Below are 144,179 nucleotides of genomic sequence, written 5' to 3' on the forward strand. Positions count from 1 at the left end.
AATTCAACATAGTAACATCTAGTCATATGCATGCATATTGAGGCCGTTCCTTTCTCCTCTGATCACACTAGGACAGTGCTTGTGACCACATGCAATCAAACTACATTTATCAACTTGTGGGCCTCAGATGGTGTCAGATGTGGAGGGTGGCCACAGGACTGACAAGCGACAAGTGGATATGATGCATGCAGGTCAAAGGGTTAAACACAGGTGTGTCAGGCAGGAAAACCACAGAGCATAATGTATAGAACCCCCCCCCACACACACACTACTGTAGAGTCTCAGGTAATAATTCAACCTTTTCATCTGCCATTCGTGTTTTGTACGTGCCTAAAATTAAAAACACATCAGGTGATCTAACTAAAAAAAAACTAAAATACTTCATTTTCAACCCAATGACTTATCTGTTGATTATGTGGTCAAAGCCCTAACTGACTTACACGACTGCATCCAGTCTAACTCCGATGAAGTCAATACTGATAAACCACCACCTGGTACCTACACTGAGAAACCAGAGGACCTCACAGTATGTTCATACTTCACTATAATACCAAGTTATTGTAGAATCCCTAATCAGCCTAAACATTCACAAAAAAAAAAAAAATTAATGCTCCAGTCCTGCGTCAGAATAAGTGACCACCGACAAACATTAGCCATGACACTTTTAACGTCTCTCTTTAATGTTATCCAATTGAAGTGCATGGAGTAGGTTCTCCCATCAAGTTCTAATTTTGGCATGGAAGAGACAACCCAACAGGAACATCCACACCTTTGTTTTATTCAATCATTTATTGCATCATGCTGTAGCTACATGCCCAAATGTGCTTCAATTTACAAAAAAGTGGTTGCACAAACTGAAACTGAGAAACTAAACAGCGATTCAAAAATACAACCATAAACAAATACCATGACATGAAAAACTTCACAGCTTTCTCTTCTGGGTGCTGATATACAAAACTGTAGAGAGAGAGAGAAAAAAAATTAGCAAAGCTTTTTTCCCCCAAACTGATGCAATCAAAAACACCATCTCTTTTCATGCTAAAAAATTACATATGCTGCAAGTTAATTTGACAAAACACTAAAATAGTAAAAGTCAAAGGCTGATTTGTCTACAAAATAATTGATGAAATAACGATTAAATTAGGGCTGCAGCTATCGATTCTTTTTGGAATAGAGCATTCTAGCGATTATTTAATCGATTAAACGAGTAAACGGATAAAAAAAAAAAAAAATCTGTTGCGTTATTAAAAGGAGAATTCCGGTGTGATATTGACCTAAAGTGTATTGAAACATGATACCGAGTGTGAACGTATGTCTCATAGCCCATCTCGGCTTGTCCCCTGCACTCCAAAATCTGGCGCTAGTTAGCCGATGCTACCAACAGCTTTTTCAATAGTGGTGCTTCGGCATCGGGCTAGCCATGCAAATAAATCACTGTTTTACACCCATTTACGAGGCTCAATGTATCTCCACACTTCATTGGTAGACTTCCGAGGGCCCTGACATTTAAAACGAGACATTGAGAACTTTGAAAAAGCACTGGTAGTTTACTTACTTAAGACGATTTATACAGACAGTATGCTGCTCAACTGGAATCCATGCATTTCCACTGAATTATTTTTGGAATCTGATCCCTTATCATAGCTGTTCATTCTTACTCGTTGCTCGACTTATCGTGACTAAATTCAAGATGGCTGCAAACGCTAAACTTCGTGAAGATACGGTCTGTATAAAACGTCTTGTAAGTCCTTTAAATGCAATTTATTAAAAAAAAAAAAAGTCATGCTGTACACTAGCCCTAGTCACTTCAAAGTAAATTAATATATATGTTTTATGTAGATTTGTGCATCTGCGCTCGATGGTGTTTTAAGCCCACATTGACTTCAAGGCACCTAACCCCAACCTAACCCTAGTCTCTTTCATATCAAACTGCATTTACAGAGCAAACATAGGGGCAAATTGTCCCATTCGTGCAGAAGTCCTTTTTTAACACACTTTTCAGATACATGCATTCTCCCATACCCACTTTGGTAACACCAATAGTGCTCAAATTCAAAATCAAGGCGGCCTTATGAAAGACGAGGTGTGATTTATTTCAAATAGTACCAGACTGAACCACCAACTTAATTTAGTTTGATTTAACTTAATTTAGTTTGATATGAAAACGTGGACTTTCTGGATATAAATGGCATTCAGAAGGTCAATGAGAAAGAACACAAACCGTCTTTGACTTTGAAAACGTAAGCAAGGTGAACAGAATAGCGAAAGGCCTACAAAGAATTGACTTAACAAAATTTCACTTTTGCTCTGAGGTTTGTTTCTAAAAAGATCAAGGTGTGCTTGAGGTGTGTTCATCATTTAAATCTCACGGACGGTTGAGAAAGAAAGTTTCAATGGCAGCTGCTTCTCAATATATAATATCAATGTATCTATGCTAATGAAGCTGTAGACGGACACCTGCAGTTTCGAATACAGTAGAGAGACTGGCATAACAATCAGCCACCATTAGAAACGAATCAGAGACCGGGGAATATAAACGATAATTGCTGTTCAACTATAGTGTAGGTCTTTGCAAGTGTATGGATGACTTCGATCAAGTTGAAAAATAATGGACAGATTCGAACAAAGTAGGCTATGGGATAAGGACTTCACGTCAAGTTAAAACTGAAGGTGTACAGTCGGTAAGCTCCAATATCCAAACAGGGTGATAACGGTTTTCCCTATTTAACAATGTAGCCCCATGGACAAGGTAACGTCAGGAAATATGCCACCTTGTGACACTGTAATGGGGAAAAAACAAAGCCGTATCAGCATATTAAGCACCAAATTTGATACTGTAATATTAATTTGTAACACTCTGGGTAACCTACATGTATTTAGGTCTACTGCCGACATCGAGCAATATCAACTTGTAGTGGCGCTTTACCTTAGTACAGCTGGAACTTAGCTGGAAAAGTGCTTAAGTCATTGGCAGAATGTGCACAAGAGTTGTATACATAAGAAGCGCCCGGAGCAGCTCTCCCAAAGCGCGTAACTGGCTCCATGGCGCGTAAATTACTGACTTAAGTGAAGGGCCGAATGCACGCATGCTGAACGTGCTTGGTTGCGCATTTCTTCATGGACAGACCCTTATGCACATGGGAGGATTTGCCCCTTAATGCATTAAGAGTAGTGGGGGTAAGCCACGTAATCAGGCAACCAAGGAGTGTGCGCATTTCACAGGAGTGCTGGGGCCTATTGCACAAAAGCAGAATTAAGACATCCAGGATAAGTTACTGAGCTGCACTTAACGAATCCAAAACAAGAGCGTACAGGATTAATTGGTTGCACAACGAGCAAGTCAGGATGAGCAGACACGGATTCATCAAGCCAGGTGAAACCTATCCTGGATAAGTGCGCGCTCACGGCTCCCTCAAATAGACCCCGCCACGATCAGATTCACTGATTCACCATGGCAACTAGAGTGGCTTCATTGCTTCTTCTACGGTGTGAAGTAGGTAGCGATAGCCTTTTCACAACAGCAACACCTCTGTTTAGGAAAATATTGCAACTAGTGCCGCGACCACCACGCGCGAAATGGTTAGGCATTCCCGTGACGTCGCATGACAGGTCAGGAATGGCGAGTATGTAAAAGTTAATTAATGATCACAAACGTTTAAATAATGACAGTGGGTCTAGGTATATGTGATAACAATGTGTAGTGGGCAGTGGAATAACTATTGGTTTCCGTTTGTGGTGACTGCTGACTGAGATAAGGGATGAGATTAAATAGATCCTGGAACGTAGCCTGGTCTGGAGCAGGCTAGCTCCACAGAATAAATTGCCATGGTAACTTACACCATAATAACATATCCTGCTGCCCCCTATCCCAGGGGGTATTCCATCAACATCGCTAAAGGCCAAACCTCGCTTATTTCGATAAGTCTCGCTAATTTTAGTGAGAATTCCGTTCCATTAATGAGGTTAACGTGAATCCCAGCTTGGTAACTATGGGAATTTATGCCACAGAACTAACCTGCTCCGTAGCAGGTTAAAGGAATTATCCGGAGTAAAATGCTAAAGTCCGTAAGAGTCGATTGCCGAGTGTGGAGTAACACACTCTGGAAATGTACAATTTCGTCGCCGTTTAAAAAAAAAAAAAAAAAAAAGTTGTATGCAGCAGCAAACCCTAGCTTACTAACAGGTTGGATTTTTGAAATGTCACGTGACGTCTCGCGTGAAGTAGCCTCCTGTTGACGGAAGACGGCTTTTGCATGTGACTGGAGTGATCATCACATAAGAAGGAATACTGGACTATGTTTAAAAAATAAAAAAATAAATGGCGACGAAATTGTGAATTTCCAGAGCGTGTTACTCCACACTCTGCAATCGACTCCTACGGACTTTCCCCTAAAGATGGCGGCAGCAGCAGCAACATCTCCGGAAAGGTACTGGCTTGATGAAATTCATTCTGGACTCTCTATCCGACCACATAAAGACCTCGGGATGCTTCGGTTTGGCTTTAGGGACCCTCTACTCACTACCACGTAAGTAATGTTGTTTGGATATGTAGAAAAGGTATAAAAATAGCGTTTTGTAGCGACGAAATGACATGGGTCACTTCCAGGCTAATGAGTTTTGACTAAAAACGGTAAAATCGAACTCTCAAAACACATCCGAATGACATGATTTTGATGTCAACTCAACGCATGTACTCCCAATCATCCGTAAATTGATCTAAAGTGCATTTTACTCCGGATAATTCCTTTAACTTTCAAGCTAAATTAAGCTGTTTTGCAAAAAAAACGATCAGTCGGAAAATGAGATGGTTCCGTCAACCTGTGTTTTCGTAGTACTTTCGTCACCTGTAGCCTACAAATTCAAAAATAGAAGTAGGCCTAGAAATGTTTTTTCCGACAGTGTCACCAAGTATGGATTTACACATTCACTAGCTCCAAAGAATTTATGAAGATTATGCGACCTAAAATGTTTTTTCACATGCGTGTGGTTCTAGGAATCTTGCTACTCTGCGTCATTTGGTGGTGTAACGTGCAGCGAGACGGCATGCCAAAGCAATTATATTGTTGCGTGTTCACAGGTTCGCTTCCCATACAAAGTATTAAGGCTACATAGCTCATCACCTTGATAATGGCATTTTTAGTTATACTATTCAGGGCTTAAAATTCATTTTTCAAAATGGGGGGGAATTCCCCCCTTAGGTTATTCATGTAGGGGGGATTTACACAATTTGGGGGGGAGGGGGGGTCGATTCTGATACCAAGTCAAGAATTGCGATTTCAATACTTCGATACTTTTTTTAAAAAAGTGTTTGATTTTGGGGCCCCCACCACCCTGACGTCATCAGTAATATATACTGTAGTGGGATCATTCACAACAGTGGACATCCTAGATTCTGCTTGACTCTCTCCACACACACAAACACACACTGAAAATGATAGCTTATGTGATATGTTTCTATCATATATTTTTGAATTCATATAGAGTGTATTTATTTAATAATGCATTTTTTTAAAGTATAGCATTTTACTAGTAATTACTAGTAGCTAAACATATTTAGTAATTTGAATGCCTCATATTGACGTTTAACCTATAACACTTAGGCATATCTTTAATGTGGTGTGTAGGTCCAATTGAGTGCACATTGCTGATGAGTAGGTGTAATTGAGTGCCTGTCACTTTAAGAAAATACGTGAGATTAATTCTATGGAGTAATTAGCCCCCCTTCAACCTGACGGTTTTAGGCTATAGTCGCTAGTGAATAAAAGTTGTGCACAGTGCGGTATGTGTATGCAAATCATTATGTTTTCTATGTCATTAGATACAATAAATGTCGAAAAAACTAACATGTCGAAGACAATCTTTCTGGGATCAAGTGTTGACGTGACCTGACTGAGCTAGCAGGATAGTTACCAAGGAGCTCTTTCCAGATGTAAAAGTTTGCCATGGTAGCGTAGCCTATTTGCGTAAGCGCAAAGTGGTTCTCTCTCTCTCTCTCTCTCTCTCCGTGTGTGTGCGTCTGCATGAGGCTATGTTCAATTCAACTCGGTAGTTGATCAGTCCGGTCAATAGCACCGCATTCACGCCACTTAATGATTAGGCTATATTAACGTCATCAGACAGGCTGTAAAAGTGTATGCGGGAATTTCTCGCATTATGATGGCTAGAGTTGCGGGACTTGAACAAATTATGCGCAATACCCGCAATCCCGCAGTGAAATTTAAGCCCTGCTATTTAATGAAAGACATATGTATACTGTTGATAAAGGGTCATGCACATTTGGTAGGCTGTTCAGTGACAGTAATATGCTTTGCCAATGGGCTATATCTGATGCAAGCCAAAGGATAATTCTGTAGCCTGTAGAGGCAGCTAACTAGATGTACCGCAGAGCGGTACAAAATATGACCGCCGCCCAGTCCAGCATTTATTTTTGTGGAAAAAATATCACGCTGAAAGGCCTATATGATTCCTACTCTCACTAAATTGCATTATCCACACTCAATTCTCACTGGTATCTGCTAGACAACAAGTACCAAAACATGATTAGTTAATAGATTTCACATGTAAAATTAATTTTATACAACCCCACCCCCATCTTGCCTGTTCATAATTCTGAGAAATTCTTGAATTGTGTGCATGTGTGCGTGCACACGTTTATGTGTGTGGGTGTGTGTGCGTGCTTGTGTGTTTGTCTGCGTATGTGTGTTTGTGCATGTGCATGCATGCGTACATATGTCTACTGTGTGAGTATGTGTCATACGTATGATTACTGTGAATGTATGTGTGTGCGTGTGTATCTGTTTATGCACATGGAATGGGTTAACATGACCCCTGGAGGCAAACATACAGAAAAAATTGGTCATCCTAGGCCCAAGTTCACAAAACTTGGCATGCATTCGGAAGGTGTCATAATGATCCTACACTTTCAATTTCGTGCAGTTTTGACCATGTCAGGCAGAGATATTGTGATGAAAACACCTAATGTTTTGCTTTTTAATTTTTAACTAGGTGGCGCTATACATGAAATAAGTGGTAATGGGATGGGTTGACATGCCCCCTTAAGACCAACATACAAAAAAAAGGTGGACCTCCTAGGCCCTACGGTTCTCGAGATATTCACAGAAAACTGTCTCCGGCCACCTACAGGCCAGTTGGTGTATAGTAACATAAATTAATTTATTGTGTGGCCCCCCATGAACGAATTCCACGAAACTTGGCATCATAATGATCCTACACTTCCAATTTCGTGCAGTTTTGACTATGTTAGGTCAGATATCTGCGATTACAACACCTCATTTTTACTTTTTTGTGTTTAACTAGGTGGCGCTATACATGAAATGAGTGGTTATGGAATGGGTTGACATGGCCCCTTGAGATCAACATACAAAAAAAGGTGGTCCTCCTAAACCCTACGGTTCTCGAGATATTCACAGAAAACTGTGTCTGCCCTACCCTCCTTTCGGGGGGTCCAGTCGAGCGGGGGGGGCTCACAGATCAAAACGAAAAACGATGGTTCCATGCTATCCATGTGGGGTTACATGCCCACCAAGTTTCGTGTACCCCGGCCTTTCAGTGTCCCGGGAATCCTTGACGGAAATTTGGACATGCGAAAAAAAAAAAAAAAAATCTGACTAAGATTTTAGTCGCTGCGCGGCGGTCATAATAATTAAAACTGCTTCATGTGTCGACGATTGTTCATGAATGTCAAATCAACGGTGTGCTACACAGATTAAATACTAGGCATAAATGACAAATTGAAAGCCACTGCATTTCAGATAATTATATTTCAAACACTTATGGGAGACAATAGGCTATTATGTTGATACTACTTTATTTTATGACCACCTACACCTAGACAATAATTTGGAGTGAACTCTTAATCTAAGAACGTAGGCTATAGATAGTTTTGAATATATGCCAAAGTTGTTTTTGAGTTTATACTATTTATTCATTCACTCGTTTTGTTCAAGCATAGACTGTATAGTCTGTGTGTTCAAGAGTGAAGCCAATCAAACTCGCAATTCATTTCAAACCATTAGCATTGTTGTTTTAAATGTATGCTTTCATTATTCTCCAATTTCTGTATGCAATCTAGCCCGGTAGAAACCAGACCCTTCTCAGTCGTAACTGAGAGTGGGTCTGGGGAAGGTTCGTTCACAGCCCATTTTCAAAGGGCGTTCCCAAACTTGACATATAAAGCAGGAATGGGGGACGAGAGACTGAAACGTTCAAAGCAATTATGCCGGAATTGTTTCAAGGCAAACACTGAAGTGTAGCATTCGAGTTATGCTTGCATAGCACACCAATTCAAAAGTAGCCTGTGTTTTCTGTCAGCTACGTGTCCAGCTACTGTAGGCCTATAAATGAAAAGAATATCAAACCGTTTTCAGTAGCCTACCACTGTTGCAGATATCACAGTTGTACAATGTTGCATATTCCAACATAAGGAAGCAGTTAAGAAACTTCTAACTCCCTGTCTTAAACCAACGTGATAGCAGCTTCAAACAAGCGGCAGCAACCATCGTTGATATTTTTTTTATTTTTTAAAACCCGGCTTCTTCAACAGGGTGCGCTATCGCCATCGTGTAAAGCCCGCCTCAAGGGTTCTGATTGGTGCCTAGATCTAGGAAAATTGGAAATGGGCTAGAATGGGTTCTTGGCCAGACGGACTTTCAGAGTGAATCTCGAATTTGCCGGAAGTACGTCTGGGTTTTTCCCAGGCTATAGGCAATCTATTTTTTTCTCTCAATGTTAAATTTGATGACTTTCGATGAAAATCCTGTAGATGTTGCTGGCCAAATCGAACAGATATCGTCTAGTACTGTCTTAATTTTACGACATATATCCTCTTTTCGTCAATCTACTGTTTTGTTCTACTGTTCTACCTCGCGCACGAGCAGAGATGAAGCTGAACTAAACCTCGCTTGAATAAACAAGGCCAAGTTGCCGCTAACTTGAGTTAATGGAACGGCTTTAGCCCCAAGTGAAAGTCTACGCTAGTTTAAGCCAGGCTATTTCTGTTAAGCGCCACCTAGCGAGGTTGATTGAATACCCCCCCCTGAGAAGAAATAATTAAGGTCCGCACACTGATTGAAGCTCCCAAACTTGGATTTATTTGGGAAAGCCACGTAAACACAGGCTAGGCAGAACACCACAAATGCAAGACATCTGAAGATGCCATACACATCTAGCCTATGATTCAGTAAGTTAGCTAAATTTGGGATTTATTACATTAAAATATCTAACTAGATTAAGATAGCCTACTCCCTGGTGATCGTGTTTGTCAACAAGAAATAGCACTGTTTGCTACCTGGCTTATCAAGCACATCTCACAAGGGAGATAACATTAGTTAGAAGCTGGTTGCTACAGCATTTTTCCAGTGCCATGTAGTTCAAAATGACTCAGATTCTACCCATAGTGACCTTGTGTCTAGCAAGAGGTGATGCCAGGGCATCAGCAACCAACAGTAACTGATCCACGAGTGAACAAACATCTCATTTTTCATGTCTGTTTTTGATATCCCCATCCTCCTTGTATCTCATTCCTTGCTTTCTTCCTACATTGTTTTTTGAAGGGAAGGGCTAGGATATGCAAGGCGAGGACTGAAAGATGATAGACAAATTAAAATGAACCCTTGCTGTCGCCTTCAGGAACTCAAGTTACTGCCCCCCCGAAAAAAGATGTTAAGACTAAAGAGGTGTTCTGCCCTTGATAAACAGGATTTCTAAATCCTCTTGGAAACATCAGTGCTAAAAACTTATTTTAATTTATTTAAATATTTAAATGGTTCTCAATGTCCAACTTGAGAAGCCTTCAGGGCCATGCACAGAAATGTGTATATACTAACTACTGAATGTAATTATGTTACATAATGCAGGATAAGCTGATAAGACACTTACCATTGTTTCCCCTCAAAAATGCATCTCCATACTTGTTCTTTAACTGTCCATTTACATATTCTTCTGTTTGTTCCACAGCAATGTTCATGTAGCCATCCAGACATGCAAGAACACCTGGGAGGAAAATAAACATAGAAGAGATGACACCACACACTTACTAGGACGATCTTCATCTAAATCTATAAGGACCAGCAGGACTGGAATTATTTCCCCCAAATAACCCAGACCTCACTGACGTGCCAGAGCAAGTGAGTGAACAAAACAAAACAAAAACAAAATGTTGACATTAGGAGGATGTTAGCCTACCTCTGTAATCCACTCCTGAATTCAGTTTTACCACCACTGGTCTCCCAATGATTTGCTTCAAGAAATCACTCGGGGTTTGCTTTCGTAGACTCATGTTTATTCTGTCATAAAAAAAGAGCTTAGGTTAACATTTTTCATAAAAGCAAAACCTGTGTTTTGAGTTGGTCATACACAGTCCTGCTGAGGAACAATACGATGCAAAAGCTAACGTTTGTGGCACTAGGAACTTTGGCATTAATTAGGTCAAATATAAACATAAGCAGATACATTACAAAAGAAGGTGGGTAACTTAACGGTAGGCGAAAGCAGTAACTTACGACCAGTCTCAACTGTGAACACCTTTCTCGCGACATATAAACTAGCACTAGCCAATAGCCATCATAGGGAGCCAAGATAGGCAACGCTAGCATGTTCCTTTACATCGAGCTCTTATGTTCTTTCACACGGTTTAACGTTACAGCGACTTATCGAAAGTATAAGATGCTCGATATCACCACACAACAACCACACAGCTAACATCAATTGATTGGCAAACAGTTAATGTTAACTTGCGAAATGTTGCTACAGTTATCACAGCATGGTAAACTAACAGACTAAGCTAACTTACTAGCTAAGCTAGTTGTTAGCGTAGTAAATCTATGTTTGCTAATGGTTTTTACAAACGTTTGTAAACCGTTATAAATTCACTGAACACAGAATGTGATGATTAAACGCAAATGACCACTAGATGACTGAATCTGCTATTGATGTCGAGTATGTTTCAGTTAAGTCACCTGCAACGATGTTCCAAATGCTGCTAGCGTTGTCTTTCTGTTGTTGGTATCGTGCTAACCAGCAACAACCCACGTGATTTTATTGGACAGGCTACACTGCATACAGAAAGCCCGATGGTTCAAAACACATTGCAAGCCTACTCCACCGTTACTAGACTTTTGGCAGAAAAATCCTTTACATGGTGCTTTCTATGTTTGGGCCAGATTTCAGCCAATTTATGTGAGCAAGTGTGAGCAAAGAATTGCAATTCGGCCTCATTGAGGTTAAAGTTTGAAGTGAAACAAATGTTTTCTTTCTCTCTTTTTGATAGTCCAAATAACAAAAATATGCAGAATTAGCCTATAAATGTACCAAGCTGTAGCCTACCGTGTGTGTGATTGTGTGTGCAACTTTTCAAACTTGTGCGCTGCTTCAGGAATAGGAATATAGGTCTTTAGTGTCATTGTCACAAGTAGGCCTACAACAAAATGTAAAGTGTGTGTGTTTGTGAGTAGGCCTACCTGTGTCTGAGAGAGAGAGAGAGACAGAGAAAGTGTGTGTCTGTATAAATTGTGGGCCTATAGTGTGTGTGTGTGTGTGTGTGTGTTTCAGTGTGTGCGAGTCTGTGTACATGTGTGTGTATCGGTGTGGAAGTGTATGTCTGTGTGTGTATGTATGCTTGTGAATAAGTGTGTCCTAGGTGCTTGACAACATTAAGTGGAACAGATGATAAAGGATAGAGTCCGAGCTGCTTCGAAACTGATTTAATGGCAACATGTTTGCACACATCCATAAGCATCATCGGGGTCCAAGCAGTTATTGAAATGTGCCAGTTACCTTGGCTGCAAAGGATGGAATTTCACAAAGTTTGGCATCCAAAAATTGTGCCAGTGATTCTGCTTGTCCAATTTCATGAACAATATGATATTGGCACAAATTATTTTAGCCATTGATTGGCCATTGGTGGCTATTTTGTTGAGTGAGCACAATAAAACTTCATGTTGTAGGCTATTGTAAGCTAGCCTGGTGTTACCATCCTACGTACTTCCGGCCAAAATTTGATTTCAGCCTCGCACGTAGTCTGGCCCAACCCACAGTATGCGGTTCACGTACGACCGCGCCAATCAGCGAACAGTTGAGTGATGACGCAGAACTTGCCTGCCGAGTTGCTTGTAGGCCAGCGAAGCTTGTAGTTCAACAGCATAGCAACAATGGCGACGGAGGAAGAGACGCTAGAAGCTATCCGCGAAGTTGTCTCAACTCTCGAGGGCATCACGCAAATAAAGCAGGAACAAGAGGCTTGTCAATTTTATAAATGGCAAGGACGTCTTATAACTCTCCTTCCAACTGGCTTTGGGAAAAGTTTGATTTATCAGATGGTGATAGCTAAACCTAAACGCACAAGTGTAGGCTACTACATGCATCACTACTTATCATGTTTTCAAATAAACGTTTGCTGCTCGTTATTCTCCCCCCTACTCTCAAATTACCTTAACAAAATCAATGCGGCATAGGCCTACTTAAGGAATGGAATGTTAGCTACCGAGCGGGGCTCAAGGCGAGGCCGTGTGTCTTGACGTGAGCTAGCCGGTTACCGAACGGAGCTCAAGGCAAGGCTGCTGTGATTGTGCTTGACTGGGACTAGCGGTTACCGAACTGGGCTCAAGGTTAACCGCTCCGTGTTTGTGTTTGACAGGCTAGCCTGTGGCCGAGCTGGGCTCCAGGCGAGGCTACTGTGCTTGTGGACAGTAACGTTAGCCAGTCACCGAGCGTGGCTCAAGGTAGGCTGCGTTGTTTTATGCCGAACAACTGTTAGTTTAACTGAGCAAGCTCCAGGTTAAATAACACGTAGGTCGTCAGTACAATCCAACTTATCCGAGAGTGTAGTCTGAACAGCCCGTGGAGAACGAAGTAAGCTCCGACGAAGTCACCGGGCTGCGTAGAACAACAATCGTCTGATAAGCGGCGAGAAGAGATAAGAGGGAAAATTGGCGTGTGACAAGAGCTGATATAATCTCGGCGACGTGATGCTTTTGGTATACAACTCTCGGTCTGTGGCTGGCGCAAGTTAGAGATATATCCACTACGAAGAGACTGCCCTGGCGGTCAGGTAGCCTGCATACTAGCCAGCGGTCTGTTTACTACTGAGAGCAGAAGTGGGAAGCGTAAAAGCCTGAACTCCGGCGCACAGCATACGTCATTACCAAACGTTGCTGATTGGTTAAGGGAACTCCAATGATTTTAAACCTCAAAATAAGCATCCGCCCATTACGGAGACAGATTATTATTACTTTGTTCCAGACTGTATGACGAAGAGAAACGTAGTCACAGGCGGTAAGGACCAGGCTAATTGTAAGCATGCCAAATTTCAACATAGCTTAAAGCAACAACAAAATGGAGAATGGTGTCTCTGACATTGCCGATGCACGCCTGAAACACCTGGTCTTGTCGCTAGTAGGAGTTTGACCATTTTCGTAGGTTTTAGACAAATTGGGTACCTCGGAGGTGTAGCAGTGCTCAACCAGAGAAAAGTCCTGCCCACCTTGAGAAATATCTGACCCATGACCCATCCAATGAAAACTCTAATGAAAAAAACACAATACTGTTATTTCTGACCAAAGGTGATGTCTTCGGTCCTCTTTTAGAGTCAAGGTTACATTCGTAACTAAAACAGACATAGATGGAAATGCACTGCTTTCCTATTAGACAGTCAGTCATTGCTAACCACACATTCAATCACACATGCGGTACAGATACAGAACCTTCTAACACCTTTTTGTCAGCAGTGTTGACTTGGTGGCCTGGGCAGCTCCAGGGTGCTAATCATAGGAGTAGTCACTGCTAGTCACTGGAGTAAATTGGCTTTAACTTTTTTAGGTAAGTAAGATGGCTATACAATAATTGGCTATCCAATCCTTTTATTCTCAGAATGGTGGACTGACATGCCCACTCCGGTTCACAGGAAAAAAACAAAACATTTTTGGTTCAAGTTCTGACCCAAAGTATTCACCTTATTCCGCCACGCCCATTTTAGAAATGTATTTTCTTCCACCTGGTGTTCAATCTTCCGGTCGGCTAGTTCCAGCTAGTTATTTTAATTGGGATAACACGGCAGAAGAGGATGGAGAGGCACTTGGGAGGAAATGAAAAATGCCATCAGGAGGTCAGATGGCAAGATTGTACTTCACCACCCAAGGCTATTCATTTCTACGGAGTGGGTAGATGATATGCAGCGGTAGCCGTATTGTATGCAGATATATTTTAGAAACGGACTGGCCATTCTCAGCACAGTATGTCAATACATAATTGTCATAATATCTTTTTATGTATCTTTTTACATATTTTTATCCAAAACCTAATGCATTATCTGATTACTGTCTAAATTGCTGAAACCAAAACACTTACTGCAGAGCCGTATTACAGAAACTTCCTAACTCATGTCCGGCATCTTTTGTCTTGTGTATCAGTCTTGTATGTGGAGCGCTTTGGGTTGCACTCTAATGTGCTATATTAAAAAAAAGTGACTTGACTTGACTAACTCGCAAATCCTATCTTATCTGTCCGTAACTGTGTTTAGAAAGTCATCTCAGAACAGCCGCTCCTAAGTCACCAAAGGTGTATTACAGAAATGTCTTAAGTCACCAAAATTCTAAATAAACGTTCCTAACTTATAGGATGACGCATAACATATGATGCCAGTCATCTCGATAGAACCCTGCTATCTCAATGTATCGCCATGGATGTACTGTTCAACGGGAAGTTCAAACACAAAGTGGACGATCACTGCTACTCTGCCTTTAGCAATAAACCCCTCATCTGTCCATCCTTCGGTAAATCCGACCACGCCTCCATTTTACTCCTGCCAGCCTATAAACAAAAGCTAAAGCAGGCAACGCCCACCCAGGATGCTGAGCTACAGGAATGTTTTGATCAGGTGGACTGGGACATTTTTCGTGACTCATCAGCTGACATCAACGAATACCTAGACACAGTCATGGGGTATATAGAAATGTGTGGAGGATACAGTACTGTATCCACAAAATCAATCCAGGTTTTTCCAAACCAGAAACCGTGGATTAACAGTACAGTCAGAGTAGCCCACTGCACGGGACAGCGCCTTTGCTTCAGGTGGTAAGGAGAAGGAGAAAGAGACACGCTATAATGTCCGCAGGGCAATTAAGCCAGCAAAGAGGGAATACAAAACAAAAGATTGAGAATCAGCTTAATGGAAATGATTCACGCAGTCTATGGCAGGGCATTCATTCCATTCTAAATTTAAGGCAAGACCTAGCGAAGTAGCTATCTCAGCTTTCTCTTTGCCAGATGAGCTAAATCAGTTCTATGCCCGGTTTGAAACCATCAACAGCATACTCCCAGGAAGAACCCCTGCCAATACCACCATGTCCAGTGCTTTGGCAATCTCCTCCTTTATTCCCTGTACACATACCACTGTGTTGCGACACATGAGTCAAATTTGGTGATCAAGTTCGCCGATGACACAACTGGTGGGCCTGATCACTGATGGGGATGAGACGGCCTAGAGGAGAGAGGTGGACAACCTATCACAGTGGTGCCAGGAGTACAACCTATCACTCACACTGAGCAAAGGAGTTGGTAGTGGACTTCAGAAAGGGGGGTGCAGAGTTGGCCCCTATTACAATCAAGTGTGCTGCTGTGAAGAGGCTGTTTTAAGTTCCTGGGCATTAACATCACAGAAGACCTCATATGGGACGTACACACAGAGGAAGTTTTAAAAAAGTCGCAACAACACCTCTTCCATTTAAGGAGACTCAAAAAAATTGGCATGGGTCCCAGCATCCTCCGTTCCTTCTACAGAAGCACCATTGAAAGCATATACCGGATGCATATCTGCCTGGTATGGAAACTGCACTGCTCACAACCGCAGAGCAATTCAAAGGGTAGTGAAGAAGACAGCTCAAGATCTGTGGCTGTGAGCTCCCTGGTTTACAGGATATCTTTGAGGATTGGTGTGTGAAAGCAGTTAAAATCATTAAAGACCCCAGCCATCCCAACAATGGTCTTCTCCAGCTGTTGTCTTCTGGTAGGCAATAAATTGTGGGGGCAGCCGTGGCCTACTGGTTAGCACTTTGGACCTGTAACCAGAGGGTTGCCGGTTCGAACCCCGACCAGTAGGCACAGCTGAAGTGCCCTTGAGCAAGGCACCTAACCCCTCACTGCTCCCCGAGCACCGCTGTTGATGCAGGCAGCTCACTGCGCCGGGATTAGTGTGTGCTTCACCTCACTGTGTGTACACTGTGTGCTGTGTGTGTTTCACTAATTCACGGATTGGGATAAATGCAGAGACCAAATTTCCCTCACGGTATCAAAAAAGTATATATACTTATACTTATACTTATACCGCAGCCTGAGCCTGGAACAGCAGGCAATCTTAAACACCTTCTAATCTTAAATCCTTCTTCCACCAGGCAATCCTAAACACCTCCTAATATCCCTATTTGTTTTAAACTGATAGGTCAAGAGTAGGTCTTTTCCAGCGACAGAAAATCATCTCTGTTCCCATTTGTGAACCAACATTTGAACTGGTCAGAGCATTTCGACCAACCAAAACACGGTTCGGAACGTGGCACTTTGGTTCAGAGCTTGAACCAGAAAAGAATTGTTGTTTTTTTCTGCGAATTAGAGTGGGCGTGTCATTTTACTGTTCATAGGGGAGAAGGCTAAAAGCATGAGTTTTCTGTCCATTTCAACTGTTGCCATGAACAAAACTAGTCAACTAGCATTACACTGCAGACATTGACTAGCATTTTAAACAGCACATTTCTGCCGTTTTTACAGACAACTGTTCATATCATTCTCCTGTTTATGCATGTCATTAACTTTTGTTTTGCGTGCAACACCCATTTTTGATGATGCATCCGGTTCGGTTCTAAACTGGTGGAAATGTGGGCTGGTTCATAGCACCAAGGTTCAAAGAATTCTGAACGGAACTGGTTCAAGAACGGGTTCGCTGTCGGTGGAAAAACACCCGAGGAGGACAAGACCTAAGATATTTTATGTGAATATAAGTTAAGATGCAACAATAAAACTTAATCTGAATCTGAATCGGTTCTAAACTTAATCTGAATCTGAATCGGTTCTAAACTGGTGGAAATGTGGGCTGGTTCATAGCAACACGGTTCAAAGAATTCTGAACGGAAGATCCCCCCCTGTTTGTGCGTGGAATAAGGTGAATTATGTTCTGAACCAGTTTTTGTTTGGTCCGAACAGTTCTAGCGAGCGGGAACAGAACCGATTCTCTGTAGGTGGAAAAGGGCTAAGAGTGATAATAGCAGGGGTTCCCAACCTTTATTTGACAGGTGACCATATTTTGATCTCACAAAACGTTGGCGACCCCAATCATTCACAACATAACAACACAACTAATTTCTGCTGTAAGATCCAGTTGAGAGCTGTTTCCCCAAATGTCCTAGCAAGCTAATTTGTTCGCCTTTTGCTATAGGCCTACTTTGTTTGGAACATTGCTCAAGCATTATTACCCATGATGATCTCATGCGGGATGTCTACATTTATTTTTACATATAGCTAGATTTTAATGAAGGATCCGATTATTTATTTAACTTGGATATAAAGGGGGTTTTCATATTGTTTTATTTAATGCATATATTCTTATGTAATGTACTGGTCAATTGTAAGATACATCTCAGCCGACCCTGAAATGATGTACTGTAGTGATCCATAGTGATGTCAATTTTCATGAGGTTTGCACCTTTACGTCACAAAATATTGACTACTGAAGCAGCAGATTTTTGTGGTGATGTCATTAGGTGGCGCTACACCACAAATGAGTGGTCATGCGCTGCTTTGACGCACCTCCTATTTCGTAATATTGGCTGCAACAGCTATTCCGCAAAACTACTTTTGGTCAGCCTAGCTTTTGATGGGGATCAAAAGCTTGTATTCCTTAACAGCCTAGTTTCATCTGAACTGGTGTTACAGGAACTATTGATCAGAGGACAAAAAAAAATGAGAATGCTAGCAATAGACAGTCATAAGTAGGCTATTTGGAGACACAAAGACTTGGAAAGTAATGCAACTTTTGAGAGCTTACATTAAAAGTGTTTTATTGTGTGTGTGAGGAAAACACACACACACACACACACACACACACACACACACACACACACCGGTCTTATTTTGAAATCATCCATACTTACACTTGCTATCTTGAGTGTGTAAATTCTCACTTAGCCTACAATTATGGCAACATGTAGTGCACATTATTGACTAGTCATAACTGTCAAAAAGTTGAGTGTGAAATGCAGATTCTTTGTCAAAGTCTTAGACAAGTCTCACCACTCGACAGCCATCTTGGCAATGCCCTTGGGCAGTTCTTTCAGACCAGTAAGATCAGGCTCCTGTCTAAATGAATGGAGGGACCCTTAACTCCATACCAAGGTGCACTAGCCTCCGCTGCGCGTCGTGGTCCCGTTGGAACTTATTTTCCAAAAAATGACCAGCGGACAATACATTATCCCTTACTTAAATGATGTGAGCATCTTTTAAAAAAATTGCTGTAACAGAAGAATTGCTCAAACAAAGACTTCTTGAGTTGCTCACTGTGCATGCATCAAATGGTGCAGCATAACTATTGCCATGGTGAAAATAATCAGCAGGATCTGTCTGAGGTCTCAATTATTAATACTGATCAAATGAGGAAAATAAAAAATCATTTTGGTTTAATATTTGTTTCTTTCCTGCCCTGTTTCTTTGTTTGTTCTAGGAATACTTTGAAGTTCGAAGCATTTTTACATTTGAGGGAATCAGTGTCTTAACACTTTTGTTGCTTCACATTTTATAATTATTATTTTTTATTTTATTTTATTGTTATACAACTTGTAAATGTTCCCATTTGATTTTCTCAGTGTAATCTGTATTGCATTAAAACATACCAACTGAAATATTGTGTGAAGTCAGAAGAAAGAGCATTAATAAACTAAGAAACAGGAGAGAAGGAAAGCACAGTCTGTTTACTTGGCGAGGCTGTGGACCTGCAGCAGAGAGCAGCCCTCACACGTCCAGACAGGTTGCTTGTTAGCAGGGCATCGCTAGCCCTGTGGAGGGTAGAGGTTAATTTGGTATCTGGCGCAGTGTTAAACTCAGGTCAGCTCTACAAGTCCTTAAGTCATAAACAAGTGTGCTTAAGAGCCGTGTACACACCTAGGCACAGGTTAATGAATATTCAATTAACTGTTTTCCCCTAGCTGTATGCATGTCCAGTAGGATGATTTATAAGGTAAAAACGAAAGGGTTCTATTACCAAACACATCTTTACATATGATGCTGACATTTTTTCATACAGTATGTCACAACTATGTCACAAAACTGAAATTATTAAATGCTACCAGAATTAAATAAATAAAATAGCAGCCATTCACAATATTGTTTATTCTATTAGCTGCAGTATCTCTCTCTCTCCCACACACACACACACACACACACACATATTCAGACAGACAGACACTACATAGTGGCCTTTTTGAGTCTATTGCCACACATTCTTGACTTTATTGGCTGAGGTCCAGCCACAAGGCTTGTTAAGTGATACTGAGTCTCAGCACAATGGGGCTGTGGAAACACAACTTGGATTTCACAAGCTGCTCCCTGACTATTGTGCCTGTTGCCAGGCAAAGGACTGAGAATGTTTCTCTCTGCTCTTACTCTGAAAAAGACATTTTAACCTCTCAAGAACCACCCCTAATCTTAACTCACCAACACACCTCCTCTTTCCCTCTTGTAATGAATTCATAGGTGATGTGAACATGTAAGTTGTGGATATCCTTCCTTTGTAATAATGTATCTGGGCTCTTTTCTTTAGAAATTGAAAGCATAGCCTCATATTGTAAGAAAAAGACCTTCACATTTATTCAATAATATACATACCACTTTCAATATTGACGTCACCCCCTGTTTCATTGCAGAATGTAAGGCAACATTGATGACTCTGATGTGTCCAGATGGTCCTGGCTGAATGTAGCTCTGAAGGAGTCAATGGAGATGTGCTAGTACAGGTTGAATCAGACCAACCTAGCCTTACCTCTTAAAGTCCCCTCGAGACCTTGAAGGAGGGGCAACAAAATGGAAAGATTATGGCAGGGGCTTGCACGAGGTCACGTGGGGGTGTAGGGTTGGGGGGCAGGAGTCCTGGCTTGCCGCAGGCAGTCGCCGGGTAGAAGGCAAAGGGGAGGGGAGAGGGGCGCTGCAAGTCTAGACTGGGCTGACCTTACTGTGCCAGCGTTGTGCTCCGCAGGGTCAATCTGGATATGGAGGGGGATAATGGAAAAATCTCGAGGGAGTTTTCAAATGAAAAACAGATTGGTTGCTGGCGTGTAGTTTTCCTCTCCAGTTCTCCTTTCTCTCCCTTTCTTTCTCCCCTCCCAGAGTTTTGCTTTGCAGAGGCAATTGCCTTGAAATGAAAAAGGAAAATTATTGTCTGTTGATCAAAGATACCTTAAACCAAGATCTATGCCTGAGAAAGGAGAGGGCTCATGTCAGAGATGCACTATTCCCTCTCCTGAGTAAAACTGCTGTGAGGCATGCCTGTCTGACAGTATGAATGATATCTCCTTTCGGCATTGAGTCCAGACATATCAGCCTGGTTACAGCATAAATCTAATAGTTACCTGCACTCCTGTGACTCGAACACCACAAGCTCAAGTAATCCAATTTACCCATCTACACTTAAGGAGTTTCTCCTACCAAGATATTATTGATACTATTTCTTAACATAACCAGAGGGCTGTACTACCTGACAAAGACCTCAGTGGTTGTACCTCATGTATTAAATTATCTTGGGAGCAAAGATTTTTGCTTTTTCCTTTGCATGGACCAGTATCCGGCACTTGTTATACATGTGGGTGCATTCATTACTTCTTAGTGAACTATAACACCATTGAAAACTTCTACTTCAATTTCAATTGCATTGATTTATAAAGCACCATTTGACAGTAGACAGTCTCAAATTGCTTTACAGAGCCCAAAGCCTGGATCCACACGTGAACAGAACCCAGCTCCGATGAGGCCAGCCCAGTTACATGGATGGGGAGAACAGGAGTCAGACAAGAGCAATTCTGTCCTGTCTCATTAAGTTCACATATTTGTTACCTCCTAAATGATGTTCATATTTTTTTTCTTGAAATTGTGGCTCATTAAAAATATTTATTGTGACCTTACCTCCAAGGCGGTTAGCTTGTATTTTCTGAGTGGTTTGTCTATTTTTTTTTGTCTGTATTGTAATGACCAGTGAGTCGAAGCTTTGCTTAGCAAAATACTGCCATTAGAAGATTGATACAGAATGGGGTAAAGGCTCAGGCACAAACAACACAAGGATATCACAGACAGTAGACAAGTCTAACACCACAGCATTACATTTACATGCACACCCATAATCATTAACACAAGGTACATCCAACATCCAGATTTGCTGTCACTAAACAGCTCCCTCTTAAAGGTGCTCTAGCACTGTTGGGTAGCGTCACTTCTGTTGATGCTCAACAAAACAGAGAGCTAGCTCACTACTCCATCCCCCTACTCCTTCCCGTGCAATGGAAACTACTAAACACGCATCTCGTCTGTGATTCGCTTTAACAGTTTGTTATGTTTTTCTGGTCCAGGCTAGACCAGGTTGTTTTTGTTGCCTGGGCTGTCCACAGAGACCACGTTTTTTTTCCCTCAGTGTATTCAGGGCACAGGCAGCAACGGATGGTGAGGTGATGTTTGCTGTATATGTGACAAAAATAGTTTTAGCTTAGAAACCACGTAACATAGCTTAGGGCACCTTTAAGAGATGGCTGTCCCAGCAGCCTCAAACTCAAGTCCAGGGAAACTCTGGCAAGTTAGATGGTATCTATCATCCAAGATGATCCATACAAATCATCATACCAGATCATCCAAGGAGACCCTACCTTGGAACAGCAGCAAAAAGAGTCCTCTTCCTACTGGCAGCAGTGCTGACCCCCAGGCGGTCATTATCGGTCAGCAGGAACACACACAGCGACCCCTTTGCCGAACCACCGAATCATCAGTACTGCAGCTGACGGCAGTCACACTGCAGAACATCTCCACTGATATCAGAGGGACTCTTTTACATTACATTACATTACATTACATTACATTACATTTGGCTGACGCATTTTTAACCAAAGCGACTAACAACATGGTAAACAGTTTAAGATTTAAAGCAATTCTCTCAACAATTTTAGGACAATTTAACGGTAGAGTACAGTAAGAATAAGTGCATCAGTGAGTGCTGTTTTTAAACAGTTGAGTGTCAGTTCAAGACAGGTGGTAAGTGCTAGGATCAGCAAGACTTGTTAAGGTGCTATGAGAGGAGATGTTCTCTAAAGAGCTGGGTCTTCAGGAGTTTTTTGAAAACGAAGAGGGATGTCCCTGCCCTTGTAGGTGTGTTCCACCAACGAGAAACAACAGATGAGAAAAGTTTGGATTGGCCTGAGCGTACCTGTGGTAGAGCTATAGACGTCGTTCGTCTGAGGAACGCAACGGTCTGGAGGTAGCGTATGTCTGTATGAGGGCATTCAAGTAGGTGGGAGCAGAACCGGAGACTACTTTGTAGGCAAGCGTTAGAGCCTTGAATTTGATGCGGACCACCATAGGTAGCCAGTGTAGCTGGATGAGCAGCGGGGTAACATGTGCCCTTTTGGGTTGGTTGTAGACCAGGCGCGCCACCGCGTTCTGGATCATCTGAAGGGGTTTCACTGTGCAGGCTGGCAGACCTGTCAGGAGGGCGTTGCAGTAGTCAAGTCATGAGATGACTATTGCCTGAACCAGGAGTTGGGTAGCATCTTGAGTCAAGTAAGTCCTGATTTTCCGTATGTTGTAGAGTGCGAAACGGCACGACCGGGTGACTGAGGCAACATGATCTGAGAATGTTAGTTGGTTGTCGAGAACAACTCCTAGATTTCTTGCAGTCCTGGTAGGTTAAACAGACAGGGAGTCAAATTTGATGTTGATGTCGTGGTGTATGGCAGGTTTAGCTGGGAGGACCAGCAGTTCAGTTTTTGAAAGGTTGGAGGTGGTGTGCCTTCATCCATGTAGCTATGTCCAGGGCCGGAGTGGGGCCACTTTTCAGCCCTGGAGTTTCAGGCCCAAGACCGGCCCACTTTTTTAGTGGTGGTGGAAATTGGATAAATAAGGCAACATTTCAGCTCTTATCCTGTAGTTTTTATTATAGGCTACCAATATTCCACTATTCCACAAGGATAGGTTGATAAGTTAACAAAAACAGGAAGGAAGAAATAAAGCATTTCAAATGTATCCCACAATTCCATTAAGAGGCATATTGAACTACTGTATTGTCTGCATGGGTCAGAGCTATCATGTTATTGTTTGATGATTTGCTCCTTTACTACACCCACTTCTTTGCAAACAAGGCATATAGGTTGATCATGTAGCCTACTGCTGTCATATAGCGTACTGTTCTTTCTTACATAAAATAACTTTAATTCATATGGTTAACTCTATTATCCTTTCTACTTGTCCCTGTAGTCATAGCTAGCATAGCGGGGGACTGGCTGATCTGCTGCTCAGAGGCTACTTTTGTTATTAGGCCTAGGCTACTGCATACACAGATGACAGAGACTTGCAATATTTGCAAAGTCTATGAATCGCCATATTGGATGATACAAAAAGGCTAATATTTGAATTCATTTAATATGTTGCTTGCGAATAGGTTGACAACGCTACAACGTCCAGTATTAGCCCAATAATTACGCCACTGTGTGCCGCATGGCTATCTCTCTTTACCAGTTGCCATTTATGTCTGTCCTCTTCAAAAAAAATCTGGAAGCTTGACACATTTGACAGCATTTTCCTCCAATACTTTTCGTCTTTTTTACCTGGCCTTTTCAGTTCCTCATGGCCTCTTTCTACCATCCATCCTCCCTGACGCTTCACTACGGTAGGGCCGGCCCGGCTGGTGGTATCTGAGAAAACTTTTTAGGAAAGACGGGCTATATGGACCCAACCAATTAACTCTTCTTGGGAGGGGAGAACAATCCATGCAGAGGCTGCGGTGTTAGGCATAGAATGTGAACGTGTGTAGCCAACTTTAAGAGAAGATAGATTAACATGGCAAATGTCAATATTTCCCTCGACCGGCCCAAAAGTGAAGCGGCCCACCGGGAATTCTCCCGATTCTCCCGATTACCCACTCCGGGCCTGGCTATGTCTGAGAGGCAATCCAAGATCCGTGCTGAAACCAAGGGGTCATCAGGTGGAAAGGACATATAGAGCTGTGTGTCGTCTGAATAGTGGTATGAGAAGCCATGCAAACGGATAATCCGTCCGACTCTGACTCTTCTGGTGTTAGCACCAGCAGCAGAGTGGGCTCTCTCTGCTGGAGGACCACTCTGTCGTCACACTGCACCTTGCTATGACATGCCCTCTGGCTTGCAACAACCTAGGCAGGAAGTCCTTTGAGGATGGCAGATAGCCCAAGAGAGTTCCCAGAATGTTGCCAGTGGCTGCTCTCCCTTCTGTTGCAGTTACTGTAAATGATTGAGTGCTTGACGTCAATCAGGCACTGCCATCTTCCTGTTGGGTCTTCTTATCTGCTAGGTAGGTGACATTATTCCACTTCTGATACCAACAGAGGCCAAGCTTAGCTTTGAAGAACATTGCCACATAGTTGGAGGATTGATACAGATGGGGAAAAGGCTCATGGATCCCGAACACAGGCAGGCTACACAACAAGGGTTGACACAAACATTACACACCGAGGACAGTCACACCATGGCATTGAAATTACACACAGACCCACAATCATTAACACAAGATGCATTAACTATACAAATACACTTAAAACCAAATTCACACACAAAATGTAGGCTACTATTCATTCAAACAATACATAGCCTAACATCCACATTTTCTGCCTGACAGTATGCTTGTCTGTAAGCAGGATTAAACACACACTACCTGCCTGATTTCCCTGAGAGTTGGAGGAAATATGTGGCATGAGTCAAAGAAGAACACCTTCAATTACACAGCAGATCCAAATCACAGGGCAGCTGGACCTGTTTAGTTTGCTAAAGTTGCAAATTACGACACATTACGACATGACTACCAAGGTCTTTGCTAAATATTATGTGATTAGCAAAATAAACATACATACTGGTATTACAAGTGTACTGCTAGTGAAACATATAATACATAGACTATTGTTTCTGAGATGGTTTAGATGTTGGATGATGCTTATTCAAAGGATCACTTAGCCAGAGCCATAAATATGCATTGTGACATTTGCGACAAAGCCGCTCATCTTGCTTTGGTGATGAGTTTGTCCTCTCTCCTGTAGCATGTAACCATACTATCACACCTGCCTCGGCATTATTCAGCTCCCCTGATGAGGAAGATAACACAAAGCATGTGTTCTTGTTCTTCTCTTCTGTGTCTTGAAGGGAACACTTCCTCCAGAAAAATGTATGATTAAGGTTGATAATAGAATTCATGTCTTTGTTTTTTTATTCACCAAAAAAAATATTCATGATATTAAAGGTGCTCTAAGCAATGTTATACAGTTTCTAAGCTAAACCATTTTTTGTCACATACAGCAAACATCTCCTCACCATCCGCTAGCTGCCCGTCCGTTTGTTTGAACGTCAACAGAAGTGATGTTACCAAACATCGCTTGGAGCACCTTTAATGTGGGCTACAGAAGTGCAGTCAAAATCACTTCAAAGTGATAAAGTTATAATATTCTGGGATCGAAGATGTTGGCATTTTTGTCCAACGTGCAAATTAAACTGCATGATCAGAACACCTCATCATTTGTGTAAGAATTATTTTAAAATAAGGCTTATCTGTCTATTATAGATGCCCCCTCTCTCTCTCTTTCTTTCTCTTTCTCTGTCAACAGCATTCCTGAGGTGAGCTCTGTATGCCTGCCTTACGCCACCCCCTTCCTATTTATCCATCTATCTATCAATTTCTCTCTCTCTCTCTCTTTGTGAGTGTGTGTGTGTGTGTGTGTATGTGTGTGTGTGTATCTCACTAGAATGTCAGCTGGCAAAAACCCAGCAAACTCAAACTTGCCTTTCAGTGCATGCCAATCTCATAAGGGCTCAATATTAGCACTTCAGATACAACAGTCAGACCAAATGCCCACCCCAATAGAGAACCCTGTCTGCTTTATGCCAGGGGTCATGCTTCACCAGGCCTCTGATGACCAAATCATTTGACCTCTTATTAACCCGACCGTCAGTGTGACAGCGGAAAGCTGATGTCACCAAAGGGATCCGTGGTGAGGCTGTGAGTGCAGTGATGACATGCACAAACACTCACGTGATGCTTCCGTTTCCAGCACCACTATATCAAAAACAGGGACGTTGTACTATTGCCCTCACCATGCCTATTTCATTATCGTACTCACATTTGCTGACTCCATCATATGCCTTTCATTGAACCCCATTCAGATTCTTGAATAAGCCCTTTCCTGCTCTTTATGTTGTAAGTTACAACCAACTTAATGTTTATACATTGATGGGTCAACATGGATGTGAGGCAGCTTTGGTTTGACGTCATACATATTGAAAGGTCCCTGCTTTACATAGACGGCTACAATTTGCTCAGATTTACAATATTGAGGCCAAGCAGGAAGTGCACCTTGAATAGATAGATGGCAGTCATTTGGTCCATTTGAAACACAAGCACCCCATACAGCTGACACTGTTATATTAAATTATACTTTAAATTCACTTATTTGCTTCATTGTGTATCCGTAAAAAACATTCTCAAGAGTAAATTGGCAAACAATTTGACTTATGTCAAAATATCAGGTTCCTCTGTTATGCGCTGCAAGCTAAATTATATATTTAAAATGTCCTTCAATAGGTTTTTTTTTTTTGCATTCATTGCAGTTGTTCACAGAGACATACACATTACATGCTGCAATAGGTGATGTAGAAAGGTCACGTTTTGCATGATGGTTGGCACATCTGGAAAATAGTGAACTGTAGACTTGAGCTTCAGTTTTAATATTTTAATGTGTTTCATTACAACAGCATGAGAGCGATAACCTTCTGTGACGTCCATGCAATTGTCTGCAAATGAATGAGATTACATGACAACCGCTGAATGACAGAACAACCCAGCAGCCAGGCTTCCCGCCACTTATCTGATGGTAACCTAGCAACAGATCCCTGACCTGGCATTGACCTCCACCCGATAAGGTCAACACCTGAAGACTCTCCCATTGGAGGGTTGGCTGGGGGAGGGGAGGAGCTGGTGTAGACAGGGAGAGAAACAAAGGAAGACAGAGCAGGGGCTGAAATCCCATCAAAGCACAGAAACAGGGTTGCACAAAGGTACTGTCGACTTGTGTTACAGGGGACATTCGAATGGTCTGACTCTGACCCCCCGAATTTATTCAGCCATAACTGGAACATTTTAAAAACAGTGTGTGGACAGACTTAAATAAAACTATTCTATCAAACTGACAAGAATCATATTTTTTTAAAACTCATATACGTTCCATGTTTCCCATTCTGTTGATATTGTAAAAACAATATTTTTGTTCAATTCTCTAGAATGTTTATTTTTTCTCTTACATTCAAGTGGTCCAGCAAATATAAACAGTTGTTATTCATTGTCTGGCCAATTAAATCAACCTGAACTGAAAACATACTCAATTAATATTGGGATACTCAGGTCTATTTCATGAATAAGTAGTATTTTCTCTAAACCCTGTGTTAACAAATACAAACTTGACACATAATTGTACATGTAGAAGCCCATTACATAACTTATCAGAATACATAAGACAGAATACATACAGAATATCGTTCATCAGTATGCTCCAATGACTTATGTTATTACCTTGCTCTACCAGTTGAGCTACAGGTGATCTGGACTGTGATTTAACATAACAGGTCTAGCTTCCGTACATGGATTAAGCCTAGTTCTAGACTAAAAGATCCTGTTAGTGAAAATCTACATTGCAAAAAAGGCTTTTCCATGCTTAATCCATGTATGGGAGTCTGGCCAATGGTGAATATAATTTTAACTATCAATACAAATTTCCGAGATCCAACCCAACGCTTTACTGTGTAATTAAATGCAACCCAGAAAACACCTAATAATTCTCTGCCTGGAGTTGTTTGAATTCCAGAGTTTTCAAGGGCAGACACCATCTTTACAACTAAGGGCCCTAAAAAGTGTAGATAGCCTTTCATTCAGTTCCTGATTCAGCTCCTGAAAGCATATCTAAATTACCAGATTATTATCAATCTTTTTGACTGTGACAATTAGTATTCACAGACTTGTAGGTTTGCCATGTGTTGTAATGTATATAAAGCAGGCCTACGCTTTGTCACCATAAACACACACACACACTCTCTCTCTCTCACACACACACACACACAAAACACGACAGCAGACACAACTTTGATGGCCAGGAGCAGTCCATTCTCTAGATAAGTAGCTATGACACCACACTCTAATGCCTCTCTAGAACTAAAGGTCAAAGGGCAGTGAAGGGACCACCTGTTTCTGTCAGACTCACAGCAAAGAGAGTGAGAACTCTGTGTCTCTCTCCCTCTCTCTGTATGTGTCTGAATGGCGGGTGTGTGTGAATGCATGTTTCAATGAAAGCACCAGAGAGGTAGAAGTGTTATAGTAAGAAAATATATATAAAACTGTATTGTCAGGGAAATGTTTAACACAAGTGATTCAACCAAGGGTCACTTGCACAAGTCCACATCCTTATTCCCCAAGAAATGTTCTTGCGACTGTAGAAGGTTATAGGTTGAGGGGTTTGGGGTCTCCAGCTGCTTTCGTTACCCTATTTGGGAGAGAATGTGGAGGATAGGAAAGGCAAAAAGAGTAACTGGGACAGGTGGCATACTGTATGCAACACTGCCACTACTCAGCCACTGGGTACATCACACAGACACTTACAGCCAGAGAAGGGACAGATGTTGCACAGCCCGAGTCACTCTAACTCCAAATTACATAGCAAGAGCCAGTGAACACCGGTGTAGTGTGACATGCTGTCATAGAAGGGGGAAGAGGCTCCAAGAATTGACAGTACGTGGCTTTGTTTGGAGAGGTTGTGGATGCAGGACACTGACTTAAGAAGTCTTTGTTTCAGAGTACAGTGACTGTGGTCTAGTGGCTTAGGGAAGAGGTGATTGAGCAAGGTAAGTAAGGCCTACTCAAGGAGCCTGTGGCTCTTGAGGACAGGAGCAAGATGAATATGCTTATCTGCAAGTACATCCTGAATTGATTACTGAGTACTAATACAGAGATCTGTCTTAAGCAGTGTATATTGTTGTGTTAGAGTAATGTTTGAAAATAAACGCTAAATACAGAAACAGATTGCCCATAAACCACAAGCTTCACTTGTAAGTATTTGCCAGCTGATAGAGGAACCCTTCAAAAACTGATGCCTGTATGATGACCTTTAGGTGCCACCAAGTGTGAGGTCATGCTGCTGTTACCATAGCAACTATCAGTAGATTGTCTCTTTGGCTGCATTACCTCAGCAGCCTGGCATCACTGGGGTCACGGAACAGACTGTGACCTCGCCATGGTGACTGAGCTAAACTTGAACAAAAACAAGAATGCTACACACACACACACATACACACATGCTGGTAAAATATATGTTGGAATGAATGTACATGAACAGGCTATTTCAAAAACATTAGAATTGTATAATATAGAATTGTATTAGACTGTCTACATGTAATTTTCCTTGTTTTTTTTTCCAGCTGTATAGCAGCCTTCCCAGACACATTGCATAGCAGTCATCCTTTCCCCATCCCTGGACTTTACAGCAAAATCAGCACAGATATTCATTGTGATATAGCATATTGTAATGAGAAAGAAGTACAGTAGGCTAGGTGTCAGTCACCTCTAGGCTACATCAGCCCACCAAGAGAGCTAATCTGGGCTCCCACTAATTGCCACGGTAACACACATGCCAGTGGCTGCTAAGGAAGCATAGCAAGATGACAAGGGATTCCACAGTTGTTTCAACACCAGAAAGAGCTAGAGAGAGATAGGTGGAGATGGTTGTGTGTGAAAGTACAAATTGCGCCACAACTATTAGATATTAGAGGGGGGCAGCATGCATGCTCTGCTGATAGCAACCTGTTCAGGGTCCAGCTCTGACACTGCAAAACAAAGGCTTTTGTTGACATTGATGGAATAAGGAGATGATAACATGTTCTACTGTGTTGAGACTTGAAGCTTTTGCATCCTGTTTTATTTTGTCAGAGGAAGATGGAACAGCAGTTTTAATATCAGCCTATATATTAATTTAGGCTACTAAAGATGATTAAAATGCAGCCTGTAGGTAACCACTATATGTTCACGCACCACACAGGTAAATGTGCATATTGAATTATTCTTCATATTAGCATTTTATATTAGTCTACTAATCAGCCCTATTATAAAAATAAGTGTACATGATTTACATCACGTTTCACAATTTTAACGCATCTTTCTACCTGCAAGTTATAATGCAAAGATAGCCAATGTGGCTCCCTAGGTTTTCATTTAATGTAGCCTAAGCTATGCATTATAAATTGTTTTTCACGGTCATCAAAAATTAAGCACCTGTAGATTTTTGTTTTTATATAATAGAAGGCTACCAACTTTACAGTATTTATATATATTTTTATTTTTTTTAATTTCATTTGGTTGGATATAGCCTACCTTAGAACCATATAGGGGCAGCTTGCCCTTCTCTCCGGCGCTAGCTGTAGCTAGCGGGCGAGTTCTAATGTGAGTGTGTATGTGTGAGACAGAGGGAGAGAGAGAGAGCGCGCGAGAGAGGGAGAGGGAGTGTGTGTGTGTGCTCTGCTGTTGCTGCCCTTTGATCCCTGCATTAGTGTTAGTTAGGGGCTCAGAGACACACACTTACACAGAGAGCAGCCATAGTCAAGACACGGCAACAACAACAGCACCTCCTCCACTATTCCCTATTCCCAACAATACTTTGAAACCGAGGACAGCCAGGTGCACGATAAGTCCCTGCCACCACGCTCTCTCGCAAAAATTTCAATGGAAAAATACCTTTTTTCTTCTTACCCCTAAAAAGAAGGAGAATGTGATAAAACGGGGGAAAATGCCAAGGAGGAAGCAGGAGCAACCTAAGCGCCTGCCTTCACGTAAGTCGATTTCTTGATTAGTGCGATTTTGACGGTTCTCCGTGTGTTTTGCGCAGTAGTTTAGGGTTAAAGAGGTGAAGCAGACAAAGGCACGGCGTAGGTTATTTCTCCTTTTTTAGGTCTGTGCTAGGCAGCCATGTTGGCGATGAGAGGCTAGTCAGCGAGTGCAGTAGCGGTGGCTTTAATAGTAGATAATCGATAAAGGTCCTGTTCCGCCAAAAGGTTGCGGTCAGTTTGCTTGTGTACTGGTTGTATACGCCTTTATAGCGGAGCGTTTTCGTGTATCTGTCCGTCTGACGGAGTCTCTCGCCCGCGAAAGAGAAAGGGGAGGTTCTGAGATTCTGGCCGCAATAAAATGAAGGGTCAGGCGGATCAGACAAGGCAGACTCGGGCTTCCATGCCCCTGCCTCGCTAGCTTCAGTGCTATTAGCTTGTCAACTTAATTCTTTATTAAACGCATTCATACAACTTTCTAACGTGTTGTGTTAAAGGACTGCTTGATTTGTTCACGCATTGGTTTCTTAAATATGTCGAGTTATTTTGCGTGTCAAAAGATTTTTTTAAGCTGAGGTATTTTCTTCCACCCCTCCCAGTTCAGTGGGGTTCATGTCTGCAGGCTGCCTGTGTCAAAGCCATGGTCGGTCACCTGAAGTTCATGGTTTTTCCTTCCCTTTGCAGCCATTCATTGCAGACAGACTACGATCAATAACGCGGGCACAGAGGCGAATTGCACTTATCCTCGTTGTGAACGTGAAGTGCGACACACACCTCACGGTTTTCGTCGCTTGAAACTACACCCAGTGGAACCAGAAATCACCATTTGTGTTCAGTTGACCCGGTGTAGCTAGGATGAGGATTGTGCTTTTATCAGCTCAGCAATAAGAAGGCGCAATTGCTAATGTTGGCCACTAGAGGATCCCTGAGGTAGACTCGTCAACTAAGAAATTGACCAGACATAATATGTAATTTTGTCACAAAACAATGTGCAAGTGGCCGTTTCCCTTAGTGTTGAATCTTTTGATTATTGCGTATTTGTCCATGGCTAATTTGACACATTTTGAAGAACTAAGTTCTAACTGACTCACACATTTTGAGTCACACCAGGGTTTTGTATAGTAAACCTTATAAGGTCTAGGCTACTGGAAAACAGTGGTGTTAAGTTTGCTCTAGCCTTGAGGTCTACATACCTAATTATATTGGGGTGAGCGCTTAACCTCTCCAAGTGAATCTGGCGGTAGGTGACCCTGGATTCTGTTCCGAAAGGTGTGGGTTTGTATTTTGTTTCCTCTCTCCATGTGTTAGGTCTCTGGAGGTGGGTTTGTGGAAGTGTGACATCACACCTGTCTTACCAACTGCTTTTCATGCTGTAGGACACCTGTAAGACATGTAGTTGATGGGCAATTTTAGTTGTGGCAATTTTTTTTTTCGTTCAGAAAGTGTACAGAATGCTAAATTGATAATTGGCTCCCCACTGGTGTTGAATAATTTGTTTGCACATTGTAAAGATATTATGGCCATACATCCACGTATTTTCTGTACATTTTTCATTTGGCTCTAATATATCCTGTCATCTACATAAAACATGTCACATGTCATCTGCAGAAAATAATTTTCTGTTGAAAAAAACAGTCAAAGAATCCTAGCAGCTGTTGACTGAATAGAATCTGAACAGAATCTCCCCTATTTACTTGTTGTTTTATACTCTATAGCCCACTGCAGACTAGGGGTGTAAAGGTACACTTATTCGTACCGAACCGTTTAGGTACAGGATGTTTGGTTCAATACAGATGTCACAAAGACATACAGTCTTTAACAGTAATCAACAGTAGGCTTTTTTTGTTTGCGGACCATGTTTCATATCTGAGTTTCCACACAAACAAGTGTAGTGGACCATATGTCAGTTTAGTCAATTAACATCAAAAACATTTGACACCTTTTCAAAATACTATTCCCACCGTGCAACAAAATTATTGTCAGTGAATTTTAGATTAGCAGTACCTACAGGCATACTGTACCGAAAATTAACCAAACTGTGACTTCAAAACCGAGGTACACACCGAACCGTGATTTTTGTGTACCGTTACACCCCTACTGCAGACATACACCCAAAATGATTTGATATACCCATATACCCAAAATGATTTGATAATTTGGTTGTTCGTTTCCAATTGAACTATTAAAAAAAATCCCAGTTCTGTGCTGCAGTAAAAGTTTAGACATTCATCTGGCACAGGTGTTCAGGAAGTGGTTGAATTTGGAAGCTGAACGTCATGGAGGTGTTTGTGTAGGTTTTTCTCTCGTCCTTGAGGTGATTCGAGGTTAGGGTCTTGCCACATTTTTCTCCAGTCCCCTGCCTCACCAATTCCCCACCCATCGCATTCTTTGTTTTTGTGGACAGTCGCCATTTTGAGGAGCCACAGAGTCTTTTATTACAGTGAAGGTTAAGCTCTGACCTTTGCCATCAGCTAAAATGTCCTCCTCTGGGAGAGAAGACATTTTCTTTCAGACGGATGTGAGGTTATCTGCATTTGAAATGGAGGGATGCATTTTCAAACTGTATATGGATACTGCATCTGCCCCCCACACTCCACCTCTAAACACTAGTGGGGCTGAATGGAGAAGCTCTCTCCCTCTCCCCTCTCTCTCCCTCCCTCCCTCCCTTTCTTTCTCTTCCCGTACCTTACCGTAATGGTAGGTCACTGGCATCCTTCCACTCCACTATGATTATAATGACCTTGGCTGGGCCAGGGCTTGAAAACATTGGATTAAGGGGAAAGGAAAATGAGGGGAGGTTTCCATTTCGCCCTTGGCATCCCGTAGTGTTGGGAATAAGTGCCAAAAAGCAAACCTCTTCCCAACAGGACCCCCTCCATGCCCCAACCGGCCTGATCAGACATGGGGTCTGCTCACTGGAGGTCAAGCGTATAATGATGCTGAATGTCATACTTATGAAGAACACCGTGGAAGCTCAGGTGTTCGACAACTGTCAGATGTCAGAGTTGGGCCTGTAAAGTCAACCACACAAAAGGGTCTCTTTGAGTTTCTTCTTTTCAGGTTTCGACTCTTACACATGGTCATAGAACTGAAAGATGTTTAAGTTTTATGTGGTACCAGAGTTGGACCTGTTGTGCAGAGTGGGTGGTCTTGTGATCCCCAGTCTCACGCTGACAGCATGGCTTCACTGTTGGCAGTAATTACAAAACGCTAATCTAACAAAAAGGTTGACCTGTCAAAAGCCAGTAGGCCTACACACTGAAGCTCTTTGCATATATGAGGGTCAAATTAGGTTTTCCTAAGACACACATGTATAACATATTTTCTCTTTAAATGGAATCAACTTTCAATTCTTTGCCATATCTGGGTGACGGTACATTGTATTTGTTTTCTTGGCTTTCTCTCATTAACTAACCAACTAAAACCACAGTATACCTGATTTTTTTTTTTTTATCAGTTTGAAAAGATGCCAGGGAATTACTGATTGCCAGTGGATGTACACCTACAGTCAAGGAAAGGCTAAAAACATCTCCAAAAAGAAATCTAAACACAGCCCTTCAACCAGCCCATCTCAGTCAATGCCCTTGTGGAATAGTGCCTGGGCGCAGTAAACGATTTTCCGCATGTTGACAAGTCACAACATGGAGATCTACAGCACAGAGAGCAGCCCTTTGGCTACAGCCGAGCCCCTACACTGAGTAATAACCCTCTCGCAGGAGTAGCAGGCATTCTGCTGGCAGCCGTTCACAAGGAACAGCTCGCTGGTTCAGCTGGGGAGACTGGTGGAGTGCAGTAGGATGGGGGAATGGCGGGGGTTAGTAGCAGCTCGAGAGCTTGAGGCGCTTTCTCTGTTGTTGTACCACACAAGTGCATCCAGCCCCTCCAGGACAGGCCTTTCACACGCCCGCGGATGCAATGGCAACGGCGCTCATAGGGGGACTGAGCTGCGGAGTCAGAGGGAGTCGGAGCCATCAGGCTGTGCCAGAGCCAGACGGGCCTCACTAAACACGGGTGTGATTTATTAGCCAGCTCTCTCTCTCTCTCTCTCTCTCTCTCTCTCTCTCTCTCTCTCTCTCTCTCTCTCTCTCTCTCTCTCTCTCTCTCTCTCTCTCTCTCTCTCTCTCTCTCTCTCTCACTCTCTCACTCACACTCTCTCTCTCACTCACATTCTGTGTGTGTGTGTGTGTGTGCACGCGCTTGCCTCACAGACTTCAAAGGGAAGATGGAAATGACTGAGGAGAGACTTGAAGCAGCCCCACTTACTCCACTGTGAGGATGGAGGCTTGTCTTTGGGGCAGTTGTTCTTGAGTAACAGCGCACCACAGCTCATGCCTATCTGTAGCATGAAATTAAGGGTCTCTTTGAAACTGCTGAGAAAGTGTGTGGAGAAGAAGAGGCATACGATTAAAACCTGTCTTTTGGATTTTCTGTGGACCAGGATGTGCATGAATTTACTGCAGAGTGCCAAATTGGGCACCATTTCTAAGAGCCTGTTATCTTCATGGATATACACTCATTACTGCTCACATCCTAGCTCGCTCCCTTGTGCAGATCAACAAAGATGCCCTGGATTGCCAGACCATCTAGCGCTTTTGAGCGCTCACTTGTCTAAGCTTAACTTAACCCCTGGTCAAGAAAGTACCCACAGTGTTTATGAACATAGAAGGGCAACAAGCAGGGACACTAATGAGGTAACACTAATGACTGGCAGAATATGTTATGTTTATATTAAGACATAAGGCATTCATATAGAGTAGCATTTTATTAAGCTATTGGCAGCTTTCAGGGGAACGGATGTATAACCAGAGGAGGGTTTGGCTGCTCTACAAGGGCCAAGTTGTATTTGTGACATCTTCTTTGTGAAAGCGATTTGTCAGTGGTGCAGTGGGCTGACATACAGGCTTCAAATGTAGGTGAGTGTAGGCAGCTTAGCTACTAGTGTTTGGGGGAGGTGAGGGGCTCTTCACAGGCTCCTCTTCACTGATGGACATTTTCCATGTTTTCTTATGGGAACATTGTAGGGATGCATTGAATTCTTTGGGTACATACTGTAGCAGCATCTATCTGGTTGTTTATGTATTCAGTGGTGATTTCAAAGGTTGTGATATGTATTATTGTTTGAATGTTGATGTTCAGCTCAGTGATTGACGTGTCTGTTTTGGTTTGCTCTGGAAGAGACCATTTGTAGAGGGGACCATGTTGGCTCAGGTTGTTGTGTCATTATTTCTGCACGTTCCAGGATTTGGTCAGTGGCAGATGTATTTGCACTTCTTCCATAAGGTTTTTCAGATTAGTGCAAATCCTTTCTGAAAAACCATTTAAAAGCCCCATTTGGCATGCAAACCAGACTAGAGTGTAGTAAGGGTCTGCTGCAGTCAGCCCATCCTCCTCTGGCTGCCTCCCTCGCCCTCGTAAGTCATTTTGACGTGGACTTTTCGGTTCAGTGAGTGGGCTCTGGCCGCCTTAACTCAGAGCTGCTGTGTGAGGGGCAGGCCTTGGTGACCCCTCAAAACCCTAAGATGAGGTCATCACAAAATGTCTGACTGCTCCAAACTGCCCCCCTCACCCAGCAAGTCACAGAGATGGTTGTCATAGTAATCATTTCTCTTCCAGTGAACAGTGAAATCTCGCGGGAGTGTCTCTGAATGAGACAAACCTAATTGTGATAAATGAAAATGACTGGCTGGCTGAATGCAAAAAAGAAATATGATGAATGCCACGGGGAAAAACAACAAGGTTGACCAACATAAGCCCACTGTACCCAATGACAGTCTTTTTTAGGTGTGTGCGTAGATAAGGTCATCATTATCTGGCGGTGTTGTCTCTTCTTTTACTTTTTGAAAGCTGAGATGGGTATCGTGGTGACACAGAGCAGCGTGGCTGAACAATGGCTGGCTGAGCGTGGGCCGCCCTGGCCAGCGTTTAACATGGAGATTGGAAAAGGAATCAGCTCTTGGCCTCTCATGGCCCTGCATGTAAATGAGGGCAGCCTCCCCTGCCGGGCTTACAATTCTCTCTCCCCCACCAACCTTTTTTTTAATGGCTGCAAGCTGCCCCCCCCCCCACCCCCCACCCCCCACCACCCCCACCCCCCTTCTGTTCCTGGGGAAGAAACCGGGACCAATCCTGATTAGTGTCCCTGTCTTGAGTGACAGGCTCGAATCCAAGCAGGCACTGCCGCGGGCTCCGTGGCCAAGCTGCTGTCACACCAATGCTGCTATAAAAAAGCCATCTTTTTTGTCCCTCCTCTCACACTAAGCAACAGCCCCCCCTCCACCCTCCACCCCCACCCCATTCTCTCTATCTCCCCCTGTCCCTGCCCGTCTTTCTCTCTCTGGGTGGCTGGGTAGTCAAGCTTGGCTGCATCTTGGGCTGCGCTAGTGGGACGAGTGTGATTTACAGTTGCAGGAGAGAGAGGAGGGGAGCCGAGAGAGAAGAGAGACAGAGTGTGCGAGGCAATGTGAGAAAATCAGAGAGAGTGAGTGAGAGAGAGAGAGAGAGAAAAAGAAAAAGCTCCCCTGGTGCCTCAGATTGTGGCACACCATGTACCATGTCTGGCTGAGTGGGCAGCGCTGGTGTGAACGCATGGTGGCATTAGCGTCATAGCACCCACTGTAACCCACCTCAGCATCCCGTCCCTTTGCTCTGCTTGCCTCTAGCTACACTTATATCTACTTCCTGTTGTCTTACTGTGTGCTACTGATTTCATGCCATTACCTCTTAAAACAAGCTTGTCACACAGCGATGATGATTTGTATTGTGTGGCGTTAGTGTCGTCTAATTGGAAGAGAAGGGAAGAGACTAAGGGGAATTTTGCAACGCATACATAGGTGTCGACATGAATATGTTTATGTGGATGATGTTGCTGTTGGTATTGTTGGGATAAGCATTCAGTAGACGGATCTTCACATGGTAGAATATGGAAACCGTGTGTCTCACTCATGCTGTAGTCGCTGTGCTCTTTGATGACACATCTGAGATTATGAGTGTTCTTGGTCCTGCTTTTTTTTTCTCGTTGGTTTGGTCTAAAAATGGAAGGGGAAAAATAAACGCGAGAGCAGAAAAAGGTCGCTCCATCTGCGGAGAGGAATTTCAGAGGTCTGGGGGCCGAAGCCGTCTCATTCTCTTCCAAGAACACTTCTCCTTCCTGTTTCACCTCTGGCTCGCTGCCCAAAGTGCCCACAGTCTGCCGAGGCCAAGCCCAAAATACACAGATGGTAATATGTAGTACACTTCACCACGACATCTCCCGCCATTATATATAGCAAAGGGCCATGCTGAGAGGGTAGTCTCGCTGTGGGAGAAATATGGCCCATCCAAGGCCTCTGTCTGTGCTGTGAGATGGTGCCAGGGAGTTTAAAAGCTTGGGATTGATGGTCCTGTGGATTGAGATAAATATGACCATTGGGTTTTAAGGAGATTGTGAGGAGAAAAGTAATCGTAAACCCCATGGGAAAAATGGACACATCTCATTTTAGTCAAGACCTCAATGATGTTGGAGTTATAGTACTAAAAAGGTCTTAATGATTTGATATGAGGAACAATATAAAATCCACATCCATCCGTTTCCGTTGCTCTGAGAACCCTGCAGTTCCCACCTTTCCCCCGTTCCTCCACAGCCATCAGCCGGACAGGCTGGGCGATCCTGAGAGTGTCCCAATTAACGGAATTACTCCCCCCCCCCCCCCCCCCCCCCCCCCTCTGGCGCTCCGTTAGTCAACAGTGACGCCAGAGCTCACAGAGCGGCCCGAGCACCGCATCTCACCATATTGCCGTCCGCACCGCTAATAAGGCGCTCAATGACCGGCAGGCTGGCTCATTAGCATCGCCCGCGGCCATGGCAACCCCCGGCAGGGCCCAGCCGGACACTTAATTACCGCCACCGCTCCTTATCTGCCTGCGGTGCTGCGACCGCCTCGCTGACAGCGTCCGTGCAAGCCCCCCAGCGGCCAGTGTCCACCTCTCCCTGCTCCGCTCCGCATCGCACTGCCTCACTCAGGAGGCTGGAGCAGGTCCGCTAGGTGCTCATGTGCAGTTATTGTTCCATATTTTGTAATAATTTAAAAGAGGCATCGGTCGTTATACCCTGGGCTGCCATTTCATCTGTGAATGTGATTTAGTAAGTGTACTGTAATGGTGTACTGGGGAAGTCCTTTTGTATAGCATTGGGGTTGAGGCTGCAGTTGAGCTGCATTTCTGCCCGTTTCTGTGGCTGCTGTCGCTGGAGTGCCTGTCTCTGCTCCATTGGCATCAGGGGAATATTGATGGCCCCGCCCAGGCTTAATCGACTAATGGCCTGGCTGCTCTCTCTAGCACTCTGCTGAAGCAGCCAGCCCGCCCGCCCCGCTCTCTCTCTCTCTCTCTCTCTCTCTCTCTCTCTCTCTCTCTCTCTCTCTCTCTCTCTCTCTCTCTCTCTCTCTCTCTCTCTCTCCCCTCCCTCCCTTCCTCCCTGCCTGCCTCTCCACTCCTCTCCTCTCCAGTGCCCTCGTCGTGACCCTGGGGTCAGCTGGGCTGATTTTTATGCCTGACTAAGTCGCAGAATAACTGCAGTGTGTTGGTGGGCAACCTCACGCAAGTCATGAGGCTGCTGACCTACCAAAGGAACCCAGCTACTCCTTATCCTCCCCCTCTGGCCATCTTCTGCGTGTCCCCTGATGGACAACTGAGAGCTGAAATTAGTGTGGATATGCTGGCCCTGTTAGCCAAATAAAGCTGAAATTAGTGCGGATATGCTGGCCCCGTTAGTCAAATAAAGCTGAAATTAGTGTGGTTATGCTGGCACCAAATTACAAGCTATTTAACACATCCAAATCTCAACACACAAGGATCAATGCATAGTAATGTAAACTCTTAAGGCTGTTACATGCTTCTACATCAACTCCACGGCGTAGCTACGCCGTCACTCCTACGGCGTTGTGACCCTTTTATCGTTCTGCGTCGGGTTGCTTTGCATCGCGGTGCATTTCACCGCCATAACGCTAGGGGGTGTGTGGTTTCGAAGTTCGGTGTCGCCTGTGTCTGCGTCGATCACCACAGAAACCATAGACTGTATGACCAAAACAATGCTAAAATATTATTTATAGTTATGTTAGCAAGCGAACTTTAGCACAACTGCCCATAAAGTACTGCTTGCTGGCGAAGTGCTAATTTCAAAACTGACATATAGACACTTTACAAACAGATTTAACAGATATAAGCAATTTAACGCATCCAGATCTCCCAACACACAAGGATCAATGCATAGTAACGTTAGAGAACTCTGAGGAGCAGCACTATTGTTGTATAGGATGGTGTTGCAATGTGTAAGCTTATAGCATATATTTGTATTTTTTGATCAGTCAGTTGGATTTTTCTTCCTAGGCTAATCACGTCTATTCCTCTATTAAGACCATCTTAATTGTAAAACTAAATTAATCTTTATCTCTGATCTCACAGTCAGGGTCAGATGTGATTGGTTGTAGCCTGCGGGGCTACCCTCAGCTGAACACCAGCTCCGCTGTACAGTACCGCACCGCATATCAGTCATACCGTTTGAACAGCCCCTCTGTATCTCTGTAGATCTGTAACTCTGTAGATCTGTAGCTCTGTAGATCTGTAGCTCTGTAGATCTGTAGCGCAGCCTTTGGCACTGGAGGGAATGCCGAACCAGTTCAGTACAACCCTGTTAGTCACACACACACGTACAGTATAAGCACAGTCCCATCACTTATCATTGCTCATTCAGCAGTGGACTGTTTCTACTGCGTTCCATGTTCCATTAGCCATTGTGAACCAGCTGGAGTTTCAGGTTTGTTTTTGTCATAAAGTCTGTGATTTTCTATTCACATAGAACAATATGAAAGTGAGTTATGAATGTGTCAGCGCCAGCACATTATGTATGTTTTTGTGGTGTCTGAGAAAGGCTAAAGTATGTGTGTGTGTGTGTGTGTGTGTGTGTGTGTGCGTGTGATAGAGAGAGAGAGAAGAGAGAGTGTGTCAGGAGCCAGGGGGGTTGTCTGTCTCAGACAAAGCCTGGCGGAAATGTGGTCGAGCCATGACCTTGGGAAATGTCAGCCCGCCCACAGAGCTTCTAGTCCAGAGTCAAGCCTCCACGCCATGGTCAGGGAGCTCAGAGTGGCAAGGCGTAGCTTAGCCTAGCCTAGCCTTGCATGGCCAGGCACTGTGTGTGTGTGTGTGTGTGTGTGCAGTAGTTCGGGTCAACAATCCAGCCATGTTCCTGCTAACAGCATTAGAGTCATTATAGAGGCAGGGTTTACGCTTGTCACATGAGTGTAGCTCATGGCTGCTGCAGTTTGCTGTGGTGCCCAGGTGATTTGCAGTAAGTGCAAGTCTGCGTTCAATATGAAATTTAGTCGGGCTCAGATGGTTGCTGAGTTTTTCATCACATGGCAGTGGATCTGTCCTGCATCACAGTCACAGTCTTAGAAACTAATGTGTACCGTCAGATGTTCTTTTCTTCTTTTCTGACCAACTCTCACAAGCATCAGCAGACATAGTTTTGCACTGTGTGTGTGTGTGTGTGTGTGTGTGTGTGTGTGTGTGTGTGTGTGTGAGGGAGGAGGAAAGGATGATGAAGTATGTCTCTGTCAGTATCAGGGGTGTACTGTTGGATAGGGTCACTTCGGTTACAGACCCACCACCCCTTACACACACACACACACACAGTCAGTGCCGGCCAGATGTGCACTGACTGTAATGATCCCTGCGGGTCGCAGGGGTGGCGTTGCTGGGCAACGGCTTTTCTTTTCCCTGTAAACAGAGTGCAGCGCACCAGGCTTATGCTGGGGTCATCAGTGTAAGGCCAGCCTTGATGTGTTTGAGTGAGGGAGGAGGGGGAGCCCACCAAAATGAGTTTCAAGACATTATATTCAAGTTCCTGGGCTCTGATGCCACTCTGATGTTGTGTTTATGTCTCATCTGCAGATTGTCTTTGTTGGTAATGCAGTGTGAGGATAGGTGTACATATGCATGCAATTATAGATCAACTGATGTGGTCAGAAATGTGGTCTAAAGTCAGGAAGAGAAGAATGCTGGTTTGGCTGTGGCCCCCTTATACAGACTTGTAGCTTTCTAACATGTTTCTGTGGTGGTTTGTTAATATGTATCAGGAAGATTCACTTTTTCTTTTGTTCGCCCTTGTCTGGCAAGCTGTAATGTTTTGCTTATGAATATTGATACATGAAGTGTATATTAATGACCCTTGGTGACCTTAACCCTATCCTTATTGGCTCCCTGGTGGTATCTGTCCGCTCATGAATATTAATCTAGTTCTGTAACCTCTATTACCCTAATCTTTGCTGTCTAGCCTCCCAGAAGGACCCGTCACCATGGTAACCCCTTTACTAGACTCCTTTAGACCCTGTGAGGGGGAAAAATGGTTTAAAAAAAGAATGAAAAGCAAGTTATTTTACCGTGCAGTGCCTCGCTGAAGGGAAGCCACTGATTTTCCCATAAACCCTGAAATTCATTATTTATTTGTGTCAAATTTTTCCTAAGAATATTGCTTTTACATTAAGCCATTGTACCCAATGTGAAGCCAACATTTGTAGGAAGACTAGATTAGCTTTTTATAAATAAATTGAGGCAAACAAATTTAGCTATTGCAAATGCATTTTTCTTTAGTTGGTAATGTAGGCTGACTGTGAGTGTTTTTTTTACATCAGAACATATGAACTGAATATTGAGGGTACAGAGCATGCAGAATAAGAGCTCAGCAGTCAGTCCAAACTATTATGTGAGAAAAAAATGAAGCAAATTGTAAACTCGCAGCCTTTCCATGGTCATGTATTTGACACAACTGGTACAGTGGATGGGGCTGCTGGTGCTGCTGGAGGATGGTGCAGAGGGGTTTGTAATGCTAGTGTGTGCTAAACATGTCTCCTGTCTCCTTCCGCAGATGTGGACTCTGTCTCAGAGGGGGGGCCTGAGGGTGGTGCTGCCGAGGATGATGGCTGGTTCGGGAACGCCTCGGACACACCTTCGGACTCGTCCTATGGTGATGTGCGGCCCGATGAGCTACGGGTCTCCCCCGATGCAGGCAGTGGTCCAGCGAGGCCTGAGCTGGCGGACACCCCAGCGTCCGAGGGCTCGCTCGGCTGCTCCACGCCTATTCAGCGTGCCTCTCTGGAGCTGCTGGGGCTGGACGGGGCCGTGTTGAACGCGCAGGACTCCCTCTCCTCGGTGGTGTCCTCGCTTTACGGGGACGCCACTGCCCATGCGCTGGGCAAGCCGCTCAGCAGCAACCTGCGGCGCCTCCTGGAGTCTGGCTCCCTCAAGCTGGAGGAAGGAGCGCTGTTGGGGCGCATAGGCGCGGGAGGCGCGGCGGCCAGAGGAGCGTCCGACTCGCCTCCCGTTGGCCTGACGCTCTCGCCGTTGTCCCACCACGCCCAGCAGCTCAGCGCCCTCGCCCGTCGCCTGGCCAACAGCAGCGGAAACAGTGCCAACTCTGCCTCCGCCTCTGCTTCACCTGTGCCTGTCACCGTCAAGCAGGAGTCCACCGGTGATCCCTTCAGCCCCAGCAACGGCACCAGTGGCAACAACGTGGCCACCAACAGTGGCTTTGTCTGGGTGGGCATGGCCGACAAGTGGCCACCACCGTCCGGATGCTCTGGAGCCAGCGGCAGCAGCCTGTCTCCGGACTCGGCCATCCAGAAGCTGAAGGCAGCGGCCAACGCTGTGCTGCAAGACAAGAGCGCTGCCGTGGCCTCGGCCTCCTCCGTCTCCTCCTCCTCCTCTTCCTCTTCCTCCTCCTCCTCCTCCTCAGTGACCTCCTCCACCTCTATGCCACCGCTAGGCACGCGCGGCTCGGATGACGTGGTGCGCTTCGATGCCTTCACCTCCCCCTTTAGCCCACAGTCGGCCAGCTCCACGCTAGCGGCGCTCTCCAAGAAGGTGTCCGAGCGCAGCCAGCAGCAGCAGCAGCAGCAGCAGCAGCAGCAGAGCAGCATGGCGGCAGCGGAGCACCAGAGCCCTGCCAGCTCCTTCCTCTCGCTCGTGTCCATGACCTCGTCGGCTGCCCTCCTGAAGGAGGTGGCGGCACGAGCAGCAGGCAACCTACTGGCCGACAAGAAGGACACTAATCTGGGTCCGGGCTCCACAGACGACGTGAAGCCCCTGGTGGACAGGAATCAGAAAACCCCCACGTCCACTCAGAGCATGGACCTGCTGCTTCCCCCCACCCCAAAGGGCAGAACCAAGTCCAGCAGTCAAGCAGGTAACAGTGGTGTTGGTGTTCTGTGGCTTTGTGAAATTCAAGTGAAATAATGCTACTGTATACATTTGACCCAGAGAAAGCACGGTGACCATCTTTCCATTGGTTAATGTATTAAAAGGGAGACTTAAAAATGTAAAAAAATAAAAGAAAACTCTGCTTAATGATTCCCTCCTCTGAAAACACAAAAGGTCTGTGACTTTAAAGTGGTGTTCCACTTAACAAAGGCTTTTTTATGTCAGTGGCCCCATGCAGAGGACCTTGTTTCCAGGGTTGAGTAGGCAAAGGACGTTTTAAGGTTGTGCCTTTTCCAACAAAAAAAAGAAAGTGAACGTCTTTTTCTTATGCTCAAGCATATATTAAATAGGGAAGTGATCTCATTCATTTTTGATCTGATAAAAACAAGATCAAATCTATCTGAAATATCCTCTCAAGAATTAAGTCCTCATTAAAACAAAACAATTAGCTGAGTCTTCCCAAAGAGCAATGGGTCTAGAAAAAGGGACAGTAGTTTGTGTTGTACAGAATCCCCTCTGAAGGTCGCGGGCCTCTGAAGGTCGCGGGCCACACAGCTGGAGCCACACACATCCTTCAGTGGTGGGCGCCAGACACTTCACACCAAGCTGGAATCATAACAATGGGTACAAGTGAAAAGAATTGCTCATTTCACACGTCGACAAACGGACAGTAATTTGAAACTGTACAGTTCATTGTCATTTTGCGGTGCTTGGCCCTCGGCCCCAGTGTGCTGCTGTAAAATGGCAGCGGAGAGGCGGAGGTGTGCCATGCCTTCCTGCAGGGCTGTGTGTGTGTGTGTGTGTGTGTGTGTGCTGCTGTAACAGACCTGCAGCTCTGCTCAGAGTTGGCCCTGCAGCCTGGGAAAGGTCTGGAGGCCCAGCGGGGGAGGGTCTGAGGGGCCGGCCTGCTCCCCAGACACACACGGCTGTGTGTTTCCCCTGCGGACACGCAGGCTTGGTGCGGACCATGTGCTCCTCGCTGCTGGAGCAGGAGCCCGTCTCAGCACAATCCCACAGAATTTAGGTCACACTCGGAGCCTGACGGGCCCACTAGAATTTCCACTCAGCATATATAAGGCAGCAGATGAGTACTAGACTGGTTCAGCAACTGAAGAGAGGTCAGGCCAATTTTTAAGCCACACTTGGCTGCAATCCTTTCCTGCATTTATAAAACATAGCTAGGTAAGGTTTTGTAACAGCATCATCATGTCTCATATATGACTCCGTTTTCCCATCTCCTCATCTGGGCATAGTGTGTTCTTGCGCTTTCTACACCCTCATAGGGTTGAAAGGTTCTATTTAGGAGCTTTATTGAAAAGGATCACACTTGTCATTTCTAATGCCGGAGATTAATTTTGTGTTTGTGGGTTGGTTGGTCATGGTGTTAGGAAATGACCAACTGTTCCTACTCTCTCATTTATATCACTCTGTGTGCTTTAGCTAGAACGTAATCAGGAGCACACCATTGAAACCTGCTCCTACCACACACCCTCTTCCTGCCGACCAGAAAAGACCTTCAGACCCCCCCCCCCCCCCCCCCACCACCACCACCCCCTTTCCATTTTCACCAGCCATCCCCTCATGGAGGAGAGGTTGGGCCACAGATGGTGGTTTTATTGTTGCAAATAGGCAGTCTCGAAGTTTTACACCCCAGGTCAATGAATGCCTGAGCGTGGTAATTTCACCAAACACTGATTACCAGATGTTTTTCAGCAGACAAGACTGGAATACTTATGAAGCTATCCCTGACAGTCCCCTCGTAGAATCTGTAATGCAATCATGCCAGCTCCTAATCAGACCAATTATGCTCTAATGGACACAGGATATGGAGCCAACAACAATAATGGGCTCACTAAAACATCCTTCAGTTTGGGCTCTTTCGGCAGAGGCCATCTTTGGGCATTGATTGGGGTAATGAAGTGTTTTGACAACAGCTCCATTTCTGAAGCCAAGAGACCTAGTGATATGGAGACACTGAAAGACATGAGTCACTGAGATATGTGGAAGGCAATAGTCAGAGACTTTTGGAGTTCAACTGGCCAAACAAGGTTCATGTTTGTGACTTAGGGGAACACCTGCACATGGTGTATACAGTGGTTCTTAAACTTTTTGTCTGGCAACCCCCCCAAAAAACATGGGTCAAGTGTCACGACCCCCTTCTCTCTAACCGGCAGAATTTGGTTTCAAAATGTTGCGAGAATGGGCATTGGAAGCAAAGACAGAAAATATCTTCTCTCATAGGTAGGCTATGTCAACACCAAAGACATTATGTCAATGGCAGCCTTTGACTAAAAACCTTGAGAAAAATGTCCTTAATCCACACTGCAAATAATTTTGCGACCCCCTCCATTATTTTTGGCGACCCCCAGTTTAACAACCACTGGTGTAAAATAGCCCCAGTGCTGAAATCTGTGGTGCTGATTTAAGAGAGAGAGAGTAAGTGTGCACTTGTGCGTCCTCAGGTAAGCCAACCTTTTCTGCCTCTTCTCAGGGTCCCCAGAGGAGGGCGGGAAGCCGTTCCAGTGCCCAGTGTGTGGCCTGGTCATCAAGCGCAAGAGCTACTGGAAGAGACACATGGTGATCCACACTGGCTTGAAGAGCCACCAGTGCCCCCTCTGTCCCTTCCGCTGTGCTCGCAAAGACAATCTCAAGTCCCACATGAAGGTGAGTAGGTGGGCCTACCTCTGGGCGCTACCTGCCCGCGGTCACCAAGGACACCCATATGCAGACTCAGTGGCTAAACGGTCAGCTCAGTCCAGTTGCCTGTAATGGTGTTTTCTGAAACCACTTTCGCCAACAGACTACTGAGCACACAGCTGATGGTTTAAGTTATGGAATCTAAGGATGCCATTAATCACAGAAGACAGAGGCCGCTTCTAAATCATCAAAGTGACATTTACATTCATGTAGTTTTAAGATAGCATAACATGGTTGATTGACGTCTCCTAATGGTAATGGTATTTGGTTCTACTTAGAAACAATCAACATGGTGTGTGTTGCTGATTATGCCCATCTATGCTACATCTTTACAGTTTGCAGTGTATGTTCCATGCAGTTAATGACGTAACGGAGCAAAGCTCTTGGATATATTGAATGAAGCAAGTGACGGTCTCACTCAAGTTCTGATAGATAGATACATACACACACACACACACACACACACACACACATACATACATTAATTATTGATCCCCAAGGGGAAATTCAAGGTCTCAGTAGGTCTGCAGACATCACACACAACATGCACTTACAGCAGAAAAAGTAATGTAAGTATATAAATATAAAAAACTCCACTGCACAATAGACACAGTAGAAGATAAAAAAAATACTAAATATATATCCCTTTAATAATTGAATATAATATCCCTTTGACATGTGATATTGTTAATTACTGGATGAATGATGAGCTAAAAAGGGAACATGTGCTGTTGTCCATCTGCAGGTTCACCAACACCAAGACCGAGGGGAGACCTTCCAGTGTGACCTCTGTCCATTCACCTCCTCGCGTCATTTCAGCCTGAAGCTACACATGCGCTGTCACCAACACTTCCCCCGGCCAGACGTCAAGGTCAAAGAGGAGCAGGTCACCGACAACGAGGAAGGCGAGGGGTCATTGGCGGGCGATGCTAGTGGTTGTGGGGACATTGCGATGGCCACTGACACTGAGGCGTCCCCCTCTCCTCTGCCACACATGGACGGCCGTCTGAGGACGTCACCTGGCGAGAGCTCCAACCACATCCAAATCAAAGAGGAGCCCCAGGAGCGCGACGTGTCTGTGCTGTCGCCGTTCAGCCTGGGCCGGGAGCGGCCCGCCAGCAGCACCAGCTCCCTGGAGCTGCCCGGACTCAAGGCCAGCCCCGGCGGACCCACCGCCGCCTCCCTCTTCAGCCCCGACATCACCACTAAGACGGCCACTGACCTGCTCATGAAGCTCTCAGGTAGGACACTGGCTCTCGGGCGCTTAGCCCTTTCCTCTCCTAAAACATGAACAAAAGCCCATCTCCAGCATGTGGTTGTAAGCTTTAGCCAGCTAGCACTTGCATGACAACAGAACTGATGCCAAGATGGCAAGGGCACGTGCCACGGGGCACATTCTTGAGGTATGGATGGGATGTTGTCAAGTGATGTCCCTCACACTTAACTTTACCCAGCGTGTGCCCATGTCTCGCGTCGGTGCCGCACTGAAGCGGAGATTGATGTGAAGAGGTCAGCTGAGGGGTCGGCCCATAAGGTCTTAGCTGGGGCCGCCTGCTCCCCTTCACTTAATGCAGAGTAATTAGATTGAGATCTCTGAGCGCTTAAAAAAAGAGCTGGGAACATTAGATTAATTAAAAATTCATGCATAATTCATAATTAAAAAGGAATCTGTAATTGGGAATGATTAGCGCCCTCAGCTCCAGCCCCGTGACCCCGGCAGAGCTGGCAGCACCGGGAGGGCCCCTGCTCCGGTGAACTCCCCTCAGGCACAGCTCGGCTCCGCGTGGGGGGAGGGGGGGAGGTGGCTGCTCCTCTGCTCTCCAGGGCTGAGCGCCACGCCGCTCCCAGACTTCCAATCAAGTCGCCCAACTCCCAGCAGACTGCAGAGGATCCTCTACAATGTCAGCTCAGTGTCGACAGACATGTGGCACAGTCTGCAAGGAAGAGTGTCATTACACAGCGTGTCATTCTGAAGGAGAAGGAAGAGCGGTTTGACTAGTCACTTGGAACCATGGGACTGGGGCTTTTAAAGGAAGCCTTGTGGTTTATCAGACCAGGGAGCAGAATTCTTTTGATCCATATAACTGTACTGCGTAGTTGCTCATTGTTGGATTCAAAGCTGGGCTGGAGCTAAAATATAGACTAGGATACTGAGAAGTAGGAGCACGTAATGGGGTTTTGAGAACAAGAGAATGTGTATGTATGAGGAGATGGGAAGAGGAAATTACATTTGGAAAGGAATGGGAGGAATGGCTAGTATGTGTAAAAGAATAGAGGAAGACAACACCTCAAAATCAGTGTCTGTCTGTTGCTTTAAAAAGGTTTTCTGTCTAGATCACAGTGTGTTCTAAAGTGTGGTCTGTAGAACAATAGAGTGTGAGAGAAGCGTATGTGTGTGTGTGTGTGAGAGCGTGCGGTGTTGGTGCGTAGAGGTATGGTGAGGGGAGGAGCCTCTGGGGACGGTGTGTTTTGAGAATGCTGTGCCACACGCTGAAGAGGAGCTGGAGCACTCCTGTGGTGTCACTGCTGCCTCTCGCCCCAAGAGAGACGGATGAAGAGAGAGAGAGAGAGGCTGTGTGAGGAGAGGAAGAGAGAGATGGAGGCCGTGTGAGGAGAGGAAGAGGGAGAGGGAGTGCTGCATCCAGCACCAGCTCCACACGGCCTACAAAGAGATAAACAACAAAAAAGATCTAGCCAGTGAACTTTCCCTGACCTCTGATACAGTAGGCCATAACAGATATTTTTTTTTTTCTGGGCTGTGAGTGGAGGGTTGTGGATGTGTCTGTCTTGCTTTGATTGAGCTGCTTGCTGACATAAGCCTGAGCCCTGTCCGGTTTGATCCTGCGTGCTGATTTGGGAAGATGAAAGCGGCTGACCAGAGCGGCTTTGAAAAGTGCAGCGCAGTGGCATGCGTGCCCACTGGAGCAGATTTCATAACGATAGCCTGCACCCTCGGAGCGGGCCGCCGTGGCACCGGTGGGTTCACTGCTGTGCCCGACCCCCGCTGCCCACACCGGAATAGCCAAGCGGGAGCTTGCAGGCGGTGTGGCCGCTCTCGGCCGTTGCGTGATGTGAATGTGCGTGCCACTCCGCTGTATGGCTGAAAGAGCTGAGTGCGTCTCCAGTGTAATGCTCCAAGAACGCGTAATGTTTCAGAATCAGATTGGCTATGCGGAGCCCCCTGGCTGCTAGCGTGTGCAGGCATGGCATGGGCTAAACAGCTGTTGGACGAGGATGTGAGGCCTGGCAGGGCTGATTGGCTGTGTGGCGGCGGCCTCGGGGCCTGGAGCGCCGCGCTGGGTCCCTGGTCAGCAGAGAGAGCAGGCAGAGCTGACAGAGGCGACAGGGCTAATGAAGCCGTCTGATGGAGCCTCAGCCAGAGGTGAGCTCAGGAGCAGACAAGCAGCCTCCTGGCACTCACACCAGAGAGAGAGAGAGAGAGAGAGAGAGAGAGAGAGAGAGAGAATAAAAGAGTCAAAGCTGGGTGACAGCAGCAGCCCCTCAGGGGAAATGAAGGTGGGCAGTGCACAATTGATGTGGTAGTGACCAGCCACACTACTGTCCCTCACACCGGCCAAGCTGTATACAGCTGGATAGCTCTGTCAATGAGTTAATAATAAAGGCCTAGGCAACCAGTCAGCGCCACATTTCCCGTCGCATCACTGCAGGTGATCTACAGATCGCAAGCTCTCAGTCTGACTGGTGAGATGCACGGTTGACCGCCTCAAAGTCATGGAAAAATGGTAATTTAATAATTACAGTAAAGTGAAATAAAATCGCATTGGACATAATGTACAAGTGTGGAGTTTCCTTCAGGAGCTATGTTCAGACGTTATCATGTCAATACCATGTCTGCATTTGGATGCTTTGAAGTCTTTCCTGCTTAATACACAGCCTCCAGAAAACAAGCCAGGCTGCTGGAATGGGATGATAAATAATTCATTGCTCACTGTAACATGAATTCGGATGGAAATTCACACTATTTTTAGCCACCATCAGAAAGGTCACAGGAGCACTGTGACTTTGTGTCTGTACGCTTGCTTGTCCCGCTAAGAAATGTTCTCTAGCATGTCTTTAAAGAGAGGTGAGGCAGAGAAATGAGTGTGTGTGTGTGTGTGTGTGTGTGTGTGTGTGTGTGTGTGTGTGTGTGTGTTTGTGTTTGTGTTTGTGTGTTGTGTGTGTCCCTGTCTGCCCATGTAGCAGTCTGGACACTGTCCTTAATTAGTGGCCAGCTCAGGTGCTGACCGCCGGTGTACTTAGCACGGCCGCTGGCACCTGACAGCGTGGCATTTCCACCGGTGCCACCCCGTTCGCCACTCTACAGCCTGTGCCCACCTGAAGGTCACCAGTCAGCAGCTCATGGGCATCCCCCCTCCGCCTGTGGCGCGCGGTGGGCAGCAGCCAGCGGCCATCCCAGCGCTCCCTGCGCCCCTGCTCCGGGCAGCCATCATCATTAATCAGAGCTGAGCCACCGAGCGCAGGCTGATGACATGCAGTGGGGGCTGCTGGGTAATGGCTGAGGGAAAACATGGCCACTGAGATCTCTGGCCTGGCCGACGTGGCGGAGCCATCGGTCAGTGCTGCGGAGGCATCAGGCCTGATGCTGTGTGTTTAGGGGGGAGATGGATGGGCCGTGCGCGTGAGCGGCGATAGAAAGGAGGAAGAAGCTGGCGCCTGCACTCGCCTTCTCCTGGCATGGCTGGGATGAGGCTCCTTGTATTGCTCGCTATTAATTATTCAGAGAAGCCTGATTAGATATGGCCCACTTCTACGGCAGATTACATGAGGGAGGAGGCCTGCCTCGATCTCACACTCACCCAGCCTCGGAGAGGGCGCACGCTCGCGCGCACGCACGCACACACAGGGTTCATGCACCATGTAAAACTGAATATTAGTATATGTACAGCATGCAATTCTTTTTGTTTTGAAACTCACTCCAGTTGGCCATCCTGATTCAAGTGTTACTGGTACTGCTGTGGCTTCCGTGTGTGTGTGTGTGTGTGTGTGTGTGTGTTTGTGTGTGTTCTGATGTGAAATGCCCTGCAGACCTGGAAGCACTTGTCTCTCTCTGCGTCCATCTGTTGTGCTGGCCGGCAGCTCTGCCCACTCCCCCAGCCAGCTCTGCCGAGTGCAGGAGGGCCAGGCCCTCTTCCGGCCCCATAACATGATCTCAGTGAAGCCACCCCCACCCTCGTCTCAGCGCCAGACGCACTCAGACGGCCTCCAGTGTTAGGAGGAGTGTTTTGCTCAACTCTTAAGATGTTTGCACTCACAGAATGCACCTCTGCTATCTGTGCCAGGCGCACTGTTATTGGAATGAACGAGGTGGCTGTGGGTGTATTATGGCCTGTGCAGATTACACGGTTTCAGCCCGATTTTGCCACGATTTTGTTGTGGCCGACAAATTTCCAGTGTCGTGCCCGAATATGAATAGTTGGGAGCGACGCCGAAGGAGAAAGTGCCTTGTAATGTGACATACTGTATTCAACGACCCACGATTTATTGTCTGCAACGTTCTACGACTCCACGACCAAAAGTCTAGCATGTCAGAATTTTGGGGGAATCTCCTACGACTCCCATGTTGACACAGACATTGTGACGAGAAGGCTACGGTAAATAGGCTACATGATCTTGTAATGTGGCCAGTCTTACGACCAAGACCTGGCAAGATTTTGTGCTTCTCTGATCGCCTAGTCTGACATGGTCAATTGTAAAAGATAATCGTGAAAGACAAAAAAATCGTGTAATCTGCACAGGCCATAAGATGCACTGAAAACTGATTTCTGTGACTACACTCCATCCAATATCAATCCTACCCCATTCCACTGTGTCTCTGGCTACCATGCGTTGGTCATTATGGGCAAGGAAATGCTGTAATTGAAATAGCCATGCCCGTACGTTTAACACAGGAAATGTCAATAATTGTATTCATCAATTGTTCAACTTGTAAAGGAAAGCACATGAACAGTCTTGTTCTAATGGAGATCTGTCTGTGTCCCCCTGAAGCGGCCAACCAGAAGGAGGGCCTTAAGGGCACACTCTGCGTGAAGGAGGAGCCAGGGGCCGAACCCTCCCAGAGCCCCCGGGCCCCTGGCTTCAGCTTCTGCCAGGAGGGGCCGGTGGGGGGGCCGAAGCCCCGGGAGGAGGGGAGCCCCATGCTGGCCAAGAGCAGCAGTCTGCTGAGCCAGGACATCAACATCAAAGTGGCCTCGGAACTCCTCATGAAGCTCTCAGGTAAGGAATCAATGTGATGAAGGAAGACTAACTGCAATTAAATAATGTTTGTGTGTGTGTGTGTGTGTGTGTGTGTGTGTGTGTATATGTGAATATGTGAATAAGAGGACGGGAACACTCTTGTTGCCCTGTTGGTGTGAGTGTCTGAGTTGCCAGTTGTGTCTATAAACTGGAGTGGTTGATGCGCACAACTGCTTGAGTGTCATCTGATTGCCCCAGGACCTTCAGGCAGACCACCTGCCTCTCTAATCTCACCGTCGTCAACTTCCTTGTCTGTCCCTTTTCATAAAACTACAGAAGGAACTGCTGATCTGTCCATTCTCTTCCTCCCTCTCCCCACTCTCTTCTTCCCTCGCTTTCTGACCCTCCTCCCTCTTTCTTTTCCCCCCTCTTTCTCCATCAGTCACTCCCAAGTTTTCGGGCCGACAGTTGAGGGTCAATTCCTTTTCATGTTGCTCAGTCGATATCTCTTTCATCCTGTGCGGTCCCCTGCCAAAACAAACCGATCGATTAGCTTTTGGGTCCACTGGCCAGCCACAGATTGAGCCACTGGTGCGATCTTTATGTGAACTCTGTGGAGACTGAGCTGTTTTAAAAGAGCTGCAGCCAGGCAAGAACATCGCACAGCTCTCCCTGCTGTTCCTTGCTCACCACTGCAGTCAATATGCATCAACTGTAGCTCACATAAGTATGTGCACACACACACACACACACACACACACACACACACACACACACACACACACGCGCACATTTGAAAAAGCTTGTGGAACTTGGCCTGTTCTCTGTGCTTGTGTGTAATGGAGGGTGGGAGAGATGTCACCGGTCACTCAGTAGCAGTACACAGAGGATTGGGAGTATGATGTAGTGGACAGGAGAGCCAACCCCCCCATTAGCCGTGTGTGTGTGTGCACATGTGTTTGAAACACACCTCACACCAGCTGCTATTGTTTCTGTTAGCTGTTGGTGTACAAGATGAGTCACATACAAACTCTCTCTCTCACACTCTATCTATCTCTCTCTCTCTCTCTCTCTCTCTCTCTCTCTCTCTCTCTCTCTCTCTCCCTCTCTCCCTCTCTGTATTCAGTATGAGTCACAATCGGCCTGCTCTACTTTTAACACATGTGCTACCCAACTGCCTAGCCTGTGGGTCATATTTCCTCAGGGGGTGTGCGTGTGTTGTCACATGTGCATCTTCATGCTTACAGATGCACAGAAAGGAAACAGGACGAGGGCGTGTGCGCGTGTGGTGCGCATGTGTACACATTTGCTGGTAAGAAAATGTTGTGAGATAAGTGGAGTCACAACAACCTCCCCCCCCCTTCATCTCACACTTGGCCCAACCCTCCACTCCTCCAGGCTGGCCATTCACAGCCTGTTGACAGTGTAGAGTCACCACCGCTTACCCTGTGCCGTTCTTCTGCTTGGGGCTGGTTCACACCACACCTCTGCAGATCACACTCTCTCACAGTGCAGCCCCCTACACCTCTACTGATCACACTCTCTCACAGTACATTATCCTACACCTCTACTGATCACACTCTCTCACAGTACAGTATCCTACATTATACTGATCACACTCTCTCACAGTACAGTATCCTACAGCTCTACTGATCACACTCTCTCACAGTACAGTATCCCACACCTCTGCTGATCACACTCTCACAGTACAGCCCTACTGATCACACTCTCACAGTACAGTATCCTACAACTCTGCTGATCACACTCTCTCACAGTACAGTATCTCCTACAGTTGTACTGATCACACTCTCTCACAGTAACAGCCCCCACCACCATCAGCTCCCCAAGGGCCAGCTGTGCAGGTCATACCCAATCGTCATGGAAACACGTTGCCAAATATGGTTGTGTGTATGTGTATGTATGTGAGTGTGTGTTGGTGTGTGCAACTGTATACAACTGTGCAGGTGTTTGCATGTGCCATGTGGAGAAGCAGCATAGCAATCTTCAGTTGCCCCCCCCCCCCCCCCCCATTTTTTTTTAAAGGTAAATAACACTCTATAATATTTATACACATACCCCGAAGTGAAGCTGTGAGAAGAAGGATCCAAGATCTCCATAAATAATTATCAACTAGTGGCATGGCAGTTCACATATCTACTTTGTACTGCTGATTTTGTGCAAGTTCACTGGTTGTTCTAGTCCCACATCTTGTCCACCAACAGGACGGCCATCTCTGCCACTGCAAACCGTAATCAGCCACCGCTGACCTCCGTCTCTCGACATAACCAAACAGTTGAAATGTTACATCAGGATCTTAAACTAGGTCATCCTTATTTTTGGTCAATTGAGACTATTTATATCTGCGCTGGCGTTTCCGTGAGAGGCAGCAGGCGTGTGTCATCTGTACATCTGTCTGCTGGGTGCGTCCTGGAGCTAATGACTGAGACAGAGGGGCCTACCATGCAGCTGCATCAGAGGGCCCACATGGGCATGGAGACGGTTAACTTAGTAGTCCTCCTTGAATCAGTTGCGTATCTAGGCCTTCAGACATTTTTTTGTGTTGATGTTGCATAAAGTGTGTGTGTGTGTGTGTGTGTGTGTGTGGTGCCAGAATTGCTGTGCTCTCATTCTGCCTGTAGCTCTGCTGCTGTTCTCGGCTGGGCTGTTGTTAGCGTTGCATCATGATGTGCTGAATTATTGAAATGCCCATGGCTGGCTGGTCTGGGATCAGTGCAGTCAGGTCGCTGCGGTGCTCAAACCCTTTGAAGCATATGAACTCTTCACCCGGTGTCTAACCAGGCCATCTTTCCCAGCCTGCTGCAGGGAGACGTGCACTGTGAAATGACAACTTCCCTGTTCTCTCTCCCCCTCCCCCCCCCTCTCTCTCTGTCTGTCTTGCCTGCGACCTCACTAGCTCTTCCTTTTCACTTGACTGCAGTCTCTCTCCTTCCTCAGCCTGTCTCTCTTCCTATATTTTCCCTTTGGCCCTCCATTCTTTCAGCCATTCCTCTCCTCTCTTTCTCTGCATAACCACCCCCCCCCCCCCCCCCCTCCAGCCTGCACCCTGTGTGTCGTTGGCCCCTCTTCTTCGTCTCTGTTCTAGATTCCTGCTTTGCTGCTACTGTACTTCAAAGCGTGCTTGTGACGGAAGGGTTTTGCATGTGCTGAATGGCTGATGATGTGTAGCTTTAGGCGCTTGTGCAAGCAGCATGGCTGCTGAATTGTCTTGTAATCCTGGTGCTGTCCATCTGTATGAGCATTTTGGCCCACTTGTTTGTTGGTCAGAAAAGACCCAAGTATAAAATGTCATCTTAGAAAGACAACTGTCTGTATTGTCTATATGAGTGTGAATGAACAGACATGGATATTTAATTACTTTCTTTGCACTTCAGCCTGAGAGGAAAGAGCAAAAGATAATTTGCAAGTAACTACTGTATTTCCCCTTTACTGATTTAACTTTAACATTAACCCGTCCTCTTAACATTAATCAGTACATTAAAATGATTTAAATTCATGTTTAAATCAAGAATAAATCAAGTGTTATTTTAAAGCTTGTGATGCTCTCCTGGTGGTAGTAGTAGAAGTGGTAGTGTTGGTAGTGTAGTGTAGTGGTAGTGTTGGTAGTGTAGTGTAGTGGTGGTAGTGTTGGTAGTGTAGTGTAGTGGTGGTAGTAGTGGTTCCTGTTGTAGTTGTATTAGTTGCATTAAACAAAACCCAGCTTGAGAACGGGGAAACAAACAGTGACTTCTATATCATCACTACAACCCACTGAGCCTTCCATAATGGACAGAGGAGGACACCTTTTCCAAATGATTGGAGGTCAGAAACCAGGTGAAGGATCTCTCTCAGTTTAATGTTCTTCCCATGGAATGCCTCTGGCACAAATGTAAATACTTTCCACTTGGTACTGTCTGAATTATGTGGAGAACCTGGTAGTAAACAAATAGAATGCCTGCACTCTCCAGTCAGTTTAACATTTAAGAAGAACACAATAAGTGTTTATAGGAAAATCACTGAAATCTCAAACAAAAATATAATATTAATGGATCCAGTGCCATGTATAATACATTGTTTTTACACTAGTCAGTCCAGGAAGACGTTTGTTTTTGTGTGATGTGTCTACTATGTGTGACATGAAGCTGCTCCTGAAATGCATAAGAGACTTGATGGTTGGAAAAAAAACGTAAAGGAGCACCAGGGTATGTCACACTTCTGCTCTGGTGAGAAATGTGGATGTGTAAAGGAGTTCAGAATCCAGTCGAGACCAAAAGAGCATGCTGCACACTAGTAGTAGGTGTGTGTGAGTGAGTGAGAGAGTGCATGTGTGTGATCATTTGTGTATGCACTTTTAACACACCACTTAAATTGTCACACTGACCGCAGACGGTGTAGGTCAAGCGTAGATTGTGTATGTGAGAATGAGGCCAGTGACAAGGCAGATATCGTGGCATTTGACAGCTCACGTGACGTATGCCATCAGAACGACAGCCATCTTGGCAGCCTAACAAAGGAAGGTTCATGCCACACAAAGCTCTGGCGCTTGGTGTGTGTGTGTTCAAATCTTTCCTGCCTATGTCAGAAGTGATAGACCCTGGGCAATTGTGTAGATAGGTAGGAAGGTGTGTGTGAGAGAGAGAGAGAGAGAGAGAGAGAGAGAGAGAGAGAGAGAGAGAGAGAGACGCCGTGTCCCCTTCTTGACCTCGGTCTGCTCTCGAGCTCCAGGCACCTTATTAAGGGATTAGAGAACTGCTAGTTGTAAGCGTGTTCCTGCCTGGCATTGCCTCCACCAACCCACGACACCTTAGTACACACACACACACACACACACTACCCACATACAGTACATGTGCACACACACACACACACACACACACATACAGTCACAATGTAGGTCAGATCCAGTCAACAGCAATATGACAGACTCCGCCCAGTAACGCCAGGCATAGTTCAGGGGGGGTTGGGGTCATCATCAGGCTAACCACTCCTGTGCGCTAGAAACTGCACTCACACACACACACACACACACACACACACACACACACAGACTCACAGACACAGATCTGCGCTGTATGTCTGCAGCATTGTGCGGGTTGGTGTGAGTGTGGCTGCCCCCCTCCTCCTGCGAGTGACAGACAGATGCCACCCCCCCGCTGGCAGCCCATCTCTGCCTCCTGTAACCTCCTAAACCAATCGTAGGGAGGAGAGGCCGGGCCAGAGGCTCTCTGCCATCGCTAAAGAATTCACAAAGGCTTTTTTCCGTCTCCAGAAAGAGACTTTTTCCCCTAAATGAGGAGCTGAATGGAAGAGTGACTTTATAAGCCCTGGCCCTGACGGAGACCAGCATGAGATCACTTCTGCTGTCCTTTTCATGTTTTCATGCTGATGGCATCTCTCCCTCCTTCTACCCCCTACTTCTCTCTTTCTCCATCTCTCTCTCTCTCTCTCTCTCTCGCTTGCAAATGTTCCCTCTCATTTTCTCTCGCAGCCCTAAAGTGGCTTTCTTTGTTACATGTGGAGGTTGCATGGTCAAAATGGTGATATGAACAGAAGAGTGTAGCCATAGTCAAAGTCCTGTACATACAGTATGCTTACAACTACGCTCACATAAACATAAGAGATTTGAATAGGAAATGAATAGACAATTGCATTATCATGTGGTCACTCTGCCTTAATATTTCCATACAGTGTGTTGTTTTCATTATCACTTCTATTTGTTGTTATTTTCGGTGTATATATTGTTGTACCTGACTTGAAATAGTGTTGGTGTAAGACTAGGTATACAGTACAGTTCTTTTCAGATAGATTTTTAGCACAATGAAAAACTTCAGTCCCAATCCTACCTGTTTCTACAAATTTCTACACATTACATATAGCCTAGGCAAGTGTATGTCAGTTGCAGCACTGACATACACTTGCCTGCTACAGTCTTTTCCCAAATGCTTTCTATATTGATGAAAGAGCAATACATGATATGGAGATGAAAAAGAACCATCATGCATCTACATCTTGATGTAGAGATAAATACGCATCTTTGAGATAAATAAGGCATCTTTGCAATGATATCTTTTCAGAGAACAACAAGGAGACCTGTTCTCAAACGGTGACCGTCAAGGCCGAGCCTATGGAGGTGGACCCCCCTTCTGACCCAGCCCCTCTCCCATCTCACCTATTGGGATTCAGCACTTTAGGAGCATGTGAGAAGAGGGAACCAATGGCAAATCTCCCAGAGGCGTTGCCCCGCCCCCAGAAGGATCTTTTTTCCCAGGACATATCTGTGAAGATGGCCTCTGAGCTCCTCTTCAAACTGTCAGGTATCTTTTACCAACAGCATGGCAGGAAACCGAAAGGAACGCACAAGCCTTTCTTCCTGTGTCTCCCACACAAGATCCCCTGTGTTCAGGCATTCTCCTCAAATTGCTGTGGGAGTGTGTGTTTGTATGTGGTGTGTGTGTGTGTGTGTGTGTGTGTGTGTCTGTGTGTGTGTGTGTGTGTGTGTGTGTGTGTGTGTGTAGTCACGTTTTGGTAATGATGGTGAGGTTGTTGCCATGGGCTCAGTATAGCAGGAAGAGGATTAGCAGACCTGAGCTTGCCCTCGAGCACTCCTCTGTCTCCCACTGTTACAGCTTCCTTTAAATGGCATCCAGCACCTCTGAAACACACACACACACACACAAAGAAGTGTGTGTGTGTGAGTGTGTGTGTGTGTGATCATATGTGTGTGCCTCCTTGCTCTGAATCTCGGCGGCTCAAGCACACTTGGCTGCACACACCTCCTCCTCAGCTCTCCCGTGCTGCATCGCCATGGAAACACAGAGAGCCCTTCCGTCCTCGGCGCGGTGACAGTGGAGGGGCTTCACTGAGTGCCATGTAGAGTGATGAGAGGTCATCACAGTGCGTTTGGGGGATGGGGACGGGGCGCCTTGCCTACTGCTTGACACTGCTCAACATTGCTCAAGACTTCTTGGAAACCTGAGTTTTACCTGCTTTCAACCGTTTGTTTTTTTTTCAATCCATTACTTGCTGTTTTTGATATCTTGATGTCAATTCACACCAAGGACCAATTCATCAATACAGTCAGTTGTGTGAGGAGCTAGTGTACATCAGATTAGTCCCCTTACTATCAGCATGTGTAATGATTGCTGTATTTATTTGTATTGACACACAGACCTCCCTCTAATTCATGCTTCTTACCTGTCTGCTCTGTTTTCCAGAAAAAGTCAGCAAAGCTAACAGCAACAAGGACAATACCACACTGGGCATGAACAGGTGAGACACACACACACACACACACACACACACACACATTTAGAGCAATCATTAGCCATTTTTAGATTGAGATTTAGATAGAGAACATTCACAGGAAGAGGAAACGTCTTTATCTCTGTCTTTATCTACTCATGTATTTAAAAATGAGGCGAAACATTGCCATCCTGGTACTTCATACCGCAAGTGTTTACATATAAGCCGGCATATTGAGGAGCCAGGAGACAGGACTAAATAGCAAAATGAAGCATGACGTGCAACATTGGCCGTGAGGAGTAACACAACGAACTATGCATGATTTTCAAAACACATAGCTTTGACATGCATAGCTGGGGATTTTCTCATCAATAATTTTACACCCATAACTTATGACAACTGAAAATTAAAATGTGATACAAGGAACAGAAAGCCTCTTCAATGTGCTTAATCGCCATGAAGGCTAGCCTGTCAATCAAATCATGCTTTGTTTTATCGCTTGATTTTAGGATGGCCTAAATGGCAACCGATTGCATTCCGACCTACAGTCAAGTTTAGCAGGTGTTAAATGACTGGAAGCGTTGTGGATTTCAAGATTGTCGTAATGTGCTGCTATTGCTGCTTTTAATCAGGCAGATTTTAAATGTCCTGTGGTGTGTTGGACACATGTAGTGTCATCAAAACGCCCGCCCAGATTCCCCCATTATGCCTTGACACAATTACAGTGGTGACGGGACAAAAATTGGTGGGCCACATCGACCCCTTTATGTGTACCCCTCCTGGTGGTCAAATTGGTGGGCCACGTTGACCCGCCGTTCCGCCTCGGTGTGTCTAAAAACGTCCAGCGTTCCGCCATAAATGTGCACAAAAAGGCATTATATTACTCAGTGAAAAAACGACTTGTGTGTGTGCTGGTTCTCTCCTTTATTTTTGAATGTACATTAGTTAATTACTATTTTATACATTTGTAACAAATCATGTTTAAGGATAAATAATAAAGTGTGTGTGTGTGTGTGTGTGTGTGTGTGTTCTGACCTTGCAGTCCCTTCCTGGATGACCGCTTCAGACAATCACCTTTCAATACTCGCTCCAAGAGCTCATCACCTGCAGAAGCTAGTTCTTCAGCACAGGCCCTACAAGGTGAGTACCAACACAACACACACACACACACACACACACACACACACACACACACACACACACACACACACACACACACACACACACACACAGGTATTCCATTTAAATACATTTACACATTTACATATATATATATATATATATATATAGATACAAATACAGACACACATTGTTCTTGTACGCTAGTTAGGAATCAAAAGATTATAACTCGACTCCCTTGATTCTCCTTCTGCATCACATGTGCCTTGAAATATCTTCACCCAACTTTGATATCGTCTTCATGGTATTTGACTTGAATTGTAGTGTCTGTGTTATATGAATTAATTCATACATGGGCAACATACGGCCCGCGGGCCACATCCGGCCCGTGGGCTTTCCCTGACCGGCCCGCGTAAGGTCCGTGAAAGAACAATAGTCAAGAGCCTAGCATAGAGATAATGCATGCAAATCAATATCGTTGTTTTTATTTTGAAAGCGACTGCTATTTGTACGCCCATACATTTGTGCGTGGATGCATACGACGTAAACACCCTCACTGATGTGCTGGTGAATAGAATGTATGCTTCTGCGTCGACACAATGCAGTTGCCTTTACGTCGGCGTAAACCTTTCAAAGTTTTGTGTCTCTTATGTCTGCGTCGCTCACCACCGCAAAGTTTGTTAGAACCAAACTCCTACTGCTGCTCGTTGGCGATACGAAGTGTTCATTTCAAAACGTTACTGGCAGATAGACAGTTTACAATCGGATAACCCCCTAATTGTAACCAAAATATGTCTGCGTTTATTTGCAAAGCTTATGTTAGCGAACTAGTATGATGCTACTACCCACAGGTTGCTTGAAGCAGCCGGCTCAACACACAGAGCGAGTTGACCAATCACAGTTATGTGCATAAAGTTAAAGCAAAAACATAGCCTACATTTTTAAAATAGTTTTCTTTGTGCATGTTGATTAACTAATGAAAGCCTATTATTGTCTTGCAGAATTCTGCAAAGAGTTAAGTGTTGATGAAATGGTGGCACAGGCCTATCGGTTGTACTATCGGTTGTACTGACTCCTTCACATTTTCATGACCTAGCCTAATTATATAGATATTGTAGTACTTTTTTATATCAGTCTTTGAAAACTGAAAGAAAAAAATGTCATGTCAAAAAATAATTTTCGAGAATGAGGATTAAATACTGGACATAGATTAAAAATTGTCTCCCTCACATTTTCATCTGTTCTTACGACTAGTAAACAAAACCATATGATTTACTTAATGTTATAGGCTACAAGAACAGAATAGAATTGAACAGAATTGAGTTCAGACTTGAGTTCGGTATTTTGGGTCTGGCCCTCCTTAACAATCCCAGTTTGTCATGTGGCCCCTTGGGGAAATTAGTTGCCCACCCCTGAATTAATTCAACCAGGGTTTTGAGTTTGCTATGGCCTTTACAAAAAATGATGGTGGTTATTATTTGTGATCTGTGTGTAAGCTGTTAGCATGGTGGTTACTATTTGTGATTTGTGTGGTAAGCTGTTAGCATTGGTTTGTGTGGATGCCTTGGTCTGTGCACAGGAATGTGCATTTAGGAGTAAATCCACAAGTATCTCTCCATCCTCTGTGTATACTGTGCCTGCTCATTAGTGTGTGTGTGTGTGTGTGTGCGCGTACATGTTGGTGTGTGTGTGTGTGTGCGTACGTGTTGGTGTGTGTGTGTGTGTGTGTGTGTGTGTGTGCGTGCGCACTTGTGTCTGCTCCTCCATCTTCTTCTCTTGCCCTGGGTCAGCCTGTGTACCACACGGTCAGTGCTTCTTCGGCTGCCTCTAATAACACCAATTAAACCATTAACCACTTCAAGGCCTCGGCCGCCTCCTCTCCAGAGCCTCAATTACCCAGCCCACCCAGACTCCCCTGTTGAGGTCGTGACCTCTGGCTTGTGCGACCCTGCATGACCCCCTCTGGTGCTAAGCTAACTCTGTTATCTGCTGAACACCAAGGCCCACACAAACCCCACAGACCAGCAGAGCTAGGAGTAGAGAAAAACAGATGGAGAGAAAGACAGAAGGGGATGAGAGAGAGAGCAGAGGAGAAGATGGACAGAGGGGAAGAAAGAAAGAAATAGACAGAACTCCTGTCAAGAGAGAAAGAGATTAGGATTGAAGAGAGACAGAGACAGGTAGCAAACGGAGAGAAGTAAAGGGGGAATAAAGCACAAAGGGCACTACGCTGTGATGTGATAAAGAGTACCTCTCCTGCAGACCACTACTGTGGCTCTGTGCTGTGAGGCCACCCTCTCTTTGGCATAATGTCCTCCCTCTGATCACACGCACGCACGCACGCACACACACACACACACACACACACACACACACACAGAAGCTAAATGCCACAGCATAGGAATGGTCATTTGCTGAAGTGTGTGAGTCACAGGCAGATGTTTTGCCTGATGACTGAATGACTCACGGACTTGTGTGCGTGTGTGTGTGTGTGTGTGTGTGTTTGCATGTGTGCGTGTGTGTGTGTGTGGTTGAAAGGGTGGGCGTTGTGAGTGGCCAGGCAGTATTTTGATTGCATCCTCTGACAGCAGCCTAGATGTGAGTGTGGAGGGCGAACTCCCACTACCACTCATTTCATTAGAGCTTCCTCTGTGGACATCCAATCCATCTAATGCCACCCGCTACCTCATGAGCCTGCTGAGCATGCCAGTGGCCAGCAGACCTGTCACAGATGCTTCTGGTCACTCTTACCGGGGTAATGACCACAGCACCACTGGACATAAGAGCCTTGTTCAGGGGTTCCAGACCATTCATGCATGTGTCAAATGAAATTTGAGGATGAGGATGTTTGTCAATTTTCTAGGGTGCTATGTATTGATGCATCTTCCCTTGAAGTTCTTGAGTGCTAAACAACAGGACCCAATTCCTTAACTTGGTGCAACCACTAGTCCACCAGGAATACCTGGGGGTTTTAGAAGGAGTTTTTATTGCGATGTGTTTTTTGTTTTGTATGTATTTTGATTATAATGCCACAATATTTATGAGCCAACTATGGGCATCGCCATGACACTTCAGTATTCAGAAATACGTTTTTCTATTTCTGGCCGAAGCTGCGTTGTATTGATTTTAATGTGATGATAGACAGTGCCTGAAGCATCCTAAGCCATGTAAAAGTAAACTTTGTATGTTTTTTCTGTCGGTCATATATTATATAGAATATCCATATTGAGTGTAGAATTGTCAACATTTCGAAATAAATATTTGTTGTAGTCCACAACTTGATTAATATCAGAGTTGTTCAGCTGTAAAACCAGCAGCATAGTAGCCACCTTTCCGTATAATAAGGATAAAAAAATGTCATATTGGAATCTTTCATCTGACCGAAAGCTCTAGACCTCATGTGTTTGTGAACAGGAAGAGGCCATTAAATGTTGAATAGCCTCAGGACCCATCCCCACTCCTCAGGACCCATCCCCACTCCTCCCCATCCCCACTCCTCAGGACCCATCCCCACTCCTCCCCATCCCCACTCCTCCCCATCCATCCCCACTCCTCAGGACCCATCCCCACTCCTCCCCATCCCCACTCCTCAGGACCCATCCCCACTCCTCAGGACCCATCCCCACTCCTCAGGACCCATCCCCACTCCTCCCCATCCCCACTCCTCCCCATCCCCACTCCTCAGGCACCCGCAGCACAGTGAGAAACAGATCTGTAATTCCCCAGCAGTTCTAGTTCCCATCCCCCATGTGTGTCCAAAGCTGCAGCAGACACTGACAGCCTGCGCTGTCTGGGGTCCCGTCCAGAGTTTGGGTCTTGTCCCAGACAAGTGAGTGCACTCCAGTGTTGTCCTTCATGTTCTCCTCTCCAAGGCCAATACATCTGTTCTTTAATGGCCCCTATTAAATCTTCTCCAAAATGCCAAAAATGTCCCTCTCTTCCACCCACTTCTCTCTCTTTTTATTCTTTGCTCCTCTCTCTATCTGTCTCTCTTTTCCCCACATGTTCTCCCTCTCTCCCTCCCTCCTCTCTCTGGCTCTGGTTCCTCCTCTCCCCCTCTTGCTCTCTCTTCCTCAGCGTGGCCCCATCAATCGTGCACTACTGTATCGCTTATGACAGCATTTGCTAAAAATGTGCCTATTTATGAGCTGGCCGTGACTCCAAAGGGAAGGTGAACAACTTTCAGCCACACAACTGGAAAAAAGAAGACAACAGATGTCTACTGTACTAGAACTAGCGCTTGCTAGGATGTTTTGAATTGCTGCTTGTATCCCTGCTGATCAGGCGTTTGACACTGCACAAACTGTGTGTTGATGGTAATTTTGAAACCATAGATTTAATCAGGAACAGAGTTTATTTACAATGATGCGCATCAAGGGAGAGACAGCATGACATGATCCATCAGCTGCTCTAACTAGACAAGGAAATAGTTAGGGTTTAAGTATCCTTCCAGGCTGATAGGAGATGGCGTTGGTCATCCCATCTCACGTGGACTACACTGAATCAGACTCTGATTAGTGGCAACCTCGCAATCCGGAGCAGATAGCTACTGACGCAGCCATGCAGAAAAGTAAAACACTGCAAAGTAGGGGTGGGCGATATGGACAAAAAATAATATCTTGATATTTTTTGTGATTTTGACGATAACGATAATTAGTCGATATCCTTTAAAAAATTGTTTTTGTTAAAGTCTGAGTTACTTTACAGCTCATTATTTATGAATAGCATCATTACAATAATAACCAATAACCTACCTGTGACTTTTTAACCAAATCAACCAATGCATTGTCACTCTGACACATTTCCAATTCTGCCCCCACTTGTGTGTGTGGCAATGACATGGTCTAGCCAGCTACATTAGAGAAGATGAATAGGCCTAACAGTTTCCCAAGAGAAAGTCTGAAGCTGAAGTTCCTTTCAAACCTTTACATAGGATTCAATGTAAAACTAAGAGCAGACCAACAGAGTAGCCTACATCTCAGTTATTTCCTTCTATGTTTTGTTTTAGAGCAATCACGTAGGCTAGCATTCCAAGTTACAGAATAGAAACTAATGCGTTATCTTATGGCTAATGTAAATGAGAAATCCCATAGAGATGCTAACGGTTAGCATAATCGGTAAACGTAGATATTTAGAGCAAACTTCAGTCTATTTACAAAAGAGTTACATGAGAATAGTTATTTGTTTACAACTGACTATTAAAATACTGAAAGGCTAATGTTTTCTCTACATATAATACCGTGTAGGAAAAAACGTGACTGTCTCATCAATGCTACTTGAACAGAAGTAGCTGCATAAAATCCCAAGTAGGCTACTCTTGCTGCACAAAATAAACATTAGGCTGCGTGGGACAACGTTGTGACCCACTAGTGATCACGTGACACTTGCTCTGCTGCACTTCTCCCGCATAGCCTACCTCCTGGGAATGTATGAGTCTTCAGTGCGTGATTTCGAGTGTTTTTTCCCCATAAGTAATTTAAATACTCGATAATGTCAATTTGCACATCGTTAAAACAACAATCACGATATTATCGCAGACGATGTATATCGCCCACCCCTACTGCAAAGTCATAATATTCCCGCTTATCTTTAAATACAGTCACACACAGATATACACAGGGACAGTACAGATATCATACAGTCATTATAGAATCATAGTTTTATCAAAGTGACCCACTAATGAGAAATGCAGAACATTAAACCACATATTGGAATATTGGGCATAATGCAGAACGTTAAACCACATATTGGAATATTGGACGTTCTATTCCACTTTCTCTCAGTGTACAGTGTGTGTGTGTGTGTGTGTGTGTGTGTGTGTGTGTGTGTCAGAGGACTGGCTGAGATTTGGTTTAGCTCCCTCTCAGACAGCTCCTTGCTTGTTTATAGATGGATAGAAGAATGGCACATGTATGGATTGCAGGAAGCCACACTGACCTGATGAAACCTGAAAGTCTTTTTGACCGTGGCGCACGTTACCTGTTGGATACTGTATGCTGTGTATGGTTTATATTTATATTTATGTGTTCATTTACTCGTCTCCCTCACCTCCCTCTATCCTTGGGGTATGCTGCTGTGGGAAGGAGTGGTCCTGCATCTTAATTGACCAGGCTTCCACCTTCATCAGAAGGTTAATTCTGGCACTCTCCTTGTAGTAAAGCACTCGCTCACTCATCCCCCCCCCCCCCCCCTTTCTCTCTCTCTCTCTCTGTCTGTCTGTAGTGCTTTCTAAGAGTTGGGTACAACACTAGGATCAGTCCCCTACTGTAGGCCAATCTCAGTGCTGCAGTGGTTTCAGGATTTAAAACAAGCGTAGTGGAGATGCCACATGGACCAACAAAACAGAAATAACCTGTCCCCAAAGCTTTTGCACACACCTACATGTGTGTATGCCTGTGTCTGTTTGTGTATAAATATGTATGTATGTATGTATGTATGTATGTATGTATGTATGTATGTATGTATGTATGGCTGGATGGATGGATGTCATTTACACCTGATGTGTATGCCTCTGCCACAGACTCTGAGAAGGCAGGTGGAGAGCCGGGGAACGGTCTGGCCCAGTGGAGGTTGAACGAGCAGCTCTACCCGTGCCCAGTGTGTGGGAAAGTGTTTGGCCGACAGCAAACTCTATCCAGACACCTGTCCCTACACACAGGTAAGCGGACACACCAGAGGCCCAGTGCCAACGCCTGCATAGGGAATAGTCTCACACACACACACACACACACACACACACAGTCAGTCAGTAAATCCCAGGCGGGTGCTGTTTGTGGTGGTGAGTAAATAAGGTTGAGTAGACAGGATTACCCTCCCTTTAAAGAGATTAGACCTCTGATTAGTCTCTATGGGAAAAGAATCACAGTAATTACAGCCACCCCACAGCACTGGCCACACTGATCCCAGAACAGCAACATCACGGCCTCCATGTGTTGTCATAGAGTGGACTGGGCTGCATTATTTGGCCTCAGGTTACTCTACCAAAACTGTATTACCGCATCAGTAGGTTTCATAACTTGGTTATGTTGTAACATTACAACCTTTTGTCTTTTTTTTTTTGTCTCATTAGATATCTGCCTCAACCTTTTGTCCACTGATTTTGAGGCTTCTCTTTCTTTTTTTCCTCTTTTGTGTGTTTCTGTCTCTCTAACTTCTCTCTGTTTTTGTGTCCGTGTGGCATTGCAGATGAGAGGAAGTACAGGTGTCATTTGTGTCCCTATGCCGCTAAGTGTCGTGCCAACCTCAACCAGCACCTGACTATTCACTCGGTCAAGCTGGTGAGCACCGACGCTGAACACATTGTTAATGCCGTGACTGGCGAGAGCAATGAACGCAAGAACTGCTCATTCTATTACAGGTACAGTAGGTGTTGGCACGTTCCCACATACACACACACACACACACACGCGCGCGCGCACGCATGGCACATCGCCTCAGCCACATTCCACTTCTCCCTCTCAGACTCTGAAAGGCTGAAAGGCTCTGTTCATCTCCTTCGTGTGTGGATTTATTTCCCTGTTGTCTGTTTGTGTGTCCCTGCTGTAGCTGCCACGTGTGTGGTTTCCAGACCGAGCTGAATGCCCAGTTTGTGAGTCACATGTCTCTGCATGTAGACAAGGAGCAGTGGATGTTCTCCCTGTGCTGCACCTCCTGCGACTATGTCACTGTGGACGAGAGTGACATCAAGTCACATGTAGCTGCAGAGCACTTGGGTAAGAGCCTCTCATCAGTCACGCACACACAACACAAATTAGCATCATTTCAAACCGTCTCGGAGGTAACCAACGACTATTTGAAGGTAATGATTATTTAACTGATTTATTTTCTAGACTCCATAGAGTTGATGTACTGTAGGTTGTTCTGCAATTCAACCAATTTACTTCCTTTGCATGGTAATATTGTAATATGACATGGTCAAATTTACTGTTTATTGTTGCTGATTGCAAAGCCATTTTAAAAATAGATTACAACAAATATTTCAACGAGCGATTTTCTGTGACAGATTTTATCTTTTCATTCACTCTCATTCACATCCTTTGACAAAGTTGTAGGGCCCTGACGGTTTCTCATACCTGCATTTAGGGACAAAATGGATTAAATTGATTTTAATCAATTGTAGATCCTTCTGAATTCGGTATGTTGGTATGGCCTTTATTGGGTCCTTGATGGCATTGTAGAGATGTTGCAGATGAAATGTGTTTGTGTATTATCATTCCATGAGGGTTGAGTAAGAGCTGCTATGCTGTGGGCACACCGGGGAGTCTTCCTTTCCACTCGTGCTTCTTAGCAGGACAGGTGCTCCCTGCCCAGGAGTGATTAGTCATTTAATCAGTTCATAACATCGTCTGGATCACCTCAGTTGAGTCCTATTCCTCTTATTGATGGCATTATTGTCAGGGACAGAGAGAGAGAGCCTGGTGTGTGTATTTATGTCTGTTTTTAGAGAGAAGAGAGGTGGGGGGGGTTGAGAAAGTGAGGGATTGATATAACATTGACCATTACAGAAGAACAATGCATGTGTATGTGGTTGAGCTGGCATCAGCCATTTTGCGAGCTTCAACAGCCCTTGGGAGCATTGTCCTGAGATGCTCCATCTTGCTTGTGTTCACCCCCCATCTCCCCTTCTCCCACACACATACACACACATGCAGACACTGGGGGACGGATCAATACCGACACTCACTCTTGATTGGTCTCTCCGCTTAACTACAGGCGCCATGGCAATGCAGCAAATGCTGTAACCTTCAGAATGATCCGCTACAGAGGAAGACAACCAGTGCTTTAGGAATTCTTCTCAGGACATATTTCTATTAGTGTATAATTGCCTCTTTCCCAAGTTCATAAAAATGCAAGCCCACATGGCAGAATGATTCAATCAAGACGGAGACAAAGACATTGTTCCTGATACTGTGTGCCAGTATGTCATTGATGATGGTACTGTTTAAGGGGACTTTAGAGGTGTGTTTCCCTGGGTTGACAGGTCTGTCTCGAAGTCCGCTCAGTGAGACGAAGAGCACATCCTCCTCTCTGTCCGCCCTCAGCGACTCTCTCAACAGCTCCGAGGGCGGCGATGCCACTCCCAGCAGTGAGGAGCTCAAGAGTCTCCTGGCCCCGCCCTCCACCGGCAGCCAATCAAGCTCTGGCTCAGGGTCAGACGAGAAGTCCGAGAAAGGTGAGAGGTCGTCGGGGACACCCTTTGGACGCTGCATCAAGCCACTAAGTATTCAAATACAGAAAGGCTGCAGTAGGAAACCTCATTCACTGACAATATATGAAATCAAAAATTACGACAATTTTGAAAAATATGAACTCTGTTTTAGTCTTTTTTGGGTCATTTTTTCATGCAGTGATTATAAAGGCTTTTCATGAACAACTCCAGAAGGTCAAAGATAATGGCACATTTTCAGAAGCATTGCTATGGCAGAGCCTTGAGACTGGGTATTATATTAAGAGAAAGCTGCTGCTGCTGCTGTTTTATCAGCAGCGGTTCATGCCAGCAGCCGTTCGCTGCCAGTTGTACCCCCACAGCAGAGCGTGGCGCTGTGCACCTTTGGGGCTGGAAGGCTGTAATGGCCAGTTTGACACTGGCCCGACCTGCTGGAGGATCCAATGCTGTCCAGTCAGTCCTGAGTGCCAGGAGAGCCGCGGCTGTCAGACGCTGCTGCACCGAGAGGCAGACCATCACCTCCTTAAGTGGCTTTGGCTGCTGGCACTCTGGGCCCCTCTATCCTGTTAGCAGCTTGCACCAGTGTACGGAGGGCCAGCTGGTTGTTAATGTGGACACAGTTAGGAAATACAAGCCTGAGGCCCAGTGCTGGCTTAAGTGTGCAGCCCTCAGTAGTCATAAATGCAAATGAGTCTGAGGCAAAACATTTACGTGTCCACTTCAATCAAGCTAATCGCTGTAATATTGCGCTGTTAGGCCTTGTATCAGTGGCAAAAATTCTGAAATCCCTTCCAAATGACTTGCTGTGTCTTTTTAAATATGGTGACTTCATGCTCAGGGTCTTTTGACGCCATTTTATTGTGCTGCTTAGATGTTTGGAGCAAACACAAGAGCAGCAGAACTGTAGTGTGTTAATCAACAGCGTATGTATAACAGGGTCCCTGCATTCAGATGAGCCTCAACATCACATGGAAGCAGCCCAGTGCCAGGTGCTCTGAGTGGGTCGCGTTAGTGTGATTATAGCCCTGCTCTGGATACTGGTCAGGACCAGGCATGGATCTCATGCAAACACTATCCACTGAATGGGTAGTGGATAGGGGTGTTTCTGAAAATCTAAAACTGTCTCCGAATATCTTTTCAAAGCTGCGTCCTGCTTTATTGGAAAAGACTACTAAATGTATGAGGGTCAAAAGAGAGCTGTTTTGCATTCCAAGATAATTGTGCTGTGCTAAACGTATCAGGTGAACAGGGCGTCCGTACTAATCAGAGGCCCCTTTCTCCCTCTCTCCCGCTGACAGGCTTTGAATGTGTGTTCTGTAACTTTGTGTGTAAGACACGGGCCATGTACGAGCGGCACCTGCAGATCCACCTCATCACGCGCATGTTTGAGTGCGACGTCTGCCACAAGTTCATGAAGACGCCGCAGCAGCTGCTGGAGCACAAGAAGTGCCACTCCGTGCCCACTGGAGGACTCAAGTAAGGAAAGCAAGTACCAGCTGCAGCTTCCCTCTCTCTCTCCTCTCCTGTTCCACCCCCCCCCCCCCACACACACACACACACACACACATTGTGTGCTTACTCACTCGCTCACACAGTAACATCTTTACACATACACACACATGCACACACACACACACACACAAATTTACATCCATCCAATATAAAAATATGAACATTGCCATCCACTGCATAAATACAGTTATACTCCCATAGACTGCACATTATGGGTCTCATTTATGACAATAGATCACAAGCTTCAGCAATATTGCCATTGTAGTTCCACTGAACTACTGTTTAAATCACCTTTTGTATTTGCATTGAATAATATATTCCTTAGCATTCATTTTTTCAGATTATTTTTTTATTTTTAAAAAGAATCCACCCTGTAATGAATTGGCTCTGACTTTATATGCCCAGTTATTGCAGTGGGCAGTAGCTGAATGACAATAAGGATGTCTGTCTCAGCTGTAATGTCCATTTCTGTATCTGTAATTTGATTTTGGCTTTGGACCATTTTCACAGCATCTCCATGGGTTGCATAAAATTAGTTATATGGTGGGTGTGGATTTATGTTAATTGTTTGAACATAACTCTGTTTGTGAATCATAAGTAATGTAGGTAGATATGGACCCAATCTGGGTTTCCATTATGTTCATGAATGAGGCCTTAACAGTTAAAGACACCCCCCCCCCCCCACACACACACACACACTAACTAAAATAACCTAATTACTGCTGAAAGTCAAGAACACATAGAAAACCAGTCTAAATGTACAGTATAAGTTGGTATTTGAATTGTTCAGTTCCAGTAACTGGGGGAATGTGAGTGCTCTTGTGACGACTGTGGGAGTGCTGGTTTGCTGCTGAGGGGCTGGTGGGCGTCCGATAGGCTGCATGATATGTGTGTGTAACAGACGCCCGGACCAGCAGTAACACCCCATCTGCTGAGAGAGAGGTCTGCCAGCAGCACCGAGCTCCAGATCACACTGTTCATTCCCAGCCAGTCCGTCACACACACACACACACACACACACACACACAGACACACATTATCACAGAAAAATCCCTCACTCTCCAATACTGACTGAACAAAATTCTAGGTCCCCTCCACACACAAACATCAACATACACATGGGATGCTACACATGGGATGCTACACATGGGATGCTTGTCAGAATGAGGGATGCCCATAGTAATGCATCTTTTGTTTGTTCCATTGTCAGGGTGTCTATTTTGGCTTCCAAAATCTGTCATTGACATGTCTGTTTTGTCAAGTTCTCTCACACACACACGCACACACAGTGGATCATGTTAAGTCATGTGTCTCTGATGTCATTGCATCATCTATCATTTGCAGCCCGGTGTCATGCCCTCCACCTGTACAGACAGTATTAGTGGTGCTAGTGCTAGACAGAGGGTTAGTGTAGCACGGACTGAGAGAGACGAACAGCATCACATTTAAACAGAAATCCAGCTCGGATCATTTGGAATCATGTGCGTGTCACTGCTACTGTCGCTTTGTCAAATAATTATCAACACCTTATTAACTAAACTGCAGGTTCTGTGTGGTTATTTATATCAACACCTTATTAATTAAACTGCAGGTTCTGTGTGGTTATTTATTTACAAAGTGCAGCGCCTGGTCAGAATCTCTGTTTAAAGCTAAGCGGTGGTGGTTTGGTACATGGATTGTGGAGAACCTTGAGAGGACACTGGTCGCATGGCTGGTCGCACAAATGAGGCAGAATTCACCCGAATGCATGCTGAATAAGAACACGGACACAGCTTCAGCTTCTTAGCACAAACACACACACACACACACACACACACACACACACACTATACATACACATACACACTAGAGTGTGCCTGTGCTCTTTGTTGCCTTGCTGTTGAGTGTGAGTGAGGGTGCAAGGAGTGAGGAGGCAGGAGAGAGGGTGTTAGTGGAGAGAGGACAGGGCCTCTGTTGAGTGCTGGTTTCTCAGGTGATTCTGTTCTGCAGGGTGTGTGAGGCGATTTGGGGGCCAGAGCAGATGAAAGGGGCAATTTAAATGTAAGTGCCACTCATTTCTTCATTTGCCTTCATTTGCCTAAAACATCAATCCCCTTCCTCACCTGTCCAATGTCTCACAAATACACACACACGTGTACACACACAGACTTGCACACAACACACATACACATGATCACACATCATATGTTGAGCAACACATGTGCAGGCATCCATACAGCCATAGAAACATATTCTCATTTCATCTCCACTATGTCTTGCTAAATTGTGTGACTCAATCATTTGTCATGTATCTGATCACCAGATTGAGTTGGTCCAGTCCCTCTGCCTGTCTTCTGTCTCCCTGCTGCTGTCACCTATCTCTTCTTCTCAGTGTGTCTCCCCCTTTTTCTCTTCTCTTCTTCTCAGTGTGTCTCCCCCTTTTTCTCTTCTCTTCTTCTCAGTGTCTCTCCCTTTTCTCTTTTCTTCTCAGTGTGTCCCTTTTCTCTTCTTCTCAGTGTGTCTCCCCCTTTTCTCTCCCCCTTTTCTCTTCTCTTCTTCTCAGTGTGTCTCCCCCTTTTTCTCTTCTCTTCTTCTCAGTGTCTCTCCCTTTTCTCTTTTTCTCAGTGTGTCTCCCTTTTCTCTTGTTCTTCTCAGTCTCTCCCCCTTTTCTCCTCTTCTTCTCAGTGTGTCTCCCTTTTCTCTTCTTCTCAGTGTCTCTCCCTTTTCTCTTCTTCTCAGTGTCTCCCCCTTTTTTCTTTTCTTCTTCTCAGTGTGTCTCCCCCTTTTTCTCTTCTCTTCTTCTCAGTGTCTCTCCCTTTTCTCTTCTTCTCAGTGTGTCTCTCCCTTTTCTCTTTTCTTCTCAGTGTGTCCCTTTTCTCTTCTTCTCAGTGTGTCTCCCCCTTTTCTCTGCTCTTCTTCTCAGTGTGTCTCCCCCTTTTTCTCTTCTCTTCTTCTCAGTGTCTCTCCCTTTTCTCTTTTTCTCAGTGTGTCTCTCCCTTTTCTCTTGTTCTTCTCAGTCTCTCCCCCTTTTCTCCTCTTCTTCTCAGTGTGTCTCCCTTTTCTCTTCTTCTCAGTGTCTCTCCCTTTTTTCTTCTCTTCTCTTTTCTTGTCACCTCTCTGCGTCCTCCTCACATCTTTAGCCTTTATCCCTCCCACTCCTCCTCTCTCTCAGTATACACGTGCAGTCTCTCTTGCTCCTGTGCTACAGGTGTTGGCGTAGTATTGCCTTAAACAAATGTCCCGTGTGTGTCTCTGTGTGTGCATCTCTCACTCAGGTGCCCATTCTGTGTGTACTCCACCAGCAGGCCCGCGGCCCTGGAGTGCCACCTGAAGACCCACTGCAAGCCGGAGTACCGCTGCCGCATCTGCCAATCGGTGTGGGCAGACCAGGCCGAGCTGGAGGGGCACGCGCGTGCCCACCGGCTGGGCAACCACTACCGCTGCGAGCAGTGCGGCTACCTCTCCAAGACGGCCAACAAGCTGATCGAGCACGTGCGCGTGCACACAGGCGAGCGGCCCTTCCGCTGCGACCGCTGCAGCTACAGCTGCAAGCGCAAGGACAACCTCAACCTGCACAAGCGCCTGAAGCACGCCCCGCGCCAGAGCTACAGCTGCAGCCTCTGCCCCTTCACCACCACGCACCCCTTCGTCTTCAGCCGACACCTCAAGAAGCACCAGGGGGGAGGAGGGGGAGGGGAAGGGAGCGCCGAGGAAGGCGAGGCCCAGCAGGGCAGCTCTTGCCTGGGCCTGGGCGGAGGGCGGGAGGCCCTGCTGCTGCTGGAGGAGGAGGCGGGCCTGGGCGGCAGCAGCAGTGGGAGCGGCGGCAGTAACAGCAGCAGCCCCCTCATGAGCCTGTCGGCCTCGCAGGCCCTGCAGTCGGTGGCGCTGTCCATCAGGTGCAAGCAGCAGCAGCGCCAGGGCGCCTCGCCTCTCCAGCACTACCTCTCCGCCAACGGCTTGGCAGCGCCCACACCTCCGCTCCCGGCCCTGGCGTCTGCGTGGTCGCCGCGTGCCGGCTCGCTGGCGTCCAGCTACTACGAGCAGTACAGGAACTGTGAGCTGGCTCACCTCATCCCGCTCACCACACTCTTCACCATGCGCCGCTACGCGCCCCACGGCTTGCCCTCCTCCTCCTCTTCCTCCCCCTCTCCCTTCTCCTCTTCTCCCTGCCTCTCCAGACAGGGGCGCATCACATCCCTTCCTTCACCCAAAACTCCCAGCTCTCTCAAACACTCCTTCCTGGCTTACCTGGGACTGACCGAGCGCGCTAAAACTGTCTGACCTGTTGTCCTCCTTCCACCTTTTTCCTTTCATATTTTCCTGCATCCCTCGACTCCCTCGGCCCTCTTCATGCCTGAACTATTAGGTTAAATAAGACAGTCATCTGTACCACTTAAAAGTGGCTTCTTTCCAATCAAGGGCAACAAATGCCCAAATGCTGGCCAGAAGGCTAGCCACGGTAGAGACAATGAACCATTTATCAAAAAGAGAAGGAAAAAGGCTACATACTGAATGCATTTATATCAAAGCTGCTTTGTCCTCTTGCTTATATCAATCCAATTATTACTCCCTTTTGGTTTGTTTTTCTTTCTTTCTTCTCAAAGGTTTTTCAGAGACCAGGAAAAAACAAAACAAATAGTATGGCGTAATCCTTTTCTTTTTGACTAGGATAAAAAAAAGTAAGAAGAGTTAAAAGAAAAAAAAGAGAATCTGCAAGCGCTATTTTTTTGTGCATTTATGTCTTTTTGCCAAGCATCAGATAGCATGCCTATGTGTTAGAATGGGGTTTGATTTGACATCATGTATGGGCTTTTTGTATGATATAATCTCCCAGGGTGTTTATAGGCCCTGTTCCCCAGCCAGTCCATGAAAGAGACTGCTTTCTATATTTAACAAAAAAATGTCCTTTCTCCAAAGCCACGCCTCAAATCACGCACTTGATTATTTATCAGATTGTACATAGTTTGGCATTTGTTTGTTAGGTGGGTTATTTTTGGTCACTTGGCTTGGGTTGTTTTTGTAGATTTGGTGAAACCAAACACATTAACACTAATCTCACCTGTCTTATGGGCTGCCCCTTCTTTCGTAACTGCACGGTGGAGGAGCTGCTTTTCTCCCCTGATGGTGCCATGCTGGTGCCAGACCCATAGAGATCTCTGCCACGTGTGAAGCCTCCGGGGTGGTTGGCGGCACGCTGTAGCTAGTGATGTTCCCGCCATCCCTGAAACCCACCAGTGGCTGGTATCAGCAGTGGCATGACTAAGGCAGTGCAGAGACCATCGACGTGACCTTAAAGATGAGATGTGGGTCAGGAAAGCTCCTTGCAAATAGGTCATGTATTTAACAGAAAGCAAAGCTATGTCTACATTTCATCAGATATGGACTTTTTTTTTTCCGTGGAGGTGACTGGCAAGTCAGGGGAAACTCTGCAGACCCAGTCACCAAAGGCCGATTTAATGGTGCTTTTTGGAGGTTTTTTGTAATTTTGTGTAAAAAGAACTGTTCCAAAATGACTTGAATGAATGTATTTTATTTTCCTTTGGGTTCAATGTTAAAGTGATACAGAGGTAACTGGACTGAGTGTAACGTGAATTTGAGGATTGGAGTATATTATTGGTGGCCTTCTGTGTCTGGTTCTGTTCATCTTTTTGCATATTCAGTTTTTGTGTTATTTTTGGAATTTGTACTGAGCCTTTTAAAAATGTAGAATATGAAAATAATGATTACCTGTACTAACAAAAATTGAGGAATCATTGAAAAATGGCTCCAAGTGCAATGTGGATGCTGCCATTTAATGAGTTAATGATGATGTATGTAGAAGCTGGGCAGACATGGTACTGTTTTGACATCCCCCTCTTATATTTGAGTTGTGAATGTACTTCATCACATTTCAGAGACAGAAAGCACTTAGGCCCTCAAAAGTCTGACGTTTTGATGCCACCCATACATAAGCATGGTGACAATGTGTGGTCCTGATGATGAAACAAGCTGATCAATATGCCTTTCACCTGCTTTCTGTTGTCATTTTACTTTTGTGAAATGGAAGCTAAATTGAGACGTGATTTAATTGTTCTTGTTGAAGGGCAAAACCCATAGGAGGAAGACTCTCCTGCCCCTGACTCCTGTCTTTAAACTTGGAACACAACAGAGCCCAAATTAAACATCAGAGGTTAAACCCCCACCCACCACCACATCCCTGGTCCATAAAAGTTGCCAGGCTAAATTGAGATACGCCTTTTTTGCACAGTGCCGAAAATGTTGCACGTTTGAAAAAAGAGGAATCTATTTCTCAGAGCAAATAAAGAACATTTGACAACAAAAAACACAAATAATTGGAGCTCTCAGTACTGGACACTCCAAATGAAAGCAAAACATTTAACTTGGGTCATCTTTAAAAGTAATCCTCCATATCCCCACCCACCTACCTATCTATCCTCACAATGTTTGGAAAGTTTCTCAGCAATTAGCTATAAATTACCTCATTAATTAATGGTCAGGAATACAGTGTCTAGAAATGGAGGGTTGTCATTCTATGCTATTAGTCACTGCTAGTTTTATATTTCCGAAATGCTGTAAGGTAAAGGAATAATCACTGGCAAAGTGCCAATTTTAGTTGCAATTTTGCCTCCTCTTGGGTGAGAATAGGAGTGTTATTGGATGACCCTTGTATTATCATTTTCCCCATGTATATATTCTTTCTGTTGATTATAAAAATGGTGGCGATATTCTTGGTGATTGAGTTGAGTTACTGAATCAGTTAACAAGTGAGGATATGATGGACATAAATAGTCACTCAGTGACGACTTGACCCTTTTGTCATTTTTTAACCTTTAAAACTTGTGTCTATGTTCAGCATGCAGTTCTGGTGCTATGTTGTAACAAAATAAGGAGTTCCACTGCTTGATACAAACGGCTCCTTCTCTACTCATATGTTCTACCCCAGTGCCACTTGGTGGAAAGAAGTGGCCTGAGGCCCCAGAGGACACAAGTCAAACTTGGCTCTCTGCGGTCCATTCTGTGGACACATGCATATAAATCCTGTGTGTCCTTTTTTGGAAAAGCCTACCTTTTGGTTCTTATTCTTTTAGTCAGTCTGCCTTCAACAACTACCATGTCATGGTCAAGCCAACAGAAAAATCATGTCATGTTTCTTTTTGCCCTCACTCTGTTCCAGCACGTGCAGAACATGAGAATGGCTGTGGTCTAGGACAGCGCGTCCCAAACTTTGTTCTCGGCGTACCACCACCTACATCCTGACTCGGCCCTCGTACCCCCACCATCAGACACATAGAAACGTAACACATTCTATTGACGCATTCCAGGCATCATGTTTAATTAGCCGCCCTACATGATAACAAATAACAAAATCAAAATGTGCAACTGGTCTATGAGCTCTCACACTAAAAAAACAGTGTGGAGAACAACATTATGAAACACAAAGAACAAAGGAACATAGGCTTAAGATTTTTTTATTTTTTTATTATTTTAAACACCTTTCCGACATTGCCCTTTTCATCTCGGTACCCCTAGTGGAAGCTCGTGTACCACTGGTGATGCACGTACCACAGCTTGGGAATCCCTGGCCTAGGATATTCTTAAGCTAATCTAATTTTAAGCACTTCTTTTAAATATTTTGCCTGATCATAAGCAGCATCATTCGGCTACTATTTTTTATATGTTTGTTTTCCATTACAAGACTTACAAACTGCATGATATTGCTCTCTTGGTCTCTTTTTGTTCTAGTTCTTTGCACTTATGTTGTATCCTCTCAGTACTAACTTACTGTAAACATGGTTTGCAGTTGACTGCGTAAACAATACTGCATTTTCAACAGTCCGTTCGCTTAGCATTTTTCGCTATATATTTTATGACAAGGCTCAACTTTTTTTCTATTTTGTTCTACTTTTGGCACTTGGTGATACAAATAATTGGTATATGCTGTAAAAAAGCTTTTTTATGACTTCATTCTTAAGGCTGTACAGGGTTGTTTGTGACAGTAACTGGTAATTAGACCATTTGTACTTTTTATTTGGTTTTGTATTTGGTTTGGTTCTATGTTTTGGCATCCTTTTATGTTCCGATTGCCAGTTCTAAATGTAACAGAATTTGAAAGTAAAGCTCACATCAGATATTACACTGAATGTCTCGTGTCTGCTCTCTTCCTATGATGATTCTAACTAAATGTCAAGAGTGATAAAACCAAACATGAATGAAAAACTATTTTAGCTATCAGTTAACCTAGAAGCATTTCTAAAAGGTGTACTTTAGTTCTTTATAAAGCCAAACAGTCATAAATTACTGAAAACATTCACTAAGACAGTTTGTATCTTTTTGTGCTTCAAGTTCTTCTGCTTTACAAAATACATACATAGTGCCACATTCTTGTCCTAAAATTCAATACCCTCGTTAAAGACCGTCACAAGCCACCATAACTGCATTGGTGTGTGTGTGTATGTGAGTTCAGGCTTTCAGAACAAGCCAGAGGTGGGTCCCACCTCCTAATGAGAACAGATGAAGCAGAGACAAAGCGTTTGCCAGCATTACGCCATCCATTCATCTCCATTAGGCCTGTGAAGCTGCACTGCACCTTCAACCTGAGCCTCACTGGAGCTGCCACACTCCTACAGACAGGGAAATACACTGCACACAACAGTCTGGTACAGGCAGTGGACATAAACGTACCCTACAGACAGGCAAATACACTGCACAAAACAGTCTGGTACACAGGGAAACGTACAGAAGAAACCTACAGACAGGCAAATCCACTACACAAAACAGGCTGCTACACGCAGTGGACATAAACGTACCCTACAGATACTGTAGGCAAATACACTGCACAAAACAGTCTGGTACACACAGTGGACATAAACATGCAGAAATCACTAGAAAAAATGTATGTACAGTATATATACAAAATCACACATCAGTAGATAGGATGTTATGTGATGTCTGGGCCAGTCATTCATTCCGCAATATTATACATCCATTTTTTTACTGATGCAATACTGGGAAATAAACCGGTAACCCTAATCCTAACCTCTAACACTAATCCTAACCCTAACCCTAACTCTAACCCTAATCCTAAACCTAACCCTAATCTTAACTTGTTATGACAAAAACTGTCACTTAATAACAGAAGCGTTATATCATAATAGTTTATTACTTGTTTATGACATGTTCATCACAGTGTTGTCACTCTTATGTCGATACTGTCAAGTAAAGTGTAACCAATAAACCTCTAGTTACTGTGGTACTGTGTACTGTCCACTAAAGTCTGTGACATGTCATTGCCTTTAATGAGACCCTCTCTTGCAGGTTCTAAAACATCTTAATCACTTCAAAGCAGAACCATAGGGACCACAGAGCTTAATGCACTTCGGCCAGAGCAGTTGTGCTGATTAGCCAGTATGTATCTTGGGAAGGACACACACACACACACACACACACACAAACACACACACTATCTAAAAAAAAAAAAACGTTTTGAAGGCACTATCTCACCCATGTTCATACCAACTTATACTAATAAGACAAAATCATCTGAAATCTGTGCTGACAGAGTTCTGCATTAACTTCAGTGTAACATTTTCAGCTCATGATCTGTATGAAGATGCATTTCTGGATAACTGATACAACATAAACAATGGTTTGTGGATGTTGCTTAATTTAAATGAAAAAGCCTAACTAAAGCTTATTTAACCATGAGTACAATTCTAAACACAAAAATCATTGGGTCAGTTCAACACTCCCGCATGTCACATGACTGCTTAGGTCAAGACACGTTGCTCATTCACTGACTTTGCCCTTTAAATTAGGGCCCAATGTATTATTTTGGATACATGTTTTTGTTGATATCTATATTAATCACTCGCCATTCAGTAAATATCAACACAGGTAAGTATTGAAACATGGTGAAGTAAAGTCAGTAGCATTGCAGTATTTTGTAAACGTCAATTGGAAGTACCCATCCTCACATTCATTCAATCAAATGAATTATTTTGGTTTGAATGTATATCAACCACCTACTTAATTACAAATAAAAAACATTTTAATACAATAGTTAATAGAAGTTATTTTGTCATCTTATCACACTACTCATAAATACATTATCATAAAAAGCCATTACATAGACAATACACTACCAGACATATTTCAATTGGACACACACATAGAGGAGGTCTTACGAAGTTACACTGGGACAACTTTGGACATGTTTGTTTGTTTTATTTGTTCCACTAAAATGTTGTGTGGGCACATGCCCAGCCAAGGTCAATGAGCAGGATACCAACAGGTCAGTTATTTTTAGCTGTGAGGGGGAAGTGTTGACATAGCTAAATACCTCCTGTGTAAAGGTCATATAGTAAATCACACTTACAATGGCTTTTTGGGATGGCTCACTGCATCACTACTGGGGCCTTATTGTTCTTAGAAGATGGAGATATGACACCTCAAGCATCATAGCGGTGAAGACACACACACATACAGGCACACGCGATTATTATTATTATTAGTAGTAGTAGTAGTAGTAGTAGTAGAAGTAGTATGTCACAGGCAATAACTGGATAACTGTTGGCAGGGAAAATGCTCTGGACTGAAGCAAACATTGTGACCAGATTCTGAGGGGAGCTGGTAACTGCAAGACTATAAATGTATACATGTAAATACATTTACATCATATATGAATGAAGTGGTTGAACCAAGATATAACACTAAAATGTATCATGTTGACGGACAACAAGAATTATACAATACACAACAATAATACTGTAATAATTTCCACTGAGGTCAGCACTCGGGCTTTTCTGAGCCCTTGCCTTTGTGTGCGCGCTTGTCTGTGGTTGGACAGCGAGGTGAGTTTTTCTCGGCATCGCTGTGGCTGCAGCTGTCTGCTCAGCACAGACCTCTGACACCAGCGCATGAAAGTTGGCAGCAGACGATCGATCGGCCGTTGGCTTTTTTGTTTGTAGGGTTGAGGCTGGCCCTGGCTTCATTACACACCAAGTCCAGCCACAGGGGAGTCTCTCTCTCTCTCTTTTCCTTCCTCTCTCTCTCTCTCATTCATGTCTCCTGTGTTTTCTTCATTTACACTGTCTCAGTACCTATTTCTCTCTCTTTCTCTCGTTCCCTCTCTTTCCCTCTCTTTCTCTCATGCTGCAGTGGGCATTTCCAGACCAGAGGAGCTTCCTACTGTTTGCCAAAAGTGTAATCCCGCCATGACCCTGAATGACCCCACCTCAAGAGGAAAGCTGCTTAGAGGAGGGGTTTGAAGGGAGGGCTGCATGTCTGCAGGAAACCCCCAGCTGCCTGGCTGCTTCTGCCTGCTCTCCCCGCCACCCCCACCCCTCCCCCTCCGAGTCCCTCTCTTTCTCTCTTTCTTTCTCTCTCCCTTTATAGCTCTCTCGTTCTTGGTCTCCTGTGTTGGCCTGCAGCATCAATATTTCCCAGGCTCTCTCGCTTCACCTCCATGCGGCCAGGCCAGGCCTGAGTGTGTGAGGAGGCACTGCGTGCTAAGTGAAGACAGATCCCCTGCTCTTGTCTTGGAAGAGGAAAACAAATGGAGCAGGGCATGGAAAAAGACGGCACACAGTGAAAATTAGAGCTGGTTGGAATACTCCAGGAGGAATTTCAACAAGGAAAAAGGAGAAAGAAATACCAAGCTCTGGAATCGATTATCTCCTCACAAACATCACACACACAGAACATTTGGTGGATTTTGTTTCTAACTGAAATTCCTATCAGACATTGGGGTTCACCCTCTGAGGAGGGTAGCTGTTGGCTCTATCCTCTTATGGGGGCAGTGTTTTCTGTACATTTACCAGTGAGCAAGTATCAATCAATGAGCATTCCTGAATGGTGTGTGTGTGTGTGTGTGTGTGTGTGTGTGTGTGTGTGTGTTAGAAGAGGCGAGAAAAGCAAACAACATGGCACATTGTGGCCAAAAAACCCCAGAAAGCAGAAAGATTGAAGATATTATGTGACACAAACAGCAGTGAGTAATCGTTAAACAAAGGGGGGCAGTTGGACAGATAATCTGCACCATATCTAACTCACAGACGGGGCATAAACAAGACAAGTAGGAACATGCATTTCCTGTCAGCCCTGACCCAGCTAACCTCAACCTCGTCAAACCCCCCCCCGTGGCGCGATCCTCCACTGTAGATGAGGCTAGGATTATACCACCATGGCACAGCAGGGGGGTTGACAATTTGGAGGTGCAACAGAGGAGAGGGGCATGGGGCAGACGGAGACGGAAAGGAGGTGTGTTTTGATGTTAACACACTGCTTAACATTAGAAACATATTGTAGCACACACAACCCTGGACTGCACAAATGATATTAAATGTGGTGTGGATACATATGTGTGTGGGTATACCTACACTCACAATTTAAAGCCCAACCGTGCCTAAGATTGAAAAAAAAAAATCAATTGAGACACTGACAGTGAACCTCAGCATACTCGAGGGTTACCATGGCACCAAAGCCCACAAAGCAATCGCGGGGTCACTAGGTCTCCATGGATACGTAATCATCAGCTGAAGCATAATAACATCAATACCCCATTGCACTGCAAAGCCACTGACAGGCAAACAAACCATTTATTTTCCTCTCAATCTTCTTTTTTTTGGTAGTGTGTATTTGAGAGATTTTTGGTAGTGTGTATTTATGAGTATGATTGGCTACAGGAGGGAATTTAAATGAGAGCACGAAGGTTATTTTGATCAGGCATCTCATGGTCTCTTGATATCTCACACAGCAGCATATGCTTCTTGTCCACCTTTGATCGACTACCCTGACACTGCCCTCTGTATCACAAGGGGTATGGGGGTCAGATGACATAAAGGGTATGTCTGGGGGTATCGCAGAGCCTCCAGGTGGCAGCATTGCACCTCTTTAAGTTATTCTGCAAGGCTGACCGTGAAGAGGAGATGGCTATCTGGGTCAGGACTCAATGTTCTCAGTCACACAGTCTTTGTATTGCTGATCTTCAGATATGAAAGAAAGAATGATATGGTGCGGGTGTTTCATAACAACTCATACATTCACCAATATTTTTTTCATTTATGTTGAACAGAGAGATTTGTATAGGTTTGTTCCACCTATTGTCTCTCCAGAGAAGATGAAATGGCCTTGAAAGAAAGAACGAAAAAGAGCTAAAAATATAGACTGTTTTTAAAAGGCCTTGTGATTGCAGTTATTGGAAGCCCTTCCAAAATCACTTAAAGCCCTCTTATAGCCTCTCGTCTCCAATTAAGATTCTGGGAATTCAGCCATTAATGCTGATTTTAAGGGAGCACAGGTCAAACAAATGAGGACCTATCTATCCAGGAGTTCATTTTATCCCCTACCTCTCTCTGAAGTAAAGCTGAGATATCTGCCATGTACGTGAACAATTCTGAACTTTAATTTTACATTTTAGAGAGTCTTTGCACAGCTTTTTCTTTTTCTTCTACATCTTTACACCTCATATATGTATGATTACACCTCATATATGTATGATTACACCTCATATATGTATGATTACACCTCATATTTGTATGATTACACCTCATATATGTATGATTACACCTCATATTTGTATGATTACACCTCATATTTGTATGATTATTGTGGCCCTTTACATACATGCTCTTCAAAAACTATTTTAGAATGAAAGGTATTGTAGTTATCTATCTATATGTTTTTTGAACACAGTCTATGGCTATGTAGCATTTTTGTAAAATATGAATTACAATACCACTACAATACCTTTCATTCTAAAATAGTTTTGAAGAGCATGTATGTAAAGGGCCACAATAATTTGGTCATAATGGTACTGATGTTATAGGGTAACATTGTAGATTGTGATGTCCAAATACAGTAAACAGTACTGTAAGCCTGTTTGCATAGTGAACTCAATTTTCATTCTAAATGCTCTATGTTAATGCTAATGGTTCCCTGCAATGTGTATGTTTACAAGGAGATAATTGCTTGAAAATTCTTTGACTAAGGATACCCGAGTCCTGCCTAATTTATTTTAATTCATCTGAAAATTCCTGAGAAGCAAAAGATAAATAAACATGTAATGACACCAACATACAATGAAATCTGACACCACTATTCACTAACAGATCCAACATAGCAAGAACCTTCATTTCAGACTTTAGACAGATAGACAGGACACTGTTGGACAACACAAGATAGACAAGAAAATCTAGGACAACTGAAACAGGCATTCTGAAATGTACAAGCAATGCTGAAATAAAAGTCTCCTGTGATTTTTTATTCACATAAATAAAGGCACTATTCTCACCTTGGAAAAAAAGTAATTTTGTTTATTGTACAGAGCCCTGGAAATATTCCCACAGGTCAGGAGTCATATCAAAGGTAGCTCCAAGTGCTTTATCTAAATATTCACAAAACTGTGAGAACGCTCTAACATACATGCAGACAGCAAACACAGAGAGTACATTTGCAAAAGCCTGAATGGGGAAATGGAAAACACCTGTCTCCGTCCCAGCTTGCCAGACGCAGTGTGTTCGCTTGTTGGCACCTGTGCCAGACCAGTGGTGCCGTGTGGTCAGCAAAAGTTTACCCATCTGCCCGTACCAGTAAGAGTGCCCTCTCTCCACATGTCCAGCAACAAACCAATGGGCACTCCGGCTGAGCCCTGGCATTTCTCCCAGACATGTCAGCCTGGCGCGACAACACTGCCCTCTCCACGGCACTTACACTCGCCAGCCCACTTCTCTAGTCATGACCTGCATGCACACACACACACACACCTGTCAAAGAGATAAGTCAGGCCATGTGGTTTCCGCCCAGGTAGGCCTACTACTGCAATCCAGCAGGCTTGGCCTGATGATAATTTCAAGTTTAGATTCCTATCTCAGATAGGAAATGATATTGGCATTGGCAACAAACAACATCACTTCTCAAATGGTAAAATTCTGGACATAATACTTGAAGTATTAACTTATACCAAATACAAAACTAATACATAAACTAAAGTATTAACACTGGCCACACAATGTCAGTAAAGTCTGAAATATTTCAAGTGCAAGTACTGTGGTGTCTTCTGTAGTGATGTTTGGTGAGTCTAGAGAGCTGTTATGTCCAGAAGGGAAATTTCCTTTTCATGTTGATATTCTATATCATGTTGAAATCCTTTGTTTAAATAACCCTTAGGTTTCAACATAAAATGTGAGCTTTTGAAATCTATCCTAGTATCATCATCCTGTATATCTTGTAGTGTATGTTGTGTGTGATGTCTTAAGAATGACCTTGAATTTCCCCTTGTGGATCAATAAAGTATCTATCTATCTATCTATCTATCTATCTATCTATCTATCTATCTAGTAATCTTTCAAACTTAACTAAGTGAAAACACGTCAGGAAAGAGCATCAGTCATTAACCAACCACATTTACAACCTCTCAATATTTCAAATCAAACTAATTACCCTTCAGATTTTTCAATCAAATCAAAGATTGATTTGAATCAATTTACCACACTGCATAAATACTTAATTGGATTAGAGCTGGTGTCGGTGTTAAAATCACACACACAAATCACAAAAGCTAGAAAAGCCAAACAACCAAAAAACATTTCACTTGGTCCAGCATATTGCGACCATAACATTGACTACAAGAGATGTGAGAGACTGACAATGAACAGTACAGTACATGCACCCTGATGACAACTCGATGAAGAATTTATGATTGGAGGTGATTGGAACAGCATGAGTTACATCAGCTAGTCATGGCAGAAAACCTCTCATCACTTGAGATTTTCTTTTAGATGAGGGAAATGTGATCAAGAGTCAGATTAAGAGAGAGACACCATAATGCTTGCCCTGACCTGATCTGTAGTATCTGGCATATACCAACTTAGCACTCTAACTTTTGATTTCAAGCTACTTCAACTTTTATCTGTCAACAGGATGTTGTTACAAACCTCATAGGAAAGAATACTGGCCTGCAGACGTTGTGCAGCTGAACTCAGTTAAGTAGGCCTAGCCATGGCAATTAGGATTATAAGTGGACGCCTTTCATGGCCTCGAGGGGGGCTCGCTGCCATCTTTGGCTGTGTTTTCTTTTTTAAACCATGGGCAGCAGTAGTTTGACGTGGCAAGACATCATGTACTTGTCTCTATCTATGATTGAGCAAAACAGGCTTAATTGTTATTGCACACGTTGATTGGACAATGGTTATCAAGTGCCCAAAATAGCAACTTGGACTGATCAAATCCCACTCTGAGACCAGATGGAATTCACTAAGAGAATGCTGTCAGCGTTCCCTCAGATGCCAATAAATCACTTGGTGGGATTCATCCTGCTCTGATATCATCTTCAAACCATAACTACAAATAATTATTCACACAAATACATTACCAGAGACCACTGAAGCTCCCCTGGTCTCCTCCACCCCCCCCCCCCCAATACCACTGAGATTATCATTTTTACAGGAACCTCTACACTGGCCCTCTAAAGAAGAAAATGAATCCATTTCAAAGATTCTGTTTGAGTTTGCTTTCCCATTTTTACATGTATTATTATTAGAGACTGCAGTACAACTCACAGGAAATGAACAATAATTACCCACCCTTGCACTGGCCAGAGTCAGCTACCTCCACCGTATTTATTTGTAAAGCATCTAGAGGTGACATCTCCAGCTGCATGAATAGGAGAGAGTCTGCTCTCTGTCCACTCTACCCACTCCAACATGTCACTTGCTGGATTACTGCTGTGGTGCCAGTCTTGAAAAAGAGGCCTAGAGGAAATGCTTTGCACACGGATCTATCAGCAAGACAGAGAGAGGCGAGCCATCACAGATATAAACTCTCTCTCTCTCTGTGCGTGTGTGTGTGTGTGTGTGTGTGTGTGTGTGGAGAACAAACACGGCAGGGAGAGGGGGCTTGGTCAGGCCGCAGAGCGTGACCAGCAACCTCCTTCTGAACACAGCTCACTGGCAAGGTGGGAGGGTGACACTTCACTCAACACACATGCAAAAACACTTCACACTCAGGGGTACATTTCCCAAAAGTTAAGTTGAACAACCACCTTCATATACTAGCTAAATGCGTCCTAAAATGAGTCCTAAAAATAAAAGCACTTGGAACACTCTCCACAGTCCTGATCAATACATTCTTGATCTACACTCTGTTTTTATGATTCCCGTAGAAACGTAGCCATTCCATTTCATACTCAGCTATTGTAGCTCTCGTACACCACATCAACATGTGCCTGTGTTTGCACCATATTGAGACAAGCTGTGAGTGAACCATAGCCATTTGTGCAACGTGCTGAAAAGTGTGTTTGATGCAAATACGGTTTGTTGGAGAGGGAACAAAAGAAAACCACTGAAATAGCTTTGACAAACAAAACTTCCCAGCTTCATCAACAAAGACCTTGCCCTTGCATCGCTTACAAGAAATGATCACTTTAAATGCTAAACATGTAAATGAAGTAATTTCCAGGAGACTGAAATGGCAGACTAGAATCCTAGCTATTCTTTTTTAAAAGGCCATCCACAACTTTTTGGCATATACTGGGACAAAAGGATGTCGAAACGATTTGTGATTTGTGGCAGATTTTGTGAGCGGGGGTGTACAGGCGCTCCCCACCCTAAGAGATCATGGCCAGTCTGTCAGTGTTAGTGTATTGCTTGAAGGGGGAAGTCAAAACCTAATGAAGTCATCAGTATTCAGACAGTGTCTTTGCTCCTGGTGGTAGACAGAAGCAAACGACAAGGACTCAGAGCTTAGGGTCTCAGGAGGCAGGGCACATATTTCCCTCCGAACACACACAGGCAGACAGGAATAATCGATGAACACGAATGACCATGGAAGAGCAGCAGGACAGACATAGCAATGAAGCAGTGCCACCAACACTGACCAGAGCCTTGAGACTTCTACTCACCTCACCATCCTGCATACATACATCTCTCTCTCTCTCTCTCTCTCTCTCTCAAACAAAACAGATTCTTTCAAGATGACGGTGGCCAGGAGGCAGGAGGTGCTTTTTACATAAAAGATCATTATTTTCTGTGACTTGGCTGCCTCCTAGTGTTCTGATACAAGACTTACAACACAACAACACAAATATTTAGATTGATTCAAGAAAGGATTTTATCCAAAATGACTTGCCATACAGGAGATGAATTGTATCTGTAAGTGTGATCCCTTGAAATCTCAAGCATAAATGATGATTAAAAGGTTCAATTCAGTAAAAGGTTAAATTCTAACAGTGATTGTCCATTAGTGAGGATGAGATATTCACATCATAGTTCACCCTAAGAGCAGCTGTTATTACACACACCTCCACCTGGATTCTGATCAAAGACACACACATCACACTGAAGGTCCAGTCTCAGTCTAACAACTCCACCAGTCCCTGTGTGCTCCCCAACACTCTCATCTGTGCTGCAGAATCAGAGCAGCGAGCGCTTCAAGTGAATCTCTAGCATAGGAGATGTGCTCATCATGCTAGACTGACAGCAATGCTTTGGAGCCCTGCTCTTGCTCATGAGGTAGTGGAGGTGAATGCCTTGAGGAGGAGGTCTGCGGCCAGACCGGGTGAGATCTCCCCGCGGGTCACCCTCTCCTCCAGCAGGGGCAGCGCTGAGCGCACAGAGGGGTGCTCCTGGAAGTGCCTCAGCGCGTTCTCCTGGATCAGGCTCCACATCCACACCTTCTGCTGGCTGCGCCTGCGCGTCTGCAGCTCTCCACTGCACAGGCCCGCCGACCTGAACGCCAGCATGGTGCTCCACAGCTCAGTCACACCCTCTCCTGTTTGGGACGACACACGGACCACCTGCACAGCAACGCAGACAGAGCAAGGAGGCATGAGGAGGAGAGATGACACTACTAGAGGGAAGAGTGCAAAACTGTCTGGCACATCCCACTGAGTATATATAGACAGGTGTTTGGTATTTTAAAGCAACACCAAAGCACTTTTCCTGTCGCACGCACGCTATTTGTTTATCTAGCACTGGCTTTGGAAATAACAATGTCTACAGACAAGGTAGAGTATGTTGCATGATTTTATGAAAGTATGATGTATTACGACATCAGAAGCAAGTCAAGTTTGTAGTTTCTTATGTCTCATTCCATCGAACTACAAGTCTGCTACCCGATCTGGCCAACTTGCATAGTGCGGTTATAGCCGATAGAGGGTCGCGAAGAGAATGCAGAAGTGCCGTTCACCCTGTTACGAGTTGATGAACCACTGAAACGATTTTGGAAACAATATTTTAAGGTACAAAAAAACTCTTTGGTGTTGTTTTAAGCCCCTGATGTCGTCTTCCAGGCAGCGCTGCATGGAAGGCACTAGGGTTAGGCAAGGGTTAGGGTTAAGGTTAGGGTTAGGTGCCTTGAACTCGATGGTCGCAGCGCTGCCTTGAAGTCGACAGTGGGGGCTTAAAACACCATCGAGACACTATATGACCACCCTGCAGTGCAGTGGCATAATAACATTAATATGTTTTTAATAACGAAATTCTGTTGTTCAAAATGGACTGTGGAATGTTGAATGTCTTGCCCTTTTTATTTGAATATAAATGCTTATATGAGACCAGACCTGGACAAACGCAAGGATGGTAAATGACTAACAGCTAAAGAAAGGAGCTGGGTGTTAAAATACATCCTCTCTTCTCTATCAATCTGCCTCGAACATTCACCCTTAAGCTAAAAGGTAACAGCCACACAAACAATTCCTCTTCGTCTCTTTCCCGACATGAACTTTTGGAAGAAAAAAGAAGTGAAAATCAATACAGACGACAAACCATCCTTCAGTCAGAAGGAATGCATCCACCAGCACTCAGCCAAGACGAGGCCAGAGGCTGTGCTCTGTGTGGGTGGCCCTCTAATCAGCTAAACGCATGACACAGCACTCTGCTTCGCCGGACAGCCATGCTGGCTCTGTGCCACAGCAAAGCAGATGCAGTCAGGGAAAGAGGGAGTGGGAGGAAGCCGTAGAGAGAGAGAGAAAAGAAGAAAAGATCTGCAAACGATGACTATGAAACGATGACTAGTATGAGACTACTATTGCTTCACATCAGGTTACTTCAAGTTTTACTGAACTGACGCATTACAAAGCAATACTTGCACAATAACAACAAAATAACAATAGTCAACCTTCGGGCAGCTATTTTAAGCATACAGGAACAGGTTTCTATCGAAATCTACACAGACCTTAAAAGTACACATCTGAAATCAGTTTAAATCTGCACAGACCTTCAAAGTACACATCTGAAATCAGTTTAAATCTGCACAGACCTTAAAAGTACACATCTGAAATCAGTTTAAATCTACAAAGACCTTAAAAGTACACATCTGAAATCAGTTTAAATCTGGAATATATATATATATATATATATATATATATATATATATATATATATATATATATATATATATATATATATACACTGTATATTGCAATGCATTCATGATTTTTCAGTGTTTGCTCAAATAATGGATAAATGGGCCATCATGTGGATCATTTCACACATATTTCATATGCCACATTTTATCGCATGGCTAATGGTGATAGTGAAAATAAACAGAGCATTCAGGTGAAGTGACCCGTTACTTCCGATCTGAGGTAATTCTTCTATGAGCTGAAAAGCTAAAATTCAATAGGGTCAGGACTAAATAAGTGGATGAGAGAATCAAACCTTTGGGTTCCAAGACTTAGACTTCTTCCTCAACAGCTTCAGGGCACTGGTGTATTCTGCTTGTATCCGACGAGCCGGAACCACTAGGTCCCCATCGTACTTAGTCACTACCACCAAGTCTGCCATCTCAATAATACCCCTCTTTATTCCCTGTGTAATGAATTAACAGAAAAAAGTGTGGTATTTTAGAGAGTTAATCATAGACAGAAACACAGGACTTTCCTGACAATGGCAATAAAGAGCTGAGGGTACTGATTATGTCTACATTTCAATGTCATCTACTGTAGTTACAGTACCCTCCAGAATTATTGGCACCTTTGGGAAAGTTGACTAAAAACAGGTATACAAAACAATCTTTTGGTGATTTATTATAATCTCACAATGAAAACAATGAGGAAAAATCCAACCTTGAAGAGAAGCAAATTTATTCAGAGAAAAAGGAAAATCTCATAATAATAAATATGTTTTAACAAAAACACATCACCCACAATTATTGGCAGCCCTGCTTGTAACAGCTTGTTATATTCTCTTGGCACCCCATAACCAAGAGACTAAATCTCCCCAGATCGCCCAGATTCCTAAGTCCACACTTGTGCATTCTCCTTTCTGACTCACCTGACTGTTTTTTTATGGACTTTAGATCAGGGGACTAAGATGGCGATGGCAGAAGCTTGATTTTGTGTTCAGTAAACCATTTTTGTTTTGATCTGAACTTTGTTTTGGTTCATTGACCTGATGAATGATCCAATCATGACCTACTTTTAGTGTCTTGGCAGAGATTGACAGATTTTCATTGAAACTGTTCAGGTTTTTCTTGGGGTTCATGTTACCATGCACCTTAATTAGATTCCCAAGGCCTTTGGGAATATAAACAGCCCCACAATATCACAGCCCCTCCACCATAATTCTCATTTGGGGTTCTTTTCAGTATAGCCATTCTTGCCAAACAGCGCAATTTTCATTTAATCTGACAACAGACCACAATTCCAGACAAAGTCACTGTACCATTCAGTAACTCCTGCCATTTACATTTGTAATTAAATGACTGGAAAGGCATAGTATGGCCTGGTATGCCCTAGTGATGCTCTGGTATATTATTAGTGAGGTCACTTTTAAAGATTTTTTTGGGAGACTTGGTGACCCCAAGATGATACCTTTTTTCTGTTACTCTCCAACAGTGGTTCTTATACCCTAGTGAAAAGGAAAGTTAAGAACTACTTATGAAAGTTCACAGACACTCTGGGGTGCGTTTCCCAAAAGCAACCTGTTAGCAACTTGGTTGGTTGGTTGGCAATGGGAAATTGCATTGCAACCAAAAAAGTTGCTTACTTAGTTAGCAACTATGCTTTTGGGAAACACACCGCTGATTAACTTAAAGGACTTGAATATAAATAGGAAAATGCTTCTGTTACATTTTGTATGTACGATTTTCTAGGGTGCTAATAATTGCGGGCAACATGCTTTTGTCAAAAGAATCTATTTTCATTTTTCTCAGAATAAACTTGTTTCCCTTCAAAGTATTTTTCATCATTGTTTTCATTGTGAGATTACAATAAATCACCAAAAGATTACAATATCTGTTTTATACCTGTTTTCAGTCAACTTTACCAAAGGTGCCAATCCTTCTGTAGGGTACTGTAACTAAATTACAACTATATAATTATATATACATAATATTAATAATACAAATATTTTGGAATAATAGTAATTATTTTACAAAGCATCCTCTTCAAAAAATAAATCCAATTGAAACAGTTAGTCTTTATGGGTAGCATGGGTTTTATTTTAGAGCAGGATCCACAAAAGGTTCTGGGAGAAGGTTGTTGATATCAGAGATCAAAGGCCAGTGAAATGGCACCTGTCCCTTTCAGGATCCTGAAACAATGTTCTGATTTTCTGAAATTGTTTATGGCTCAGTCAGAGCCACTATGCTTGTTTCCCCATTTACAGAGTCATGGCTACATATGAACCAATATGTAACAATGCATTGAGTCAACACACCACTGATATCCATAAATGCTGCCAACAGAGACTCTCTGCCATCCACAAACCCAAAGCACTTTAAGTGTGCTTCAAAAATGATTGTGGCTAAAACCATTGGTTAACTCACTAAATGCTGAATTCACATGTACTGACCAATACAAATCTGGGTCATTCTGTTTCAAATCAGATAAGGTTGTTGCTGCACTGTCTCAGATTTTGTTCAAACATTGTCTTTATCCTGAATGAGCCCTAGGGTGGTCCTTAGCAAGTCCAACAAAACTGTTCCTTTTAACATCAAAATTAGAAATATGCAAACATTTTGACAAAAAATGATAATTAGAGGTAGCTCAATCATGTGAAAGATTGCCTATGTTAAGCTGTGCTGCGTTATGGTGATATGCAAGTAATATTAAAAGTTGCTGCAAATGAACTACATTTAATTGAAATCAGAGCAACACTGACATGATAACAATGACAACAATGCTCAGCCAGTGTTGACTTTTTGCAGTCTGGATAGATCCGTCAGTGATCTTCCATTCTAATAGATGGCAGATTTGATCCAACTAATTCTGGTATGGTGGAACCAATCAAATAAACTTCACTTCTTGTTTTTGCCATGATTTTGCTCTTGGTACACAACACAACTGCAAGCAAAGCTGAGCAAGGAATGGTGATGGTGCCTTTTCCTCATACAGCTGAGTGGCACATATTTGGGGTTCCGTGGACACAATTGTTTAAATGTTTTAATGAAGACCAAAAAATGTGCTCTAAACCCAAACAATAACCAAGGTGATCATCAATAGAAATATGTATTGATTCCACCAGGAAAGGTAAATCTGCTAAACCGGGTCATGGATGGATTAATTCTGATTTGGTTTCTACAATAAGTAAACTGAGATATGTATCTAAAATATGTATCTAAAATACATATTTAGGAATATATGGTGCATTAGATGCTTTAATGGAGATTGTTTTGGAATTTGACTAGCCAGTTACAATATCAATTCAAATGATCTGTTTTTATGAAAATCATCAAACAGAAAATCATCTCAAAGTTTAAAGCTATTGAGCTACCAGTAATTATTATGTTACTGGCATAAAAATTGGCATGCTGTATTTTCTCATATAAAGGAACAATTTGAAGGGTTAAGAGCATGACAATTGGAGACTTTAAAAAGGACCACCCTAATGAGCACCTAAAGCCATTTGTTAGCCCTTTATATCATAAAGTTTAGTTTAAAAGACTGAAAAATTATATTGTAAGCGATGATTGGGCATTAACATCTTGAAAAAGTATTATTCATAGCCAGCTCAACCCTTACAAAACCAAAATGTTTGCAACAGATTTGTGGCAAGTTTGTGGGTGATTTGTGGCAAACAAATGAGTTCCCTTAGCCTGGAAAGCCAGACCGAACTTAACCCTGCACAAAAAATGTAAGGTCAGGAAGTTCGATCTACAGTACACTTGTTCCGTTGAGAAGCAACTATGCCCAAACCAGAGCTGTTAGGACCAATCAAGTTGTCTAGCCGAGCGAGGTTCGTAAAACAAGTTTGTGATTTTCAGTCATTTCAGTGTTTTTCAGTCATCAAAGGACTGGTTTTGTATGTGGGTTAGCTAGTAAGAGCATTAAAATCTATATGGAAATAGTCCTTTGTATGGGTATTTAGTGTATAAAGTGCCAATGTTGTACCATAGATAAATAGTATGCATAGGTACAGTGTAATTAAATTTAAATCTCTCACTTTGGCCTATAGGACACTGACTGGATCTGCTCCTAGTTATTTTAATTCAATAATCAAGCCTTACATCCCCAACCGCCCACTGCGGTCTTCTGATAAGCGTCTGTAATGTCGACCAGTCATAAAAACTAATTCAAGACTCTCCTTCCTCAGTGGTTCCATGTTGGTGGAATGAGTTGCCCAGTGCTCTCCGTTCCTGTGGTAGTTTTGGGTCATTTAAGAGGGGTCTAAAGACATTCCTGTTCAACAAGTACTTAGTTGTTTAAGCACTTATGTGTTATGGTTTGTATAATATTGTTTTATTTTCATTAGGCTGTTGATTAATTTGACATTATTGTTTATTATTGATATTCTCCTTAATGTAGTCTTACCATGTCATTGTTTTTATATTATTGATTGAATGGACATTATTGTTTTATAATTGCTTTTCCTCTCATTTTCATTGCTTATTTTATTAGGCTATTGATTTAATTGTTATTGTTGTTTATTATTACTATTCTCCTTATTATATTTGACCAACATTCTAATCTGTTCCCTGTTCAATTTTAAATATTATGTTGTTTTGTATTTGTGTGTCGCTTTGGACAAAGGCGTCTGCCAAATCCATAACCATAACCATAATTAACTATGCATTTACCTTTGGAACATTGGCTCTTTGTATACTAAATGATCACACATTGAGCTGTCCCCACACAGTTTGACATGTTCCTACTAGCTATCCTACATACCATTTTAGTCCTTTGAAAATGACCAAAAAATGCAAGGACACCTTGTCTATTCCTTATATCTTCGATTTCATATGTTGTGGAGACCTAAAATATTGTCACAGCATTAATAATGTATTTTATTTGGAGACAAAAAGGCATTTACCTGCAGCTCATCGCCCCCTGCTGGTGGTATCAGTAACACAAACATGTCAACCATATCTGCCACAGCAAACTCAGATTGTCCAACACCTTAACAGAGAAAGCATTAACTGGTATGTTGACATGAAACAAACAAATCAGATAAAAAATAATAATATTAACAGGGAATACATATTGTCAGGGAACCATGTCAAATTAAATCCACCAAAATGGATTAAACTGCTGGGGAACATACAGTATAATTTTTTTTGATAAAGAGTTTGGAACAAAAGTGCCTCTGTAGCTACTTTGACCTCAATATACTTCCTCCTAAAATGCCTAAATAGCTCTTATTATGTGGGTTTACATGGTAACATTTAATCTGAATAGGATCGGTTTTAGGTCTCAATCTGAATAAAAACACTTCTATAAAACTGCCCAATCCAGGGCTCTACACTAACATTTTTTTCCAGGAGCACTTGTGCGCCCAAGTTAAAAAATTTAGGAGCACAGACAAAAATTTGGGAGCACAGTCAGTTCTGTACTTAACTTACACATAATCTAACATTACACTGCAGCTAACAGTTAAACATGCCAGTGCACCAATTGCGAATATTAAGAATGACTGACAACATTTAGACTACAGGAAACAGGATTTTAAAGATCAGTGCCTACTTTATTTTTAGTCTGTTCTATTTTCCTACATTTTGTTAATGTAAAATAATATAATACATTGCCATATTTGCATTTAGCCTGTATATCAAGTATCCTGCCAAATGTAGGCTAATTTATTTATTTGTGAATCCACCTGTAGCTAATCCAAATATGGCCATGGTGACCTATCTGACTGCATACTGCCTAATACTACTACTAAAACAGTCCATTTTCTCTTCCACAAAACCCAACATAGTCTAATCAAGGATATATATTTTTTTTTATACTTTTATTTTTTATTTGAAATATCTGCATTGATGGGGGCAGTAGCCAAACGTTAGGCCTACTTTCGTTTTGCACTTAAGCTTGTATTCGGTGTAAACAAACAAGCATGCGTGGAAGCCTGGAGTTGTCAGTAGCGTTCTACCTTTGAATAAAATGGGAGTATTACGGGAAGCTACTTTTGTGCCTGTTCGCAGCCAATACGTCAACTGGGCTAAAAGGCATGTTAGGTTACCTTTCCTTCTCTCACTTTCTCACTCTCACCTTTCCGCCCACACACACATCTTCACTGTCATCACTCACATACATTACATACAGTACTCTGCTTGCAATAAGTCCCTGCCCCCCCCCCCCCCTACATACACAGCACATTATTTCATCAGGAAGCTTCTCCAACACACATCCCCAACATACTTACAGCACACTGCCCCCCCCCCCCCCCCCCCCCAATACACAGCACATTGTCTCATGAGGAAGCTTCTCCAACACACATATTGCACACTGCCCTCTCCCCACATACACAGCACACTATCCCATCTCCCCTGTCATCCCCCCAACACACACACCAAGACCCCTGGCAGTTGGGTTAGCCCCTTGAGCCGTGGATCTGCCCAAGGTTTCTTCCTTGGTAAGGGAGTTTTTCCTTGCCCCTGTTGCTCTTGGGTGCTCCTTGTTGGTGCCCCCCACCCAATCCCAATCCTCCCCCACCTTTTTTATGCAGCCCTTGCCACTTAATCTACTAAACCCCTCTTCTACTGCACTTTTTACCCCCACCCCCCCCCCATTAATGCACAAATAGGCTGACACCAGACATAATTTCACTGCATTTCTTACTTCCAGTAACTATATGCATGTGACAATAAACTTCCTTGTATCCTTGTATCCTTCCTTGCATTTTCAGAATCTCATCCTGTTCCTCCTATATCCGATGAATTCGGTGGATAGAAGAACTAATTTCTTTTCATCTTGGCTGGCTAGTCTATCTTTCCGCTTTTTCTGCGCGCTCATGGATTTCATATAAGCGACTACTATCGAGTCCCAACGCGAAACTGCTAACGTTGATGGGAGGTGTAGTTTTATGCTGCATTCGCGACGTGATTCTATGGTTTGCACCAGTACTGTTTCTCGATGTTGCGGTGTATTTTGTAGACAAACATTGACATGGTTAGAAGTCATTCGCACCAGTGCGCCTAAATATTTTTTTGCACTCGCACGTCATCATTTTCACTCGCATGTGCGAGTGAAATGGGCGCACTGTAGGGTCCTGCCCTGGAAATTTTCCAGTTTAAACTTTCGCTGTAGTCTACCTGTTAACCGCAGTGGAAATAATGGCATTATTTATTAGGGCCCGAGCACTGGAGCACCGAAGGTGCAAAGCCCTATCGTTTCTGTAAGGATTTTTATTATTATAGATGCAGAATAGAATAGAATGCAGAATTCCGATAGCCAATCAAGATGCAGAATTCCAACAGCCAATCAGAATGCAGAATTCCAACAACAGTCCCTCCTCCCCCCAGTAGGTAGGCTGAATGTCGTTTGTTAAGATAACTTGTCTACCGTTGCACTGCAGATCACAAAATTTACAGTATGTAGTAAATTGGTCAGTTTGAGGTGCATCATTGCAGCCTTCACATGTTTGGTGTAGTGCTGGGCGGTATACCGGTTTACACCGTATACCGGTGTACATTTTCGTTATGATATGAATTTTTTATATACCGCCATACCGGTGTATTTGATTACACAACATTTGGAACGCTGCGCCGCGCGACCGTGTTTCAGATGGGACTTTTTTCACACGCACGCATGGTACCACTGTGAGGGTAAACACAAAACACCTTAAGTTTTTCCCCTGAAGTATGACCCTTAAGGCTTAATTTCTCCTTAGGTAAGGGGTTTATTTAAGGGTGTTGCACAGAATAATACCTTAAATTGTGTTAAGGAAAAACGTTAAGGGATACTGCATTGAAAGGGATTTAGCCTACCGTCACGAAAATTCTATTGAGATTGTTCAATAGCTGTAACTAGCAGGCTAGTAGTAGGTGATGTCGTTAGTTAGCAACCCACCGAACACAGTGAAGTTTAATGATCTTATCATTCATCTCACCTTAAGAATATTCGCTGAAATTATCCAGGTAGCAAGTAAAGCATGTTATAGACATGCACTGAGCAATACTAGCTGGCTAGTTAGAAATGATCCTGACTGTCATCAGTGCACCAAAACAAACTTTTTTGTTAATGTTTTGCCTAGCGAACTGAACCGAAGTTCATGGCAGGCTAACAAGACATCCACATCCACATGAAGTTAACGTTAGCCTAACGTCATGTAAACCACACAATAACAATACATTTCTGATAGGCCTATTTGACAGAGTAAGCATATTAACAGAGAGGTTTTATTTTAAACTGTATCATTTTCAAAAAAGTATAATTATTGCACTACTTTTTGTATTGGTTTTATACAAGATGTACTTGTGAAATTTGCACAGTAAAAGTTCTGTATTTTGACTGCAATTGTCTTTGCATTCGGATTAGATTCTTCATTAGAATCATGAGTGGCTCTTTGTAAACAGCATCATTTTCTGGGGCCATGCAAAACTGCATTACCACTAGTGTGGAGTTATTCTACATCATGACAGCAAAATAGACCATGCTTAGTCAATGTACTGCAGCAATTCCTCTCTCAACCTGTAGAAAATGCTGTGAACATCTGATTATGCATGAAAAAAAAATACCGTCATATACCGTGAAACCGTAAGAATTTTGAAAAATACCGTGATATACATTTTTGGTCATACCGCCCAGCACTAGTTTGGTGTAGTGCCATCTACTGAATACCGTCAGTGTCAAATGTCACATCTAACAGGAAGTAAGTGCTTCCTGTGTATATAAACCTAGCAAAAAAAAAATTGCCGTACACACATCAGATGTATGCAGTTGATACACACACTACATGTGAGTTTATTAATGGATTACGAAAAGTCATGGGCCACGGAACCTTAGGTGCTCAGGCCCATCATCGCCACTTGCGGCTATGTTTTTATTTGTTTATTTTCAACTGTAATACTACATTTTCAAATATTACCATTTTGATTGACTACACTTGCATCGCTGATGATTACATTATCTGGGACAATTACTTGTGCATTCTGCCGGACCTAATGAGGGTTAGGCAGACCAATAGTAGTTCTTTTGGAGGGAGAGAGGATGTGTCAGGACGTGTGTTGCATTGTCAAGGGCTTTACAAAATTGCAGTATTACAAATGTAGCACAGACATGACAGAGATGGCATGTGAGTGAGAGAGTGAAGGTGTTCTTAAAATTGTAAGTGTGTTCTTACCAACTGTTTCAACTAAAACAACATCATAACCTGCTCCTTCGCATAGCAGAATGGCTTCATTGGTGGTCCTTGTGACACCTCCGAGAGTCCCTGAGGTAGGGCTTGGTCGGATGAAGGCTTTCATATCTCTGGATAGTTCTGTCATGCGCGTTTTATCCCCCATCAATGACCCTTGTATGAATAGAAAGACAGATTCAGATTAAATACAGTACCAGTCAAAAGTTTGCAAAAAAATTGGGACACTTCTAAATGTAAATAGAAACAGAATGTGATAATGTGTAAATCTCCCAAATCCATATTTACTTGTAAAAAGGACACAGACAACATCAAATTAATAATAAAAAATAAACAAATTTGACCATTTCATGAAAAGTAAGCGCTCAAAAATGTTAAAGCTGCAGCTGGCAAGTCTGACAGATTGAGGGGACTTAGCCAAAATTGTGAATGTTTACAACTCTCATGCCCCTCCCCCACTACCACCGAGCATCCTCTCATTGAGTTTGTGCTCGTCAGTGCGCACCAGTCTGCACCAGACTGTGATTGACAGTCAGATCTCACACAGCCCTGCTCTGATTGGACCAGAGGAACCAAGAGCTGTGGATTTTTGCAAAACAAATAACAGGCTCTAGGTGGAGGTAGAAGTGTGTTTTTTTCTTTCTAAAACAAGCTGATTTATGTTGTTCTGTCGGTAGTGTCGGTTTCAGTGAATATGATCAAAAAAATCTTGCCAACTGCAGCTTTAATGGCAACATGTACATAGTACATCAATAACACAATATTGAATGGCCTGATCTTCAGAGCCTCAGATAGCACTAAATTAAAAACAGACCTGATTCTGTAAAGATATCATTGTATGGGCTCAAGAAAACATCCAGTAACCATTGTCTATGAACACAGTTTGACACTCCATCCACAAATGCTGGTTAAAACTCTACCATATAAAAAACATATTTAGAGAGACCATATTTAGACATCCAGAAATGCAGCAGTCTTATCTGGGCCCAAGCTCATTTTAGATAGACTGGGGCAAAGTGGAAACTGTCCTGTGGTCTGACCATTCAAAATGTGAAATTCTGCTAAAATGGCCAGCCTGTAGTCCATACCTGTCAAATTAGGTGCAACAAGGAAGGAAAAACACGATTATGAAGACACCAGACTAATGAGCAGCTGAAATTCTATATCAGGCAACTTTTTGTTCTAAAAACTCCAGGAACTGGTCTTCTTGGTTCCCAAACATTTACAGACTGCTGTAAAAAGAAGAGTTGAAGCAACATAGGTAAACATGCCTCTGTCCCAACATTTTGAGACATGTTCAGAGACAATTCAAAACAAACATGAATAAAATAAAATGTCTGTTTCAACAACTGATATGTTGTCTTTATACTATTGCAAACGAAATATAAGGTTTACATGATTTGCAAATCGTAGCTTTCTCTTTTTATTTGGATTTAACACAACCTCATAACTTTTTTGGAAATGGGGTTGTAGATACACACCAACCAAGTTCATAGCTTTTTCTTTATTTTGACTATTACCAACATCTAGAACAGTACAGAGGACATCTAAATAATGACAGAACAGAGTGTGTGTTTATCTTTTATATACTATTCTATATTACATTATATCTAATTATGTTTATAAAGTGTGTCTTATTTAACAATCTATATTCTATAGTCCCTTTCAACCAAGGCTTTGACCTGGTTCATGGACTGAAAACAAAAACCAGAAACAATTGATAGATTGCTAGAAACGAAAACAAAACCAGACAGTTTTATTTATTTTTTTATGTTTTCGGTTTTTATATTCTTCAGTGTTAATCTTTCTGACAGTTTTGGCATTATTAAAGCCAACTTCATGCCTTTCAATTAAAATGAGTGTAACACCTTCAAGACCATACCAGACTCAATGAGGTTGGTTGAAAACTAACTTTGTTTACACTTTTGCTTACTACATAATTCCATGTGTGCCATTTTATAATGTTGAACTTCATTATTGTTCTATTTAAAAAGAAATAGTCAGAATACATAAATAATACAAAAATAAAACATGAATGAGTTGGTGTGTCCAAACTTTTGACTCATCCTGAGCATGCATCAAACACATTTTTCATTATATTGTGCAAAGTCCTTTTATTTCTATTAGCTCTCCAGAGTGAAAGCTCACCTCCTGTTGTGCACGAGGACGGGTCCACGGCAAGGACAGACACTCTATGGTCTTGTCCAGTCAGCATCTTCCCCAAAACCTCAATGAAGGAGGATTTGCCGGCACCGGGAGGACCTGACAGCCCTGCAGCACAATTACACACAAATGTCAATTATACCCGCTAATAAGTGCATAACACAACATACCTTTTCTGACCGCTGAAGTGCATAAGTGCATTTCTGTATAATGGGACACCTACGATCAGGTACATCAGGTGAAATTGATTGAAAAGCAAGAGGCTACTATAGTGTGTGTAGTCAGGCAAGGTAATGACCGAACAAAATAAACATATTCTCTCATTTTGCTAAGTAGTAAAATATGATGAATTATGTGCCCAAATAAAATGTTATCTGAAGAGCTACCAAGCTGGCAATCTAGCAAGCATAGAATCTGAAACAGTCAGTAAACCAAAGGATTCAGTTTCGGAACTATTGTACCCAAGCAAACTATCCAACGCTAAGTGACTTATTTTAAAATTACATTTAACATTATTAACATTATATTGGAAAAACAACAATCATCAATAGACTCAATTTAATTAACTAAATAATAACAATCACCATAAAAACATACAAACTATGATTCTGTAAGGAAAATTAGTTAAAAACAAAGTAAAACAGACAAGTCTTTAGAAACTTGAAAGAACTCTAGCGATAGTTTTGAAAGATACCAAAACTATCGCTAGAACAAAGACATTAGGTTAATCAATCCACCAATAAGGAATCACAGAAGAATGTATTTGTGTGACCTCTTAGTGTTGATGGACTGGCAATATCAGTCACTCATCAGAGCTGGATCATAGAATTAAGATAGTAAGGTGCAGACCAAGTCATGGAACTTTCTTCCACAACACCTGACTTAGCTCTCTGCTACCTTCATGTCTTTTGAAATAGCCCCACTTACACCGTGGGCCAATTCTGGTTTTACAGGGTGTTACCCTGCACTGGGCTAGCATGGTTGGAGCATCCAGCCACCAGTCAGATGCTAGTGAAATACGAAAGTAGCTGGTAGATTTCAGACACAAAATAATGATTTGCTATTGAGTGGCTGGTGAATTTTACCATTTATTTGTTAGTTACTGGTAGATTTTACATTCAAAAAGTTAATTTCCACCCCTGTGGGCTGGGCCTAAAAACAGGGCTTAACCTGGACCACAAAGCCCAGTGGGGTATACTACAAATCTCGATTAGGTATGTTGCGCTCAAAGCCAGGGTATGCTGTGACACGAAAGTGGATCTGTTTTAGCGTCGCTATATCACCATGGTATCTTATGCTCGCAACTAAACCTGGTCGGGAGAAGGTTATGGAAGTTATAGCTCAAATCGTGTAATCTACCGCCCACTGACCAATCAATTGTCTTAAAAACGAAGTTATCTCACGTGTAGGATTCTGTCATATATCTTACAGGTGGAGCTCGCCTCTACTAACATTTTGGATCTCGAATGTGCTTTAATAGTGCTGTGCGTGCAAATACCCACTATGGACGTGCATACTATACAACAACTGATGACAATTGATTTATTTGATGTTATAGGTTAGACACAAAAAATGACCGCAGTGTAGATTAAGCTATCGCTCATGAATGCGGAAGTAATTGTTTTTAAATAGAGGCGGTCTTGTGTGTCTCCACGTTTCACGATTGGCCAACATCATCCCAACACCGAGAACGCGCACAGATCTGAGCTGAAAGCCTACTTTGACAAATATATCACATAACTGCTGTTGTAGTATCACTTAACGTATACCCCTGAGTCAAGGCTTTGTGAAGCCTCGATATGCCTACATAGCCTAGATATGTCTAACGTGCTTCGTAGTATACCCCACTGGTCTACAGCCAGGGCTTTGTTATGCGCCACTACAGTTAGTACTTTCACTACAGTTAACATTTTCTCAGATATGCAGTCTAGTTGTAACCTGTGTGAACCCAGACAAATCTTTAAGCGCATTTGAATTTGCTCAGCAGATCTGGTCTGGCTATCCTCCCTTTTAAGACAATTTCCAAATCCCCCAAAACCCAGGAACCAATCATAACCACTTATCTGGGATGGGGCGGGCTTTGTATGATGACAGACAGAGTATGGTTACAAGTGCATTGAACACTACCAATGAATATGCTGACTTATGCTGAACACTACCAATAAATATATGCTGATATCTGATCGTAATATGGCATACACAAAATAAGTAATACAGAGGTATACATTAATTAACAACTATAGCTAATGCATTACTGGCAATATAAGGGCTTGTCTGCAGTGGCTGCACTGATTGTTACAAGGTCTTTTTTTACAAAAAAAAAAAAAATGGCTCACCATTTTGAATCTCAAAAACAGCTAATCAGTTACACAAAGTGAATATTACCACAACAATAAATCAAGCGACTGACCTATTCGGAAGGCCACAGGTTGGTTTCCATTGGCTCTCTCCTGCTCCTGCCTATATGCCAGCACTCTCTGCAGCAGGACCTGGGCTAGCTCCTTCTTTCTTGGGTGCTGCGTCTCAACCAGGGTAATTGACTCTGCAAGTGCTGCCCTATGGCCCTTCACAAGGCCATCATAAAGCTTATCCAAAACTCTCTTCTCCCTTTCAGTCAAGTCTGCCACATGGAGGCTGGGGGCTGTGGAAACACATCTCTTTGAGGGGTGGGTCCATAGGCAGACATTTGTGATGAGGTTGCCACTACAATTCCATCTCCACATGCTTCCATTTCGTAGTGCTGACAGAGAAGGCGGCCGTTGGCACAGTTTTAAGAAACCACTGGGACTCATCATCATGTTGTGTTAGCACTACCTTCTGAAAGAACACACACAACAACATATGAGACAAGAGGTTGATACACTATCTTTTGTAATATGATCAACATCAAGTGGCAGGTTCTACCACAACAAGCCATACAATCGAAACGTTTCACGACAAATCAGTTAAATGCACTTAGCATGCACGTATTGAAGAGCCGGTGCACTTACCAAAATGTACTAGCCACCAACAAGTTGACGTCCAACAAGTCCAAGGTGAACAGCCAAGTGGGTAGTCATGAGCTTATTACCATATTTTGTTGAATCGGTCGTGATTATTAGCTAACTAGTTACGTTGGTAAACACAACTGTTATGAAACTGTCAGTTTCTTGACATTAACCGTAGACTATCCCTGCAGTTCTAACTAACTGCTAACTGTTAGCAAACATTGATAACAAAATAGCAATCGGTAAACATACATTTGCAATCCTAGTGAGTCTTGACAGCTTCTAAATGCATGCAGTCCAGAACATATACAAGAAAATCTGCATTTGAGACCTGCATGGTACATGTAACGTTATATTGTATAGCCTACGGATGATGACTTTCCATGCAGGTCATTACTACAGAGATCTATCCTTCCCTACAGCTGCTGTACTGTCCAAATTCGAGCATGAGTAGGTTATGGAACCTGACACTGAAAGATTGACTTCCGTTTCTAGAATGTCATGTAAGCTAAAAGTCCTCAACTGAGATTAAAGGCACAGGCAACTGTGAACTTTTTTTTAATTGTTCTTAAGAAGAAGTCAGTGGCACAGAAGCCTGGATAAACAAAACCACAAGCCACAACAAAAAAATGTTGATACTTGAGCTCAAAACAGCCCGTACGCTGTCTAGCTTGCGCCAAACAGCGTTTTTATCCACATTAAAGTTTTTTAGAAACACGTAACGAACGAATTTCACAAAACAAAATGTGTTGGACATCCACGTTGCATCCAGATATCTTTCAGCAAAGTACTGCGTTGGTAAAAAAAACTTGCACTTTGCACTAAATGTTGGCGTGGCCAGAGTCTTTTATGAAGTTATTCTGCTTGAGAGATGCAGAGCCCCTGTATCCGGAAGTTGCGTCAGAAAGTGGTAAATTCAAACTTCTGCAAGACGGGAAAGCAGGCAAAAGGTAGAAAGATGCATTGTTCCCTTTTATGACAGAACCGTGAAATGTTGTTTAATTATGTGTTATTAACCTCACTAGCAAAGATACTGTTAACTGTTTACTTGGGTGTTGTTGATGTCATAGAAATGTGAGTTATTATACTGACTTCGTTAGTTAACGGCACGCTAGCCAGCTTTGCAACGTTGGCTAACGTTAGCGTAATTTCAACCAAATACCCTTGATTACTAACTACTGCCGAAAGAGTTTAGGTTATATTCGCATAAGGTATTTAATTTGTTTGAGAGGCAATGGGTAGCTTCTAACGTTACTGTTACAGCAAGTTTGCTCATTTTGCTGAATATGGCAAGTAACGTTAGGGTTTTTAAATAAATTATATTTTGACATTAAAAATGTTAATTAACCAGTTCCTGCGAGCCCTAACCGTGAGCCCTAACTGTTAATTAATGGATTTCGTGTTCTATGTTCTAGTTTTATGGTTTGGAATATGCCTTCAGAAGACGCTGCGCAGCTGTTTAAGTACTATGAAGTCTACGACACTATTGGTTCAGGTGAGAATCTTCAAGTGAATGGGAGGCTATTTTACATAGCTGCTACTGTTGACCGTAAATTCACTTGGTTGAGATGTGTTACACCAAAAATATTTTGCAGGTGGCTTTGCCAAGGTTAAACTTGGCCGGCACATCCCGACAGGACAGAAAGTGGCCATTAAAATCATGGAGAAGAAAACCCTTGGGGTGAGTTGAATGTGGGCTTTCACTTGAGCTTTGTGCTGGTGTACTGTTCTGTGGAGGATTCTGCCCACATATTCTTTCACTGATCATAGTAAAGTCCAGGAACCAAGGTGGTGAAATGTACTTCCTCGTCAGCTTTCCATCTTTTTGTTTCCAGGATGATTTGCCTCGTGTGAAGACTGAAATTGAAGCCATGAAAAACCTGAGTCACCAACATGTGTGTCGTCTCTACCATGTCATTGAGACCAACAGCAAGATCTACATGGTGCTGGAGGTGTGCTGCTCTCACTCTTAACCTGTATTTGATCATATTTACTTATGAGTAGTGGTAAATAGACTAATACAAGTGTTTTTTTAATTCTGTTTTGTTAAATTGTACTCAATGCACTGCACTGTGTTTTTCATATTCAGTTGAATTGATAATTACTGTGTGACCTTTAAATAAACACTGATTAATGGTGCACTACCGCTTTTTAAAACTAGTTTAGGTTATGTTTTCATTTGGTGATGTGAGTGTGATACTGGAAATTGTTCTTGTGATAAATGTACTGTAGATGAAACATACCATTGCTATGTAGGATCTGGCTGTTATGTTTGCCATAATGTTAATTCATCTGTTGCTCCCTGTCTTAATGTATCTGTTTATCTTACGTATACTCTTTTCCATGGTCACACACATTGATTGAAGTATTGTCCTGGTGGGGAGCTTTTTGATTACATCATTGCGAAAGATCGTTTATCAGAGGAGGAGACACGTGTGTTCTTCAGGCAGATTGTGTCTGCACTTGCGTATGTCCACAGCCAGGGCTACGCTCACAGAGATCTGAAACCGGTGAGTCAGTCGGCATGCTGCGTAAGCAATTATTTTAAACTTGTTTTTCAGTTTTTACAATTTAACTTTTTTAAACACAGGAAAACCTGCTTATTGATGAGGATCACAACCTAAAGCTGATCGATTTTGGCTTGTGTGCCAAACCCAAGGTATTGTGAGCTTGATTTATTGTCTTCAACTGAGTTTGACTGATGTTAATATTAGGGATGGGAATTGTCATTGAATGCTTCAGACAACATTAAAATGTAAGAAGATGCTATATATTGCTGTGGAATGAACAGTAAGCCTATTGCTTATCGTTAGATTTTTTATTTTATTTTTTTTTGATGCTATCGTCGAGTTCGAGGAGTGTTATGGACTACGTCTGACAGAGCTTGTGGTTGGTTGTGTCATTTCAGGGAGGGTTGGGAGATGAGCTAATGACCTGCTGTGGAAGCCCAGCCTATGCTGCCCCTGAACTCATCCAGGGCAAAGCATATATTGGATCTGAGGTGAGTGTATTCCCCCTCGTCTGAAGGCAGAAAGATATCCGAGTCTGATTGACCTTTGTATTCATTTTGTGTTATGTTCTGTGTGGGTTTGTCACAGGTCTTCATATATGGCAATTCAGCCTACACTATAGAACAGTGTTTCTCAAACCTTTTAATACCAAGGACCACTTAACCAATAAAAAAAACTCACGGACCACATAACTAAAAAAAGAGTAGTACCTAACAGTATATTACACAATAGGCCTACTCACTGAACCACCTTGCTTATTGTGTCGGAGGATTAATTTGATTTAAACTGGCATATCTTACATAGACAGTGTTGCAGAACTGTTTGGATTTACATATAAGTTGGTTCAATATTGCATCTATACTATATTTTATCATGTCTGCTCGCAGACCAATTGGGATAGCTTGTGGACCACACTTTGAGAAACACTGCTATAGAAACACATGCTGCCATAAGAAAACTACCAACATTACCAATATTTTCCCTTTTGTCGATTGTAGGCTGACGTGTGGAGTATGGGGGTGCTTCTGTATGCACTGATGTGTGGGTGTCTCCCCTTTGACGACGACAACTGCATGGCCCTGTACCGAAAAATCACAGTAAGGCTTTTCATGAAAACAGCTGTTTGCAACGCCCAGGGGGGTATTCCAACATGGCTTAGTGACAAACCTGAGTAAGTTAACTCAGAATAAAGGCCTATTCACACCAAGAACAATAACTATAACCTTAACGATAAAAGCGTTCACACTGAACAACGATAAACAAAGTCTCTCCTTGTGTTAATGAATGCGATGGTTAAAATTTGATGGCTTCTGATTGGCTGTTAGCTTTTTATCTTTCTGAAAATCGCTCTGAAAGTGATCCCGAACGATAACGTTCTTCATGACGTTATCGTTATAGTTTATGTGTGAACATCGTCATTCATATTAACAAGAACAATATTTATTTATAGTTATAGTTATCCTTATTGTTCTTGGTGTGAATGGGCCTTTAGTGGTAAACCTCCTAATAGAAGAGCTGCATGACTTCATTCTCCTAATAAAACAATGCCATAGGGCTCTTGTTGTAGTAGGTTTACCACTTTCTCTGAGTTAATTTACCCAGGTTTGTCACTAAACCATGTACTTGGGATACTCTGATATGAATACTTGAAAGCACTGACTGACTCTCTCTCTCTCTCTTCCCCCCCCCCCCCTCCCTCAGAGGGGTAGATATAACAATCCTCCCTGGCTCTCACCCGCCAGCATCTTACTCCTGAATCAGATGATGCAGGTAGGTGTTCTGAATGCAGTGTGTCAGTCTTCACCCTGTTAATGTTTCTAGAGTGTACATGTTGTATGGTGTAACTGTGAAGCGTTGTTCCTGCATTTGTCCTCTAGGTGGACCCCAAGCACCGTCTGACAGTCAGGCAGCTGCTGGCTCACCCGTGGGTAATGGAAGGATACAGCACCCCTGTGGAGTGGCACAGCAGACGACCAGTAAGATCAAATCAATTTTTCTATTTTTAGAATCCCTCATCTATAGCCTCTGATGAGTCTAAAACCATGCACATTATTTGATAAAGATTTTGTATTCGTATTCACATCCTGACTATTGTAGTGTTGGTAACCTTTAGTTTCATTGGCCTCTCTGTCTGATCTCTTAGGGTCATGTTGCTATCAGTATATTGTTTTGTTTTTAGCAAGTTTTTTTTAGCATTTTCTCCACTGTGTGTGTCCAGTTGGGTCATGTAGATGATGACTGTATCACAGAGATGGCTGTTCACATGAAGCGTTCCAGACAAAGCACCATTCAGCTCGTGTCGGAGGTACTCTCTCCATCCTCACCCTCTTCTGTTGACCTGTGGTGTAAATGATTTGGGTCAAATTGACCACTAGATGGCAGCACCTAATCTCCTGTACATCTGCACATCCCACATCTCAGTATCCTCTGTCTGATTGCTCCTTATTGTTGTCATTCTATGTGAAGTGGAGGTATGATCAGACCACAGCCACATATCTGTTGCTGCTGGCCAAAAAGCACAGTGGTAGACCTGTACGCCTCATGCCAGACATAGCACCTCAAGACATTCTCTTCTCACCTGTACAAGACACCAGGGTAAGAGGAAAATCTTTTTCAGTTTGCTGTCAGTGTCTCCTCACCCCCATGATTCATCATGCATCATTGTCAACAGTTGTGCTGGACAACAGTCCCACTGATCTTCTTTCTCTCTTTGCATCATAGTCTTTGCTGTGAAGAGACATTTTTTCTTGTCAGAGGTGCTCTGTGATTGGAGCCTTAAAGCTTTGTGTGACACTTCTGTCTTCAGACCATGAGGAACCTTCATTTCAACGAGGAGGAGGATCAGACTGAGCTGGTGGTGGTGGGCTCCTGTCCCACTGGCTGGTTTGAGAAGGACAAGCAGTGGCTCCCCCTCACCCCCAACAAAACGCACGCACCGCACCCGGTCAGAACGTCTTTCACAGACTCTGCCTCTGCAGTCACTTATTCTTGCTTTTGTCTTGTCTTGTCTCACTTGATTGAAGTCATTCTTGCTCTCTTAGACTAGTGTATATATTACTTTCCTACAGCAACTATTTTCACTAAATGTAAAAGTTTATTGTCTGTATATGTGTTTTTTTTTTTTTTTTTGTTTTTTTTTTATTATCAGATCTTGTCTAAATTTTTTGTTTGTCATAGGGGGCCATCAGTCACTCAGCAGAGAAAAGGCGGGATAACAGAGATCACTCCCCCAGAGACAAGCCACACCCCCGCAAACAGGAGCAACACAATAGGGCCAGAGAGAATAAGGAAAACATGGTTGTGACCAATAACAGTGGGGATGTGTTTGCTCTACCTGCCCCAAGAACCCCAATTATCAGCAAGAAGAACCGCTCAAAGAATGGCCCAGCCACGCCAAACACTTGCAACAGTAATGCAGGTATGGTCACAGTCAGGGGCAAGTCTGGTGCGCTACATAGACACAGAAATGTAGCGTGTGCTAGTGTGGTAGGCAGTCTGTGCGCTACATAGACACCGAAATGTAGTGTGTGCGCTACATAGACACAGAAATGTAGTGTGTTCTAGCGCGGTAGGCAGTCTGTGCGCTACATAGACACAGAAATGTAGCGTGTGCTAGCGCGGTAGGCAGTCTACGCCCGTAAGAGTCCACTCTCCATCCTCGTCAGCGGTCATCATCTCCAATGTGTCATACACGCATTTGCAAATAAATTGTATTTCCTAATCGGGCCAAATTAATTGAGTGTTTTTCTATGAGGAGTTGAGTGATATTTCTTGATGTGGTGTTTATTAGGAAGCTGTTTATGATGATTATCACTGGCATCTCAGGTGTGCCCTTTTCCAATTATGAGAATGGGAAAGCAGCGCGTTGCATGTGAGGAGACGATAAAAGCAATTATGCATTTTATCATTAAATGGTGAAATATGTAATGACTTGTTTAATTTCACCCAGATAAGGTTTTTTTCTGTGGAGGTAATGTCATATTTCACCAAGAGACTCTGAGCCAGAGAGATCCCCTCTCCTCTGGTAATAAGAGAGACAATATTCACAGTAAAAGGAGTCAAATTCATTGCTTTTTAGAAAATACTCATTTTCAGAGGAGAAATATCCTATAGAATTCCTGCAGCATGGTCTGACCTGACACAATAATGGCCATATTAGATAGTAACTATAATGGTTGTTGTGCTTTAGACAATGTAGTACATACAAACATAATTAGGTCCCAAGCTGATTAGTTTTTATCGTTTGTTGATTTTTATTGTGTAGGTTTTCCTAAACTGAAGTACAGTGCTAAAATGTAGTTCATGTTTAGATGGACATGTAGTTCATGTTTAGATGGGGTTGTTTCACCTTCGGTCCTGATTAAGTGTAATTTCATTCCTGGAGTGAAGTATTAGCAGTATATTTTCTTTTACTGCAGCCTCTGTACTAAAGTAGTGCAGACAGGTCTTGATGGGCTACGGTCTACAGGTTCAGAGACATGAGTTCAGGTTGTCATAAGAGTGACCAATGATTTGTGTCCTCATAGGCAGCCTCCGACAGCACTGTCTGGAGAAGTGCACTGGGGATTTGTGTGTGTGTGTGTGTTTGTTTGTTTGTGTGGGACCCACACTCCCATGTTGACAGATAACATGTATCTCTGTGGAAGTGTACTGGTTGGTGACCCATGTTCCTTGTGAATGCGTGTGTGTAGGCAGTGCCTGTACGGAGCAGTCTCGGGGGAGAGCACTGGACCTGCCGCTTTACACTACAGAACTGGAGGCCCTCGTGCTCAGCCCAGAGAGGAGGTGAGGACAAGTGCCCACCAGTGAGGATTAAGAGAAGGGTGCACAATCACAATCACATCAGTCAGCCATTTTAAAGGGTGCATTCTCTTTTAAGTGCAGTTTTATGAAGAGTTCAAAGACATTAAAGATAATTTATTCCACATTTACATTTATTCTATGTTAAACTATGATATATTTTATATATTCTGTATTTGGAAATTATTGAAGGAAATGTTAAGACTTGACAAATCTGAAGCTTATTATTATTATTATTATTATTATTATTTTGTTATTTGCAAATAATTATGGGAACTGGATGCACCAAATTTTATATGGTAGTAGGCAATTGTTATCCAGCACATAAAGATCATGTTCTACAAATCACAGGTGCTCTTTTAATCACACCTTTCCTCTCTGCTGCAGCTTTAAGCACTTTATCTCCGATCTCCCCTGGGCTTCATTGTAATGCAAGTTATCTAGCAACCCCCTCAGGATTCATTCTCTTTGTTCTTAGAGAAAGGAATGAACCTGCCCAAGGCTTTATTAGCTCTTCAAGATTTTAAAAGCAAATGGAAAACCCCTGCATCTCACTCTTGCTGTCTTAGGTCTCGCTCACTGGACACGGCTGGCTGCCAGAGTGACAGTGCACAGAAGCGTAAGGGAGGAAAGGTGTTTGGCAGTTTGGAGCGTGGGCTGGACAAGGTCATCACCATGCTCACTCCCAGCAAGAAGAGGGCACTTCGCGACGGGCCCCGTAAGATCAAGGTGGGCCTCGGCTTCTCCTCTCGTCTCTCTTCAGTTCTGATCTCTGCACCTCACGGATCCACTGGTGTCTGCGGTCTCCATCTGACTGTCCCTCTCTGCCCCTTTACTCCCACAGGCCCAGTATAATGTGACCCTAACCAGCCAGACCAGCGCTGACCAGGTGCTCAACGAGATCCTTGGAATTCTTCCAGAGAAAAATGTGGACTTCGTACAGAAAGGGTTAGATTTTTTTAAATGTCCTTTCTCACGTCACTCTTTCACTCATTCTTTCATCAGTTGTTTCTCGGTTTCTGACAGTTGCCTCATTTCTTTCTTTCTTTCTTTCTTTCTTTCTCTCTCTATCGGGATAAAAACAGACAAATTTGTTCCTGTTATAAAGCTGTTAATTCTAACAACTACTAATTCTAACTTCCTCCATGGAGCTCCCCCTACCGCTTTGGGCTGCATATTTCATAACCTTCTCTTTGGTATTTCCACTGGCTCTGCCATCATGAGAAAAAAAATGAAGTCAATGAAGCCGCCGTGGCTAACTGGTGCTTGAATGGGGCATGTGTATGTCCAGAGGATTCTAAGCATTTTGTGTTTCTCGCTCGTTCTCGCTTCTCACGGGACTTCTGGGTTCAGACACTGCCAGGACGCTAGTGCACATCTTGCAAGGCTGGTTTTCCGCTAGGAGACGGTAGAGGGAGCAGGGAAAGCCGGCATTCTCGCCACAACAGGTCATTTAACCATCACAGTGATTTCTAAACAGCTTCCCTCTGATACTTCACTTTTCTTTATTCTGTCTTTATGCGCTCTCAAACTATACCTACACCATGCACGCCTGTGCTCTTCCAAACCTCACCATGCATGCCTGTGCCCCATCCTCCCTTGGTTGGTTTGATTCAGCCAGTGTTTTTTACTGCTTTCTTGTGTATTAACTGCATTGCATTTAAACCACAGGACGTTTAATTCAAATAAAGAAAAAAAAAAACCTGTATTAACCACACTTGTGTATTAAAGGAGAATTCCGGTGTGATATTAACCTAAAGTGTGTTGAAACATGATACCGAGTGTGAACGTATGTCTCATAGCTCATCTCGACTTGTCCCCTGCACTCAGAAATCTGGCGCTAGTTAGCCGATGCTACCAACAGTTTTTCGATGGGGGTGCCTCGGGCATCGGCCTAGCCATGCAAATAAATCGCTGTTTTACATTTACCATTTACAAGGCTCAAAGTAGCTCCATACTTCATTGGTAGACTTCCAAGGGCCTTGACATTTAAAACGAGACATTGAGAACTTTGAAAAAGCACTGGTAGTTTATGTACAAGACGATTTATAAAGTCAGTGCCTTCAGGAAGTTTACTGTTCGCCGCCATCTTGAACTTAGTCACGATAAGTCGAGCGACAAGTACGAATGAACAGGTATGATAAGGGATCAGATTCCAAAGATAATTCTGTGGAAATGCATGGATTTCAGCATGGATCCATGCATTTCCATGGAATTATCTTTGGAATCTGATCCCTTATCATACCGTTCATTCGTACTCGTCGCTCGACTTATCTATGTCTCTGATTACCTTTGTAGTTATTACTGTAAGACTGGTATTAGTCTGTAGCTGATATTTGACTCCTCTATTCCTTATTTAATTGTCATTGACCCTCCCACAAATGACAAGAATATCATTAAAAATATTTTATTTCTTTATTATTTACTTGAAAACATGGGTCTACACCTTGTGTTTCAGGTCAGTATTTGCATCACTGCCTCTCGGGTACCAGCTGAGCGGTTGCCATGACAAATAATGCTCTTTCTTTTCCTCTCCCTGTCCTTCTCTCTCCCCCCATCAGATACAAACTAACATGCAGGACCCACTCGGACTTTGGGAAAGTGACTCTGCATTTTGAGTTGGAGGTGTGTCTGCTCCAGAAGCCTGAGGTAGTGGGCATTCGACGGCAGCGGCTGAAGGGTGATGCCTGGGTCTACAAACACCTGGTTGAGAGCATTCTGTCCACCTGCAGTGTCTAACCACTAGCCGTCCCCTCTTTATTTTAAATGCATTATTCCGCTCTCAACACCCTTCTCCTAGGCTGTTGATGCTAGACATCTTGACTGTTAGGGCTGTTTCCAAAAAGAGATGGCGCTAAGGGAGATCTTATTGAGGGTTAATTAGAGACCCAATGTGTTTTATTGTATCATATTTGCTTTCTTCCTCTGTTCAAAGCATGTCTTGCAAAAAATATCTGTGTAATGCACTACCTAGAGCTCTCAACCAGCCCATGGTACCTCTGAGTTAATTTGAACACAGATCTTTTTTGTAGCAACAATTTTATTTATATGCACATTTATATGTACTTACCACATAGTTGTGATTCATCCTTGCAAATCATGTCATTTCTTTGTACGTTCACTAATTCTTTTACATTTATTAATCTGTTAAATAAAAATATGTTGTGTTATTCTTTGTGAAGAATAAAATGTGTGTACAGTACAGTGTGTGGATATTATTATTTTTTGTTTAATGGTATTATTGGTTTGAGATGTTCCAAGGGATACAAGGCAGCGATATCCAGGTTCTCTTTTCAGAACTTGCGAATGCCTTTGGATCTGTGCCTCAGTCTGCTGTGGATGGCATTCAGCTTTCAGGTTCCTGAGAAGATCTCATTAGTTAGGGCACATTTTTTAAGGGTATTCAGTTGTGCACAAATAATAACTCCACATTCTGGCAGCATTTGAAGGTGGGTGTTATGGCGGTAATTATAATATAAGGACATGGAAATGGTTTGCTGGTGAAAGACTACTGGATGGAACCTGGCTACTACCCATCCAGCCTTATGGGTGACATGACCAACCGCTCAGCGTAACCATCGGCTGTGATGGTGTGTTCGTTCGTGGGGTCTGGCAATAATGGGATCGTTTCCAATGATGCCATCGTTCATCAGACTGCGATGGAAAGCAGATTGAAGATCCTTCATTACTCAATCACTGCTTAGATCACTCCTTAGAACACAGTTAATAATAATGAAGATTCATGTTATCGGGAAACTGGGCCCTGAAGTTAATCTTAACATACTTCTTTATGAGCATTTTCCAACTGAAAGATGATGCATTAAAATTGTTCTTCCAACGGCCCGCGTTCATACATTATGCTTTGTGGTGGGAAAAACAACAAAGGTTAAAACATGCACACATGAATCCTAAATAAATGCCTGTAGGCCTATTTCCTCAAAAGTATGGCGTGATATGAAAGTCCACAACTGGACAACAGTCATCTTCTCAAGTTTCCCAGGTTTTGTTCCCACGTTAGGTAGAGTTTGCAAAGATTTTTCTGTTGAGAAAAAACATGTTCTCCATTATTCCTAGTCCTCATGATCTCACCATTAGCCAAGTTGAATCATCATCTGAAGGTGAAACTGAGCAAATGTGTTTGGAGAATTCATTGTTGAGCCTATGAGTTCCATAGAGATAACCTTCTTGCCTGGTGAGCTTAAGTTCTGGTGCTTACAGTTAGGGACTTTGCCATGTGTCCAATGGCCTTTGTGAAATAGCCGTTTCAGAGGTGATGAAATGTGAGAGAATTGTTAATAATGAGGTTAAAAAATGGCTTGAGATGGCACGTTGTCAAGTAGGCTATAGTATTGTATGGAAAGAGAATATTGGAGTTACCCATGTAGATCAGATGTGCTAAGACCAGTCTGGAGATGACTAAGCAGGACTGCCATCCATAACACTGTTCCATCAGTGAAAACAGGGAAAAGGTGGAATCCACGGGAAGCAGTTAAGCATGCTCAAGGTACACTGCTGCATTGGGATATTTTTTGGCAGCGAATAAGAAAAGGAAGCTTTCTAGACGTTTAGCTGTGTCTCGAGCGAAACAAGGGCAATGTATGAACTGGCATATTGAGAAAAGGAAGATCAGTTGAATAGAAATAACAATGGGTGATGAATGCTGATGGTATTAAATTTATTGCCACTTATTATGATCTTCCTACTACAGAAATGGCTGGTGAAGATGGAAGCTGCAAGCTGGGTCATTTAAGGGATAATGTATTGTCCGCCGGTAATTATCAGAAAATAAGTCCCGACAGGGAGAACAGAACCCCAACGCGCAGCGGAGACATTGACAGCGGTGATTATATACTTTGCCGGTGATTTATGTAGATTTAACATAGGCCCGAACGTTGGCCCATTCATGTGAATGGAACTTTCTGCAGCACTCTGAAGAGCCGTGTAATAAGGCTCTTTAAAGCATTATTCTGTCTGGCTATAAAACTAGTTTGACCCAAGATCGCTTCACCTGGAGACTTGTGGAGGGCGGTGAGTGTCCACGCTAGACACCATTGTTGAGCTTTCTGGAGGTGTTGTGGACCAACAAAACACAGATGAGAGAAGTCTGCTTGAAAACGCGTAATGCTCACTGCTCTGTTGGTGATTTTCTGTTTTGTTTTATGTGTGTGTTTTGGACTTTGTTGAAGAAATAAAGAAACTTCTTCCTCATTACGAGGAGAGTCCAACAATGCTACCATGTCTACATAAGGCAATGCCTTTTTTAAAAGCACTGGACACTTTTTTGAGTAAAAAAAAAAGTCAGTGGCTAATGGCAAAAGATTAGGGGGGGGGGGGGGGGGGGGTTGGAGGCACTTAATAATTCTTAATTTACATAAAAATACAGTTCCAATGATACCAAATATGCCTTAACTATGTATTTCCACCTTCAACTAATTCACTTAGACTGGAAGGGAAGCTTGGGAACACAGCCAAATGTAATTTATTCAAGCCCTTTTGATTTTGCACCTTAGGACACAACAGTTCTCAACCATGACAAATATTAATGGAAGTTAGCTGACTGCAGCTACTGTGACTGGACGCAAGAAAGCAAGAATATGCAATGGAAATGTTGTAGCTGCACTGGGGCAAGAAAGCAAGAATATGCCATGGAAATGTTGTAGCTGCACTGGGGCAAGGTGAGGGAAAATTCTAAAATGACCGAAGGTCCATGTATGCTGGATTCTCTTCAAAAAGATTCTGAGGCTGGAAAAAGTGGCCGACTTCTGTAAGCTGTTCTCTCAGTGGACTGTGTCTGACAAGCTTTGTGGATGTGAAGCTTGAGAAGTTCAATGTGGGTTGCATGGAGACAGATCCTTGAGGTAGGTATTTGCATCGTGATTGATCAGTGTCTTTTTCTGCCATATGTGCATAAGTGTCACAGGCTTATTGTCTCCATGCTGTGAGTAAGTCCATGGAGCATCTCCATGTTGTGTGTTCATGTAAATTCAGCTGTTGATTGATAGTTAAGCATTAGTGATGCATGCATAAAATAACAATTAAAGGTGGGTTGTGTTTGTGTGTGTGTGCGTGTGTGTGTGGTGAAAATGTCAGTTTATCAGTTGTGTGTGTGTGTGTGTGTGTTATGAAAACATTAGGGGGGGTGTACATTAGGGCAATGATGGAGGTGCGTGTGTAGTTGTGTGTATGTTTATTAGGCATTGTTGGGAGTGTTCTGTGCAAAGTGAAGATTGTCTGCTTATTAGATTAATGCTTTGAGTGCTGTGTGTGTGTGTGTGTGAATAAGTGTGAGTGTTTTATTAGGGTAATGGTGGGGGGTGAACTCGCCACTCAATTCTACCCTGCTGTTCCAGCAGTAATAATGACTCCTGCTGGTCAGGGTGGGTGGGTCAATGTGAGCCAGATGCAAGAACAGACGGTACCTGTCACACACACACACACACACACACGAAGAGAGAGAGAGACGCACACATCTTACTATAACTGACAACCCCACCCCTTTGCCAGTCTCCTTCACTTCTTTGTCATTTTGTCTTTCATTTTCTTTTTCATCCCCCTATTGCATTGTTTAAAACCACTTGAGAGTGCATCCGTATTTGTCAAAAGCAAATGTTACAGTTATGCCAACACTGCAGGGGGCAGCACTTCTCATGCAGCCCGCCTATGATAAGTTGCAGGACTTTGCATACCAACAAATGAATTCAGACTTCACTGCCCTCATTTGTATTTTTCATTCAGTCCTGAAGAGTTAAAAACTCTTCCATGTCCCTTTAGCTTATGCATTCTTTAGGTGTGGCAGTCTTTGAAAGCACTTTTGCTAACACATGATTTGCTTTCCCAGGCGGATTGTGGATTTTCTGATTCTTCCCTTGTGAAATCCATCTTGAGGTGAGTTGAGTTCATGGGAGATTTAGTGCAACATATCCTGACTACTAAGAAAAGTGGTATTAAAATAGATTTGTGACTGCATTTCTATCCCCTTTACAGGATATCTGGAATGAAAGCATTTATATGTGTCCTGCTCTGTTTTTCATTTATACTGTGTGAGTGCTTTATCTCTCTTATGTTTCATCTGGTCTAGCATTGCATATGAGGTCACTTGAACACTTGAAAAAGGAAGGAAAATATACACAATCAAAATAAATCTTTAAATCATTCCAACAGTGACCAGTGTGAGAATCACATGATGTTTTTGGTGCTATGTTTTTGTTAGCAGTAGTTGTCATAAAGCCGTAGAGGTGACACCTTCTCTAAAGCAGGATTCATCATAGTGTAGTAGCTATATCTATTTTATGTCCCAGTGTTTCAAGACTATTGGAAATCTGAGGTGCAGTCCTCTTCTGATGCAGCGCGGGACATCCACAGCCGCAGCACATCGGTATGCATGCTCTCACACACACACACACCAGTATCAGTAGCACCTCTTCCTGTTTACTAGTCAGTGTGTGACTGTGTCTTGTGTTTGTGGCAGCAGGGGCTTGGAGGTGTGAGAGTGGTGTCCCTCTCGGTGTCCTCTCTGCTCTTCGGCTGGACTCTGCTGGCTGACCTTCTCAAATTCCTCCTCATCTCTCCATGGATGATTCTCAGCTCTGTGTTTTACGCACTCCTTGTGTTCCACTGGTTCTTTGTTGGCCTGATATCCTCGGTCAGCTGGGTTTTCCTGCAGATTGGACTCTATTTTGCACATGTGATCTTAATAGTCGCTGTTCTTGGTGTGCTGGCTGTGCTCTGGTCTGGAATTTGAGTTAATAAAGGGCTTAAGAGCTAAACAGTTCCACAGTCTTGGCTAGAGCTGAATTGAAATGTACAAAACACACTGCTGGACTTTGTGTTCCTTTATTAGTATTGGAGATAAAGACAGGATTGAGTGTGTGTGGACAGTGCATGGCCAGAACTGAGTCCAGCTGAGAGCTGCTCATATGTCAGACCAGCAGTAGATTGAGTTATCAAACAACAGAACCCTATGCTGTAACCATCATCGTTGAATTATTCTGTTTGTGTTTGTGACAAGTCTGGATTAAGAAGTTTAGTAAAAGGTAAAAGTAGGCCTACTATTTACTTCTAAAAAAGTTTAGAAGTAAATAGTAGGCCTACACTGATTTTACTAAATTGTGTGCTCATTTGACAAAAGTGCACTATTCAGTAAAACATGCACATGATTTATTAAAACGTGGGCACAATTATGTGAAACGTGTGCTCAATTTAGTAAAATGTGTGCACAATTTACTAAATTGAGAACACAATCTAGTCAAATGTGAGCATGATTTAGTAAAATGAGCGCACATTCTCTGGATATACACAAAAGAATATCTTGCAATGACATCTCCGGTGTTCCGTACATAACACACGCATGCACAGTCATGTTCAAACCTGTACACAATACATATTTCTAATATACGTGAGTTCTGTCTGCTCCGTGACAGATGTGAGTCTATTTCTGTTATAGTCTAAGAAAGTTCATCAGAAAATAGAACAATGCCTTTACAGAATTTACTACTTATTTTACGTAGATATTCTAAAATGGCCTGAACAAAAATGTTGGTCAAATGAAAGCAAAGGAAGGGTCTGAGCGAATCAAAAATAAAATATACACGTGTTAAAGGCAAAGGCTATAAGACCATCTCATACACTTGTTAAAGGGAAAGGCTATTAGACCATCTCATACACGTGTTAAAGGGAAAGGCTATAAGACCATCTCATAACAGCTTGATATCCCTGTGACTACAGCTGCAGATATTATTAGGAAGCTTAAGGTCCATGGAACTTCCTTTTATAGTTGACCTCATACAGATAGATGGATAGTGTGAATTGGAAGACGAAGAACTAGAGTGATCATACAGTTGTGTCTGATCGCCTCATTGGTAGCTTTCTGGACAACTGTGGGCTCCCTGGAGGATGATGAGCGAAAAATATTTAAAAAGCCAGACTGGAAGTGATTAAAATTGTTAATTCACAATCCTTCTGGGAGAAAGGATTTTTGGACTGATGAGGGAAAACTAGCTTTTTGGCAAATCACATCAGCTCCAGTATGTTCACATGAACAAAATAAAAAAAAACTTTCAAAGAAAAGAACATACTGTGAGACATGGAGGCTGGGTTATGTCCTGCTTTACTGAGTCTGGCATGGAGTGACTTGAATCTGTACAGGGAACAGTGAAATCTCAAGAATAGAAGGCATCCTGGGGTGAGACATACTGCCCAGTTTCAGAAAGCTCTGTCTCATGCCTAATGCATCTTTCGACAGGATAATGACTTAAAACGCACAACTCAACGCACTTGCGCTTGGGCCTTGAGATGTGACTCCTATTGAAAACTATGACAGAGCTGAGACATTGGAAGTCAGAAGTCTCACTCAATTCAATTCAATCAATTTATTGTCATTCAGCATGTTTCACTAGCCTAACTCCAGTTGTACCTTGGCCTACTCAGGGAGAGTGGGCCAAACAACCTATTGACAGATGCAGGTGTCATTAAGTGTTACACAAATGCTTGTTGGCAATGATTGTTTCATCACAATGTTGTCCATGGCATTTTCATTTTTTATTATCTAAAATATTCCTTTGAACAGAGAGTCTGATTTGCATTAAATATGGGATAAACAATTTTAAAATGTCAGTTTCAAAGCCTGCTGTTGGGATGGTGCAAGAGCCATCCTCCCTCTTCCAAAGGATTGTGTAGTCTAAGGATATGGGTCAGGAGTTGGGCTTGTTGTTTGTTTGAGTGGGTTGTTTCAAAAAAAGTAAAAATGTTTTTTTATGACAAAGATTTTTTGATCGTTTTCTGATGTTCTTTAGAAATCTTGCTCCCTTGTGCGCGTTTCATCTAATATCAGTAAATGTGAAAAAAATGTTTTACCTCTTATTGTGTAATTTGAAGATGTTCTTGAAAGTGTGTGTGTGTGCGTGTGTGTGTCTGTGTGTTTGTATGCACATTGAGAGAAGGAAAGAGACAGACATGCAGGGAGATTTATGACACTAGAGGACTCCTAATTATCATAAAGACTGGCCTAACTCACTCAAGCAGAGAATTAAAAACCTTAATTGTGCTGTCACCCTTGCTCTCTAGCCCTCTCCTCTCTTCCTCCTGCTCCTTGTCTCTCCCTCTCTTACTCTTTCTCATTCAGTTACTTCTCTTTCTTCCACTGCAATTTCTAAATTCAAATTCTGGGTGCAGCACTGGCAGAAATGAATGCTTGAAGGATAGTTTTTGCTACAGAGGATTAACAAAGACATTAAAAGTAACAGGATTTATTCAATCCTGTTTTAAACATCTAACAAACAAATAATCAGCTGGCCTGCATTTTGTGGGACTCTCTCTCTCTCTTTCTCAGATGATGACATCCCTGCACAGCCTGGAAATCCTTTCTTCAGTGCAGATAGTCTACATCTAACAGGTTAGTCTTTCAAACTTAAACATCAAACATCAACATTAAACATCAACAACATTTCTAAAAACCTGGAGGCCTTTACCCATCATAATATTTTGGGTCTCGCAAAATAGATGGTAACGTCTCTGTAGGTACTGCCTGGCAGTGTCCACTAAACATTTACCAGATATTTCCAGATATTTCATGAGTCACCTTTGGCATGGTTGACCCTTTGTTTTGTATGAATGTGCTTCTGCGTTACATGTCTCATATTAAAGAGAAGTGTGTTGTATTGTCCTGCACGTCTGCTATGCTACCTCCAGTTCTCATTTTTGTCATTCTCTCAGTGCGCCGCCCCAAAAGACAAAGAACAGCAGAGTGGACAAAACAAGGTGCCAGGGGTTGGAGGGACGGAGCAGACAGAAGGAGAAAGGTGCGTGGGTGGAGAGACAGAGGTCTGTGATGGGAGAGGTGGAGAGCTGAGGGAGCAAGCATGTGGCATGGAGACATGCAGCGCTGTGGAGCCGGAGGGAGAGATGTGTTTGTGAGGGGGGTTGCGTGTGTGTGTCTCTCTGTGTGTGTGTCTCTCTGTGTGTGTGTGTGTGTGGGTGTGGGTGTGGGTGTGTGTGTGTGGGAAGAGGGAGCAGGTCGTGGTGTCTGGCTGCGTGTGTGTCCTTCCTGTCACAACACTCTCAAGATCAGCTGACGAGGTTAAGAGTCTGAGCCCTCTGAGTGTCTCTGTCCCACAAGAGTGACAGTCCACCGATAAACACACACACACACACTGAAATCCCTCTTGTACACCGAGAACAAACACAACAAAATGACAAAACCCCTGAGGAAATTGAGCGGAGAGAGGAGAGAAGAAAAAAAGTTAATAAATAAAAAATAAGAATGCTCTTCACTGCCAAACAACCTCCCGATCCATTTCACAAAGGATTCCAATCTCTGCTTTTCTCTCTCTCTTTTTCTCTCTCTCTCATTCTCTCTTTCTCTCTGTCTGTGTTGGAGGGGTAAAAGAGGTCAGTACAAGAGTCAGATGAAAGTGTAAACACTTCAAGAAGGTGGTAGGAGGAAGAGCTAATTTTTTTAAACCCTTTACTGCTCATGTTCCTGCACTCTGTTTCTCTCTCTCTCTCTCTCACCCTTTCTCTCTCCTCTCTAATTGGGTCTTGGGTGAGTTTCTTTAGACAGGGCCATTCATCATGGCACGATGTTGAGAGACAAACCCAGTGGGAGAAGGAGAAGAGGGAGGGGGAGAGAGTGCTGGGTGAAACCCTGTCAGTTCATTCTCCTCTTTTTCTCCCGCTTTATTTTTTTGGCCCTCTTGAGTGTCAGTTTTACAAGCACCACGAGAAAGTGTGCGTGTGTGTGTGTGTGTGTGTGTGTGTGTGTGTGTGTGTGGTGGTGGTGGTGGTGGTTTTGGGGTGGTCTAACATATTTGGCATTAGTTTCCTATTAGTTCATCAAGTCTGAAATATTCCAATTACATTCTAGCACACACATAGACCATTACATGACAGGGTAGAGATTCTCATACAGTGAACACATGACTTTGACACCGTCACTTTTTACATGTTTCATGTTTCTCCATGAAGTCACATAATAATAATAATATCCCATTATGAAAACAGAGCCACCTGTGGCCTAGCTAAGTGTGGCCATGCTGTAAGGTGAATGTCTGTCCTGGGTCAGTCCAAGGTTATGTGCCACCTGAGATGTATGAGACAAATTGTCTTTAAGAGCCTGCCCAGATGCAATGGCATGGCATGATGGTGCCACCACCATGCATCATCATGGGGACATTGTTATCCAGGACTGGGACTTGATGAACTCACTTGACCTGATCTTCAGCTTTGAGTTCTGTTTGCTTGTTTTTCATATGCCCAGCTGTGCTAAGCAGTTGATGCTGGGGTTGGATGGAAAAACGTGCTGCTCACTCCAATTAAAATATACTTTAAAACAAATGTCTTTACCCTTGTTTAGATCAGTCTTTCAGCACAGTTTGATCACAGACGTCAAGGCAGAATTGGTTGGATTTTGGGCTCTTTTCGAGTCCTCTAAAATGCAGTGTGAATTGACCATTTCACCCACAGTGTATCATGTTTAAAAGTGAGCCTCTGTGTAAACAGAGAGGAAGAGAGTGAGAGAACTGTGGAGCTTTGTGGCCGCTGATGAGTGTAATGGTGTATGAAACCGCAGCACCGACACAAAACAAGTATGCTACAGTGTCCAGTGTTCCGTCCACCCTGTTCTTACCACATCTTCACCTCAATGCACAACCGCAGGCTTCCACTCTGTCGGTTACAGTAGAATGCGCTACCTGATGAGTCTACCTGGTACTCACATAAAGCAGGCCAACAACTGTGCCCTACATGTGCCACTGCTCCAAGCACCACAAACTAAACCTACTGTACTAAACCTAAACTAAACTGCACCAAGCAAACTAAACCTACTAAACCTAAACTAAACTGCACCAAGCAAACTAAACCTACTAAACCTAAATGTGTAAATAAATATGATTATCAAAGAAAAACAAGAACAAATCGAACAAGAACACATAGGTTTACAGCATCCACTGTATTGGGTGAAAGCAACATTTCATGATTTAAAAAAACATGATTAGCTCTATGAACATTTCTGTGTAGGTTCAGGAGATAATATGTCTACAGTTGTGCTCATAAGTTTACATACCCTGTACATATGCTGAAGTTGACTTAAAAGAGGAATAAAAAAATATATTTTGGAAATTGATCTTAATGCCTAAATTAGGAAAAATTCTACCTTTAAGGACATCATTATTTTTGTGAATGAATAATGTATCGTAAATAAATAAATGGTCTTTCTTAAAATACAGGGGGCATAAGTAAGTACACCCCTATGTTAAATTCCCATAGAGGCAGGCGGATGTTTATTTTTAAAGGCCAGTTATTTCTTGGATCCAGGATACTATGCATCCTGATAAAGTTCCCCAGGCCTTTGGAATTAAAATAGCCCCACATCATCACATACCCTTCACCATTCATAGAGATTGGCATGGTTTTATTTCAGTTAGCCTAATAGCTTGGTTTGACATGCATTGAGAAATTATCTAATGGAAAGCACCCCATGACAATTGTGTGAAAACATGTGTGAGAACATTGAGTGGCAATTCTTTGAGAAGTTCAACTTGTTCACCACCTTTTTTAAATGATACAGTTTATTACAAATTCATTCAGATTGTTTTCATTTGATCTGCATGTTTGATAAATCCAAAGACTCGGTTATGCTTGAAAACAGTGAAAGAAAGAATTTTTAGAAAGACAGAATAGAAACTATTTAAATGAGATGTACCGCAAAGCGGTACAAAATATGACCGCTGCCCAGTCCTGCACATTCTCTCCGCAAAAATAAATCACACTTGTCAATTTGTCTCCATCTCCATACCCTACTTTTGTGTATATAAATGAGTGTGTGCATAGTGTGTGTATATGTGTGTGTGTTTTTGTGTATATGTGTGCTTCTGTGTGTTTGTGTGTGTGTGTGTGTGTGGGTTTGCTTGTGAGTGTGTGTGTGTCTGTGTGCCTGCTTGCATGTGTGTGTGTGTGTGTGTGTGCGCGTGTGTCGGTGTGTGTGTGTGTGTGTGAGTGCGTATGTATGCGTGTAGGTGTGTTTGTGTGTGTGTGTGCGTGCCTGTGTGTGTGAGTGTGTCAGCCAAAGATACCTGCAATTACACTGCCTCACTTTTGCCTTTTCATTTCCAGAGGTGGAAAGTAACGAAATACATTTACTCACGTTACTGTATTGAGTAGTTTTTCTGTATTTTTTAAGTAGTTTATAAAATCGGTATTTTAAATTTTACTTGATTACATTTTGAGTGAAGTATTGTACTTCGCTACATAAAAAAAATCCCATCCGTTACTTGAGTAAAAAAAAAAGTTAAGACTAACGAAAACAGAAAGGGAGAGAAAAAAAATCGCGCCCTAAACCACTAGCCTAGTGATAAGGATCAGCATGTAGCCTACAACAGGACATGAATCAAGCTGGCGCTATGCAGTCTTTCTGAAAGTGATGGAAAGTGGTGGAAATAAGTATTGAATGCTTATTTTTTTTTTTCAGTAATTAGCCCAAACTTCCAGTGAGTCTATTTGAACTTTTCACCACACATTATATTAACACACATATAAAAAATCCAAACATACTGTAAGAGTTATGTGTATTAAACTGGAATGACACAGGAAAAAAGTATTGAACGTGCCTACTGAAATTTCTTCAATACTTTGTGGAAAAGCCTTTGTTTGTAAAGACAGCTTCAAGACATTTCCTGTATGACAAAACTTATTAGTGCATCAGGTGTGATTTTGGCCCATTGTTCTAAACAGATTCCAGGGGTCCCTCTTGTGCATCCTGATCTTTAGTTACTTCCAGAACAGTTTAATTGAATTTAATTGAATTGGCTGCCTTCAAGTCTTTCTGGAGCTTTCTCCGAGTGGTCTTTGGCTCTTGGAATTGACTATCCTTCTGACTCCCTGGTCAGAAATATTGCAAGGAGATCCTGTGCATGGCCGGTTGATGATGCAGTGATGTTTCTTCCACTTGCAGATAATGGCTCCCATGCTGCTTACTGAAGATTCTGAAGTTTTGAAATGCATCTGTAATCAGTTTCATTGATATGTTTTGGAACAATAAGGTTGCAAAGGTCTTGGGAGAGCTTTTTGCTTTTATCCATCATGAAATGTTTCTTGTGTGACACCTTGGTAATGAAAAACCTTTTTATAGCCCATCAATATGTATAGGCTACTAACCAAGCTTATATTAATTTGCACAGATAGAAAGGATAACTGCTCTCTAACTACTTACAGATTCCCAGCTCGTTCCTTCCCTTTCCTTGCCTTAGTGCTTTTTCTTAGCTTGATCAATACTTTTTCCCTGTATTATTCCACTTCATTACACATGACTCTACTTATGGAGTTGTTTGGATTTTTTATGTGTGGATTACCTGAGCTATTACTAATGCCTGGTGAAAATGTTGTACCCCCCGTATTCCACTTTTCAAGGGCCCTCTCCTCCATTGCGGCCCTATACTTCCCACTCTCCCCCCCAGTTCGACGCCCTTTAATCTGCTGAACCTTCTGCTTGTTTCCAAATATAAAAAAAACTCTCTGCAACTCAACATTGGCCTGCCTGCCTCAGCTGCCTGTGAGGGGCTTTTCAGTTGTGCTGGATTACTGTTCACTGCAAAGCGACCCAAGGATGAGTGCAACTAACTTTGAAAATCAACTACTGCTCAAACTTAAAGGAGAAATCCGGTGATTTTTCACATAGATCTCCATTTCTCAACGTCACCGAGTACTGTCGGTATGAACAAAACTGGAACAATCGGTTTTACCTAGCTTGAGTTACTGCAGCTACAGCACTACACACTGGGAGCCTTAGCTGCTGGCTGCAGCAACTCGAGCTAGGACCAAAGTCCTTTTCAGGCAAGTACCTCCACTCGGCGGCCATATTGCAACACTTTTTGAGCACTTATCGTGCATCTATTTCGGCAGAAATGCGTGTGCGTAAGGCTTCACGACACCAATCTTGCTCCAGCAGCGAGATCACAACAGATAATTGGCACAATGTCTTCACAGCACACCACATGATTGGCTCAATGTATTTTACTACACACCACATGATTGGCTCAATGTATTCACGTGTCGACGTTTTGCCGCGGAAGGGTTGTGATATTTGTAGACAACTGGCGTTACAAACTAACCCCATGCATTACTATGGAGGATTTTTTGAGTGCTGTATCTCCTCATTAGAAAGTCTTTGGTAAAACTGTTTTTTCTGGTACCCCCCCCCCCCCCCCAAAAAAAAGTAACTAAGTAACTTTTACTTAAAGTACATTTTAAATGAACTACTTTTTACTTTTACTTAAGTACATTTTCAGATCGGTATTTTAACTTGTACTTGAGTAATATTTCATCAAGGTATTGGTACTTTTACTTGAGTACAATATTTTCGTACTTTTTCCACCTCTGTTCATTTCTAACTAGGTGGCGCTATACTGTACCTCAAATGAGTGGATATGGAATGTGTTGACATGACCCGTGGAGACCAACATACAAAATAATTTGGTCATCCTAGGCATCCGGGATGGATTGACATGGCCCCTTGAGACCAACATATGTGAAAAAAAGTTGGTCGTCCTAGGCCGTATGGTTCTCGAGATATTCACAGAAGACTGTATCCAGCCTACCCTCCTTTTGGTGGGTCCGGTGCAGCCCAGTCTTTCAGTGTCCCGAGAATCGTTGACGGAAATTCACTGAAAAAAAACCCTCATAATATGGCTTATATGACTCAAAATAAGGGATTCAGGAGTGCCCATAAGCTTAAATCCATGTGTAAACCAAGAGGGTGTAATGAATGTGACATGCATAATTCACCTTTGTTATTAAAGGGACACCAGGCAAGCCTGATGCTTTTTCTCTACGAAACTCCCCCTCGCTCGGTCTGAAGCTCTTTTCCTTTTCTTTGCATCTTCCGTCAAGAATTTTCGCTCCTTCTTCGCCGGCTCTGCCATTATACACACCTTTGCAACAATCGCTAGCGTTTCGTTAGCCTGCCTCTGTGCTGTGGATGCAGGATGTAAAACTGATCCTGCTACGGTCGGAGGGTACGATACACTGAACTTGCAAGTGGGATATTCTTCCTACAGGCAGTAGGGGCGGGCGAGAGAGTCTTCATTCGCCCTGTAATGAGTCATTTAACCATATACCGACTTAAGAAGATGATTAATTAACACGAAAATGTTGCCTGGTGTACCTTTAAGTGTGGTTCTACACACCATTCGTATTAAACGCAGCACTTTGTTCTTTCTGTAGTTACTTCATGTAAGTATGACAGTTCAGGGATCGCTGGCCCTTTAAATGTTATAAATGTGTGATGACGTGTAGCCCCATGCCTGTTTTGTTGCTGGACAGCGCCAGTGTTTTTCCTATAAAATAAACGACACACGCATTTGTGTGCTCAACGTGAGAAATTGTCTCTTGCGATTTACTGCAATTTCCACAAGGGAATTGTTTTAGTAATTACTGTGTTTACACAGAATACAACCACTAACAAAAATAGGCTATGAATAAATTATTTTATTTAACTGGTATGTGAGCTTCAACAAATTATTGAATCATTTAATAAGGCTGTGGGGCCATATTTAGTGTTTCAGATGTCCATGTGCTGGAAGGAAAAACTTTCTCTCTCTTCCACTTTTCTCCTCTCTCTCCCATTCTTTTTGAAAGTAATTAAAGTTTGATGTTCTGTCTCAAGAGAACCTCTCTTGCTCCTCAGGTCTCTGGTAAGAAGAGTGCTGTGTGTGTGTGTGTGGGTGTGTGTGTGTGCGCGTGCGTGTGTGTGCGCGTGTGTTTTGTGAAAACAGTATTTTTATATTTACCATGTTAATGCACATGTGTTGATGCACATCGGTTATGAACATATACATATCATGTTTGCCATTTGTTTTTTAACTCTTTGACTCTCTGCCCTCTTCTCTAGACCCCCTTGAGCAATTACCCTGATGCTGTATGAGAACATATTTATTGTGTGTGTGTGTGTGTGTGTGTGTGTGTGTGTGTGTGTGTGTGTGTGTGTGTGTGTGTGTGTGTGTGTGTGTGTGTGTGTGTGTGTGTGTGTGTGCACATACATACATAAAGGCACACAGGCTAAAATCGGTATTGCTGTGAGTGACGCTAATTTGTATGACTTCCTGCCCTCTAACTACAGTTGTCTTCTTCTTTCTCCATCAGACATGTAAGCAGAGGCAGAGGATAAAAGTTAGTTATAATTAATAAATACATTGATAGTAGATTGGTCTTAGTCAACTTTGTGTGCAAGACCTTGAGAGATGAACTGAATGACCTACACTAGTCACTTTAAAATACAGAATTAATTGATCTACAGAAAAGAATTCCTTCCTTCTTGTGGAGTTTTATCATAAACCTCATAAACCTCAAACCTCTTGACGTTTCTGAGCACCTCTACTGTCTCACCAGCATGTGTGTTCATTAGCTGTAGTCTTCATTGTTTACCAACCCCTGTGGAGAATCGGAGTCTGTGCTGTCTGGCAGTGCCAGCCATAATGAAATATCACTACAAAGAATACCACCAAAAGCCCATGTAAAATAATGTCTGTAAATGCCAGTACTGTAAATAGCTGGAAGACACCATCTGAACATCTGTATGGTCTTTAAATGATGAATATGCACCAGAATACCCACCACTGCTGCTTCCTTTTGCCCACTGTCCTCCTCTGGTCATCTCCAGGGGCAGGCAGCCCTCCCCTCCCCCCTCCACCCATCAGTTTATGCCATCGGCAGGTGACATGTAGTGGGCACTGACCCAAACTCTGCGGACTACCCTCGCTATGCCACAGGCTGTGCCACACTTGACTGGGCACGCACTGAAACACTGGCACTATCGTCTGTCTGCACAGCGCTACCAACCTGGGAGTCTGGGCAAAGACCCAGAGCAGAGGGAGTGTGCATGTGTGTGTTTGGAAACCCTGGCACCCATCCAAACACTGGCTGGGGCTGCTCATGTATCAAGCTGGGTGTGAACTGTTTTTCATGTATGTATGGTGTATGAGAGTTGTGTTGCTGCTAGTGGTCCATTATCATGTCCTTTTCACCCCTGCTCCCCAAGGCCTGGGCCACAAGCCAAGAGCCCTGCCAAGGCCTGGGTCGTTCTCCTGCAGCGAGGCAGGGGGCTGAGGGGGCCCCAGGGCCGGCCAGCAGATCAATCTGTCTCTGAGGATGAAGACGCAGGGCAGGGCACAGGGCACAGGGCAGCAGGCACAGGGCTGTCGCAGTGCAGTTGGACGCTAGTTTGGTCAAAGGAGGGTTGTATGCCCCAGGTTTACACCACTCAATACTGTATCTGCTGTCTCACATCAATATAACTCCTTAGTGGGGAAATATGTTCCGTTTGTGTTTGAGGGATATTAGAGAGATTTGTAAACAAGTCGGATGTTTATGGTGAATGCTGTGGCAGTTTTACACACAGTTCAAAACTATACACTTTCATCATCATTGTGATGAGACATTGCATTGTGTCAGGTCCAAGTCAGACTTCTTTCTGCTGTTAATCTGTTCAATTTAGCTGCTCTTCCCACGTGTGTCATCCTCACCAGCTGGCTAAAACACCAACGTCTCCCCATTAGTGAAGTCTCAGCAAGTCCTTTGGGTGATTGTGTTTGTTGCCACTATCTGCTCATTCCACACCATAAACTCACACAACCCATATGAACTGTAACCTTTGCACTGGGGATTATGATGACTGAAATGATTTGCTTTATAGTTGCATGTGTTCTTCACCTGTTGTCTCTACATTATTCAGAACAAAGTGATGTTTGTCACCTTCTAATGGCTCAGATTCTGCAACACAAAACCCCACAAAATCAATAAGCTTAATTTAAGGCAAACATTTGGTCCAAAACTAGTGAGCATGTGTGTGTGTGAGGCGTGCGTGCATGTGTGTGTGCGTGCGTGCGTGCATGATTTGGAAGGCCCATTGCCTGTGTACATGTGTATAGGAACAAAAATTATGAACATGTTGAATTTCAGACAACAGTTCTAAAGTTCAAAAATGTAGAATGCCATAATTAGAGCTTACACAATTATTGTTTGAATAGCAATAAGTCTATTGTGCTCAGGATAAGAATCACTAACACCAAATAACTCATAAAGTACTTATAACTTTGGTTATTTTTTGGGGGAAGAATGCAATGATCTTTCTATGGCAAGAAATGTGTTTCAACGTCTGGCTCCTATGGGGCAGTGTTCAAGTCAAGCTTAACAGGAAGATACAAGGGAATTTAGTCACCTTCTGATATTTATTTTCATATGGTGTGACACTCCAGACTCTACAGACTGATGTCTAACAAGACATTCAATGATGTCATGATGAAGCAAGTGACACTAGATCCAAAATCAAAAGCTAGTGTGGTGGTGGAGCATAAAAGCATATTAAAATAACTACACGAATCTCTGTGAACTTAAAAAATTACTTTTATTCTGGAGAACCAATAAAATTATGGTAAATATTTACAAATAATTACTCCTTAAGATTCACTTGACAAGTACAGAGAAAGATAATTCACTGGGGGACAGTCACTCTGGGGGACAGATGCACATACACTGATTAGTCAACACGCCCTGCTCTGAACAGAGCTGTGGAGAGATGCCATCCTGTAAACGTGACAAACCATAATAATTATCATCAACAACAGTAATAATAACAAGAAGAATATTAACAGTAACAATAAGCTTACAAAAATTAAAAGCATAATATCAAAGTCACAATTGTTTACCATGTGTGAAAAAAAATAAATCCCAGAAACATAAACTAAAAATGAACAAAGAAATTTAAAATGAACTCAAAGGAAATGGTATCTTTGGCAAATTGGCACTGCAGTCGATACATTCAAATATTAAGACAAGACACAACACACAAGAGAGCAAAAACACACCAATGATTTTTTTTCTTTTTCATAACCACTAGAAAATTGAATAAAAAACATACACAATTCTCGAAGAAGCATTCTTTCATTTACTCCTGTTTATTTTATAGTTTCTTCATTCCTCCATCTGTTTGAAGGCATTTCTGCATTTGACACCTGGCATTATTGGTTAGTTGATTTTAGCTTTTTACTTGTACTGAATTTGTTAAATGGCCATGTCAGGCTTTGGTGGATGCTATACAGTAGATATGTTGTTTATTTCTGTAATTTGTTAAAATTCTCTTGGCAATAATGCACTATTTCCACTTTTCAAACCACTAATATACCAAAAACTTCACTGTTTGTTAAAAAAAGAAAGTAGAAAAGAAAGAATACCAACACCAAGGGGTGAAGGAGTGTTGTAATCCACACGGATTCTCAGATTGTATGCAAAAGGCCACTATAAGGTCATTACCAAATACTCACACTTTTCTTTTGCTTTTGGAACCCTTGGCAGATGAGCATGTCATTTCAAAATATTAGGAGTCGTAGAGGGTAACTACAGAGTTTAAGACAGTAAAGCCCTCGCTATAATGGCAGACATATTTGCATGTTTATTTTGGGACCAGAAAGTGTTCCTGTAGACTGATCAGTCTCTGATCTGTTAATCCTCATCCAGGGGTAGATCAGATGTTGCACTCAGGGGGGATCCTCTGAAGAGGGTCTCTGTACAGGTTGCAGTACAGTCTGTGTGTCTAAATACAACTAAATGGAAATTAGTAATGGCACTTATGTTATGCCCAGCAACCAGCGCAGTCTATTTGAGTCTATTTGACATGCTGTAGATTTTCACCTTAATCTTGAATCTGACCTCAAACTCTTTTTGAACCATTTGTCTAGAAGCTGACAAATATAATATTTTCATATACAGACACTGACTGTCAATGAGAAGCTTGCAAACAGGTACTTTGATTGATTGTTCATGAAAGCTTGTTTATTTATATATTTGCTTTGATTTTGTTATTTTTTATGTGCCCCTCCAACCTAGGTGGAGGGACTCAATTGCTACATGATGGTCAGACTGGGAGAATTGCTTGCTGAGCTTCAATTGAGGGCAAACCTCAGTATAAAAGTATGCTTTAGAAATTCTTATAAATTACTTTCCGTTTGTAAAGTTTAGCACACTGTGGTACAAATTTCCCCACAGGAATTTAGTGCGTCATAAAATAGGAAATGTACATTGCCTTAGGCATGCAAGAACATCTGGCCAAATACAAGGATCATTGAAAATATACGTATATGACATATGTAGATAAGAATTGTTAAATAATGATGTCAAATATCATATTCCATTTGTCAATGAAATGATGATTTTGCTTTCTGCACAAACATCAAACATGACTTTACAGGGTATCAAGGAAGAGGACATTCCTTTGCCATTGAGATGACATCACCGGCATTAACCAAGGAAGTGGAGTAGTGGGAATAGCACCTTTGCCTCCGATTGGCAAAGAGAGACCCCCTCCCCCCCCCCCCCCTTCCAAGAAATGTGATCAATGGAACAGTTCCTCTGGATGTGAAATGGCAGACGTGAGAGGTGAGGAGAGAACAGAGGCTGGCGCTCTGATGAGATTAAGATAGAGTGAATGAGAGAGAGTGATGGGGGTGAGGCAGGGCAAGGTTGGGTTTTGATGGCACAGCAGGTTTGATTCCCCCTGAGGGAACGGAGGGGGGACTCGTGACCCACAGAGGACAAAGGAACCGAGTGGGGGAGTGTCTGAGGGGCGGGTGCTAATCACCGCTGTCCGTTTCAAGCCAAGTATCTAAGCCAATGATAGTCACATCTACCTTATTCAACCAATAAGGTCTTCTCAATGGCATTGGTAACCTCATTGATAATTCTACATGGTCTGCAAAGATATTTGTCAGATATTCTAAGGTATATAGTATATTAATGTGGGATAGTTGAGTTGTACAAGTGGTCATACAAATGTGTATATTTTGGAGACAAGGGTAGATTTAAGAATTATTGTTTTTTTGATTGTGTATATGGCCAGATCTTAGCTGTGGTAGGCCCTAGTCATGCCTTTGTTCAACATCTAATCATTCCACTAAAATGTGGTGATATACTAACTGAACGGCATCCAATTAATATCATGATAACTTGATAATGACAACATATAAATATCTTGTGTACATATGTTTAGGCTTTTAAACAACCTGGTTTCCTTGGTTTGTAAGAGAGAAATACTAAATCCTGTGAATTCAAATTAGTTTGCTGTGGTTCACTCGGCATTGATTGGTCTATAGATAAGTGACCTTCTGTAGACAGAGTAGACAGTTGCTTTAGGGACACATGGTCAAGACTGGATGACTCAGTAGAAAAAATAAAGGCACTGTCCTTAATATCAGCTGGTGCACCTCAGGTTCATAATGCCTCAAACTACAAGGTTAGATAAGGACAAAGTTCACCAGTAGCACTATGGTGAATTTTTTATTAAGGGTTTCTTTAGAGTTGCCCAAGCAGCAACTTAGGCCTACAAACACAAGAAGTCATTCTATAACTACTTTACAGATTAATAATCAAACTAACACTTTCTGAAGATATACTCATATATTTTTATTTTCCTCTTCTTTTGTTAACCTTTCCATTGCAGTTTTGGTGCTTCTGATTGGCTATTGAAACTACACAGTACTCCTTCAGTTCAAAGCTACTCTGAGCAGACCACAGCGTATCAAAAACAAACGGACATAAAAAGGTTTTTACACGGGTGGACAATAGCTAAATAAATCACACCATTTTCTCTGTGTTCATTCACTAGCATCTACAATAAATATGAATTCTCAATCAATTCTGATTGGGGATATTTTGTTGGAAATGGATACTGTACAGCATCAATTGTACACACACACACACACACACAGTGGTAGACACTCACAGTTTTGACACACAGTTTTGACACACAGAAAGGGTTTGGTAAGGCCTCCACCACTTCGTGCATTGTCTCAGCGCATTGCAGATGAAAGGAGTTACTCAGAAATAAAGTACACGTACTTGAAGAAGAGAAAGAGAGAGAGAGAGTGTTATAAAAAAGAGAGAAATAGAAATGTTGATTGATTGAAAAAAAACAAACAGTGTTGACTCATTGTGTCATTGTGCTTTATAGGAGAGTCAGTTTCTTTGGGGAGGTTTTTGTCACACAATGATTTCACGTCTAGTAAGTCTGCTTGATAACGTCATTGGGAATGGGTACAGGGGCTGAGACTGGCACGTCTTTTGACAACACACTACCAAACCCTGGCTAAGTCTGATGAGAGTCTGTTATTCCTTTAAAAACTGAGCAGTGCTCAAATGTAGCCACTGGCACTGGATACTGGCAACAAGTCTCCTATAGAGCATATATATTAGTCTGCCTCTCCAGCAATAAATATCTTTAAATTATTTCAACATTCCCAATATGAGGGCTGGGTCGTAGGTCCAGCATACACACACATATACACATCACACACCGATCACCTCTATGTACACAGGGAGAGGGAGATGTGTCTGTACACTATTTACTGGCCGGATGTGTTTACTGTGCTTCGTGTGGGTGATTATTGTACCTAAATTGCTACGTGTGTGTGCAGCATTAGAAAGTCACACATAAACACACACGAACATGTTTCACATAATGTACACCTATGCTATTGTATATCCCATATGAGTGTGTTAGACTTTCAAGCACACTCTGGAAAGCATGCCTTTCAGATGAAAACTGGGTAGACATCGAGAGGAAGAAGTTCAGCATTCCGCTGTAGTCCATGCTGACGTCTCCGTTTAGGATTTGTACTGATGTTGTGCTTTCATTTCATAGGCACTCTAAATTTGCATTCAGTGATGACCTTCCCTCTCTCTCAGCTTGGAATCAGAATTAATCAAGTCTATAGGCTGTCTTTTCAATAGTGCCAGTTTACTAACCTGAGAAAAATATATGAACAACCACTCAAACATATATTCTTTTAAAGAGTATATTACAAAACAACAACAAAAGGAAAGAGCGGGAAGATTGGAATTAATGAACAAAAGTAAAGAGTTTTAAAAATGCACGTTTTGACAAACTAAAGAACAGGCACCGCAGTTGCTATTATGTCATGGATGAGACAATGAACACATCATCCCCATTATCACTGCCCGAGTGGGAGTGAACCTAAATCTAGCCAGTGGTAGATTGTCCATTCAGCCAAATCAAAACTCAGCTCTCCTTATGTTGTAAACTATACAGAACATTTTGCAATTTTCTTTTCCCAACACATCAAATAAAAAGACATGACAAAAGTACAAAATCAATCATAAACCTTTTTCAGGGCTTCTTCAATTCATTACTTAACTCAAGTAATAAAGGCTCTACTGTAAACAAAACAATGACTGAACGCTGGAGGAGTTTGCAATGAAAGATTCATTATTATTTAGACTAAAACCCCAGAGTTCACATCTCAGGGAGGTCAATGCAAAAGGCTGAAAGACCAGAGGAAGAGAGAAAGATGCAGAGCAAAGAAACATCTGCGTTTCTCACCCTTTCAACATGGCAGCACAAAGTCATGAATGGAGCTATAGGCTATAGGCAGAACATGAAGAATGGCATAGAAGTAAGTTTGGACGTACAAACAGTGTCTTCACTCTCCTCTCTCTCTCCTCTCCAATCCTCTGTACTCCTGGAGTAACGCTGGTGTTATCACCCTCAATCCCTCCTCTTCCTCCTCCTCCTCCTCATTCTCCTCACTGGCAGTTAATGGCGGTCATAGGAGCTGGCAGTAGCTGTGGCAGCAGGGCCTGCACCTCTTGTGGCAGCACTGTAGTAGTATGGAGACCCTAGGAAGAGGAGAAGACCATATTACTGATGGATCAATTCAATACATACTGCAGATGTGACTGTCATTATGCTTTCATTTATATCAATTCAATTACATATACTTCTCCTAACAATGAAGTGAGCCACTTTATCATAAAATCATATCTATCTTGTCTGATAAAATATCATAGTCTAAGCAGCCCAAATAGGTCTAAGTCTAAGTTCTCATCACAGGCTATGTACTTTTAGTACATAGTTCTCAGATCAGAATTGTAATTCTCAATAATCATATCACTTGTGCACATCATTAAAGCAGCTTCTCCCCATCTTGAACAAATAATAAAGCTCTCAAGTACATTAAGTAAGTACGTTTCACTTGCTAATCAATGGCATGTTGGTCAAAATGCACTATACTGGTTCCCTGTTGAATAGTCCTACCCCATAAAACAAATTGGCCTTATTTCATCGCTTGTGTCATTACATGTACAGTAAATGTGTTGGACTGGCTGTCATAACTAGTTGTCATAATCTGTCTAGCATAATGTATGTGACTTGACAGACAGGAACGTCAGGATGTATAGAAAGATGTACAGTGGTGCACAGCTGACCAAGGGGTGTTTTACTGTATATTGGTCATTTTTCATTTGCACAATGTCGTAAAAACCTTTGTTTTTGTCACAATGTCTTGTCAACAGAAAAAAACATTGAAACATATCCACTATCTTGCAATCAACCCCCTCCACACACAATAATGTATAACTTTGCAGTTTTGAAATAGAAAATAGTGCTGCCTTGCGCATTACTGTAAATACTTACAGAGTAAACTGTCATATTGACAACAAAACAAAACAGTTTGACTATCTTTACATAAACAATGGCATCATGACTTGTCATTTTGATTGCACTAACCATTTCAATGGCCTCCATATTTGCTTTTGAGGCATAAACTAAGCATTTTGAGCAAGATACGCATTTTGCAGGTTTTCTGCTATGTGGTGCAGTTTGTACTAATTGTTTTGAGAAATGCACTAACTGTTGTGCACATGTTCTATATGATTTGAGAAATGCACCAAAGCGACTGAGAAAAACTGTAATCTTATTGTTGCCTAGGAGCAACTACGGAGATAATAACATCTGATTTTCTTTTCTGATGGAAGAACACCTGCTCACCACAATAAGCATACTTCAAATAATTATTCACTCTGTTAAGCTTTTGCAGTTTTTTAAAAAAGGATAACAAATGCACAGATCTGTGAGAAAATTACATTGCATTCATCTTCCAATTCCAAAAGCATTTAAGTTTAGTTCCAGATCATTTTACTTCACTTTTGTCAGCACAGCAATGTTGAATGCATGCAGTATTGACTCAGCAGCCAATTATCACACAAAACAAGTTACATGTGTGATAATTCCCCCCTGTGCTGTGGTTTTAGGAGCAGTGCAAATCAGACAGTTTCAGTGTACAGTATTTTACTGGTGATGGATTTTTTGAATGAAACTGTGCCCTGTCTGTGATGCGGAGGAGGAAGGGAGTCATTGAGGATGGTGAGTTAGGGATGTGGAGATGTGTTACAGCAGAGTGGGATAATGATATCATTTTATTGACCTGGGCTATCTTAGTTTACAATGATCCAGGTGCCATTTGTAATTCTCTTTCACTGTCTCTCAGCTTGAGCTGGCCATTTGCAATGTATCTCTCACACACACACACACACACACTCACACACACAACAAACACACACATATTTTCACGCAAACACAAAGATTAATCTTGATCATAGCATCTTGGTGTTTACCGCCTATGGGTCTCTTTAGATGAAAAGGCTTTTAAGTATCACAGCAAAGCAGAAGCACATCATTTTTCTTCATTAAGGCCAAGAACAGGAAGAGGAGGGGGAGAGAGTAGAGAAGTGATGATGAGAATGGACCAATGAGAGGTGAGAGCAGCACATTACATGGAGGACACAGGGAGTCCTATGAGGCCAAACACCAGAATTGAGAAGATGTTCCAGAGATACATTTATGCTCTGAAGGAACGCAAGAGCCCATAAAAACATTCAAATAGAATGAGTTACAGTTATGTGATCATGACCAGCTAAAGTTCAACACCATTCAAGTTCAACACGCAGTTCTTTAAGAATGAAGTACTGTATGTCAGAGGTTTAGACTGCCATTGGCCACTACCATAGTAAGATTAGGGACTTTTATTGTTAGCTGTGTATGCTCTTCCTATCCATTTAAGGTACTGTAAGTGATTCTAAGCGATTTCTAACCCTTAACATTTTTTGTTACATTCAGCGAATATCTCCTCCTGATTCTCTCCCTGTCCATTCTGTGAGTACCCTGTATAAGCCTGGTCTTTGTACACAGTCCTGTCCATTCTGTGAGTACCCTGTATAAGCCTGGTCTTTGTACACAGCCCTGACCATAACAAAAGCCAATCACCGAAAAGGGGGGACGGGAGTTATAAGTATATATACTTTTTTGATCCCGTGAGGGAAATTTGGTCTCTGCATTTAACCCAATCGGTGAATTAGTGAAACACAAACAGCACACAGTGAACACACCATGAGGTGAAGCACACACTAATCCCGGCGCAATGAGCTGCCTGCTACAATGCTCGGGGAGCATTGACGGGTTAGGTGCCTTGCTCAAGGGCACTTCAGCCGCGGCCCACTGGTCGGGGCTCGAACCGGCAACCCTCCGGTTACAAGTCCAGAGTGCTAACCAGTGGGCCACGGCTGCCCCTCTAGTTTGAGGTGGGTGGGGGACTGGTTTCACTCTCTGGTGTTTTGTTTGGTGTTTGGTGCAAATATCAACAAATGTGCAAAAGGGAAATGTATTGTCTCAAACATTTCTCAGTTGTGGAATAGCCTTCCTCTTGTCATAGCCTAAGCCCAATTTAAGTTAAACCTATATCTCAAAATCCTGTTTTTCTCAGACTATTCTTATCTCGCCTTATTTCTCTTAAGGGTGTCCCAGGAGAAACAGGTGAGATTTCACTTCACAATATTGATTTCGATCAATAAGATGCTACTGAAGGACCAAAAAGAGAAAACGTCCTCTAACTATTACATGATTTTACCATTAACTGGGATTTGTAATTCTGTTGCTGTTTTTGTTACTGTCCAACATGTGTAATATATTCACCCTATTCTAAGATTGGTAGGAAACTCAATGGCCGGATTCCAGTAGCACACCGCTGGCACTAACGGTATGATGTTGCTTTTTGTTATGGTCAGACACTACAGTGCAGTTAGGGACGTGAGTCCCCTCCACCCCCCACCCCCCACCCCCACCCAACAGACAGCAGACAGCAGACATACCTGTGATCTGTGTGGTCTGGCTGGTGAACAGCCCGGAGCTGCAGGCCATGTCAGAGCCCAGAAGAGATCCGTAGTCCTGCTGCAGCACTGCAGAGCCAAAACATATACAGCACTGGTCAGATTACACACGCCCAGGCAAGCATACACACACACAAATACACAAACACACACACAAACAAACAAACAAACACACACACACACATGCACACACACACACACACACACACACACACACACACACACACATGCAGTCATCCATGGGTTCTCTCTCTCTCTCTCTCTCTCTCACACACACACACACACACACACACACACACACACACACACACCTGCACACTCCTCATACTAATAACAAGAACAAACACACACATGCACTCACGCACACACACACCTCTATACACACACACACACACACACACACACACACACACACACACACACAAACAACTCCAGAAATGCCAAAAAATGCAGTCCTCAACATTGGATGTTGGATGAATATTTATAGTAAGTGCTCCTACCTGCACATTATAGAAAAGATGGATGACTGTGTGAATGGACTTGTTTTTCATATAACAGAAACAATTGGGATTGTGAAATGTGTTCAATGAGAGTAGTTGTTGACTTTTAGGAAAACCAGTGTCAAATTTTATTTCAAGTTTCTGAAGTGATGACTATTTTCAGTGATTGTCTATTCTTACAGAGTGAGTTATGCATATCTACAGCAAGTCATTTGCTCATTGTTGTGTGTCTGTTGCTGACTTACCTAACAGACTCGGGTTTGGGAATCTCCAGGACTCATTATATGTGGAATACTGAGGATGAGAGTACGGACCGCCTGAAAAGTCACCCCCTATGAAAACAACAATAAAAGGCTGAGTACACATTGAGATATACAGTCTCAGATATTCCTCTTGGTCTGTGCATTACAATCTGTATGAGTTTCTGTCAATGTTAATCAGTTTGTGGGTTTTTGTTTT

The 144,179-nt window shown here is 43.1% G+C and overlaps 5 protein-coding genes and 1 long non-coding RNA gene across 16 annotated transcripts in view; 3 read left to right on the forward strand and 3 right to left on the reverse strand.

Annotated features, from left to right (window-relative positions):
- Positions 1-649: 649 nt before the first annotated feature.
- lsm6 (LSM6 homolog, U6 small nuclear RNA and mRNA degradation associated) lies at positions 650-11,133 on the reverse strand. The gene is made up of 4 exons (XM_042097857.1): positions 10,977-11,133; positions 10,204-10,304; positions 9,898-10,011; positions 650-957 (listed from the first exon to the last, which is right to left on the reverse strand). The coding sequence occupies exons 2-4, from the start codon at positions 10,295-10,297 to the stop codon at positions 923-925; spliced, it is 243 nt and encodes an 80-aa protein (XP_041953791.1). The 5' UTR covers positions 10,298-10,304; positions 10,977-11,133; the 3' UTR covers positions 650-922.
- A 19,654-nt stretch (positions 11,134-30,787) lies between these two features.
- Positions 30,788-78,260, forward strand: znf827 (zinc finger protein 827). 6 transcript variants are annotated; one of them, XM_042097567.1, is made up of 15 exons: positions 30,788-31,127; positions 43,018-44,334; positions 46,840-47,012; positions 47,791-48,286; positions 53,052-53,279; positions 59,312-59,551; positions 60,452-60,506; positions 61,522-61,619; positions 68,119-68,256; positions 68,784-68,955; positions 69,144-69,310; positions 70,579-70,770; positions 72,063-72,240; positions 74,266-74,316; positions 75,531-75,651. In XM_042097567.1, the coding sequence occupies exons 1-14, from the start codon at positions 31,085-31,087 to the stop codon at positions 74,312-74,314; spliced, it is 3,546 nt and encodes a 1,181-aa protein (XP_041953501.1). In that variant the 5' UTR covers positions 30,788-31,084; the 3' UTR covers positions 74,315-74,316; positions 75,531-75,651. The 6 variants fall into 6 exon arrangements, with proteins under 6 accessions (XP_041953501.1, XP_041953521.1, XP_041953510.1 ...); XM_042097587.1 differs by having other exon boundaries at positions 75,561-75,649; XM_042097576.1 differs by having other exon boundaries at positions 75,558-75,644.
- Positions 78,261-86,541: 8,281 nt separating this feature from the next.
- Positions 86,542-107,391, reverse strand: mmaa (metabolism of cobalamin associated A). Of its 2 annotated transcripts, none has more exons than XM_042097772.1 (7): positions 106,919-107,391; positions 106,339-106,742; positions 103,914-104,036; positions 101,751-101,921; positions 97,503-97,588; positions 92,910-93,059; positions 86,542-91,045 (listed from the first exon to the last, which is right to left on the reverse strand). In XM_042097772.1, exons 2-7 carry the CDS (start codon positions 106,724-106,726, stop codon positions 90,755-90,757), a joined length of 1,209 nt encoding a protein of 402 aa, XP_041953706.1. In that variant the 5' UTR covers positions 106,727-106,742; positions 106,919-107,391; the 3' UTR covers positions 86,542-90,754. The 2 variants fall into 2 exon arrangements, with proteins under 2 accessions (XP_041953706.1, XP_041953699.1); XM_042097765.1 differs by having other exon boundaries at positions 106,339-106,745.
- A 358-nt stretch (positions 107,392-107,749) lies between these two features.
- On the forward strand, positions 107,750-117,381 carry melk (maternal embryonic leucine zipper kinase). Of its 2 annotated transcripts, none has more exons than XM_042097637.1 (18): positions 107,750-107,865; positions 108,331-108,410; positions 108,511-108,596; positions 108,751-108,867; positions 109,282-109,425; positions 109,506-109,574; positions 109,824-109,916; positions 110,424-110,522; positions 111,127-111,195; positions 111,303-111,401; positions 111,644-111,730; positions 111,892-112,020; positions 112,232-112,369; positions 112,603-112,843; positions 114,117-114,210; positions 114,795-114,954; positions 115,070-115,173; positions 116,787-117,381. In XM_042097637.1, exons 1-18 carry the CDS (start codon positions 107,765-107,767, stop codon positions 116,962-116,964), a joined length of 2,088 nt encoding a protein of 695 aa, XP_041953571.1. In that variant the 5' UTR covers positions 107,750-107,764; the 3' UTR covers positions 116,965-117,381. The 2 variants fall into 2 exon arrangements, with proteins under 2 accessions (XP_041953571.1, XP_041953580.1); XM_042097646.1 differs by lacking the exon at positions 107,750-107,865 and adding an exon at positions 107,874-107,989.
- A 7,575-nt stretch (positions 117,382-124,956) lies between these two features.
- Positions 124,957-136,579, forward strand: LOC121713337. Its single transcript, XR_006032800.1, has 3 exons — positions 124,957-125,021; positions 136,093-136,176; positions 136,454-136,579. It is a non-coding gene; the product is annotated as an uncharacterized LOC121713337 (long non-coding RNA).
- pax5 (paired box 5) overlaps positions 134,596-144,179 on the reverse strand; it is a 44,793-nt gene continuing 35,209 nt past the window's right edge. For all 4 annotated transcript variants that reach the window (XM_042097750.1, XM_042097727.1, XM_042097742.1 and 1 more), the window contains exons 9-11: positions 143,966-144,052; positions 143,203-143,289; positions 134,596-139,896 (exon numbers count right to left, since the gene is read on the reverse strand). In XM_042097750.1, the coding sequence (XP_041953684.1) occupies positions 139,814-139,896; positions 143,203-143,289; positions 143,966-144,052 (257 nt within the window). In that variant the 3' untranslated portion in view covers positions 134,596-139,813. The remainder of the gene's footprint in view (positions 139,897-143,202; positions 143,290-143,965; positions 144,053-144,179) is intronic.

This window comes from Alosa sapidissima, chromosome 1, assembly GCF_018492685.1.
Source record: "Alosa sapidissima isolate fAloSap1 chromosome 1, fAloSap1.pri, whole genome shotgun sequence".
NCBI lineage: Eukaryota > Metazoa > Chordata > Actinopteri > Clupeiformes > Clupeidae > Alosa > Alosa sapidissima.

Excerpts from the sequence above, each read along its gene's own strand:
- lsm6 (XM_042097857.1), bottom strand. The coding sequence starts at position 10,297 with ATGAGTCTACGAAAGCAAACCCCGAGTGATTTCTTGAAGCAAATCATT. Across the intron at positions 10,012-10,203 it reads TTCAGGAGTGGATTACAGAG|GTGTTCTTGCATGTCTGGAT; the intron begins GTAGGCTAACAT and ends TTTTCCTCCCAG. Across the intron at positions 958-9,897 it reads ATTTTTGAGGGGAAACAATG|TTTTGTATATCAGCACCCAG; the intron begins GTAAGTGTCTTA and ends CTCTCTCTACAG.
- znf827 (XM_042097535.1), top strand. The coding sequence starts at position 31,085 with ATGCCAAGGAGGAAGCAGGAGCAACCTAAGCGCCTGCCTTCAC. Across the intron at positions 44,335-46,839 it reads CAAGTCCAGCAGTCAAGCAG|GGTCCCCAGAGGAGGGCGGG; the intron begins GTAACAGTGGTG and ends GCCTCTTCTCAG. Across the intron at positions 69,311-70,578 it reads TGTAGCTGCAGAGCACTTGG|GTCTGTCTCGAAGTCCGCTC; the intron begins GTAAGAGCCTCT and ends CTGGGTTGACAG.
- mmaa (XM_042097772.1), bottom strand. The coding sequence starts at position 106,726 with ATGATGATGAGTCCCAGTGGTTTCTTAAAACTGTGCCAACGGCCGCCT. Across the intron at positions 93,060-97,502 it reads CAGGGGGCGATGAGCTGCAG|GGAATAAAGAGGGGTATTAT; the intron begins GTAAATGCCTTT and ends TTCATTACACAG. Across the intron at positions 91,046-92,909 it reads CTAAGTCTTGGAACCCAAAG|GTGGTCCGTGTGTCGTCCCA; the intron begins GTTTGATTCTCT and ends GTTGCTGTGCAG.
- melk (XM_042097637.1), top strand. The coding sequence starts at position 107,765 with ATGAAGTTATTCTGCTTGAGAGATGCAGAGCCCCTGTATCCGGAAGTT. Across the intron at positions 107,866-108,330 it reads GACGGGAAAGCAGGCAAAAG|TTTTATGGTTTGGAATATGC; the intron begins GTAGAAAGATGC and ends TCTATGTTCTAG. Across the intron at positions 115,174-116,786 it reads GTGGACTTCGTACAGAAAGG|ATACAAACTAACATGCAGGA; the intron begins GTTAGATTTTTT and ends TCCCCCCATCAG.